Here is a 144,179-nt window from a genome sequence, read left to right as displayed (position 1 = left end):
TTATGTCATAATAGGTGAATGTCCTTAGATTAGTCAAGCAACCGCATGACATAAATCAAGCTCACAGAATCAAAGCTTTCACCCAATCTCTCAGACTCCTCCAACACCATACCTGTATGTCCTGACCCAAAGACTCACCAGAAGTTGTATCAATGGCATAGATATAGGAGGGAATTGGCCTGAAGTCTTCAATGTGATTTCAGAACCCATGATTCATGGCATCAGATCGATCACATCAAGGAAGCCACTTGCTGATGACCATCTACCACCCTCCCTCAGAGAACATTAAGCTACAGAGCAGATTAATGATTTGTATTGAAAAGAGTTAATGCCAAGGTATATTATACTATTGCCTAAACCTTTACAAAAAAATGAGTAGATTTTATAAAAATTAATGGATTTTACTTTATAGCCATTTACAGGTGCATTACTCAGATTTTCCAAACCTACTCTGGCAGCCTGCTGAACTTGATCATGCAAGAAACAAAAGTTCAGATTCTCATTGTTAAGTTAAACATCAGCGATTAAGTTTCCTGCTTTTACGTGGTGGGTCAACTATTGCACCAGCAGGTGTCAAGAAGCCTTTTGTGTATTTCATGCATCACATTAAAACCACAACCTACTGGAGGTAAATTTGTCTACCCAATTAATATCTACCCAACTGAGATACGTGATGCTTCAGAAATCCAACAGCAAAAAGCAGCCATGTCCCTGGTGAGTTGGCCTTTTCTCATCCAGCTTATCATTCTTATAGTGGTATGACTTTAAAATGATGGATACATCAAGTTACACTGTCACTTCTTCAAATCCAGTCAACACATGCAAGCAGAGGAAGGCAGCCTGTCTCTCTGGGCCATCTTCAAGGTCGATGGGCATTCAACAAACAGGAGCCAGTTTATGGAAGGACAGCAAGCTTCAGCGCACCATGGCAAAGGGCTGTGTATGGCTAAACCTTATAGAGCAGCGCAAAATTGTAAACAGACAGAAGCATTGTCTGAACAACATGGAACTGTGAAGGAGAGGAAAAGTAGTTCAGGCAAGAGTGGGCTGCAGTCAGTCCGGAGTTGGGGAGATTGTGCACCAGTCAGGCACCAAGCTCCAGATACATGGCACTCCAGACACAAAATATGATTGATTTTTAACTGCCATCTGAAGTAGCCTCGCAAGCCATTTAAACACAAGGGCATGTACTGTATTCACTCAGACAACATGAAGATAATGAAATAGTGATTCCTTTTTTTCCATTGGCATCAGATCTTATGAGAAATTAAGACAAAGTTGAGGAAAATCAGAATATTTACATTGGATTAAACCTTTAGCTGCACACTATGCTTAAGGAATCGTTTGACTGTCTGTCTCACTCTCTCCTTCCTCACAGGACCCCTCTCTCTGTCTCTAGCCTGAGAATGACATCCCTTCCTCCAGGGAGCAGCTGCAGGTAATATCTAGCTCTCCTGTTTGCCGCCCTTCCTCACTGTCACTACCTTCGCTGGAGGCCCTGGTACAGGACAGATGGCAAGAAAGGCTTGAATTAAAATGGTGCCCATATATAAGGCAAAAATGAAAACCAGTTCAGAAGACAAAGGATTAATTGGGTTGAGCTCAGAAACAGCAAGGGGAAGAAATCACTGGTGGAGATTGTTTATAATCTCTTTTCAGACTGAAAATTCTAATTCTGCGAATTCGCAAAAGAATTGTGGAATGGCATTTATATAAAATCCATGATACATTTGGTAAAATACAAATTCAATGACTACCTGATTACTTGATCTTTCACACATCCAGCATCATCAGCTGCACATTGGACCAGAATTCTGTTGATGTAAAGTTAGAATTTTCCATTAATTTCTAATTATACAAATGCCAGCACAATTGGTATCAATAACCCATTGATGAATATATTGATGGCTGAGATGGAGAGATTTTTCACCTCTCAGGGAGTTAAAGAATATGAAGAGCGATCAGGAAATTGGAGTTCAGGCAGAAAATAATGAGTGGTCATAATGAAAGACAGTCGAGTCTTGAGCACTATGCTACTTCTGCATATGATTTTATGGTTAAGAATGTCACCTTAGGGTAGAAATAAAGGGAAACAGAGAGGTCAGATTAGACAGCAAGTGGATTACAACCACGCCCTTCAATTTTACCCCATACCAGAGAGGGACCTATCTTGGGTTGTCTGAGCAACAGCAAATGTGCAGGCTAAGATTCATCATGAGTCTATAAAAGAATTTAAGCTTTAAGCAAGGCTGCAGCTGAAATCCAATACCATTTTTATGCCTCAAGCTTGTTTAAGCTACCACAGAGCAAACAGTCGGTCTACAGTAAGTATATTTATTTATTTATTTGATGATTTATTTATCCATTTGTTTCAATCATCTTCAAAAATGAGATAACGAGAGTCCAGAGACAGTATATTCCTGTTAGGGTGAAAGGAAAGGCAGATGAAGTTTTGGTTAAGAAAATTGAGGTTTTGGTTAAGAAAAAGAAGGAATCAGATATCAAATACAGACAGGAGAGATCAAATGAATCACTAGAAGAGTATAAAGGCAGTCAGAATATACTTAAGAAGGAAATTAGGAGGGCAAAAAGGGGACATGAGATAACTTTGGCAAATAAGGTTAAGGAGAATCTAAACGAATTTTATAAATACATTAAGGACAAAGGGTAACTAGGGACAGAACAGGGCCCCTCAAAGATCAGCAAGGCAGCATATGTGTGGGGCCGAAGGAGATGGAGGAGATACTAAATGAGTATTTTGCATCAGTGTTTATTGTGGAGAAGAACATGGAAGGTATAAAATATGGGGAATTCAATGGTGACACCTTGAAAAATGTCCATATTAAGAAGAGGAGATGTTGGATGTCTTGAAATGCATAAAAGTGGATAAATCCTGAGGACCTGATCAGGTGTACCTTAGAACTCTGTGGGAAGCTAGAGAAGTGATTGCTGGGGCCCTTGCTGAGATATTTGTGTCATCGATTGTCACAGGTGAGGTGCCAGAAGACTGGAGGTTGGCTAACATGGAGCAACTATTTAAGAAAGGTGGTAAGAAAAAGCCAGGGAATTAAAGCCTGATTTCGGTGGTGGACAAGTTATTGGAAGGAATCCTGAGGGACAGGATTTACATGTATTTGGAAAGGCAAGGACTGATTAGGGATAAATAACATGGCTTTCTGTGTGGGAAATCATGTCTCACGAACTTGATTAAGTTTTTTGAAGAAGTAACAAAGAGGATTGATGAGGGCAGAGTGGTGGATGTGAAAATTTGAGAGGCCAAGAACTATTTAAAGTAAAAATTAACATAACAGAGAATAATTAACTAACAACTATTTACAGCTCCTTTCTCTCACCTATCTTTTACCTTCCCTTCTACATTACTAGTCTGATAAAACACCCTGATTAAGATTTACTGAAAAATTCAAATTTCTAAACCAGGCAGCAGTCGAATCTTCTCTTTATATCTTCCTCTGTAGATTTACTCTCTAAGCCGATGTTGATGTCTTTCTCTGTGCAAAACCCTTCTCTAGACAGGTGCTTCTCAGAGATTTCTGACTAGCAGTCTACATCTGTTGGTCTTTAGGCAGTTCTCCCCTAACTGTTCAATTTTCCCTGGTCTTACACCCCAAAGCATCAGATTGTGTCATTGGCTTTTAGTATTGTCAATATACTCCATTCAAATTTGATTGGAGTTTGATATTTTTGTAGGTATAATTTAAACTGGTTAGCCTAGTACGGATTTTTTTTTTTCTCCAGGCAACCAGCTACACGCGCTGCTGGAACAAAACGTTACATTGTATCTTGTTCAGAAAAGGTAGTTCTTGGTGCAGTCAGGTAGTTCTGCTACCTTTTAATTTTCTTAAAGGTACAGTACACCCACATCTTCATAACACCTGCCCCCTTAAAAAAAAATGAACCATCGTACTGAAAAATGGCTTCATTCTTTTCTACTCTTTGAACATATTACCCTAACATACAGATAACTTTAATGTAAGTTCACCTTAACTTCTTCCCATATACCTGTATGTATGTGTGTATACATATATAAAACAACAAAAAAATACAAATTGCATCTAAACTTTATCAGTTAAATCTACAATAACGCATCTGTGATTATATTCTTACACACCGCAACATGTACAATTTTTAAATTAAAAGTCTGTAACGTAAGACTCCCACAAAATAGTCTCATATTCTTGCCTTTAAAGTCATAGTTATAGTCATAGAGATGTACAGCATGGAAACAGACCCTTCGGTCCAACCTGTCCATGCCGACCAGATATCCCAACCCAATCTAGTCCCACCTGCCAGCACCCGCCCCATATCCCTCCAAACCCTTCCTATTCATATACCCATCCAAATGCCTCTTAAATGTTGCAATTGTACCAGCCTCCACCACTTCTTCTGGCAGCTCAGTCCGTACATGTACCACCCTCTGTGTGAAAAGGTTGCCCTTTAGGTCTCTTTTATATCTTTCCCCTCTCACCCTAAACCTATGCCCTCTAGTTCTGGACTCCCTGACTCCAGGGAAAAGACTGTCTATTTACCCTATCCGTGCCCCTCATAATCTTGTGAACCTCTATAATGTCACCCCTCAGCCTCCGACGCTCCAGGAAAACAGCCCCAGGCTGTTCAGCTTCTCCCTCAAGCTCAAATCCTCCAACTCTGGCAACATCCTTGTAAATCTTTTCTGAACCCTTTCAAGTTTCACAACATCTTTCCGATAGGAAGGAGACCAGAATTGCACGCAATATTCCAACAGTGACCTAAATGTAAGCAGGTTGTGATCCGTGTACACAATAGTCTCTGACACATTGTTCATGACATACACATTAAAATGGTATAAGGCCAGTACCAAACTCAATAGTTCTTTTTCGATTGTGGAGTATTTCCTCTAGTGGATGTTGATTTCCTTCGAAAAGTAACCAACTGGCAGTTCAATTCCATTCTCATCTTCCTGGAGGAGTACAGCTCCAAATCCTATGTCACTAGCACCAATGGCGATTTTAAAAGGCTTGAAAAGGTTTCTCTCGAGTATAATAGTTTCAACATGTTCACATGACATACTCTATACTTTTTCTATCTATCTATCTGTCTTTACTAGACAGTTCACCTGACTCAACTTTTTCTGAATTTGATAGGGACCACTAAACCTGGCTTTGAAGGGATCTCCTACCACTGGTAATAGTACTAACATGTCATCCAATCGGGAAAACATCTGAGTCTCAGAGCTTATGTATGCCACCTGCATCATTCTACACTGTGCCCTCTCTAGGTGCTGTATAGCTAAGTCACCTCTGATACATAATCTAAGTGTGAGATCTCTGACTTTGTTCCTATCAATTTTTCTTTAATTAATTTCAAAGGAACTCCGACTTCACGCCTGAATATTAACTCAAAGGGAGTAAACTGAGTAGATTTATTTGGGGAATCCCTACTGGCAAACAATTTGAATGGGATACCTTTATCTCACTCATTTGGGTAATCCTGACAATATGCTCTCAACATGGTCTTCAAGGTCTGATGCCACCTTTCTAAAGCTCCCTGGGATTCAGGATGATACACACTGGATTTAAAGTGCTGTATACCTAAGCTATCCATAACCTCCTTAAACAGCCTAGCAGTAAAATTTGACCCTTGGTCCAACTGAATCTCTCTGGGTAGTCTATACCATGTGAAGAAAGCTACTAACTCTTCTATTACCCTTTTTGCCTTGGTGCTTCATAATGGAATTGCCTCCAGAAATCTGGTAGACACATCCATTATGGTCAACAAATACTGGTTCCCACCTTTTGTTCTCGGGAGAGGACCTACACAATCAATTATAATCTACATGAAAGGTACTTCACATGTGGGAATTGGCAACAAAGGTATTGGTTTTATCACTGCCTGTGGCTAACCTACCATTTGGCATGTATGACACATACAGCAAAAGTTAACTGCATCCTTGTGCATTTCAGGCCAATAAAAATGTTTTTGTACCTTAGCCTGAGTCTTTTGTATCCCAGGTGTCCTCCTACCTGCAACACTTCCTGTCTCTATGCTACCAACAACACAATCTGGTGCATTTCGGCCCATTTCTCCTCTGCACTAACCTACCATGGTCTCCGTTTTATCTTAGGATTCTACCTTTCAGATAATAACCCTCCAGAATACTCTCTGCTGCCTTTTCAAAGTACGCATCTACATATCTATCTTATACTGTCTTGTCTTGCTGTTGCAAGTCTCTTGGCCTTTCAGGACTATACACTTCTATTTGACCATCTGCCTGTTCAGGTTTTTCCTGCACCATTATGTCAAACAGGGTATCCGCTAACTAAACCTCAACTCCTTAATCTTACTCATTTTGCTTCATGCTGTGACTTATGATAGTGGTATCTAGTTACCATACAGTCTGGGAAAATACCAGGGTATTTCTGTTTTAACCCCTCAGTTTCTTGGTCTTCCTTGGGCTTCTCCACAACAAGGAGTGTTACTCCTAGCTTGGACACAGCCAAATCATTCCCAAGAACAAACTGAATTCCTGGAACTGATACTGACTCCCACTGTAACTCCCCAGTCTTGAGTTGGCACTCCAACCTGATCTTACATAGGGGAGCGCTACGTTTCTGTCCATCTATCCCATAAATTACCACACTCTTGGGTAACAGATCAGAAAGAGTGCATATTCAGTCATCCCTTACTATCAGCGACTGGTTAGATCCTGTATTCTCAAAACTATACCTTCTTGTCCTTCTGCCCCTGTTCTTTCTGAGTAAACTTTCCCCACAGAGGCAAATTCTTTGTCGAGATCAGGTACTAACTCTATATCCAGCCCCTTCCTGGACTGTGCACTCTCACTAAGTCGCAACTACTCACGTTCAAATTCTCTTTTTACTCAGCTAAGAACCTTCTCTCTTTCTTTTTTCTCTCTCTCTTCCTCTCTCTCTTTCTTCTCTCTCTTTGCGCAGTTAATAACCTTCTCTCTCTCTGTTTGCCCTCTCTCTCTTTCTTCTCTTTCTCTCCCTCTCTTTTCTCTCTCCCTTTCTCTTTTTGTTTATCTTCTAACTCCATTTTCCTCAATTGCAATTTAAGTTTTTCTACTGCTACTGCACTTGTCTGTTTCTCTGACACACCTAAGTGTTTGAGTAATTCCCTTACAATTTCAGCTTTACTTTTGTCCTTGGTTAAACCTAAATCTAACTTATTTCCTAATTCTAAAAGCATAGCTCTTTTCTTTCCTTCTAAACATTCTTGGCAAGTTTGAGAATTGTCTTCAAATCCTAAAACCCCCTTAGCAATTTCAAGAGCCATTTCTCTCACTTTTAATTTAATCAACCGCAAGTCACCGAAATTGAACAAATTGTCTCACCTACGTTTTATTTAAAGAACTGGGACACTAACTTGCATGAGTTTTAAATCTGCTGGGATTTTTCACACTTCCAAATCTATTCAAGTCTGTCTCAGCCAGTTCAAAGCCCGACAATGAGCTTTCAGACTGTTGCATCACAAGGTAAACCCTCCTGTTTAATTTAAACCAGCAACACAGAAAAGATTTTTCCTGTGGAGTAATCTGTGAAAATTCGAGAGGCCAAGACCTATTTAAAGTAAAAATTAACAACTTTGTTTCTTAAAATATAACAGAATAATTAACTAACAGCTATTTACAACTCATTTCTCTAACCTATCTTTTACTTTCCCTTCTGTAATATTAGTTCGATAAACCCCCTTCCTCCCTGATTAAGATTTACCAAAAATTCAAATTTCAAAACTAGCCAGCAATTGAAGCTTCTTTTTATATCTTCCCCTGTAGATTTGCTCTCCAGGTTGGTGTTGATGTTTCTCTCTATGCAGACTCCTTCTCTAGATAGGTACTTCTCAGATAGTTCTGACCAACAGCCTACATCTGTTGATCTTTTGGCAGTTCTCCCCAACTGTTCAATTTTCCCCGGTCTTATACCCCCAAAGCATCCGATTGTGTCATTGGTTTCTAATATTGTCAATATACTCAATTCAAACTTGATTGGAGTTTGGTATTTATCAGGGCATAACTTAAACTGATTGGCCTAATTTGATTTTTTTTTACTCCAGGCAACCAGCTACACTAACTGCTGGATCAAAAGGTTACGTTATATTTTGTTCAGAACACTTGGTGCTGTTAGGTAGTTCTGCTAGCTTTTAACTTTCTTAAAAGGTACAATAACCCACACCTTCATAACAGAACTTATACACTTAATGATATGGTCCTGGGGAGTGTTGCTGAACAAAGAGACCTTGGAGTGCAGGTTCATAGCTCCTTGAAAGTGGGGTCGCAGGTAGACAGGATAGTGGAGAAGGTGTTTGGTATGCTTTCCTTTATTGGTCAGAACATTGAGTATAGGAATTGGGAGGTCATGTTGCGGCTGTACAGGACAATGGTTAGGCCATTTTTGGAATATTGCGTGCAATTCTGGTCTCCCTCCTACTGGAAGGATGTTGGTAAAAATTAAAAGGGTTCAGAAAAGATTTACAAGGAAGTTGCCAGAGTTGGAGGATTTGACCTATAGGGAGAGGCTGAAGAAGCTGGGGCTGTTTTCCCTGGAGCATCGGAGGCTAAGGGATGACCTTATAGAAGTTTCTAAAATCATGAAGAGCATGGATAGGATAACTAGACAAAGTCTTTTCCTTGGGGTGGGGGAGTCCAGAACTAGAGGGCATAGGTTTAGGGTGGGAGGGGAAAGATTTAAAAGGGAGCTAAAGGGCAACTTTTTCACACACAGAGGGTGGTGCATGTATGGATTGAGTTGCCAGAGGAAGTGGTGGAGGCTGATATAATTACAGTATTTAAAAGGCAACTGGATGGGTATATGAATAGTAACAGTTTAAAGAGATATGGACCAAATATTGGCAAATGGGACTAGATTTGGTTTGGATATCTGGTCGACATGGACAAGTTGGACCAAAGGGTCTGTTTCCGTGCTGTATATATCTATGACTCTGTAACAGTTACAGCCATGTATCGCTGCCAATCACAGTTTGTGATGAGAGCCACAATCTCTGAGAGTTTTTGTTTGATGTAACTTGTCATTCAAATAGCTCTGAAGATTATTAGCCTATTGCAGTACAGTCCAGTCAGTTTCCTCTCTAAGTGTAATATGATACATACTTTACAACTTTACAAAACAACAAGCTTTCAAAATGAAATTGCTATATGAGGAATACAATGAACAACATTTGGAATTGATATCAAACAAATTAAATGGTATTTGATTTTTCACTAGCTTGTGAAAGCAAAGGAGATGTTATGATTTTGTGGAGGACAATTTGAGGATTTGATATGAATTGTTAAAAGATTGAATAAGAGAAGTGCTGTGATGAGAGTCTTGTGAACAGATCTGGTGGGTGGCAAAAATGTTCAGAATGCAGCTTCCACTGTCCTAAATGTCCTCTTCAAAAATGTTATGTTTACCTACTGTTGAATAGCAAAGTACCTTTCAATTTGCAATTGTACAACACGATCAACATAGAAAAAACATTCAAAGCGCTTCACAGAGATGGAAAGGAGATGAGTCTCAAAGATAAATAAGAACTTAGAGGAATAGTCAAAACCCTACTCAACGAGATTAATTTTAAGGAATATGTCCAAAAAGAAAAAAAGAAGCAAGGGCTGTCATGTAGATCATAGAGGTCTTATGATCAATCATATAACAGTGATTGAGTAACTCTATAGGTTAGTCCATTCAAAGCAGTAAAACTCTTTCAAGTTATGAAGCAGACATTACAGCCAGCCAAGTAATTATGGTGTATGCTGTTTGCATATTAACTGCCAGGCAGAATTAAAACATTGTCTACACACAGCAAGTGGATCCTTGAAAGTGAACTCTCATAAAGAATTATATAAATTCAAGAGAGCAGATTGAAGGGTTTATGAAAGAAATATTAGATTATGGGATCCAAGCAGCTAAAGCTGCAGCAACCAATCATAGGGACAGGCTAATAAAGGAAGCACAAGAGATCAGATCAGGGGATGGAGGGGTCAGAAGAGAAGTTGTGAAATAACTCCATGAAGGCTGGTATCCCATTACCAAGTCACCCTTTATTTACACATACATAGTGCAAGACACTGACCCAGCCAGTGCAGGCTGGCTCCTAGAGTGTGCAGAACCCCTGACTCTTCTGTTTATATCTGTTAGCCATGGCTCCCTAATTGAACCACGTTAACAGCTCTAATCAGGGAAGCCATATTCTATGTGATCCACCTGGCTAACATCATTCCTATTACTACAGGTTGTAAGCCCGTAGAGAGAGCAATGCAAAGGACTTAAACATTAGGATGAAAATCTGAAGTTCTAAATTTTGAAATACTGGAAGTTAGTGCAATTTCACCAGGAAAGTGATAAAGCATGAATTGGTTTTGGTATGGCATAGGACATAGGAAACAAAGTAGAGGAGGTAAAAGTTTGAAAATCTTTTGAATATTGCTGAAGATAAAGATCAGAATAGGTTTGAGGACAAACCCAGACAGAATGGAGGCAATGCTGGCTTAGCACATTGGAAGCAGTTCAGTGGGGTCAGAAATTAATGGGTTGGAAGGGTTTTGGTATTTCTGATAATAAATCAGAAGGTAACAGCAGATTTGTTAATTTTGTTTGAAATTATAAGTTTTAAAATATAGTTAATCATGACGACACCAAAACTATAAACCCAGTTTGCTCATCGCAACATTAAAGTTACAGTAGCAGTTTCTTTCAGCTGTCCCAGCATTGCTGAGCTGCCTCCATTACAATACACTAGATAGACAAGCCTCCAACTTAATGGAAATTGCAATCCATCAAAAATTGAAGATGAACAGAAGAAATGTCCCTAAATGCATATGTGTCTTCTTAATTCTTTGCAATGTTGTTTGGTTAGATTTCAATGCAAGGGTTGTTTTACCAAAGTTAAAGAATTAAATCAAAGCACTCTTGCAGAACCTTTAAACAGGATTCTGTAAATATTCCAATCATTAAGTCACAGGTGCCATCAATGACTTTAGTATGACTGAGATAATTTGTGCTACATAAATGTTTTCCTTATGTTATGTTTCTTTATGTTATGTTTCTTATATGTTTTCTTATGTTCTTTATTTGCATCCTGAAATTTTCTCATGAAAATTAAAGATAATTATGCATGTTTTATTTGTTAATTTTATTGTATTATTAATAGTTTATTATTTCTTTCATTTATCAATACCATTTTACAACTTATTGAGAAATTCTTTTTGTGCTAATAAAAGCAAAGCAATACACTCGGAAATCCCATCAGTTAGCTCCATGACTTTGTCACTATAATGCTAGAATTACTCAAATTACTTATTAATAATGTGTGGGTACATGGCACTACATACCAACTGATGTGGAAGTGAAATGAAGGTATTGGCTGTAACAAGATTTGGTACTTAATTGAATGGATTACTGGTACATAGGAAGTTGGTCCAGAGAACTTAATCTCTAGGCCACGTGAGCAAAAAATCTGGCAAAATAGCAGCTGCCAAAGGCTTATTGCTTGCCATGAAAGAATAAGTCATGTGGTATCAGAAAAACAATACTAATTTCTTACAGTGATGCAGGGAAAACATCTGGACAACAATGTTATTTCAAATGCTGACGCATTGGAGGTCTTGCTATTCATGTCTGACAGCAGCTGGCCTGGAGCAGACTGGGCTTTAAATAGAAATTTCAGAAGGATCTTGCAGTGGTGAGTACCTCTACCATGGTGAGTGTACAATAGCACAAGGGAGTGGCTATTGGAGGCATGGTGTGTACTTTTTCAGGTGAGCAGCTGAGAATTGTATCAGATAACTCACTGGAGCTCATGGACAAAAAGTCTCCGTGAAACTTCCAAAAATTGATACTTGACTAATTTTTGGTAAAATTCAGCTCCTAGTTTCTAAGTTGAGTGCTGTCCCAGCAAGGTTCCATATCCTTGGAAAATTGGGAATGCAAAGTTTATAAAATGAATCTTTTCCATTTTTCATTAAAACCTTAAAATCTCATAGTACTTCAGACAGCAAATTACTTCTGAAGTGCAGTGTCCACCAATGTAGAGTCTAATGTAGTGTCTGCTTTGTATCAACAAAACCTTGTAACCAAGTAGTGAGATGAATGGTTAATTCATCTGTTATCCATTGGTGATATTGATTGAGGCAAAATGGTCATTGTACTAGGAGAACACTCGAAAATGAACTGTGAGAACTTTAAAATGCCCCATAACCAGAAAGCCAAACATGTGTTTGCTTTTGGCCTGGAGAATGATATTGCACTGTATTGGAATGCCAATCTGGATTATGAATTTAAAACACAGTACAGGCTGAAATATGTAATCTTGTAATCCACATGAAGAATAAAATCAACTAAATGAAGCTGAAACACCTGATTATAGAAAGATTGATGGAAGGGCAGGTTGTGATGAGGCAATAAAGAATCTGCAAGGCAATATATAGTTGATTGAATGAGCAATAACTTGGCAGAGGGGGTTTACTGTAGGATACTGAGTTCATGCACTTGGTTAGGAAGAATCAAAAGGCTGATGATTATTTACAAAGGAGAAAGTCAGCAAAAGGTGTAGAGCAGAAGGATCTAAGTGTTCTTGTGCATGAAACACAAAAAGTTATCATGTCGGTGCAGCAAGTAATTAAAGAAAACAAATGGAATTTTAGCATCTATTACTGGGAGCTTGGAGTTTAAAAACAGGGAGGCGTTATTACAACAGTCCAAGATGTTACATCTGTTCATAGCTTCAGTTCCCAAATTTAAGTAACAATGTACTGATATTGGAGGCAATTCAAAAGAGATTCACTAGGCTGATTCTGTAGATCAAGGTGTTGACTTAACAAGAACTATTAAACAGGTTACATCTTTGTTCGTTTGAGTTTAGGAGAGTAAGGAGTGACCTTCAGGAAATATGCAAGAGTCAGACTGGATTTGGCAGGAAGATATTGAGAAGCTGTTTCTACTAGTGGGAAACCGCAAAATAGGGAACATTGTGACAGAATAAGGAGACACTTATTTAAAAATTGAGATGGTGAAGAAATTTCTTCTTTCAGAGAGTTTTGAATGTCTGGAATTTTATAGTCCAGACAGCAGTGGAGGGATAGAGTTTTTTTTTGAAATATTGAGGAGTTGATGGCTATGATATTCTGGCATCAAAGAGGATTTGACGTGTGAGGCAGATTAGCCATGATCTTGTTAAATTGTGGGATAGAATTGAGGGGATGAATTGTCTACTCATGTTCCTTCCTTATCCCTGCTAGACATAAATATCAGTATGTTGTTGGCACTGTTCAAAATGTTACCAAAGTATATAGCTACATTTAATCAGTGACACAACTTAACAGCCATACTATTTGATCCACAATTTCCAAAATCACACAACCCTTTTGTCATTCCAGTATAATTTTAAGACATCTTCTGAGATTTATTTGAGAACTTGAAATCTGAGACTCTGCTCCACAATACAGTGGGTTATTTGGGAAAGAAATGTGGGTTCCTCATGAACCTGCAGAATCCAGGAATGTTCCCAGAAAAGTCTATTTTTCTGCTTTCAGTTTGGTGGCAGCCAGTCTCCTTTCTTGTAACTTTAAACTTATTTTATTTTGAGTGAACCAACTTGCAACGGTGAGAGTAAGATGGACAGAATTGAACAAGAATTGGGTCTTCTTCAAGGAAGAGGAACTGGCATTGGCTTCATCAAGACAGCTCTCTCATGGGTAGAAGCCAGTTACAGCAAGATCAAAACAATATCCACAATGATGGTACAGATAAGTTGCCAATAATAGATAAACCTTCATTGAGTTCAGCCACAGCTTTCACAACCTAGACACCAACTCAGAAACATGTGTTATGAAAGTTGTGTTATGAGGACGTTATCTAAAATATTAATTTATAATGTTATCAGCTGGATGTATGAGAATTGTAGCATTATTTTTAGCAAGAACACTTTTCAAAGAAGAAGACATGAGCTGATAGTAAGTAAAATGTTGAATTTGTAAAGAACACAAACTGCTTTTTGTGAGTCACAGAATCTACAAAATCCATTGAGATGTCATCTAATCCAGCTCTGAGAGTTAACAAAGCTCCTGGATTTTGACTAACAGTCTGAGAGAGAAAAACTGGGCAGTGGAGAAACAATTTTCTTTATTTGAAATGTCTTTCATGAAAGCTAAGCTATTTGTGTTGATTTGAAGGCTACTAACCTTCTTCATTGCTGCAATTCAAAAGTTCTTAAGAGGAAGTTCCTCCTCCACTGTCTCTAAGAAATTAAGAGCATCATCGCAGCTACAACTCAAGCGACTGCTCCAGTAAGAAACACCAGTACCAGCAACTACAGTGGAAATTGGCCCTTCAGTTGTAAACAAGCCTCTGGGATTTTTTTTCATTCATTTGTGGGATGTGAGCACTGCTAACTAGCCAACATTTGTTGCCTGTCCCTAATTGCCTTTGGTGGTGAGCTGCCTTCCTGAATCGCTGCAGTCCACCTGCTGTGGGTTGACCCAAAGTACTCTCAGCAAATAAATCTGTGAATAATTTTGTTTCCTGATTTTACACATGACTTAGCCAAGTTACAATCTGATACTCTGCAGGTTTAATTGTCCTTTTGCTTCATACATTGGAAGAGTATGCTGATGTTTCTTTATTAGTCGATAGTAGAATATATTCATATCTTCTAAACCTTTGGTTAATAATATCTGTATCTTTACTTCACTGAGTTTTACAAATAAACTAACTCTTGTTACCTTAAGGAACCTGACTGGCTTATTCCCTACACCAAGTTTACGATAGTGAAGCTTTTATTTATTAAATTGACAGTATCACCTCCTGTTTAAATGCAAACTCTGTTTTGACCAATGCAGGAGAGGAGTGAAGGGAGGAGACAGTTCATCCCATCTTGACATGGTCATAACGAGTGGCTAGTTCCATCTCCCATGAAAGCCCCAAGGAATGGACACGTGGTTTGCTTTATACTCTCTCTCTCTCTTTGTTTTCTTTTTCCTCTTTTGCTTCTATCTTGTTCTCTTCTATTTTCCATTCAGCTTCTTATTTGTTTCTTCCTTTGGAGCTACAGACCTCCATTGCTTTCTTTCCATTGCTTCCCTTTTTCAGAGAGAGATAAGATGGAAGACATTTCATTGGAGGTAGAGCCATCCCAGTATTCGTAATGTTAGTGAAAGTGCTTGGTTATGTTTGAAGCATATAGTCTACTATCCATTTATCTACAACATGGATCCCAGAGATACAGTCAAGATTAAATATAGACACTTGTACTGCTATTCTACAAATATTTATTGACCACAATGTCAGAAGGCATCACTGGCTATTCAGTGTCATAACTCTCTTATCAAAGAAATAATTTTCGCAGCTTCATTGGACCAACGATAGATATTGTATAAAATTAAAAGTAGGACATTAGGGGATCAGAACTGCAATGCGATTGACCTCACATAGAACCCTTACCACTGTCAGATTTATGAAGTATTTACTCTTTGTTTTTAACCCATTCATGGGATGTGAATGTCATTGGCTGGTCAGCATTTCTTGCCCATCTTGGTTGCACTTGAGAAGGTGGTGGTGAGCTGCCTTCCTGGACAGCTGTAGTGCATGTGCTGTAGGTTGATCCACAATACCTAGCGTGTTGACCCAGCCACAGTGAAGGAACAGCAAAGAAATGGTGACAAATTCCCAATTCAGGATGGTGAGTGGCTTGGTGGGAAACTTGCAGTTCCTTATACCAGCTGCCCTTGTCCTTTAAACGGAAGTGATTGTGGATTTGGAAGGTGCTGTCTGAGGATCTTTGGTGAATTTCTGCAGTGTACCTCCTAGATTGTACACACTGCTGCTACTGAGTTTTAGTGGTGGAGGGCGACAATGTGGTGCCAATTAAGTGGGTTGTTTTGTCCTGGATGGTGTCAAGCTTCTTCAGTGTTATTGGAGCTGCACCATCCCAGGCAAATGGGGTGTATTCCAATACTTGTACTTGTTGATGATAGAGAGACTTTGGGGAGTCAGGCGATAAGTTACTCGCTGCAGTATTCCTAGTAAGACGATTGAATATCAAGTCAATGTCATTAGATTGTCTCTTAATGAATGTTACTTGCCACTTATCCACCTAAGCCTGGATATTGTACAGATTTTGTTGGATTTGAACATGGACTGCTTCCGCTTCTGAGGAGTTGTCAACGATGCTGAGCGTTGTGCAATCATTGCTGAACATGCTCACTTCTGACATTACGATGGAGGGAAGGTCATTGATGTGGCAGTTTAAGATGGTTGGGCCTAGGGCATTTACCATGAGGAACTTTTGCAGAGATGTCCTGGAGCTGAGTTGACTGACTTCCAACAATCACAACCATCTTCGTATGTGCCAAGTATTTTGGATTTGTATCAGAGTCCCGGTGGTTAATGCATATTGTTGAAGCCTATCATCTACCAGCTCTAATGCTGCAAGAAGAAGGCTGCTTATAATCTGAGATCACTTCATCATCCATTGCATACATTACTGTAGATTCTTGTATTAAATAAATTAAGGAAGAGACTGGATCTTTTGTGCTGGATTTACAAGCATAAAACAGGCTGAACTCGGGCCTAATATGGGTGCCAAATTCTCATGTTTAAAGGATGCCTGAAAAACATTTGGTTTGAGATTGTTTGAAGTAATTTTTTAGACAACCTAGTGACTACCTAAAAAGCCATTAAGCCACTTACATATGTAAATGATGAGTTAAATACCTTTTTAACACTCACTCAGTAAAATTTAGATCACAGAATCGGGTCATCTCTGTTCAAGATTCTAAAACCTTGCCTGAGCAACTGTGACCACAATCCATGATTTTCATTTTTTGAAAAATTATTGTTCCTGTGGAGGCAAAAGGATCGGCATTATTTCCAGACGGAACATTATTAATCATCCACTCATTCTACATATTGCTACTCCATACTGTTTCTCTTCCCAGATCTTAAATATTCTTTCATTTTACCACTTTCATTCTGAAATAATGCTGTCAGAAAAACTCGCATTAATAATCTTAAATTATCTTGCTCACAGAACAGAGAATAAGAATTAAGATGTTTCTCGTGATGACATTTCAAGGATCTAGTCAAAACATGACATTTAGAAGCATGGGAAAATACTGTGGTACCTTTAAAATGTAAAAAAAACCAAATTTCTTTCTCGAACTTGCATATTGGTGTGGAGGGACAGCCATGTTTCAAGAGTGATAGTGGATGAGGTTCATGCATGAATGGTGTATCTCTAAGATGTACAGCCCTTTTCATGCTTGGTCCCAATCACTCATGTTCCTGGTCCACTAAGTTCTTGTAAAAACTTTGATTCTAATGGGTTGCTGAGGGACTTTGTCAACAGTACTTATGTGCTTCCACAGAGACACTTTGAACATGCTCTGAAAAAAACAAGCCATAAAAAGGGACTTAAAAGGGGAAATAGTACTTAAAAATAATTCCTGTAATGTTGAAACAAAATCAACAGAGAATGCATTAAAGCTGCTGCCGATATCTTGATCCTTTAAAACCTCCTTTCAGCACAGACCTTTATGCCCATTAGACAGAGTATACTGTAAGATCCCATCATTGAAGTCAGAGGAATTGCGCATGCTGCAAATCAGATAAGTCAGTCCTTAATGTAAATATTAAATTTATATTCACATAAAAACTGTTTACTAAAATCATTCAAGGTATTAAGTCCAAAGAACAAAATTACAGATGCTTGGATTCCAATGATGTCTGTTTGGGATCACACCTTGCTAAATTTCTCCTTCACTGTCTGTTCAAGATGCACCATTCTCATTGGTCTGAAAACATCCCTTTTCCTTGCAGTGTTACACTATGAAAGCATAGAGTTAGTATTGCAGTGGAATTTGCATAATCGATTATTTAGAATGTTCAAGAAACAGAACCATAAAGCCCATCTGACTATTTCAAAGTGATTTCAAAATGATTTTTAAATAACTGCATGACAGAATCGACATGTCCATATATTTTCATGAATCTTGACAGGTTCCTTTCAATAACATAGAATGTTGCATGTCAAGTTAGAAAAGTCATAGTTGGAGAATCCCATTTATGTTCCATAATTGAAAACGTCAGTAGTCACAACACTTTGAATATTTTGAGTGCAGAATAGAGATCATAATCTTTCTTGTGATGACATTTCAAAGAATACAGTCGAAAGATGGCATTTAGAAGCCTGTGAAAATGCTGCAGTATCTTTAAAATGTTAAAAAACAAATTTCTTTCTATAGCGTGTGAATTGGTGTTGAGAGACTCCATGTTCCCAGTGAGATGGTGTACGTTCGGGATTTGTTCTTCAGTGGTTCATGCTGTATTCACAGCCTCCAAAGGTGTTATCTTCCCCCCATGACAATAAAAACAATGTTGCAAACCTGTAGAAATATCCCTAATGGTTGCCACAGTGTGCAGCATGGGAGAAGAAAGTGAACACCTGTGTCATATTTAAAGCAGTTGTGTTTGACCCTGCACCCCACCAACACCCCCCACCCCCCCACCCCTCCACCTCCTCCCCCACAATCTTGTCTCATTAGGACTGCCAGAACCTGTTCAGTGAGAGTGAATATCTTGACATAGGAGATCCTATAGTGCAATGGGTGTATGGTGTCATTGCCTCAGAGTATAGGGAATTGGCTCTCTGCCTGTGATTCCCCATGCAGTGAACTCCTGATTTTAATTACAACACAGCATCAGTTGCCAAATGAAGAACAAACTCTAAGATAGTGCATGAAATCATAAGCATTGGAAATAGTTACACATGTATTTCTGATATCAATATAGTAACCAGAATATACCTTACCCTGTAATGAGGCATTTTTATTGATATCAGGAAGATTTAATGCTACGACCCTGGGCTGACTGAGGTCGCTAAGTCCAGTGTTTGTTTGTCTGTCTTTTGTGTGAATGGGGGAGTGTCTTTAAACAAGCATGGACATTAATCAGCTTACCATGTTGTTTAATTTTCTCTCAGCTAATGTTATTTTATATTTAATTAAGTCCTTTGTTTAAGATACAAAACTGGTTTTTGGAAATTAATTATTTGCAAAGTTGAGGATTGGTTCTTCTACAGTTTTATTAGGAACCATTGGAGTGACTATTTGAGCATCTTATTTGTTTTAACTTTACTGTGTTGCAAATACAGGGGTAAAAATGCTGTTTTGGTTCAGCTGTCTGTCTCTGTATTGTAACAGCATGCATCTGCTGCCTTTGTCCTTCTAGGTGGAGGAAGTCAGAGTTTCGAACAGTGCTGTGGAAGGAACCTTGGTAACTTGATGCAGAGCATCTTGTAGATAGCGCACACTGTTGCCACTATGTGTCAATGGTAGAGGTAGTGGGTGTGGATATGATGCTAACCAAATAGGCTGCTCTGTTCTTGAATGGTGTCAAATTTCTTAAGTGTTGTCTAAACTAAGCTTGTCCAGGCAAGTGGGGTGTATTCCGTCATCATGTAGATAGTAGCCAGGCTTTGTGGAGTCAGTAAGTGAGTTACTGGATGCTGGAATCCAAAATAGACAGGCAGGAGGCTGGAAGAACACAGCAAGCCAAGCAGCATCAGGAGGTGGAGAAGTCGACATTTCAGGTGTAACCCTTCTTGCTGACTCAGTCTAACAATTGTGTCCTTTAGGACTCAGCCAGCTTGGCCAACTGTGGCGCTAGCAAGCCATACTTGGTGATGGACACTACACAGTCTCCTATTTGGAAAACATACTTCTGCACTATAACATGGGAAAATTATATATATATAAATATCACATATTAGACTTGGATTTTGAACTGACAACCTTTGGGCTTTGGGCTATGTGTACGAGGGATTTAATAATTAACTTTACAGTTTTCTGGGGCATGATTTTAAACCTGAACATGTCAGAGAACAAGTAACTGGTGCCGTCCTGGAGTGATAATATGAGTTTTTATTATAAGAGTTTCCAACTGGAGATAGCACACATTGAAAGGCATTACTATGATTTTGGTTTAGAAAGTGAAGAAACTATTTTTGCTCATATAAAACCATAGATTGCAAAGCTTTTGAGTCAATTTGCAAATGAACTGGCTGAGGTTAGATGTAACAGTTTCTCTGATAAAAAGGAGTTAGTCCAGAACAGTTAGGAAATAGGTTACTTCAACTTTAGCTTAGGATGGTTTTTAAGGTTTTAGTTTGAAGATTCTGTGCCAGAATGCTTCGGACCCCAAAAAGGTATTTGAAGCTAGGAAAGTTTAAGCTTAATTGTGTGAACAATCAAGGAAGAGGCTATGAAAGTCTCAAGTCTGGGATTTGAAAAAAATAATTAAGTCAAACCTACAGATATATTGAGAAAGGAACACTCTCTCTAGTGTTTGATTACTATAAAATGATTCTGTTGGAATGGATAGGATTTTGTTTTGCCATGTATTTCAAAACCTTTCAATTAGTATATATAAATAGCTTGGTTTGTTCTATTTTATCTTCATTCCTTTGTGTAACTTTCATTTAATTGTGAGAATCAAATGATTGAGCATGAATGGGATGGCTTTCATGACTTTGAATTTGCCTGACTGCATTTTGTAATAATTGGTAGTATTTAGGTTCTGAACTTTGCTTTTTCCCATTTAACAGCTGACCTCAGTTATTTTACTGGTTTCCACCAGGCTTTCTGTTACTAAGCATAGAGGTAAAAATAATACACAGGTTGAATGAACATTCACTTGGTACATTGCAAAAAAGACAAAACAAGGGAGCCAAAAACAAGGTTCTTCAAATGACAAGGGAGATCAAGATTATTATGAAGTATAAAAGGTGTCTGATGTACGTCAGCTAAATTCCTCAATCAAGAAGCAGTGCAAATAGAGTAGGTTGACAGAGAAGTGGAAAGGAAAATTAGACTGGCTAAAAGAGAATGAGAATAAAATGGCAGTCAACATAAAGGGGAACCCAGAAATCTTCTACCAGCATGGTAATATTAAGCACATAATTAGAGGTGGAATAGTTCCTCTTGAGGACAAAGAGGAGCAGTGAAAAGCGAGAATATATAATGCATCTTTTGCATTGATGTTTCCTCAGGAAAAGGAATCTGACAACATATCACAGTGGGCGGCACGGTGGCACAGTGGTTAGCACTGCTGCCTCACAGCGCCGAAGACCCGGGTTCAATTCCCGCCTCAGGCGACTGACTGTGTGGAGTTTGCACGTTCTCCCCGTGTCTGCGTGGGTTTCCTCCGGGTGCTCTGGTTTCCTCCCACAGTCCAAAAAATGTGCAGGTCAGGTGAATTGGCCAGGGTAAATTGCCCGTAGTGTTAGGTAAGGGGTAGATGTAGATGTAGGGGTATGGGTGGGTTACGCTTCGGCGGGGCGGTGTGGACTTGTTGGGCCGAAGGGCCTGTTTCCACACTGTAGGTAATCTAATCTAATCTAATATCAGAAGATGTGGAAATAATGGAGTTGAGAGTGTGGTGCTGGAAAAGCACAGCAGGTCAGGCACCATCTGAGGAGCAGAAAAATCAATGTTTTGGACAAAGCTCTTCATCAGGAAGGGCTTTTGCCCAAAAACATCAAATTTTCCTGCTCCTCAGATGCTGCTGACTTGCTATGATTTTCCAGCACCACACTCTTGACTGTAATCTCCAGCATCTGCAGTACTCACTTTTGCCTATTGGAAATTGTGGAGGCAATTGGCAATGTGAAAATTGAAAGGAAGGAGGTACTAGAAAGATTGGATATGCTCAAGGTAGATAAGGTATGGCCCAGTTAGCTTTCAGCCTAGATTGTTAAAAGAAATTGGGAAAGCGAAATCTTCCCTGGCTGTGTGGGAGGTGCCAGAGTATTAGAGAGTTGAAACTGTTGTACACTCATTTAAGAAATGATAAGGGTGAGCTAGAGTTTGCCTGTGAGGCCTACAGCTTTCTTAAATGGCTTTTACAATAAATTGTTTCACAAGCATAAGTGTGGACTCATTGGCTGATTTCCTGTAGTTTTGATCAGGGTCACCTTCTTTAGCTTACCCAGGCAACAATATTTCTAACTCAGCTTTCTGAAGCTGGTGTATCAGATCAGACAGGGAGCTTTCATGCTGTCTCAGCAGCAGCCCAGAACTATCTCCCAGAAAGCATAGTTCCAAGTAACAGCTTTAATTCTGGTCATACCCTGATAGACTGATCAACTCTGATGGAGGTTTCAAATACCATTCAACAACTGCCTTCTGCTTAAGGTCTCTTCCAGGCTTGCTGGAACCAGTTCGCAGATACTAACCTCATTAATAGCCAATATTTTGCTATATGTTTAAACACAATGCTCTTCCCATGGTCGTTGTATCTGTTAGCTCCTTTTTAATTAAGGTTCATCTTGCAAATATCCTCTGGGCATGACCTCACAAACAAAGCTTGTTTGGTGTATTCTTTTTCTTTTACCACAAACCATCCCAAAGGCTACCAGACACTTCTAGCTTATCATTCAAAATTGATAAAATAATTTTTAAAGCTCAGCAAAGATTCTCACAAAGGGAGGATCATCATTTGCAAGTTCCTTCCAAACCCATACACTATCGTCACCCCTTCATTGCACCTTGGTCAAAATCCTGGGACTTCCTTCCAAATAACACTATGGGATACCTATGTCTAAAAGTTGCAGTGATTCAAGATACTAGCTTACCACTACGTATTCAAGGATAATTAGGGATGGCCAATGAATACTGGCATCGCCAATGATATTCATAATCCATAAATGATTTTTACTTTTAAAAATCCATCTTCATACCAGATGACTACCAGAGAAGCTTCAGTCAAAATAACACACTCCACCATATAATATGGCATTAAACAATTCTTGGTTATATTTGAGAGTATAGTGCTGGCAAAGCACAGCAGATCAGGCAGCATCTGCGGAGCAGGAGAATCAAAATTTCGGACATAAGCCCTTCATCAGGAATGATTCTGATGGAAGGCTCATGCTTGAGACAGCGATTCTCCTGCTCCTTGGATGCTGTCTGACCTGCTGTGTTTTTCCAGCACCACACTCTCAACTCTGATCTCCAGCATTTGCAGTCCTCACTTTCTACTAATTCTTAATTATAATCTAGCATGACAATTGGAGTTTTACCAGTCTCAAAAAAAAACAGCTTGCTGAAAATGTATCTCTGACAATACTCAGGCAAGCACAAGCACAAGCAGAGCTGGGAGATCTCTCTCCTCTTCCATTCTTTGTTATGTATAGGTCAGAATGGGTGTAAAAGTGTTAGTACTTGACTGAGTGCAGTAAACACCACCCTCTGATGATACCCTGGGGACTTGGCCAAAGGAAGGAAGTAAAGAAAAAGGTCTACCATCTAAGAAATAGTCCTGAGGCTAGCATGCTCCTAACAGTCTGTTTAGTAATGCAGGTCATATTCATGTAATCTGTAAATATTTGGAGTAATGCAATAAACCTTATATTGTTTACTCAACAAGATTCATGTCGTTAGACACTAGAGCACCTAGGGCTTGAAGGAACCCATGCAAAAAAGATTACTTCAGTGTACCGATTTTACTTGAAAGTTTTAGATCACAAATGTTTGGTGAGAAGGCTCAAGGGTTCATTCAAAGCTAAGTTCTAAGGTCAGTTGCATAAATACTGAAGGAAGAAGCAATCAAATTCTCAAAACCTAGAATTGAAAGAAATGGTTAAGTCAAATCTAGAATGTGATAGAGAAGGAAATACTCTCTGATGTTTGAGAACTGTAAAGGATAGTATTTTACTGTGTTTTGAAATATTTCAAACTCTGTTTGATAGAAATAGGTTGGTTTATTCTATTTTAACTTTATTTCTTTTATATAATAAACTTCTCTTTTATTGTTCAGATCAAATTTGCAGCTATGCACATTTGTGTTTCAGTGAAAGATCACCTTGTTAAATAATTTTTAAAAAATGATCAATCAAGTTATAATTCAGTCTGGAGTCTGACTTATCTAGTACTAATATCAGCCATGATCATAACACAAAGGATATAGCCCTACTCACAAACAATATGCAGCTGAAACATGTGTCATGTGCCTGCTGATAAAATGAGACATGTTTGGCTTGTTCTTGAGCCTGGCTTTAGAAATTCATTTCCTCTTAAATCTCCGCACTCTCTGGAGCAGACCAGCCACTGGTCATGAGGGATACCAGTGAAATTCTAAACAAACAAACAGCAGTATACAAGATCCCATTCAGCTCGAACAAACTTTAGGGTATGGGGCCCAAAAAACATTTATGTTAATATTTGAACTTATTTCCATGTTAGAATGTGTATCATGACTGCAGATGCAATGCAAATAGATACAGATGCAGAATATAAATTCTTAAAAGAAACTTTCCATTACAATGTATGTTTCAATAATTTTGTTAGTCCTTAAAATGAAACCCACCTTCGGAGAAAATGAACAATTAAATAATACAGAATACCTACTTCAAACTTGTGTTTTAAAATATGGGTAACAGGGAAACTTATCATTGCATGCCTGAAATTGTATTTGTAAGAAAGTCTCACAAAGGAAAACTCCCTCAACAAACATTATAAAATTAATATAGGAGAAAACAAAGAGCCTTTTAGAGGTATCTTACTTCACCTTGCCACACTTCCATGTTTCCACTTTACATTAATTTCCAAGAATTCTCTTATCCAGGAAACCAAAACCTACATGATGACTTTATTGTACATTTTTGATGCATGAAGCTACCGCAGCATTGTTAACAATCTTACTGAATTAGAATCCTTAGTTCCTCTAACCTTTTGGTAAATATTAACTTCCTCCAAATCACACAATGTCTCATATTGCAACATTTAACCTGAGGTTAAGGAGTGTAGAAGCAATTTTATGGAGAGAGATAAGCTAGTTCTTTGGAAATAGCCTGGATTTAAAACTGCAGTCATGCTGAGGCAATAGATAAAGAACATATAAAAAAGACAAAAATGTGACTCTTTCAAAAAGGTCCACAGAATGACAATGTCTGAGTTTTGTTTGTGTTTTGATAATTTACCAGCACAGCAGACTTTTACTGCTTTAATGTTACACAGCATTGATTTGCCAGACTCCCTGTTGTCAGTACTTTCTGAAGAATTCTGATATTTTCTGTGCCAAAATCATAATTTTAAAGTAGTTAATTATTATTAATATTATAGAAATGTTCATAACTTATTGCATAATTAGCTATTATGTCTGTTGTGTCTTTGCTGGATCTTTAACCCACATTCCTGCCTTTTGTTTTGTTTCAGGAACCTTGTAAGTTCCCAATCCTCAAATAACTGTCGAACACCATTTTAAAAGTGGATTAGTGGTGCTGGAAGAGCACAGCAGTTCAGGCAGCATCCAAGGAGCAACTGCTGTGCTCTTCCAGCACCACTAATCCAGTATTTGGTTTTCAGCATCTGCAGTTATTGTTTTTACCATTTTAAAAGTGTCTATTGAACTAGCCTCCATCGTTCCAGTGCTCCAGATCCACAAAATGCTGTAAAAAAGTTTCTCCTTGTCGCTTCTTATTTTGAATCCATGATCTCTATTTATTGACCCATGCATCAGAGAGAAAAAAAAAGCCTATTGAACTCTCATCATTTTGAAAACCTCTGTTGGGTCACCTCTTAATCTTCTTTGTTCAAAAGAGAACAATCCTAACTTTTCACTCTCTCCACATAACTGAGGTGTCTCACCTTTGATAACATCCTGGAAAATCTTCTCTGCATCCTCTCTAACACCTTTATTTCTTTCCTGAATTCTGATGCCCAGAAGTTTTCCCAAAACTTCAGCAGAGGCCTGGTTTTCTATTAAATTTTTTGAAGAGCAAGATTTCACGGAAGAGTACAGCTTTCAAGGAAATCCGTGGATAAATTCATTAATGATCTCTACAAGTTAATAGAGAAATGTTGCTATGGCCATTTAAAGTCAAAATTCATAAGAAGCCAAATGGTTACAGACATTACTGATGAATCTTTGTCAAATTTATTAAATTCCAAAGAAGGTCTAAATTCTAGACAGAGTAATTCAGATAGTGTGTAAAGCAGAGATCCAGAAACAATGTAGATCAATCCTAAGAGATGAAGAACAAACTTAAAGGATATTTCCAGAATCCATGACATTCTTAAGATACAGAACCAAAAAACAGACATGTGGTAAGCCAATGCAGTGGGTAAAACAGACACCTGACTGAAAGTTCATAGCAATGCAATGAAGCTGCACAGACCTAAACAGTACCCAACAATTAGAACAAAATTATTGTATTGTAAAACCATAGAGCACTTTCAGAAAATGTGCTAAAGCAAGACACAACCATAGAAGAGCAAAACAAAAGTGCAAAGCCATATGAATAAGTAAATGAGATAAAGCAGCCTCTATGGCACAGTGGTTAGCACTGCTGCCTCACAGCGCCAGAGACCTGCGTTCAATTCCTGCCTCAGGCGACTGACTGTGTGGAGTTTGCACATTCTCCCCGTGTCTGCATGGGTTTCCTCCGGGTGCTCCGGTTTCCTCCCACCCTCCAAAGATGTGCAGGTCAGGTGAATTGGCCATGCTAAATTGCCCGTAGTGTTAGGTAAGGGGTAGATGTAGGGGTGTGGGTGGGTTGCGCTTCGGCGGGGTGGAGTGGACTTGTTGGGCCGAAGGGCCTGTTTCCACACTGTAAGTAATCTAATCTAATCTAAACACAAAGCTTTCCTAGGGTAAATTTCTAAACTAGACCTAACATATTGACAAGCTGATATTTATATCATTTGGAATCTTAAATTTCAAATTAAACATGGGAGCTGTGTTACAATATTTTCAGATAGTGAACCTTGGTTAATAAACCATTCTTTACAGCAGAGAGGAGGTCACTCATGAGAAGTAAAATCTGTCTTAACCTGAATCTCTTTCAATGGTTGGAAGGGGTTAAATGACCAAAAGTCAAGAAATAGCTAGTCAAGGAATTGCTAGTATAGGAGCAGCTATTAGTAGATTTTGTAGGGTTTCATATGCTCATGGCTGAATCTAAGCAAAAAAGGAAAATCCACTGAGGTTAATTGCATTTCATTAAGACATTTGTTTCATACTGTTAGTGAGATGGAAATCAGTGACTGTACAGATTTAGCAGAAATTTCAATAGCCATTAACATTGAAGAAAGTCTAAATCCCACATGTCAACAAAATTCAAGAAGAAAAGCTAATAAAGAGGTAGCAACTGAATAGTATACCTCACCCAGGAGAACTGAAACATTTGCAACTGAATTGAGTCAGTTTGCAATGCAGCATAGTGAATGAGGACTTATGAAAAATTCAAGGCAAGGAAGGGACATATTCAATGAGAATATTCAAGAAGGGAATGGATAAACTCTGGCTAAGTTTGCAGCTGCTACAAAGATAGGTGGAGGGGCGGGTATTACTGAGGAGGCAGGGAGGCTGCAGAAAGATTTGGACAGGTTAAGAAAGCGGGCAAGGAAGTGGCAGATGAAATACAATGTGGGAAAGTGTGAGGTCATGCACTTTAGTCAGAAGAATAAAGGCATGGACTATTTTCTACATGGGGAGAAAATTGAGAAGTCTGAACTGCAAAGGGACTTGCGAGTCCTAGTGCAGGTTTCTCTTAAGGTACATTTGCAGGTTGATATGGTAGTTAGGAAGGCAAATAAATCATTGTCATTCATCTTAAGAGGACTACAACATAAAAGCAGGGATGTACTTAAGGATTTATAAGGCTCTGGTCAGACCATGTTTAGAGTATTGTGAGCAATTTTGGGCCCCATACCTCAAAGGATGTATTGGCCCTGGAGCAGGACCGGAGGAGATTCACAAGAATAATCCCAAGAATGAAAGGGTTAACATATGAGGACCATTTGAGGACTCTTGAGCTATACTCAATGGGGTTCAGAAGGATTAGGGGGGATCTAATTGAAACTTACAGAAAATAGAATGGCCTGGTCAGAGTAGATGTTGGGAAGATATTTCCATTGGCAGGAGAGATGAGGACCTGAGAGCACAGCATAAGAGTAAAAGGAACACTATTTAGAACATAGATAAGGAGAAATTTCTTTAGCTAGACACTGGTGAATCTGTGGAATTCATTGCCATAGAAGGCTGTGGAGGCCAGGTCATTGAGTATATTTAAAACAAGAGATAGATAAGTTCTTGATTGCAAAGGGGATCAAAGGTCACGGGGAGAAAACAGGAAAATGGGGTTGAAAAGCGTTTGCCCATGATTGAATGGCAGAGCAAACTCGATGAACTAATTTCTGCTCCTATGTCTTATGGTCTAAGACAGTTCACCACCACTTTCTCAAGGGAAACTAAATGCAGTGACATCCACAGCCCACAAATTAATAAAAGAAAAATATCTAAAGAACAAAACCAAATAATTATAACAAAAATGACATCCATTCTCCCAGTAAACAATTATCAAAGTGAACAAGTAAATTTCTTCATAAATCAAACGCTGAAGGTGAAAGAAAACTCCAATCTAATTAACAAACTGAAGGAAAAAGTCAACCAACTACAGCATTGCTCTACACGTGGATTGAGAACAAATATCCATGGACACAAATGAAGACTTGATGCTTACAAGTCTATGAAAGACACTTCTCAGAAGGGACAAACTTGTCTAAAGATTCAACATACTTCAAGGAAAGAAGTGCTTGCTCTAATAGGGACAGGGTCCTCTGTAAAAGAAATGCAAGGAATTTAAAGTCCTCCTTTCCAAAGATAACCTCAGACTGTCAGGAAAGTAGTCCAAGAGCTTTTACACAAAAAACTGCCATTCTTCTAAGTCTAAGGAAAACACATCCATGGAGAATAGTGATATGTGTACAACACTGTCTCACCATTCATCAAAATCATGGCTGATCTTCCCCAGGCATCCATTCCTCTTTTGTACCACCTCAGTATAACCATCAACTCCCTCATGTTTGAAACATCTTTCTACCTCCTCTTTAAATTCTTTCCATATTCAAACCTCTTCTTTACTGAGGAAGACCTCCATTCACTTCCCACTTGGAGAAGAAATTCCTTTACATCTTAGTTTTAAATTGACCTCTGTTATTCTGTAACTATGTCCCCTAGTTTTAGAATCCCTCAATAATGAAAACAACTTCTTAACATCGACCCTGTAAAGCCATTCAGAATCTGATATGTTTCATTAAGATCATGCTTCATTCCTCTAAACTCTAATGAATGTAGTCTCAACTTGTTTACCTATTGTTTATAAATCAAACCCTTCATTACAGGAAACAGCACAGTGAATCTTTTTTGAACAGCTTCCAATTGCTAATATATCCTTTTGTAAATATGGGACCAAAACTGTGCGCAATTATCCAGGCATGACTTCACCAACACTCTGTCTGGCTGTAATAAGAATTCTGGAATGGTGGTGCTGGAGGAGCACAGCAGTTCAGGCAGCATCCGAGGAGCAGTAAAATCGACGTTTCGGGCAAAAGCCCTTCATCAGGAATACAGGCAGAGAGCCTGAAGCGTGGAAAGATAAGTGAGAGGAGGGGAGGGTGGGGAGAAAGTAACTTGGAGTACAATAGGTGAGTGGGGGAGGGGATGAAGGTGATAGGTCAGGGGGAAAGGGTGGAGTGGATGGGTGGAAAAGAAGATAGGCAGGTAGGACAAGTCATGGGGACAGTACTGAACTGGAAGTTGGGAACTGCGGTGAGGTGGGGGAAGGGGAAATGAGGAAGCTGTTGAAGTCCACATTGATGCCCTGGGGTTGAAGTGTTCCAAGGTGGAAGATGAGGCGTTCTTCCTCCAGGCGTCTGGTGGTGAGGGAGCGGCGGTGAAGGATGCCCAGGACCTCCATGTCCTCGGCAGAGTGGGAGGGGGAGTTGAAATGTTGGGCCACAGGGCGGTGGGGTTGATTGGTGCGGGTGTCCCAGAGATGTTCCCTAAAGTGCTCTGCTAGGAGGCGTCCAGTCTCCCCAATGTAGAGGAGACCGCATCTGGAGCAACGGATACAATAAATGATATTGGTGGATGTGCAGGTAAAACTTTGATGGATGTGGAAGGCTCCTTTAGGGCCTTGGATGGAGGTGAGGGAGAGATGTGGGCGCAGGTTTTGCAATTCCTATGGTAGCAGAGGAAAGTGCCAGGATGGGAGGGTGGGTTGTTGAGGGGTGTGGACCTGACCAGGTAGTCACGGAGGGAATGGTTTTTGCGAATGCCGGAAAGGGGTGGGGAGGGAAATATATCCCTGGTGGTAGGGTCTGTTTGGAGGTGGCGGAAATGTCGGTGGATGATTTGGTTTATGCGAAGGTTGGTAGGATGGAAGGTGAGCACCAGGGGCATTCTGTCCTTGTTACAGTTGGAGGGGTGAGGTCTGAGGGTAGAGATGCGAGATGTGGACAAGATGCGTTGGAGGGCATCTTTAACCATGTGGGAAGGGAAATTGTGGTCTCTAAAGAAGGACGCCATCTGGTGTGTTCTGTGGTGAAACTGGTCCTCCTGGGAGCAGATAAGGTGGAGGCAGAGGAATTGGGAGAAGGTGGCGGCATTTTTGCAGGAGGTGGGGTGGGAAGAGGTGTAATTCAGGCAGCTGTGGGAGTCGGTGGGTGTGTAAAAAATGTCGGTGTCAAGCCGGTCGTCAGTAATGGAGATGGAGAGGTCTAGGAAGGGGAGGGAGGTGTCAGAGGTAGTCCAGATAAATTTAAGGTCAGGGTGGAATGTGTTGGTGAAGTTGATGAATTGCTCAACCTCCTCGCGAGAGCACGAGGTGGCGCCAATGTAGCGGAGGAAGAGGTGGGGAGTGGTGCCGGTGTAACTACGGAAGATGGACTGTTCTATGTAGTCAACAAAGAGACAGGCATAGCTGGGGCCCATACGGGTTCCCATGGCTACCCCTTTGGTCTGGAGGAAGTGGGAGGATTCGAAGGAGAAATTGTTAAGGATGAGGACCAGTTCGGCCAAACGAATGAGAGTGTCGATGGAAGGGTACTGTTGGGGACGTCGGGAGAGGAAGAAACGGAGGGCTTGGAGGCCCTGGTCATGGGGATGGAGGTGTAGAGGGATTGGATATCCATGGTGAAGATGAGGTGTTGGGGGCCGGGGAAACGGAAGTCTTGGAGGAAGTGGAGGGTGTGTCTCAAACGTATGTGGGGAGTTTTTTTTAACCCTGTAATAAAGAATTCCTGTTTTTAAAATGACAAATTCATTTTGTCTCTAATTCCTTATTGCACCTGTATGCTAGCTTTTTTGTATTTCACACACATGAACATGCAGATACCTGGGTACTGCACGTTTTTTGTAATGTCTCTCTTGTTAACTAATAGTTATCCTTTTAATTTTTCCTGCCAAGTTGCATCACCTCACACTTACCTACATTAAACACCATTATCCAACTTTTTGCCCACTCAGTCAACCTATGTATATCCCCTTGTGCAGTGCAGATTTCTTATGTCCTTATCACAGCATGCCCCCCCCCCACCTTTTGTTTTACTGTCAACAAAATTTGTATATATGACACTCTACACCTCCTGGAGGTTATTAATATAAATAATTGCCCATTTGGGCTCGAGTACTAATCCTTGTGGTACTCCACTAATGACATCATTCCAACCTGGAAAAAAAAGACATTCACCCAATTCTCTGTATTCTGTGCATTAATCAATCCTCAATCCATCCTAAAATAGCATCCCTAATATCATGAAGTGCTATCATGTGCAATAACTGTTTATGTGGTGTGTTTTTTAATATATTCTGGAAATCCAAATACACTATTGGTTCTCCCTTATCAACTCTGCTGATTGTGTCCTCAACGAATTCTAGCAGGTTTATGAAACATGCTTTCCTTTCACAAAACCAAGTTGACTCTGTCTGATTTTCTAAATATCTTCACTTTTCTTCCTTAATGGACTCTAGCATTTTCCTAATGACATATGTTAGTCTAACTGGCCTTTCATTTCCTGTTTTCTGTCTCCCTCTCTTTTCGAAAAGGGACATCACATCAATGGTTTTCCAATCTGCTGAAACCCTGAGAGTTCTGCAATATTTTGACGAATGTCTCTGAAGCTACTTTCTTTAAAACCCTTTAATACATGGACATCAGGATCTGGCAACCTGGGTCTTTAGTTCCATGAATTTTTCAAATATCTTGTCCTTCATGAAAGAGACTGTTGTAAGATCTCTCCTGCCATTAACACCAAGCAAACCTATTATTCTTGGGATATTTATAGTGTCTTCCACCATAAAAACCAATACAAAATTGTGCTTTAAATTATCTGCTACTTTCTTGTTCTCCATTATCAATTACCTAGTAGCATCCCCCAAGAGTCCCACACTTTAGCTATTCTCTTTTTATATACTCGTAGAAGCTCTTGCTATTTATTTTTACATTTTTTTGTCAATTTATTGTCATAATCAATGTTCTCCTTCTTTATTAGTTATCTTCTCCTAGTTCCTGAAACAAACTCTATCTTCTGCCCTATCCCACAGTTTTGCACCACATTATGTGCCTTTAGTTTTTATTGGATACTCTCCTTCTCTATGCTTGTTAACTGTGGATGGCTCATCATTGCCATTGAGTTCCTATTTTTGACGAGAATAAATGTTTGCTGAAATATCTGCTTAAATGCCTGCCAATGCTCGACCACTGATTTTCCCCTTAATCATTTTGCCCAGTCTGATCAAGTTGACTCTTTCATCATCCCTGTGTAAGCGCCCTTATTTTAGTTGAGAAAACTGATTTGAGACGTGAGTTGCTCTCCTTCAAACTAAATTGAAGTTGTGCTACATTGTGATTGCTTTCCCATGGAGGGTTCTTAATGACAAGATCTCTTATTAATCCTCCCCCATTACACTAGATCTAAAATCTCTTGTTCCTGGGGAAGTTCTACAATATACTGCTCTAAGAAAGAATCCCTAATGCACTCTAGAAATTATTCTTCCATGATGTCCTTGTCCATCTGATTTGTCCAGTCATTATGCAGATTAAAATCACCCAGGTCGAGCAAATCTTACATGCTTCCATTATTTACCAATTTATGCATTGTGTTGTAGTGAAGCAACTCTTCAGGGGCTGATAGAGAACTGCCACCTATGGCCTTTTTCCCTTGCTATTCTTTATTTTTATCCAAACTGATTCCACACCATGATCTATTGCACATACATCACTACTCACCAAGGCAGTCATTCTACTGTACTGATAACATAGCTACTTCACCTCCTTTTCACTTGCATCTATTTTTCTGGAATATTGAATAATCTTGAACAGAGTCATAGTCATACAGCACAGAAAAAGACCCTCCAGTCCAACTCATCTATGTCAACCAGGGTTTCCTAAACTGAACGAGTCTCATTTGCCTGCAATTGGCCCATATCCCTCTCAACCTCCCCATATTCATGTACCTATCCAAATGTCTTTTATACTCTCCTCTACCATTTCCTCTGCCAGTTCATTCCATACTCACCACCCTTTGTTTGAAACATAGATACAGCTATTCTCACCTCAAGCAGAGAAAATGCTCCCTGTCTCCCTGTCAGCCACTATGCAATATGAGCTTGTGCGGATTTAAACAAAGCTGGAAGATTCACCTAGGTTTTGCTAGAGAGAGAACACCAAAGAACACGAGACTGGAAGAATCGATTTGAGAATTACCCAGCTGGAAAAGGAGAAAGCAATCCATTGGAAACTGAGACCACCTTTAGTCTGGTTTCTCAAGAATAAAGTATCCTCTTAAAGGACAGGGTATAGTAGAAATGTGGAACAATATTTTCTGTTTAAAATAGGATACTTTTTATCTAGTGTATCAACAATTTTGCTTTTTGTTATCACAGTAAAGGTCATATCTCAATTAGACTCCATCTGCCACTTCTCAGCCCATTGGCCCATCTGGTCAAGATCCTGTTGTAATCTGAAGTAACCCTCTTTGCTGTCCACTACAACTCCAATTTTGGTATCATCTGCAAACTTACTAACTGTACCTCTTACGCTCGTATCCAAATTATTTATGTAAATGACAAAAAGTAGAGGACCCAACACCGATCCTTGTGACGCTCCACTGGTCACAGGCCTCCAGTCTGAAAAACAACCCTCCACCACTACCCTCTGTCTTCCACCTTTGAGCCAGTTCTGTATCCAAATGGCTAGTTCCCCCTGTATTCCATGAGATCTAACCTTGCTAATCAGTCTCCCATGGGGAACCTTGTTGAACACCTTACTGAAGTCCATATAGATCACATCTACTGCTCTGCCCTCATCACTCCTCTTTGTTACTTTCTCAAAAAACTCAATCAAGTTTGTGAGACATAATTTCCCACACACAAAGCCATATTGACTATCCCTAATCAGTCCTTGCCTTTCTAAATACATGTACATCCTGTCCCTCATGATTCCCTCCAACAACTTTCCCACCACTGAGGTCAGTCTTACTGGTCTATAATTCCCTGGCTTGTCCTTACCACCCTTCTTAAACAGTGGCACCACGTTAGCCATCCTCCAGTCTTCCGGCACCTCATCTGTGACTATCGATGATACAAATATTTCAGCAAGAGGCCCAGCAATCACTTCTCTAGCTTCCCACAGAGTTCATGGGTACACCTGATCAGGTCCTGGGGATTTATTCACCTTTACCCGTTCTGGGCAGGAAGGCCCATGATCAACCTTCCCAAACTCCACCAATTAAGATCCATACTGGATAATTTATGTTCACCTAGCAATCTCCACACCACTACCCCCTTCCACTAACAGTGTTCCTGGCAGAGGAGAAAACTGGCAGCCCTCTGAACCAGTAAAACAGAGTTGGCCGACAGTGTCAGGTTACTGGGGCCCTCAATGTGCCCCAATTCAGGGGTGATTAAGGGCAAAAATAGAGGGCAGCAGTAGGATGGCAACCCCCACCCATGCCTCCAGTATCCCCAAATCCTGTCGTCTCACAATCCCTTTTTTGCAATTTCACCCCAGAAAAGTCAATTATGCCCCTGTTTTTTTTTCTGGTCTTCAGCCCTGCTATGCAGCTAGCAGCCTAGGTCTCAACTATAATGCTGTTATTCACAGTGACTGGCTGAAGGCAGGGCAGTACCTCACTACTGCTGGAAGTGGTACACAGAAAGATCCTTTGGCTGACCACTTGAGTGGCTTATAAAGACTTGATTTAATAGGTTTACTCATTGGTGGTGAAGCTCTCTCACATGTTATAGCACCCACCTCCACTCTTTAACTCTAAGATAGAAAATCTTGGCCCAAGATTCAGAAATTGAATGATTATAGAAATAAATATCGAAAGTAGTTTCTCACTTTTCACAGCAAATGCAGGAGAAAAAGTTTATTTATTTACCATACTCAGAGGAGCCATTGTTGCCATGACTGGCCTAGCAACAGAAGTAATCACTTATGACAACTTGGCTTCTTTTTATGGGTGTTACATGTAGAATTCCAGAACAGTAATTGACACTCAGTTTATGTAATGTTTTTTAAAAATTGTAACTAAAATGAAAGGCTAGATATACTGTACTGATAGACTTTTCCATCACAACCCCCACCTATAACTTCAGGGAGAGAAATGGGACTACACCCTTTTCTGTTTATTGTTCACAAATCCTGTATTATTTTAACCATGCAAACACATTATTATTTGTTTTTATTATACCTCAAAAGACTTGCTTCCAAGCTGCTCTTTGCAGCTCACTGATGTTTATGACAAATAACAACTCCAACTGTAGATCAATAGAAATAAAATGTTCAGTTTGGACGGCTGTCAGTGTTGGATTTGAGAAGTTTAAATTCTGGATTTCATTAAGGTTACCAAATGCATTTTCGAGATAGTTCAAATTCTTCTGGGTGTTATTTTTCCTGTACAGGGGTTCCCTGATTTCCGAATGTTGATGTATGAATGTTCATACTTATGAGTACAAGTCCACGTGGGTGTAATTTTAAAGATCTAACATACAAACGTTTCCTCACACAAACAAACAGCTGCTTTATATTGTCCTGCATTGTTTTCTGACTTGTATACAAATTAACTTCCAAAAGACTCAAGGGCGGAACCCAATTCACAACCTAGGGATTGTCTGTAGTGGTTAATGAACTAATGTCAAATTCTTAAATGTGCTATTTAACAAAATTGTGTTCAAGTCAAATAATGTTTGCTCTTTCTTATAGCTGGTGTAGAACATTTGTTAGTGAGTCTGTTCAGATATGTTATTGCACACTTCTGGAACAAATGGGACTTGAACAATCTTCCTGGCATAGAGATAGGACACTATTATTGCAACACAAGAAATTTATAGGTGATGTAAATGGAAAGCTGAACTATTACTTTCTGGTGGCTAAGTTAGATAAATGCAGTAGAAGCAGCACAAGCATCACTACAATATCTTCTTCCTATTTATGAATCTGGTGTAGAGTTGTTAGGTGTTCTATTATCTGTTCTGGACACCACAGTTATACTCTATAGTTTTCAATTGTACATCAATTACCCATTCTTGTTGTGGATGGTGCAGAATAGTCCTTGAATTTCATGAAGATCAAAGTCAGGTGTTTCACAAAGAGTTTGTTTCTCACTTCATATAAATAATATTCAACTTTCCAAATTTCATCACAGTCAAAGGTGCATTGAGTTCAAAAGACCTTGCAAGACTTCAAATGGTATAGATGGATGTTACTGAAGTCCTGGTAGTTGATGTGGCATGTATTTTCATATATAAGGAGCAAGAGAGTAACTAGAGAAAGGGTTGGCCCACTCAAGGACAACGAAGGAAAGTGATCCGTGGAATCAGAGAAAATGAGTAAGATTCCTAATAAGTACTTTGCAACACTATTCACCGAGGAGATACATGATACATTTTGAAGTTAGGGATAAATGTTTGGTAACTCTCAGTCAAGTTAGCATAAGGAGGGAAGAAGTGTTGGGTATTCTAAAAGGCATTAAGGAGGAAAAGTCCCTAGGTCCGGATAGGATCTATCCCAGGTTACTGAGGGAAGTGGGAGAGGAAATAGCTGGGGCCTTAACAGATATCATTGCAGCATCCTTGAACAAGGGACTGGAAAGTTGCTAATGTTGTCCCCTTGTCTAAGAAGGGTAGCAGGGATAATCCAGGTAATTATAGACAGGTGAACCTGATATCAGTGGTAGGGAAGCCACTGGAGAAGATACTGAGGGATATGATCAATTTATATTTGGAAGAAAATTGGCTGATAGTCCACATGGGTTTGTGCAGGGAAGGTCATGTTTCACCAACTTAATGGAATTATTTGAGCCAGTGACAAAGTTCATTGATGAGGGAAGGCCTGTAGATATCATATACATGGATTTCAGTAAAGCATTTGATAAGATTCCCCATGGTAGGCTGATGGAGAAAGTGAAGTCACAGGGTCCAGGGTGTACTAGCTAGATGTATATAAAACTGACGGAGCAGCAGAAAACAGATTAGTGGTGGAAGGGAGTTTCTCAAATGGAGAACTGTGACCAATGGTGTCCCACAGGGATTGTGTTGGGACCACTATTGTTTGTGATGTCAATAAATGATCTGAAAAAAGGTATAGGTGGTCAGATTAGCAAGTTTGCAGAAGACACTAAGATTGTTGGAGTAGTAGATAGTGAAGGGGACTGTCAGAGAATACAGCAGAATATAAATAGATTGGAGAGTTGGGCAGGGAAATGGCAGATGGAGTTCAATCCAGGCAAATGCTACATGATGCATTTTGGAAGATCCAATTCAAGAGCGAACTATACAGTAAATGGAAGAGCCCTGGGGAGAATTGATGTACAGAGAGATCTGGGTGTTCAAGTCTATTGTACCCTGAAGGTGGCAATGGAGGTCAACTGAGTGGTCAAGAAGGCATACGGCATGCTTTCCTTCATCAGACCAGAATTGGCAGGTCATGTTATAGTTGTATAGGACTTTGGTTCAGCCACATTTGGAATACTGTGTACAGTTCTGGTCGCCACATTACCAAAAGGATGTGAGTGCTTTGGAGAGGGTGTAGAGGAGGTTCACCAAGATGTCTGGTATGGAGGGAGCTAGCTATGAAGAGAGGCTGAGTAGATTAGGATTATTTTCATTAGAAAGATGAAGGTTGAGGGGGGACCTGATTGACGTCTACAAAAGCATGAAAGGTTTAGATGGGTGGATAGCAATAAGCTGACTTTGCAGCTTCCAGATCAGGTTGATCCTTCTTTTTACCTTGGTAGGTACCATCTTCAAGTGGTCCAGCTTCACTCTGAGAAGGTTTTATCCTCCAGAACATCAAGACTTTGATCAAGTCAGTGATGCTCCAAGAATGAACAGGTTTTGTGGTTAAGTCTGGCCCTCGCAATGGATATTGAAGCTGGATTGCAGAAGAGATCCAACAGCAGCTCAGATTTATAGACCTAACTGTAACAGTAGTCAATAGAAATAAAATGTTTAGTTTGAGTGTAAATTTTGTATTTCATTTGGATTACCGAACTCAGACCCAAGATAGCTCAAACTCCTCTGTTTGTTATTTTTCCTGTACAGGAATCCCTGATTTCTGAATATTGACTTACACATACTTGTTCTTCCTGACGAAGGGCTTATGTGCAAAATGTTGATTCTCCTGCTCCTCGGATGCAGCCTGACTTTCCCAGCGCCATACTCTTCGACTCTGATCTCCAGCATCCGCAGTCCTCGCTTTTTCCGAAATACTTGTATTTACAACACAATTCCAGACATGGGTGTAATTACAACATATTAACGGTGGCCTAAACCTGATTAAAGGACTGATGTTGAAGCTTCCAAGTATTATTCTCCAGCTCAAAACACTATACCTACCGCGGAGGATACTGAATGTCAGGTGACTATTTAGCTCTTCAGCAGCTGTTCCCTGACTCAAAGATAGGTTGACAGAGGGTTACCAGTTTCTATCATGTGTCTATATGTGACTGAACAGGCTGATTCTTAGCCCACAGGGCACATTGAACAGACTGCCAAACATATCTGTCTTCACACAGATTGTCTTCAGTGCCAACACAGGTAGCATACTATCACTGAAATCATGCAAATGCAAGCAATTACTTTCAATGTACAGTAGCATTAATGTGGAGATAGTGAGGTCTGCAGATGCTGGAAATCAGAGTTGAGAGTGTGTTTCTGGAAAAGCACAGCAGGTCAGACAGCATCCATGGAGCAGGAAAATCAATGTTTCGGGCCGGAGATTCCTGATGAAGGGCTCCAGCCCAAAACGTCAATTTTCCTGGTCCTTGGATGCTGCCTGACCTGCTGTGCTTTTCCAGCAACACACACAGTGGCAGTAGCGTGTAGCAAATACAAGATGCACTGCAGCAACTCACTACTGAGTCATCAACTGCACTTCCAAACTGATGACCTCTACCACCTCAAAGAAAAGGGCAATAGTTACATAGCAACACCACCACCTGCAAGATCCCCTCCAAGCCACACACCATTCTGTCTGGATCTTAGCTAAACAAATGCAAGTCTGAGGTGAATCAAGTTTTTCGGAGGAATTCTCGCTGTAAGGTCAAGCAGGTTCTCTTGCCGTTTCTTACCAAACACACCACATTAATTACTTACTCAACCCCATGACTTCCCTCACATCAGATTCTAGCCCAATCTTGCATTTTATTCCTGGAACAAGTCATTCCCAAAAGACTCCCAAGCATCTGCACCATCTTTAAAAAGTCACCAAGCACCCAGACAGGAGTTGGAAATCTAGAGTTATCCCTCACCACAACAAAATGGCACAGCAGCCACAAAGCTACACTGTTCACAGCACATATCCAGCATGGCTGTCACTCCCTCAGACATAAAACCCCATTCTCTCATCCCAAATGCTGATTAACCACTAGGCCACCCTGTATAGGTATCCTTAGCTACATCCTGACTAACCACACTCTCTCAATCACTGCTCTTCTGTCCCCAGTGCCCATTGAATACACACAGTTTGTCCTTGGCCAAGAGGGAAACAGCACTAGTTTTGGACTCACTCACACTAGGGGCAAGACCTTGACGATTCACCTCATCTATGCCCCTCATGATTTTATAAACCTCTATAAGGTCACCCTTTAGCCGCCTACACTCCAGGGAAAGAGGTCCCAGCCTAACCAACCTCTCTTTTATAACTTAAACCTTTCAGTTTCAGTAACATCCTTGTAAATGATTTGTGCACAAACCCCAGTTTAATAACATCCTTCCTATAGCAGGGAGACCAGAATTGTATAAAGTACTCTAAAAGTGGTCTTAACAATATCTTCTACAGCCATAACATGGCACCCTAACCCCCCTGTACTCAATGCACTGACCGATGAAGGCAAGAATGCCAAACACCTTCTTCACCACCCTGCCTACCTGTGACACCACTTTCAAAGAACTGTATACCTGCACTCTAGGTCTCTCTGTTCCACAACACGCCCTAGCACCCTCCCATTAACTGTGTAAGTCCTGCCATGGTTTGTCTTACCAAAATGCAACACCTCGAATTTATCAGAATTAAACTCCATCTGCTGGAAATAGTTGAGGCAGGAACAATTACAACATTAAAAAGACATTTGGACAGGTACATAGACAGGAAAAGTTTAGAGGGATAAGGGCCAAACACAGGCAAATGAGCCCAGTTTCGTTTAGGAAACCTGGTTGCCATGGATGAGTTGGGCAGAAGAGTCTGTTTCCAAACTGTATGACTCTAAGCAGTTGGAAAATTCCAAACCTGAGCTTTTATTTACAGCCAGCAAAAGAGAACATAAACAAAATGACTACAAGCTGCAGATGGTCCCCACAATGCAAATCAAATGCTAGCATCCTGACCAATGACTATTGAACTATTCATAATAATCTGCTACACCCTGCTCTCATCTACTGGAACCGGGTGTTAATCTGGTTCATAGCACCAGTCTGAGCTGAGCTCTGTTGTGCACCTAAGACAACTTCCTCCTCTATAATGTCCATGTCCTCCTCCTCAAAAGACAACTCCCATTCTCTCAGTTTCTCAGTATTTATCACATCACCTTGTTGCCTGCTTCAATTGTACAGGGCACAGCATACCAGAGTGCCTTATATATTGGACAGTCCCCTCACTGCTCATTGGAATCATATCTTCAGCAGCCCTATCATCTGCTCCATCATAACTCTGGCCAAGGTGCAGGGAGCATTTATCTGCACTCCACATCGTTTGGGGAAAGGGGGATAGGGAGCTGTCAGGTGCCATTTCACAGTGGGCATGATAGGATGGTATAACCTTCTCAGTGCCACCTGTCTGCAGCTGACAACACCCTACAGTTGGGGAAGCGAATTATATTCCTGAATCTCCCTGCCCAGGCAGCAGCACTGACCTCGTCGTCAGGAAATGAAATGAATCTCAGATGGCATGAGTCACTAACCTGATATATTTTGCTGGTGAATCACTGCAAGATCACTGCAGGTTACCCAGCACTCACTAAGTTCCAAGCAGCTGTCATTTTACAATTCAATGGGTTCTCTCTCCAAATGCCCTTAGTTCTAGCATCTGGCATCATTTCTGTCACTGTGTCCCAGGACATACCAAGCCTGAAATCTGCTTTGTGCCTGAATCATCGCTAGAAATGGAGGCACGCCTAAACAGACTGGTCCTTCAGTGGACCCCACTCATCCTGAGCTGGCTCCTGTTCACCATCTTAGGAAGGCAGCCACAGCAACAACCACCCCACCAGCAGCACAGCTGATCACTCTCAGAAAATGGGGAAGATAAGGAGCAAAAGGTAGGTCTCAGAGATGAGGTCTGCACACACTTCTCTATATGGTGAGACCTGCTGCACTCCAATAATGAGGACCTTGTTTCCATCATGAATTCAGCTTCAGCCTCAGCAAGTGCACCAGCTGAGTGACCAAGATTGTATACTGAAAAAGGAGTGCCTTCTGCTCTTCAATCCCTTTCCCATTCCAGACCCATATCAGTCATCCAACTTTAATTACATTCAGTACAGACCATCATTAAACTGACATGACAGATGGTCTGAATATTCCACAGCACCCTTGGAAGTTGCAAGAGTAATGGTTTGTCGTTGGCCAGAATTGAATACAAATTATCTTTCACCAGTGCTTGAAACTGAAGCACATTCACTCTGCATGTATCGCAAATGTGAGTCCAGTTCATGAGCTGGTTACCTGTCCCTGTACTTAGTGTCCTTACTGCACTCTTTCCAAGCTAGTTACTTTGTCCCCTGCAATGCAACTCTGCTTTCTGAGCAGAATGCAAGTTTATCAGAGAGATGCCAAGACGTTTGTGAGTGATTGGCACACATCAGATGCCAATAACCATGAATAGGGTGCACAGCAGCTGATATCTAGGCATCATGCTGCTAGGTGCTGAGCAACTTGGAATCTGGTTACAGCCAGCGGAGAGCTGACATCACCAGGTATTTATGCTGAACTCCAGGTCAGAATTCTCACTGTCTCGCAGGTTCTGCACATTTGATAAGATGGGAAGTTCAGTAAAGACGTGAATTGACGCTTTACTAAAGGCATTTAACAAACTATAATTGCCCTGAATTGGCAACCGAACACTGTCCATTGAGAAACTCTCCTCGCCTTCCCACAAAAGGAAGATTTAAGGTGGAGTGCTCCTAACGTTAAGATAGGCATTGCCAGATTTCTCATCCAATTCTACCACAAATCTTGCCATGGTCTGTGTCTTTTAGTCGCCTATAGGATTCCACACTATATCATTATTCCTTCACTGTTGCTGGGTCAAAATCCTGGAACTTCCTTCCTCACAACACTTATATGTCCCTTAACCTGAAGGACTGCAGTGGTTTACGAAGGCAGCCTACCACCACTGTCTCTAGGGAGATTAGATATTGGCAATAATAATTCTGTAACACCCACATTCCATAAATGAATAAACAAGCCAACAGTAAGTCCACCTACTGTATTGATGCTGTCTTATCTCTAAAATTTCGAAGGTTAAGTGGTGATCTGATTGAAGTCTTCAAGATATTATCCGTTGTGTCTTTTCCTGTTAAAGATAAACAGTTTCCACTGGGGATTCTAGAAATAGGGGTCATAGTCAGAGAATTAGGGTCAGACCATTCAGGAGAGATGTTAGGAAGCACTTCTATTCACAAAGAGTAGGAGATGTTTGGAACTCTCTTCCATAAATGGCAGTAGATACGGAATCAGTTGTTAATTTTGTATCTGAGTTTTTTTTTGTTCAGCAAAAGTACTGAGAAATATGAGCCAAAGGCAGATATTTGGAGTTAACCACAGATCAGCCATGATCTCATTGAATGGTGGAACAGGCTCGAGGAGCTGCATGGCCTACTCCTGTTTCCTATGTTGCTATAACAGGAATGTAAAGTGTACACTGAAAGTAACCTTCACTTTCAATATTGTGTGAGATGATACTCATTCTCAAAGTGAGATTTGAACACACACTGATCTTCCATAACCATGTGAGGAAGGCCATTGTCAAAACAAACTAATTCAAGTTGGCTGATTAAACTTACACATCTATTTCTTGTAAACATGTTTGTAATTTTCCACCTTCTTCTTTAATTCAATTAAAACAAATTCTGCTTACAGGTCTATAATACTAAGGGAATTTAACTGGATAATTTTGGCTTTGGATCACATTGTGAAAGATGTGCTATTGGTTCCACAAAACCAATCTCAATTTTCACTTCCAAATGTGACTATTGTCCAAAAGCAAAATTTGTCTTGTTCTCTTTTTCTCTGGACTCTTTCCAATCACGTTATCAGAAAATGCCACTAATGAGGTCACATTTGAAATATTGCAGGTAATATTTCACAGCGGCCTCATTAGTGACATCGAGTGGCAAGATAAAAATTCTGTTTTAACGTTTATTGTATTGACAGGATGTCCGGCTTGAATGCTTTTGATCCTTTTATGGTGTTCCTTTAAAATACCAACTGTCTACCAAGACGAGATATATTAAGGTAGAGACATCACTTTCAGTTCAAACTAGTAGAAGAACGTATGGCCAAAATTATACATAAAATTTGCAGGATTAGATCTCTTTTAATTTTCATGCTACAACAGCAAGCGATTTAACAGCTCAATGTATCAGAGAATTATGAAGAAACACAACTGAAATGTTGTTTCGCATTGTGCAATGGCTTATGAAACAGCAACTATCAATGTAAAGAGTGGCATAATGACTCAGCAAACAGTCATCCATTTTATATTAGCTGATCGTCAACCAAATACTGTAGTTGATTGCCTCTGCGTTGTATCAACTTTAATCACCTTTTGCTATTCATTGAGGGAAACACATTGCCCTACATAGTGTAACACCGTTTTTCCAGTTAAAAGTAAAAATTATAGTGGTTTAAGATTTTTGTAATTTTCCTTGAAGCCACTTTTTACAGTGTTAAGTTGCTCGTTTTACTTCATTTTTTCTGAATTTGATCCTTGTTAACCAGCTCCCTGAAGCAAACATTAATCATCATACCATAATGTGAGAACAGCAATGAAGAACAAGCAGGAGCAATCCAGGGAACACATTAATTGTTGGAGGGTCAGTTGCAGTGGGTGAGAATGGATCTCTCCCAAATAATTTGGCAGGTGAAACTGTAATAGGATAATGGTTTATCTTTAAAGTAAAGTGTTATTGGCATAGTCAAAGGTATAATCCTTCTCAGGGCAACAAGAGTTCCGTAAATGATTCAAGAGATATAAGGTGGAACTGAAAAAAAGTAAAAATAACAGATGCCGGGTTGATAATACAATTGACCCCCAAACTAGGAAGCTTAAGGACAAAGAACAAAGAACAAAGAAAATTTACAGCCCAGGAACAGGCCCTTCAGCCCTCCAAGCCCGAGTCGATCCAAATGTACTGTCTAAACCTGTTGCTCAATCCCTAAACATCTGTATCCCTCTGTTCCCCACCTACTCATGCATCTGTCCAGATGCACCTTAAATGAATCCACCGTGCCTGTCTCTACCACCTCTGCTGGCAACACATTTCAAATGCCCACCATCCTCTATGTGAAGTACTTGCCACGTGTATCCCCCTTAAACTGTCCACCTCTCACCTTGAAAGCATGACCTCTTGTTATTGAATCCTTCACCCTGGGAAAAAGCTTGTCTCTATCCACCTTGTCTATACCCTTCATGATTTTGTAAACCTCAATCAGGTCCCCCCTCAATCTCCTTTTTTCTAATGAAAATAAACCTAACCTACTCAACCTTTCTTCATAGCTAGCACCTTCCATACCAGGCAACATCCTCATAAACCTTCGCTGCACCCTCTCCAAAGCGTTTACATCCCTTTTGGTAATGTGGCAGCCAGAACTGTACACAGTATTCTAAATGCGGCCGAACCAATATCTTGTACAATTTTAACATGACTTGCCAGCTCTTGTACTTAATACCCCGTCCAATGAAGGCAAGCATACTATATGCCTTCTTGACCACTCTATCCACCTGTGCAGCAACCTTCAGGGTACAATGGACCTGCACTCCCAGATGTCTCTGCCCATCAACTTTTCCCAAGGCTTTTCCGTTCATTGTATAAATCGCTCTCGAATTAGTCTGGCCTAAATGCATCACCTCACATTTGTCTGGATTGAAAACCATCTGCCACTTTTCCACCAACTCTCCAGTCTATCTATATCCTCCTGTATTCTCTGATAGTCCCTTATGCTTTCTGCTACTCCACCAATCTTCGTGTCATCTGCAAACTTGCTGATCATACTAACAGTGCCCTCTTCCAGATCATTCATGTATATTACAAACAACAGTGGCCCCAACACTGACCCCTGTGGAACACCACTGGTCACCTTTCTCCATTTCGAGAAACTTCCTTCAACTACTACTCTCTGTCTCCTGTTGCTCAACCAGTTCTTTATCCACCTAGCGAGAACACCCTGCACACCACATGACTTCACACTCTCCATTAGTCTACAATGGGGAACCTTATCAAATGTCTTACTAAAGTCCATGTATATGACATCAACAGCCCTTCTTTCATCTATCAACTTGGTCACTTCCTTGAAGAACTCTATTAAGTTGGTAAGGCACGATCTCCCCCGCACAAAACCAAGCTGTCTATCACTGATAAGCCCATTCTTTTCTAAATATTAATAGATCCTATCCCTCAGTACCTTCTCCAGCAACTTTACTACCACCGACGTCAGGCTCACTGGTCTGTAGTTACCCGGAGTATCCCTACTACCCTTCTTGTACAGGGGGACAACATGAGCAACCTTCCAGTCCTCCGGCACCTCACCTCTATTTAAGGATGCCACAAAGATATCTGTCAGGGCCCCAGCTATTTCCTTTCTCACCTCCCTCAGCAACCTGGGATAGATCCCATCTGATCCTGGGGATTTGTCCACCTTAATAACCTCTAGCCTACCCAACACATCTTCCCTACTTATGTCAATGTGATCCAGACTAATCAAACTTCTATCTCTAATCTCAACATTCATCATGTTCCTCTGCTCAGTGAACTCTAGAATCTCACCCATTCTCTCAGGTTCGACACACAGCCTTCCTTCGTTATCCTTTAGTGGACCAATCCTTTCTCTAGTTACCCACTTGTTTCTTATATAAGAATAAAAAGCTTTGGGATTCTCTTTAATTCTGCTCACTAAAGCTATTTTATGACCCCTTTCAGCCTGCCGGATTCCATGTTTAAGAAAATATAATTGAAAAATGAAAGAAAACCAATCATAGAGTCATAAGGACATACAGCACAGACACAGTCCGTCTGGTCCAACTCTTCCATGTCGACCAGATATTCTAACCTAATCTAGCCCAATTTGTCAACACATGTCCCAAATCTCTCTAAATCCTTCCTATTCATAGACCCATCAAGATGCCTTTTAAATGTGGTAATTGAACCAGCCTCCATCACTTCCTCTGATAGCTCATTCCATACAAATACTACCCTCTGTGTGAAAAAGTTGCCCTTTAGCTCCCTTTTAAATGTTTCCCTCACCCTAAACCTATGCCCTCTAGTTCTGGACTCCCCCACCCCAGGGAAAATACCTTGTTTATTTATCCTCTCTATGCCTCTCAGGATTTTGTAAATCTCTCAGGTCACCCTTCAGCCTCCGACGCTCCAGGGAAAACAACCCCAGCCTATTCAGCCTCTCCCTATTGCTCAGATCCTCCAACCCTGGCAGCATCCTTGTAAATCTTTTCTGAACCCTTTCAAGTTTCACAACATTCACAATAGGAGAGAGACCAGAATTGCACGCAATATTCCAAAAGTGGCCTAACGAATGCCCTGTAGAGTCGCAACATGACTCCAAACTCCTAAACCTTGTGCTCTGACCAAGAAAGGAAAGCATACCAAATGCCTTCTACACTATCCAATTTATCTGTGACTCCACTTTCAAGGAACTACAAACTTTCACTCCAAGGTCTCTTTGTTCAGCAACACTCCCCAGAACCTTCACATCAAGTGTATAAGTCCTGCCCTAATTCACCTTTCCAAAATGCAGCACTTCACATTTATCTAAATTAAACTCCATCTGCCACTCCTCAGCCCATTGGTCCATCTGATCAAGATCCCATTATACTCTGAGATAACCTACTTTGCTGTCCACAACACCTCCAATTTTGGTGTCATCGGCAAATGGAGTAACTGCACCCGCTATGTTCACATCCAAATCATTTATATAAATGACGAAAAGTAGTGGACCCAGCACCAATCCTTGTGGCACACCACTGGTCACAGGCCTCCAGTCTGAAAAGCAACCATCCACCATCACCCTCTGTCTCCTACCTTCAAGCCAGTTCTCCTTGTATTCCATGAGATTGAACCTTTCTAACCAGTCTACCACGAGGAACCTTGTTGAATGCCTTACTTAAGTCCATATAGATCACATCCACCATTCTGCCCTCATCAATCCTCTTTGTTATTTCTTCAAAAAGCTCAATCATATTCATGATACATAATTTATCACACGCAAAGCCGTGCTGACTTTCCCTAATCAGTCTTTGCCTTTTCAAATACATGTACATCCTGTCCCTCAGGATTCACTCCAACAACTTGCCCACGACTCGATGTCATGCTCACTGGTCTATAGTTCCCTGGCTCTTCCTTAACACTTTCCTTAAATAGAAGCACCACATTAGCCAACCTCCCATCTTCTGGCCCCTTACCTGTGACTATCGATGTTACAAATATCTCAGCAATTGGCCCAGCAATCACTTCCCTAGCTTCCTATAAAGTTCTAGGGTACACCTGATCAGGTCCTGGGGATTTATCCACTTTTATACATTTCAAGAAATTCAACACCTCCTCTTGTAAAGAGAGAATATGAGAAAAGAGTGGAAGGTAACATAAAAAGGATTCCAAAAGTCTTCTTTAGGCATATATAGTTATTGACAGTGAAGTAAAAGCATGATTGGTGCCAGAGAGGAATCAAAAAGGGAATTTATACATGATGGCGGATGTAAGAAATAAATACTTTGCATATGTTTCTTCCAAGGAACAAATGATGCTGCATGACTCATTGTGAATAAGGAAATAGTTGAATAGCTTAAATATTAATTTAGCAGAGGTATTAGAAAGGCTAGTTGTTAAAGCTGATGTGTATGGGGATGGGGAATGCATCTGAAAGTATGAAGGCAAAAGCGGATGTTGAAAAATCATGATTGTCCAATCTTTGCTAAATATAGGTGTGATGTCAGAAAACTGTAATGTTGGAAATGTTTGCACCAGTGTTCAATAAAAGCTTCAGTGGTACACCCAGTATCCATAGGTTAGAGTGTTTAACCTCAGCAATGCTAAAGCATTTGGAAATGACAATCTTGGATAAAACCAAAGTGCATTTGGACAAATGTGGAATACAAATGGGAAACCAGTAAAATTATATCAAAGGAAAATCTTGTTTAACTAACTGGATTGGGCTATTTGATGAGTTAGCAGAGAGAGTTAATGTGGTTTGTGTTGATTCCCAAAAGGCTTTAATTAAAATACTACATAATAGACTAAAAGAAGAGTGGCAGTATTAATGCACCGTGAGCCTTGCAATGGGAAACAAAATGGCAAACAGTTATAGAGTCATAGAGATGTACAGCATGGAAACAGACCCTTCGGTCCAGCCTGTCCATGCCGACCAGATATCCCAACCCAATCTAGTCCCACCTGCCAGCACCCGGCCCATATCCTCCAAACCTTTCCTATTCATATACCCATCCAAATGCCTCTTAAATGTCACAATTGTACCAGCCTCCACCACTTCCTCTGGTAGCTCATCCCATACACGTACCACCCTCTGTGTGAAAATGTTGCCCTGTAGGTCTCTTTTATATCTTTCCCCTCTCACCCTAAACCTATGCCCTCTAGTTCTGAGCTCCCTGAATCCAGGGAAAAGACTTTGCCTATTTACCCTTTCAATGCCCCTCATAATTTTGTAAACCTCTATAAGGTCACCCCTCAGCCTCCGACACTCCAAGGAAAACAGCCTCAGCCCATTCAGCCTCTCCCTATAGCTCAAATCTTCCAATCCTGGCAACATTCTTGTAAATCTCTTTTGAACCCTTTCAAGTTTCACAACATCTTTCTAACAGGAAGGAGACCAGAATTGCACAGAATGTTCCAACAGTGGCCTAACAAATGTCCTGTACAGCCACAACATGATCTCCCAACTCCTGTACTCAATACTCTGACCAATAAAGGAAAGCATACCAAACGCCTTCTGCACTATCCTATCTACCTGTGACTCCACTTTCAAGGAACTATGAACCTGCACTCCAAGGTATCTTTGTTCAGCAACACTCCCTAGGACCTTACCATTAAGTGTATAAGTCCTGCTAAGATTTGCTTTTCCAAAATGCAGCACCTCACATTTATCTGAATTAAACTCCATCTGCCACTTCTCAGCCCATTGGCCCATCTGGTCAAGATCCTGTTGTAATCTGAGGTAATGCTCTTTTCTGTCCACTACACCTCCAATTTTGGTGTCATCTGCAAACTTACTAACTGTACCTCTTATGCTCACATCCAAATTATTTATGTAAATGACAAAAAGTAGAGGACCCAGCACCGATCCTTGTGGCACTCCACTGGACACAGGGCTCCAGTCTGAAAAACAACCCTCCACCACCACCCTCTGTCTTCTACCTTTGAGCCAGTTCTGTATCCAAATGGCTAGTTCTCCCTATATTCCATGAGATCTAACCTTGCTAATCAGTCTCCCATGGGGAACCTTATCGAACGCCTTACTGAAGTCCATATAGATCATATCTACTGCCCTGCCCTCCTCAATTGTCTTTGTTACTTCCTCAAAAAACTTGTTGTTTTATGGACTGGAAGACTGGAAGATGATGTTCCCCAGGGATCAATACTAAGACCAGTTTTTCTTGATATCTGTTAAATGACTTAAACTTGAGATTGCAGGGCACAATTTCCACATGTGGAGATGACATACCACTTTGAAAACATAGTGACTTGTGAAGAGGATTGTGATGGATTTCAAGAGCACACGACAGGTTGAATATGGATGGTCATGTGACAGATGAAATTTAATGTTGAGGTTTGAAGTGATTAATGATGTTCAAAAGAACTAGGAGAGGAAATATAAAACAAAATATACAATTCAAAAGACGTGCAAAAACAGAAAGACCAGAGGATACAAATTGTGTTGAAGATGGCAAGTTGAGTTTTAAAAAAGTGATTTAAAACACAACCAAGATGTTTTCAGTTCCATAACTGAGGCATAGTAAGGGAGCTATAATGAAATAAACACAGAAAATGCAGGAGAAACTCAATAGATCTGGCAGTATCTGTGGAAAGAATAATAGTATTAACATTTTGAGCCCAGTATAGCTATTCTGAAGTCACAGTCACAGATACTGCCAGACGAGTTGAGTTTCTCCAGTATTCTCTGTTTATTTCAGGTTTCCAGAATCTGCAATATTTTGCTTTTACTGGAATTATAATTAATCCCTATAAATCACTAGTTCAGCATGAATTGCAGAATTGTTTCCAATTTCTCTCTTAAGAATGAATAGTGCTAAGGATGAAGGCTTTCAGTTACATGCATTGATTGGTGGAGCTGGACATACCTTCCTAAGTGAACAAGATATTAATAGCAATATACATTCCTAATATAAGATGTGACAATGCTTTCAATTTAAGAGGTTATATTGTCCTAGTTCTTTTTTGAAGCGAGGTTGTCAGGCAGAAGTGTCGAGGCATCTCTAGGAAAGTAAACAATTTGTGAGGCCTTGACTTTTTCTAAAGTTGGAACAATGGAAGCCGCCTGGGTGTGGCCAGCTCTAACAGACAGGCTTTCTCATTTTTTTTAGTTTTTAGTTTGGGTATTAAGCAGAAGCCTTTGGGGTCTCAAAAGAGTGGGAAGCATCAATGAACGTCTCTAAGCTGCTACTTTCTCTGAACTCCAAACTCAGAACAGCCTGCTGATCCAACAGATGCTGCAAAATGTATTGAAAACTCTTGAGAAAATATACATTGCACAACCTTCAAATGATGGTTGACCTCCCTCCAGGAGGCCCTTAACATTTTCTTTCTGATGATCCTTACAGGAAATTATGTAATGCTCACTACATTATCCATTAGGGCATAGGTTCACAATGGCACAAGTGTCACAGATATGAGCATCATGGCGATGCATAACCTGGGGCCTATCTTTTATATAATCACCATTCCTGACTCTTCACCAGCCTTTTTGACATCCTCAGAAGATATATTTGTAAATTGAAATTGCATCTTCACCCATTGCAAGTGGAACTTGCTTTACAGAACTTAAACAGCTTGCCATATTATCCTTGGACCCCTTTCTCAGGAGTAACTGAGTTGTTTCTCACATTTAGTGACAAATGTAAATATAAATCATAAGTTGAAACTATCTATAATTCACCATGAAATGCTGCACCGCAAACAGTGCAAAAGGTTATACTTTGTAATATGACCCTCACCAAAAGTGTTTGGCAAACTATTTTTTTGATAATAAATTTGCAATTGCGTGCTATAAGTTTGGTGAAAACGCATCCAGACAATATTATATTTTGGGATTTGTTCAGTTCAAACTGCTTTGATTCAGGCATGAACAAGATTATAAAACTGACATAACAAATAACATGTTAAAGATGTCATTTCCCTTGTGCCTTTAAGCTACAATATAATTGAACAATGAGAAAATGTTGCCAGACTTTCCTGTCATCTGCCATCTGTTCAAATATCCATACATAAATGATTATGGCACCATAAAGTATAATTAAAGAATGTCAGGTTTATGTGAGCTTATAGCTTTGCTTCTGAAAAGACATTTACATAAATGTGGATTAAAATTTTGGACAATTGTTATTTCAGTCAGTATGAACACATTGCTTAAGCTTACATAGATAAATTTGCTGACTTTGCTTTGTTTTATTCGGAACCCCAAATAATTGCGAGAGAATTACATTGCCAACACAAAAATATTGATACACATGTGAAGGAATTGAAGAGAAAAACAAAATAAATTTGGAGGAGATTCTCAGGAAAAAAACATTGAAGTAAACTGATATTAGCAAGAGGTAGATTTTTGATAATGTCTACCAAGTGGACTGGGGTGGGATCTGTGCAGCGTAACTGTAGAATTGAACATGATTGAATCTAACCTCTCAATTCATACCATCTATTGCAGAAAGCACTAATGATGAGAGTGTAAAGCATAGCATGCAAACGTAACAAGGAATAATTTTAATGCATGTTTAAGCACATTCAACTATGAACAAATGAACTGACAGGCTAATCATCAAAGAAGAAATTCCAGAATTTGCTGGAGAAACTCAGCAGGTCTTGCAATATCAGAAAGAGTTAATGTTTTGGGTGCAGTAACCCTTCTTCAGAATTATTAGTAGGAAAAGATGGCATATATCCAGCAGACATGGAATTAGAATGGGAGCAAGGAGTAAGTAAATAGGTAGCGATGGAGACCAAAGGGAGAGAGAGAAAGTTAGGCAACAAGGAGATGGATAATTGTAAGCTAGGGAGAAAGAAAAGCTGATAATAGGGACCATAAGTGAGTGAAATTGGTTAGCTGTGTTGAAAGCAGCCCATGTCATGACAATGCCTGCGGTGTGGGGATGAATAAATGACATGGAAGAAAGTGTCCCTGCCCTAAAATTATTGACTAAATATTGAGTCCCGAAGGCTACAGGGTCTCCAAATGAAAACTGTCATGCTGTTCCTCCAGCTTGCACTGAGCCTCACCAATAGTGAGATTATTTGGATTGACTCCCTGAAAAGAATCGCCCCGCAAACTTGCAGTTAGTCGAGGATGTTATGTCTATTAGCAGACTATAAGGTCCACAAGGCAGCATTCAGTTTGCAAAAAGGCAGCAAAGGGAAGTGTCATTATGGTCACATGTCTAATGCATGTTGCAGACTGATATCCAAGAGTGACGCTAAAGTAAATACAAGCATCTTTGCATACTGTATTAACTTTGGTTAAAATGCCCATGAAATGATTCAAAATCATGATCTTGGTACTGTTAAAAACATGCATAAGTAAGTGTCTTCTCTGTCCTGAGGAATTCCAGAAAAGTTGTAAGATACAGTCTAAGCATGGATGAGATAGCTTGCACCACCACATTAAAATGTTTCTGATACAGGAGCAGCTGCTAATTTCTCAAGGGCACTGGGTAACCTGGCACAAAGATTGCTGGATTGAACCATGATGCCTCAGGCACGTGAGCATCAGGCTTCTTCCCTGGACAGGTTGGTAACTGCCATGGGAGACCAAGCTCCATCAGTCCCAGAGTCTTCAGGATGTGTGGCCAGTCCTGCACTCCCGCACTCTAAATCATTGGTGCCCAGCACCATCATCATGGCCACAGAGGGTCAAGGGACATTGAAATCATTCCAGTTGTGTCTGTTCCCCACAAAGAATCATGGAACTGCCACTGGGCACCCAGCCAGAAGAGGAACTGCAAACAGGTATCTCAGAAGTCTCCTCTCAGTGCTCTGCAGATGTGTTTTAACCTACTCCCTCCCCCCTGCCTGCTATCTTTTCCCTGTGGGAGTTCAAGCTGGGGAGGGTGTCTCTGGACAAGACACAATTAGCATGTCTGAACACTCGAAAGAGAAATGTCACTGGGGCTGTCTGACTCCAGCCCAACAGAGTCTGGTGTGGGAGAGGCTCCCTTCACCCAGCTGTGGAGCCTGGGACTGCTCTGAAAACACCGAAGTGGCACGGCTGACAGGACAATATAAATAATTTCTCGTATGTTCTTTTTTCACCATCATATGCATGTGGGACTCTCTGTCTAGCCACAACTTCAATATTGAAGATGCACAGCCTACCCGTCGTTAGTGTTATATGATGTTCCACTGTCCAAGGGGTAAAGTGGTTAGAGACACAAAAACTGCAGATGCTGCAATCCAAACTAGACAGGCAGGAGGCTGGAAGAACACAGCAAGCCAGGCAGCATCAGGAGGTGGAGAGGTAAATGTTTTGGGTACAACCCTTCTTCAGGACTGAGGATGGATGTGGGGGGAGCTGAAAATAAAGGGGGTGGTGGGGGCAGGGTGATGAAGTGGGGTTAGGTGAAGACACGTAGAGGGTGCAACCTGGTTGGTCAATGGGAGGAATGAATCCGATAGGTGGCTAGGAGGAGTGGAAGGAATGGGAGGGGCTGGGAAGGGATTCAGGGGATGGGTCGGGAGGTTATTTGAAACTGGAGAACTCACTGTAAAATGAGCAGCTTCGGCAGCATGGGCGAACTATGAGTAAATAGCAGGTGATTGTTACGTTGGGATTAGACTCCATCTTCCCAGGTAGACAAACATTGTTACTACATCACAGGCACTGGTGGGGTTCATTCATTACCTTGCATTATATGGTCAGGAGAGATGGGTACAAATATTTGGGCTGCACACAGTCAGCTAATGCTCAAGGTCATACTCACAGGCCTGTTTCAGCTTCGCTGTATGTGTTCCTGTGTTCAGGCTCTGCCTGTCCATATTGATGAACACCCTTGCATAAATATTTCCTTTCTGTTAGCCCTACTTGTCAACCCCACAGGTTTCCAATATCACCACTCAGTCTGTTCACCTGAGTACCTCTACCTTCCAGCCCCAACGGGGATGAGGTAAATAAGTCAGGTCTGTTGGTGCACAGTACTCCAATGATAGCCAAGGTGTTATTTATCCTTGATGACCCTCTCCAACCTCTTCATGACTTCTTTTCCTGTTTGTGCTCAATTGTCTCCCCATCATCTGTTTTATATTGAATTATCCCACTTACTGTATTGTGGTTCCCTCTGCATCCCAGTAATCTGCCTCTAATCCCCACAACTCAATTACTCAGCCTCCCTTCCACAGTGCTTGCAACCTGATAGGAGAGGAGTCCAAAAGAAGGTGGCTCAGTGGGCAGTCTTGGAAATCTAGGAGAAAGTGAGGACTGCAGATGCTGGAGATCAGAGCTGAAAAATGTGTTGCTGGAAAAGCGCAGCAGGTCAGGCAGCATCCAAGGAGCAGGAGAATCGACGTTTCGGGCATAAGCCCTGCCTGACCTACTGCGCTTTTCCAGCAAAGCATTTTTAGAACATAGAACATAGAACAATACAGCACAGAACAGGCCCTTCGGCCCACGATGTTGTGCCGAACTTCTATCCTAGATTAAGCACCCATCCATGTACCTATCCAAATGCCGCTTAAAGGTCGCCAATGAATCTGACTCTACCACTCCCACGGGCAGCGCATTCCATGCCCCCACCACTCTCTGGGTGAAGAACCCACCCCTGACATCTCCCCTATACCTTCCACCCTTCACCTTAAAGTCTTGGAAATCTTTAAACTTTTCTTGACGTTGGTTGCAGTTGTAAAACTAAACCAAACCCAATGAGAAAGATAGCAGAAAGGTAGACCAAGATCTTTGAAAGTAGAGAAATGTGGAAAGTACAGAAGATGCTGCTTAAAGCTGGGAGCAACTTGGTGCAAGCCTTTGTGATGTGAGGAAATTAAAAGACCCTCACAGTCCACAGATCAAATAAGGAGAAGTAAATGGCACTTGAAAAACTGGATGATGAGTATTGTTCTCTGGGACAGAGAGTAAAATCCATCAGTCTCCATAGAGAGAGAGAGACCACCTAGGTATACTGTAAGTAGCAAAAGACAAAAACAATTAGAAATGAGAAACTAATAGCTCAATTATACAAAACAAAACGTTAAACAGAAAAGCCAATCAGACTGGGAGTAGCAATAATAAACTGTATAATTAGAAAAGATTATGCACATTGTTCTGAAACTTCAAATATAAGGGTGACACTTGAAGGTGGTTTTAATTATATTGCAGTCAATGCAACGTTAAAACTATGTAAAGGAAACTTTATTTACCTTTTCTATCATTCAGAATGTGGAGTATTGTTTTGCTGTTTTTATCTTCAGGCTAGATGGTTAGTCCCCATAAAATTATCAGTCACCACTTCTAAAGGAAACTACAACAAGATGTAAACTCATAGAACCAGCCAGGATATGCCTCCATGGAAATACATAAAAGTACAAGACAATTCAATTAACTCTTTCCATGTACACATTCACCTTGCACACAAACAAATACAGCTGAATCTTACCATATTTTCATTAAGTTTCATGGATGTTTCTCCCTACAACGTTTAGCAAGTTTTCCCACAATATCATTCCTGACTCACCTCATTAACTGCATAGCATGCACCTCTTGGTCTGCTGCTAGCCTGATCCAAGCACTCACCTAGCCCAAAGTATTTATCTCTGCTGGATATCCCAGCATTACGCACATTTGCACCATTGATTGAAGGTCATTGTGCACTTAATCAAGCACTGTTAGTCTGGAGCTGCACATTCTTAACATTTACTCCAGACAAGGCAGGTAAGGAGAAATGTACACCAGTCTCTGGACCTGCAGATCCTGGAGGATATGTTAGTGTAATGGAAAGACATCCTTTTCCCATAGGATTGGCTAAGGAAGCCAGAATACCAGATGGAGATTTCCTCCCAGGTCCAAAGCATTCTCAGTCTTCTGGCGGAATGCCCAGTGCTGTAGGAAGAAGGTCAATGACTTTCGCCATTCTAACACCGTGTGCTACCATTTGTCTCTGCTACCTCACACTCACTCAACCTCTGCTTTTGTAATCACTTCCCTCCAAGGCTCATGCTCTAACCCTTTCTCTATTGTCTGCAACATCATCCCTCACTCACTGTTACCCACACAATTACTCCACACCAATAGCCCTGCATGGTCTCTGTGCTGCCTACTCACTCATTCACTTGGGACACCTCACCACATTTCCTCCACTTGCAATAACGCTAATAACCGTACTAACACTAATAACCACCAACCTTCAACCCACTCGAGCAACCGGATAGATAAATGATGATGTCCTTAACTTATTGTGCCAATAAAGTTAAAATCACCTCTGTCCCAGAGCACAAAGGCTACTCTCTCTCTAAAGAGATGAACAGTGATTAGTTTAACCTGAGGGTTACCATACCTCAGGCAAGAGATGAGGTTGAGAAGGTGGGACATCCATGTTAATCTCAGCCAGTATGACAATTAAACCTGTGCTGTTGGCATCACTCTGGATTTCAAGCTAGCTGTCCAGCCAACCAAGCTAACTAAACTCTTGTATCCTTTGACCTAACTGATGACTACTCCCCTTAGACTTTGAGAATTGATCATTTGGTTGAAGCATGTATAGTGTGTTTGCTGCATAAACTGCTGGCTCATGATGCAAATGTAACAATAACATAGTGCAGTGCCGGACTGCAACAAGCCCACATTTGTGATTAATCATTGCTTTCTTTTTAATTCGCTTGTGGGAAATGGCCATCGCTGGCTGGGTCATTATTTATTGCCAGTCGCAAGTTGCCTCAGAGGAGGTATCGGTGAGCTGTCTTCCTGAACCACTGCAGTCCATGTTAATAACAATGACAAGCTGTCTGGCTTTATGTCTGCACTAAACAGAGCCTTTAATCTCTGGCTGAGGGGAAAAGCACAAAACAGCAGGACAAGGCAGAAATGCAGGAAGAATCCAAGTTGATGCAAAGTGAGTGAGTGCTAAAAGAGCAAGCGAGGAGCTTTGAGATATATCCTGGTCGAATCCATTAGATCATCCTTGTCCCTGTGTGCAAAGTGTCCTGGCAGCACTGTTGTAATGAGGTGCACTTTCAAGTGCATTGATACCAACTTATACTTATGCAAATAGATATTGACAATCCAACTTACATGGAATGTTGATGGGCTCGCTAGATTACCTGCACCAAATAAGTCAACTACAAAGAGTCCATGTGTAGACATTTAGAATTTAAACAAGTGGAGAACACTCTGGAAGCAGCAGGACAAGTTGGGAAATACACTAGAAATGATCGCTATTATTAAAAATGATGGATATGGTACTTCATGGAAAGATCACAGGAACAATCCAGGAACTGAAGCGATAGATCACACCGAAGCTAGATCCATCTGTACAAGCAGGATGTCACCTCTGAGGAAGATTGCTGTGAATGTTTCAGTTTATCTCTTTCACTGATGTGTTATGTTCTTCCATCATTGAGGATGGGGATATTTGTGGAGCCTCCTCCTCCAGTGGGTTGTTTAATTGGCTAACACCATTCCCCACTGGGTATGGCAGGACTGCAGACCTTAGATCTGTTTCATTAGATATGGGGTTGCTTAACTCTCTTTATCATTTGTTTAGCATGCAAGTAGTCCTGTTTGATATCTTCACCAGGTTGAACTCTTGGTAATAATTGAGTGAGGGTAACACTGGGCCATGAGTTTGCAGATTGCTCTGGAATACAGTTCTATTGCTACTGATAACTCACAGTGCCTCATCGATGCCAATTCTTGTGTTGCCAGATCTGTTTAAAGCCTATCCCATTTAATACAGTGGTAGAGCTACACAACATGGTGCAGTATTCTCAATGCGAAAGTGGCATTTTGTCTGCAAAAGTACCCTCTGCATGAAAAAGTTACCTCTTAGGCCATTTCTAAAACATTCCCCTTTCACCTTAAACCTATGTCCTCTAATTATAGACTCCCGACCCTGGGTAAATGACTTTGGCTAATCATCCTGACCATGCCCCGCATGATTTTACACACTTCTGTAAGGTCATCCCTCAGCTTCCAATTCTGCAGAGAAAAAGCCTCAGCCTATCGAACCTTTCCCTACAACTTAACACTCCAGTCACAGCGACATCCTTGTCAATCTTTTCTGCAACCTCTTAAGTTTAACAACAGCCTTTCTATAGAAGGGCGAACAGAATTGAATGCAGCATTTGAAAACTAGCCTCAGCAATGTCGTATACAGCCACAACATGACATCCCACCTCCTATACCCAAAGTTCTGATCAATGAAGACAAACAAGCCAAATGTCTTCTTCACCACCTCATCTACCTGCAATTCCACTTTCAAAGAACTATGTACCTGTCCCCATAGTTCTTATTGTTTGATAACACTCCCCAGGCCTCTACCATTTATTGTCCATGTCCTTTCCTGGTTTGCCTTAACAAAATGCAACAGCTCACATTTACCTAAATTAAATTCTATCTACCACTCCTTAACAGTAGTTGAAGATCCACAAATTACTAGAAACCTGAAGTATTGGAGAGAGACAGTTCATTACTGGTGTCTACCACTAATGAACACTCAGTCCTCTCAGGAAAAGAAAATGACAGACAATGAATACATCAGAGGTTAAATCCACTGAGAAAAATAAACAGATGCCTAAGATGTGACAACAACCATAGAGGAATTGATGTCCTCCGAAAGCCTTACTTTCTGACTGTATATATGATTGCAAATATTTTGAATGTTTTCATTCCAGGAAACTCTGACGTTAAAGGGAAGAGAAGTTGTAAATTTGGTAAGTATGGTGGACTGTCACTTTAAGAGTCCATTCACATCACATCATGATGACATCATTGGCCAGTTTGGAAGGGAACAGTTGGTCTATCCTTGCTACCTCTTTCGTAAGTCTCCTACTGTTTAATAATTCAGCCTCCGGTCTTTCCTGAAATTTAACAGCAAGTACTTCTGCCAGTGCTGAGCAGATCATGAGAATGGGGTGCCATAAAGGACTAGTGCACAGCAAATGAGGCAAGCTGCAGAGAATAGTGTGAGAAACACACTGGGATTGACAGATAGAAACCCTCCATGAGACTGTCCATGATTCACACTTAGCCGATTTCTGGTAAAATACAGCTGATTGTTACCTATAGTCTTTTCTATGCTACATATCTTGCAATAAACCCAAGAATTCAATTTTGCTTTTTGTAATAGCCTTATCAACCTGAACTGAAACTTGCAGGACACCACTATCCATTATTTTCCACTAAAAATAGTTCCTAAGCTCTGAATTTCCATTTTCTCCCCCTTAACCAATGTTTAATCCAGGTTGCTATGCACTCAAAACTGCATAGGTCTAAACCTTCTCTAGTAATCTTCTTTGTGATGCCTTGTCAAAGGATTTCCAACGATCCAAGTGAAATGCTTTTACTGCATTTTTCATCTATATGGTCCTCTTCTTTGAGGACTAAGTTTTCATTTGGTCTCCCCCATGTAGAGAAGACCACGTTGGGAGCACCAGATGCAGTCTTCTGAAATAAGTGCAGGAAATTATAATGATTTTCATTTGATTGAGTTACATGAAAATTTTATTGTTAATCAAAAGTGCTAAAATTTCCTTTACAAATACTTCATGAAATTGTGTGAAATTATCCATATCATCCCTGTCTTCCTTCTTAAATGTTGATGCTATGTTAGCTATTCTCCAGTTCTGCAGGAAACCCAATAGAGATCTTGGACTGCATTTTAGCAGAAATTGGCTAAATGTCAATTTTGGTGAGTTTTGTGAAGGTTTTCTCTTTCTGGGGCCGAGCAAGATTTCTCAAACTCTCTGCAATACTTATCCACCACACTTTAAGGGTATTGTGTGGCTAGGCAATTGGGGGATAAGGGACCTTGAGCTGTCGGGCAAGTTCTCTTCACTCCAGCTGCAGAACCTGGCACTGCGCCAAGACATACTGGGAGGGGAAGAAAGAAGACCTTCTGTGAGTACAGAGTCAATGCAAGTGAAACTTGTAAAGACGTTCTCACAGTTGTAAATATATGTTTACTTTTGTTTATCAGCTCTCTAAAAGAAAATAACTGTCTAGCAGCAATTATAAGATTGAAGGTGTACACCCTAGCTATTTTTATTGTGACATATGATTGGTGTGAATAAGGTGTGAAGCGAACAGTTACTTTACCATGGGCAGGCAATGGGAAGTTGGAAGGTGAATACTACTTTAGCAACTGGAGTGAATCTTTCCAGGCTGCTGCACACTGCCCATGCATCATAGCATTAGTGTGTTCAATGCCTATTGCTACTGGACATGTTTAAGACTGCTTTGGTAGAGACAAATAAACAGCAAATGCTGGAATCCAAAATAGACAGGCAGGAGGCTGGAAGAACACAGCAAGCCAGGCAGCATCAGGAGGTGGAGAAGTCAATGTTTCACAAGTAAAGCTTCTTCAGGACTGGGGGTGGGATTAAGAAGAGCTGCAGATAAAGGAGGTGGCGAAGGCAGGATGGTGAAGTTGGAATAGGTGAAGACAAGTAGAGGATATGACTTGGACAGTCAGAGGGTGGAATGAATCCAGTTGGTGGCAGGGAAGAGCGGAAGGAAAGAGGAGGGGATGGGAAGGGAGTGGGCGGAAGGGAAAGGAGTTTATTTTAAATTAGAGAACTCAATGTTGAGTCCGGCAGGCTGTAGGCTGCCCAGGCAGAAGATAAAGTGTTGCTCCTCCAATTTATGGTTTGGTTCGTTGTGGCAATGGAGGACGCCAAGGATGGTCATGTCAGAAAGGGAATGGGAAGGGGAATTAAAATGGACAGGGACTGGGAGAATAGATCGGTCCCTGCAGACCTGGCTGACATGCTCGGTTAACTGTTTCCTAAGTTTTCATTTGATCTCCCCGATGTAGAGAAGACCACGTTGGGAGCACCAGATGCAGTAAACTAGGTTGGAAGAGTATTCATTTCAATCCCAAACATCCCAGATAACCACCTATTTCGAACAAAGGGCTTTTCTTCCCTCTGTCATCCAGACAGCCCTCCACTGCACCTCCTCCATTCCCAGTTCCACTATTCTAAATAAAGACTCCTTTGTCCTCACCTATCACCCCACCAGGCTCCTCATCAAACGTATTATCCTTAAACACTTCCGCCAACTCCTACTAGACCCCATCACCAAGAATATCTTCCCCTCACCACTCCTCTCTGCCTTCTGCAAGGACTGTTCCCTTTGACAGTCCTTGGTTTGCGGCACTCTCCTCTTCAGCCCCCCTGACCCCCAGGTATTTTTTCCCTGCAATCAGAAAAGATGCAAAACCTGCCGATACACCACCCCCCTCACCTCCATTCAGGGCCCCACACAGTCCTTCCAGGTGAGACAGAGGTTCACCTGCCTCTCCTCCAATCTAGTTTACCGAATCAGTGGTCTTCTCTACCTCAGGGAGACCAAACGTTAACTTAGGGAATGGTTCACTGAGTATCTCAGCCGGGCCTGCGGGGCTGACCTGACCTCAGGCTGAAGAAGGGCTTATGCCCAAAACGTCGATTCTCCTGTTCCTTTGATGCTGCCTGACCTGCTGCGCTTTTCCAGCAACACATTTTTAAGCTCTGATCTCCAGCATCTGCAGTCCTCACTTTCTCCTAGTTGATTTTAGCCTGGAGGACTCAACATTGGGTTCTCTAATTTCAAATAACCTCCCTTCCCTTCTCCCAACTCCTTTCCCAGCCCCTCTTCATCCCTTCCACTCCTCCCTGTCACCAGCTGGATTCATTCCTCCCATTGACCAACCAGGTCGTACCCTCTACCTGTCTTCACCTCTCCCCACTTCATCAACCTGCCCCCACCACCCCTTTTATCTGCAGCTCCCCCTACACCCACCCCCAGTCCTGAAGAAGGGTTATACTTGAAATATTGACTTCTCCACCTCCTGATGCTGCCTGGCTTGCTGTGTTCTTCCAACCTCCTGTCTGTCTACTTAAAACTGCTTGGGAACAGGTTCTAGACTCCACACATATGGTCAATGCCTAAGGTTCACATAAAACATTTTGTGCCAATGGGTACTGGGGGGTGTCTGTTTAATGCTGTTATCCTTTGAAAGGCCTCAAATTGTCCCGTCCCCACAGAATGAAACATTTGCTCCATTAACTCTGGATCTGGTGGCAATCATTTTTATCTCTTGTTATTTGGATCACAATGGAAGGAAACATTGGCCACACTTCAAGCTGTGATTCACAGACTCAGCCTGTCGGTATAGGTGATCCCTCCAAATCTAAACTCCCTGCCTGGGAGTCCTCCCCATCAACCACTCTGTCTGTCTTTGCTTTTCATGATATTTCCAACCATCCTTATATTGAACTTCACCACATTTTACTCTGAGCTCCAGAAATATAGAGTGTTTGAGCAGTGCTTGATATTCTCCGAAGTGTTGTATTAAAGGGTGGTGCTCTCTGGTAAATGGAATGGAGATATACCATAGAATTAAATGAGGCTGGTACATGTTTGATGCCAATGTAGAGACATACAGCATAGAAACAGATCCATTAGGTCCACACTGACCAGACTACCAATCTTACCTGGTCCCATTTGCCAGCACTTGGCCCATATCTCCCTAAACTCTTCCTATTCATATACTCATCCAAATGCCTTTAAATGTTGCCATTTTCCCTACCTCCACCATTCCTCTGGCAGCTCACTCCATATAGATATTCAAAAAAAAAAGATTTAGACTTATAAGTCAAACTCTTAGCTAATCAGGCTTAAAAACCAAAGGTCATCCTCTTCTTCTGTAGTTTCAGAAAATGTTTTATTTTTAAACCACTGATACTTCTGAAGTTGCATATTGGAGATCCCTTGTCAGCTCTGAAACTGCACTGCTTGTTTGTTATTTCACTGAAACCCGATGTCCAGAGTCCTCCTGTGATTTCTCAGTCTCAAAACTTGCCCCATGATCGCTCTCCTGAAATTCTCTCCCGTTTCTCCCTTTTAAAGTAACTTCTTGATTTTGTTTAAAGTTCCAAAAACATGCAAGACTTCTAAAAACAGCAATTTCTGCCCCAGGAAAGTGAGTAAATCCAAATGAGAGCTTAAAAAAACCCCTCAAAACACAAAGCGGCTCTCACAGTAATAACCCTCTCCCGTCCACCATTTTTTTTGGTGGCCTAAAGCTTAATACCTCCCTCCCATGTGTAGACTCCTTTTTGGATCCATAAAGTGTTCCATTCCTCCTCTCACTGTTGTTTTGCTATTTTGGCTCTGACCGTATATCTTTGAATATCCTTTTAGATTAGCTCAGCCCCTCCTCTTACCAGTCCTAGCTCTGACTTCCTTTTTTTTAATTCTCCACTAAGTTTTCTATATTCAAGCTGTATCAAACATATATTATCAATCTGACCTCTCTTATGGAACCCTTATTTTCTGCTTCAACTTACACTCAGCTCGTCATCCAAGCAGCTCTGGATTTGGTTGCATGTGGAAGTTGGGGGAGTGGGGGTTGCTGTCCCTGACCATGGAGTTTGTCCCAAGACCTTGGTGAGATTCGATTAGATTAGATTTCCTACAGTATGGAAACAGGCCCTTCGGCCCAACAAGGCCACACCGATCCTCCACAGAGTAACCCACCCAGACCCATTTCCCTCTGACTAATGCATCTAACACTATGGACAACTTAGCATGGCCAATTCACCTGACCTACATATCTTTGGACTGTGGGAGTAAACCGGAGCACTTGGAAGAAACCCACGCAGACACGGGGAGAATGTGCAAACTCCATACAGACAGTCGCCCAAGGCTGGAATCAAACCTGAGTCCCTGGTTCTGTGAGGCAGCAGTGCCACTGAACCACTGTGCCACCTCAAGTGGAGACTTGTGCCCAAGATAGAAGACCAGAGAAGTAAGCAGTAAACCACTCCGAATTTTGTGTCAGGAATTGTCACCATCTAGTTTCCATCCAATGGGTGAATGAGAATCTGCATTAAAATGGGGTGAGATTAACCAATCAACAGATGTTAAGGCATGCCAATGCATGAAAATAGGCCTTTCATTGCTTACAAGCTGGATTCTCATCTCACCATTCAACACTTGGTTGGAAAATTGGACATTTACCTCTTGGGAATCTCTACTGATGATCTCACCCTATTTTCACAAGTTTTTGACCAAGACACTTGTCATTCAATCACTGAGAAGATGTCCCTTCCTAGTGTGGTATGGGTAATAGCAAGAAGGTTGAGAAAATATGTTTAGAATGAAAAGACTCAGAATCTCAAAATCGAGAATAAGTCGTCTGGCTGTCCTCTTAAATGTTAAGTGGTGACTTCACAGTGGCTGAGTGGTTAGCACTAAGGCTTCACAGTGCCAGGGACCAGCGTTCAATTCCAGCCTCGGGCAACTGTCTGTGTGGAGTTTGTACATTCACCCCATGTCTGCATGGGTTTCCTCCAGGTGCTCTGGTTTCCTCCCACAGTCCAGGTTAGATGAATTGGCCGTGCTATATTGCCCATAGTGCTCAGGGTTGTGTAGGCTAGGTGCATTAGTCAGGGGAAATGTAGAATAATATGGTAGGGGAATGGGTCTGGGTGGGATACTCTTCAGAGGCTCAGTGTGGACTTGTTGGGCCAAATGGCCTCTTTTCACACTGTAGGGATTCTATGATCCTATGATTCACAATCTTGCCATTGCATAGCAACACCCTTTGATTCCATGCATTTGCATCTCATTCTGAGCCCAACTTGACTCATTTCAATGTCCATTTCAATTCCTGTCTCCTTCATCAGGAAGCAAGATGGCGTGAATTCCCAATAAGTCAGAGTGGGTGCCTGGCAGCTGCAATTGACCAATTGCCTGTCACAGCCATCATCGAACTGTTTCCTCAACACAATATTCGTGCATGGTCTGTCGTCACCATTCTCTTAAACTCTCTGGAAACCACCACTCTCACCCTGCCATCACAACCTGCTCTCAGACAAACTCTCACACTATTCCAACCCGTCAATACTTCCATTGCAGCTCAGGGACACCTATTGACTGGGTCATTTTGCACGGGGACATGTGCATCTCATGTATCTGTACAGAATGCATCTAACAATTTTTAGCTTGTACTTACTTAGAGGTGCTCACCTCTGTGGCTTATATTGTTTTTTTAGGACAGAGGGAAAGGTAGATATATTCACATGATGGGAGTACTAAACAGTCGAGACAGTAGATTTGTAAGACTCCATGTTCTGTAAATGTATGTTCCAGCTGTTTCTGCAGAAAACACACTAGATGTGATTCAACCAAAAAAAAAATACTGGTTCCTCAAATTAAACATGACGGAAGTGAATGCAGAGCAGTTAGGGGTGATGCAGGAGCAGAAGGTGTGATGGTATGACCTCAGAGAATGAATAGGAAATGCAGAGAGAAGAAACATTGGTAGTTTTGGAGGATGAGGTAAGTGAGAGTTATTGAGTGAATATGATGCATGCAATAGTGAAAGTTGTAGTCCATGAATTTTAGTGAAATGTGTGTGCATTGGCAGTGTTAGAGTGAGTGGTGGCTCTATAATTGTGAGGTATCAGAGAAAAGATGGTGTCTCTTAATCTCAGTGTGCAAGAGATCAATGATTTGTTTTGCACTGCTACACATTCTGTTTTACCTTGAGTCATAGCACTGATCCAAGCTGCTAACTTTATCCAGGCTGCTGTATGGTGGTGAGGCCTCTTTGGCAGTCTGCAGGAAAAAGAACAACCCTCCTCTTCACTGCCCCATCTACCAGCACCACCAGGTCCCTGTCTGCAAAGTGAGAGCAAACTTTCTTTTCTGGGCCATTTCAACAGAGATAACGGTGTGGGACCACAGTGTGAAGAACAGTTCCCAGTTTGTACTACCTGAAATGGTGTGCAGCTGAGATTTAAATATAGTGCCAGCATTGTGAATGCCATAAGATGAATGGTGAATGCATTTCTGACTCTCTTGCCATCCAATTCCATGAGAAGAGCCTCATTGCATAACAAATGAGGTGGAAAGTGAAAGTTTGCATGAGAAAAGTCATTCTGAGCTATTGCAGACTGGGCACCATGAATCTAACACGTAAAACACTATCTGAAATAAGTAATTTCCACACAAATGATTATTTCTATGGCATATGAAATATGTTTCCTCATCTCTTTCCAGGTCCTGGGTTGTATGCTGTTGGGATCTGTCTTAGCGTAACTTACCTAAAATATTCACCTTGCTCTCAACAAGTTTAGAATTTTTCTCCTGTACACTCCCTATATTTTAAACTTTGATAAACAGTCAATTTGAAGAAACGATTGAATATTTCTGCTGCTTTTTGACCATCACATACAAGTTGATGCCTTCTGTCTTTAGGAATCACAGCTCAGCAGTTTTTTTTTTAAATCCATTTTTTTAATGAAAGAAACTAAAAGTTATCATAGTTCTTTGTGTTCTGTTTTGGCTAGTTTACTCTTCATTTCTACAGTTCAGTCTAAATCCAATCTGCTGTTCTAGTTTGTGCATTAGCCTTTTAAGTTCTTGAATTTATGTTCTGATCCCTAATCCATAAGTACTCATTCATACATAGCTTATCTATCTGATGTACTTTATACTCATAATCAGATCAAGTAACACCTTTGCCCATTGTTGGTATACCTACTGCACACATAGTTAGGTTTTTTGATAAATTACAGCAACCATGTAAGCAAGACATTTTGGGCTGCAACTACTCAGTGAACCCACATCCCTGCAAAATCTGGAGATCTGGTTCCTTTAGGCCTCACAACATTTCCTTGCATCTCCTTGTTGCCTTACCTGAGAAGTAATTTCTACTCCCCTCTTACAAGGCACATGCTGTCAGGTAATGGAATCAGGAGCAGAGACCTCCTTCACAATCTGCTCTGCTAATTGCAACAGACCTCTGCCTGCCTTAGATGCATTTGTCCATGGCGGTGTCAGTAAGAGTGACCACCACACATTCCTTGTGGAGGTGAAATCCTATCTTCACACTGAGCTTACTCCCCATCGTATTGCATGGCACTATCAATATGCAAAACAGGACAGATATTGAACAGATTTAACAACTCAGGACTGGGCATCCACAAGGTGCTATGGACCATCAAAAGCAGCAAAATGATACAACATAAACTGTAATCTCAGGGCCTGGAATATTCCCCCACTCTTCTATTATTATCAAATTAAGAAATCAACCAATGGCTCAATGACGAGTGCAAGAGGGCATGCCAGAAATAGCCTACCTAAAAATGAAGTGCCAACCTGGTGAAGATATAAAATAAGCCTACTTGTGTGCCAAACTGCAGAAACAGCAAGTGATAGACAGGGCTAAGAAATTTGACAACCCATAAGTCAGAGCTAAGCTCTGCAGTCCTGCCACATGTAGTTGTGAATGTCGGTGAATTAAACAACTCACTTAAGAATGAGGCTCCAACTGCATATGACAAGGGAACCCAGTACATCAATGCATGATACAAGGATGAAGCATTTGCAACAGCCTTCAGCCAGAAGTACTGAGTTGTCAATCCATCTTGACCCCCTCCAAAGGTCCCAAGTATCACAGATGATGATCTTTAACCCATTCAATTCACTTGCTACATCAATAAAGAATTGGAGGCATTGGACTATGCAAAGGCTATGGACCCTGACAATATTCTGGTAATAGTACTGAAGACTTGTGCTCCAGAGTTTGCTGCATCAATTGCCTAGTTGTTCAAGCTACCATATTTGCATCAACCTTACAATCTGGGAAATTACCCAGGTATGTTGTGTACACAAAAAAACAGCATGAATCTAATCTGACCAATTACTGTCTTTTCAGTCTACTCTCATTCAGCAGATACTGAAACAGTCCATGTCCAAATGCAGCAAAGCTTGGAAAATATCCAGTCTTAGGCAGACTAGTGGCAATTAACATGCATGCCATACAAATGCCAGATAATGACTACTTCCAACGAAACAGAATCTAACCATCATCCCTTCAATAACGTGGAAGTTGGACTGGGGTGGACAAAGTTAAAAATCACACAACACCAGGTTAGAGTACAATAGGTTTATTCAGAACTACTAAATTTCAGTGCGTTGCTCCTTCATCAGGTACTTGTGGAGCAGAATCATAAGGCACAGAATTTATAGCAAAAGATTACAGTGTCATGCATGCAACTGAAATGATCTACCGAACAAACCTAGATTGCTGTGAAGTCTTTCACCTTTTAGAATGGGTTGCAGGTTTCGGATCATTAATACGTAAATACCAGAACTTCTTTCAAATCACATTCTTGAGATAACTTAAGGTTTTATAAAAAAAGTGACATCTCAGCTCAGACAATGCATTAAAGTTGTGAGGTTAGCGTCTGTCTGTATCCCAATCTTGAGTCAGACTGGTTCTATTTTCAAAGTAGGAATTTATAAAACGCTACATGGATTGACTGCCTGTAGATGGTGTGCTTTTTGAACAAAATAAAATGTATCTGCAATTACTATTCTGCAAATTCACTCCATGGACATGTGTCTGTGTGTGTGTGTGTGAGAGAGAGAGAGAAGTGAGGGAGAGAAAGAGAAAGAAAGAGAGAGAGACTGTGTGTGTATATATGAAGTGAGGGAGAAAAAGAGAAAGAGAGAGAGAGACTGTCTGTGTGTGTGTGTGTGTGTGTCGGAGAGGGAGAGTGAGAGTGTGTGCATATGTGTGTGCCTCTTGGGGAGGTGTATGTGTTTGTGTCTGAGAGAGAGAGCATGCGTATGACAGACGGTCTGCGTAAGTGTGTGAGCATGTAAGAGTGTGCGAGTATTTGTGTGAATGTGTGTGAGAATGTATAGTGTAGTGGGGTCACCTGTGACATGAACCCATGCCCTGGTTGTGGCCATTCTCACGGGTAACGAACTCGGCTATCAGCCTCTGCTCAGCCACTCTGCATTGTTGTATATCCCAAAGTCTGCCTTGGAGGATGGTCACCCAAAGATCTAAGGTCGAATGACCTTGACCGATGAAGTGTTCCCTGACTGAGAGGGAGCATCCTTATCTGGCGATTGTTGCACGGTGTCCATTCATCCGTTGTCATAGCGTCTGCTTGGTCTTGCCAATGTACCATGCCCCAGGGCATCCTTGCCTGCAGTGTATAAGATAGACAATGTTGACCAAGTCACATGAGTACCTGCTGTGTATATGGTAGGTGGTGTTCCCCCATGTAATAGCAGAATCCAGTTGACACTCTGACATGTCTTGCAGTGGTTGCCATGACAGTGTTGTACTGTGCTGTGGTCAATGTTGTCCTGAAGGTTGGGCAGTTTGCTGTGAACAATGGTCTGTTTAAGATTTGGCAGTTGTTTAAAGGTGAGAAGAGGAGGCGCAGTGAAGGTGTTGGCAAGGTGCTCATCTTCATCGATAATGTGTTGCAGGCTGCAAAGAATATAGCATAGTTTCTCTGCTCCCAGGAAGTACTGGACAATGAAGGGTACCCTATCAGTCACATCCCGTCTCTGTCTCCTGAGGAGGTCATTACGATTTCTCGCTGTGGCACATCAGAACTGGTGATTGATGAGTACTTATGAGGGCATCCTTTAGCACCTTCAGGTGTCCAACACATTCCTCCTCATCTGAACAGATCCTGTGTATGTGTAGGGCTTGTCTGTAGGCAATGGCTGTTTTAATATGTTTAGGGTAGAGAAGTGCAGCATTGTGAAGTTATCCATGGTTTGCGATAGAGTGAGGTATTGAGGTTCCCATCCTTGATGGAAATGCGTGTGTCCAAGAATGAGACAGATGCTAAGGAGTAGTCCATGGTGAGTCTGATGGTGGGATGAAACTCATTGATATCATTATGTAGTTGTTTTAGTGACTCCTTGCCAGGGGTCCAGACGAAGAAAATGTTGTCAATGTATCTGGTGTATAGCGCTGGTTGGAGGTCCTGAGCAGCAAAGAAGTCTTGTTTGAACTTGTGCATGAAAATATTGGCGTATTGGGGTGCAAATTTGGTCCCCATGGTTGTTCCATGTCTCTGGATGAAGAACAGGTTGGCAAGGGTAAAAACATTGGGGTTGAGGATGAAGCAGATGAGTTGTAGGATGGTGCTTGGAGATTGGCAGTCGTTGGTATTAAGTACTGAGTCTACTGCAGTGATGCTGTCATCATGGGGAATGCTGGTGTCGAGTGCTGAAATATCTGTTGTGACGAGGAGTGTTCCTGGTTCAACTGGTGCGTGGATGCTGTGTTTCTGTAAGAAATCTGCAGTGTTGCATCAGAAGCTGGAAGTCCCCGTACAATGGGTTTCGAGTTATCCCCCACATAGCCAGACAGGTTCTCACATAGGGTTCCATTGCCTGATACAATGCAACGACCAGGTATGTTGGCTTTATATATCTTCTGAAGGTAGTAGAAGTCACCTACGTGAGACATTCGTGTGATGAGAGTATGTAGAGAAATCTTTAGGACTGGATCAAAAGTCTTGATCAATGCATTTAGTTCACGGGTATGGTCTTTGGTTGGATCGGCCGGTAGTTGCCTGTAAAGTTCCTGGTTGCTCAATAGTCGGTACACTTCCTTGCAGTAGTCTGTTCTATTCTGAATGACAATGGCTCCACCTTTATCTGCTGATTTGATGACAATGTTGCAGTTGGTTTTGAGAGCGTGGATGGCATTGCATTGTGATCGGGTGATGTTTTGCTCTACCTTGTGGGTGCAGCTGATGAATCTGGCATTTACACATTAACTGATGGTTTGAACATACACGTCAAGCCCAGGGCAGTGGCCCTCTGGAGGGGTCCAAATTGACTGACTCTTCTTTGGTCCCTCCACTATGGATCTCTCTGATGACTGTTCGGTTTGTCGGTTGTCTCATTGGGATTGCTTTTGACATCTTGGAAGAATTCCCGGAGTCTCATTTGTCTGATGAATTCCTCCATATCTGCCACAAGACTAATGGGGTCTGATATGAGATATTGAACAAACCTAGATTGCTGTGAAGTCTTTCATCTTTTAGAATGGGTTGCAGGTTTCGAGGCAGAAATTGAGCCTACGGATTAGAAATTCAATCTCTTCCAGTTGAAGAAAGTAGTTCGATAAGTTGATGATTGATTTCTCTGTGGTGATAACGTTTTCAACAGTGGTGCCATGGGAGGTTTGGCTACTGCCAGTGGTGATGCCAAGTTTTTCCAGTGTCTTGTTCTGGCTGTGCATGCACATGGTGTAGTTTCATCGCTTTGTCTGCTGTATCTTCAGTACAAGCAGAGAGTGTGTATTCGATCTTGATTTCAAGGTTATGGCACCTGCACAAGATGATTGAGGAGAGATGTGATCGCATTATCTCTCAGCATAGTCTGTGTTCCCTCCCAGTCGGGGAACACTTCAGTGATCAGGGATATTCGGCCTTGGATCTTCAGGTGACCATTCTCCAAGGCAGACTTTGGGATACGCAACAATGCAGAGTGGCTGAGCAGAGGCTGATAGCTGGGTTCGGTACCCATGAGGGTGGCCTCAACCAGAACTTTAGGTTCATGTCACACTACAGGTGACACTACATTATATACTCTCACACATACACTTACACACATATACGCACACTCTTACATACTCACACACTCATGCAGACCCTCTGTCATACACACGCTCACACACACACACACACACACACACCGCCCGAAAGGCACACATGCAAACACCAACTTTCACACATACTCACACTCACACACTCACATGCACACTCCCTCCCCCCACCTCCACACACACAAAAACAGACACTCTCTCTCTCTCTCCCCACCTCCCCCCCCCCCCCCCACCCCCCTCACTTGCATGCACACACACATATAGGTCTATGGAGTGAATTTATATACGCAGAATTGTAAGTGCAGATACATTCTATTTTGTTCAATAAGCACACCATCGACAGGCAGTCAATGCAGACAGTCAATCCATGTAATGTTTGATAAATTCCTACTTTGGAAGTAGAACCAGTCCAAATTAAGATTGGGATACAGAAAGATGCTAACCTTGCACTTTTAATGCATTGTCTGAGCTGAGATGTCACCTTTTTTAAAATAAAACTTGAAGTTATCTTAAGAATGTGATTTGAAAGAAGTTCTGGTGTTTACATATTAATTTACCGAAACCTGCAACCCATTCTAAAAGCAATCTAGGTTTATTCAATATCTCGTATCAGTCGCATGCATGACACTGTAATCTTTTGCTATAAATTCTGTGCCTTATGATCCTGCTCCACAGATACCTGATGAAGAAGCAGCACTCTGAAAGTTAGTGCTTCCAAATAAATCTGGTGGACTCTAATCTGGTGTTGTGTAATTTTTAACCTGAGGAAGGAGCAGCGCTCTGAAAGGTAGTACTTCCAAAGAAACCTGTTGAACTCTAACCTGGTACTGTGTGATTTTTAACTTTAACATTCAATGGCATTGCCTTTATTGAAGCATCTGCTATCAGTATCTGGGAGGTTACCATTGACAAGAACTGAACTGGACTAGCCGTATAAATATGATTCCTAAAGAAGGGCTTATGCCTGAAACGTCAATGCTCCTGTTCCTCGATGCTGCCTGGCCTGCTGTGTTTTTCCAGCACTACATTTTTCAACTCTGGTACTCCAGCATCTGCAGTCCTCACTTTCTCCTAGCCACATAAATACTGTGGTTACCAGATCATTTCTGAGTCTAGGAACCCTGCATCGAGTAACACATCTCCTGATTTCCAAAGCCTGTCCACAAATAACAAGGCAAAAGTCAGGAGTGTGATTGAATACTTCCCTCTTGCCTGAATGGGTGCAGCTCCAAAACACTTAAGAAGCTTAACACCATCCAGGACAAAGCAACCTGGTATATTGGCAACATATCCACAAGCATTCACTATATCTTCCACCACCAATATTCACTAGCTGTCTTGTGTACCAGTTACAAGATGCACTGCAGCAATTTACCAAGGCTGCTTAGATAGCACATTCCAAAGCCATGACTACTACCATATAGAAAGACAAAAGTAGTAGTAGATACATGGGAACATCACCAATTTCTAGTTCCCCTGCAAGCCATTCACGTGACTTGGAAAAATTGATATTAGTTCAGTATTGATGAGTTGACATCCTGGAATTACCTACCTCGTGATATTTCAGGTGAACCTACACCAAATGAACTGCAGCAGTTCAAGAATGTTACTCTCTACCAATTTTTCAAGGGCAGTTGTAGGTGGGCAATAAATAAATGCTGGCTCAGTATGTGTCATCCACATCCCTTAATGAATTTTTAAAAATGAAATTAATGCAAGGGCAAGTAAAATCCACATCACAGAAACTACTCATTTTGGGAGCACAGCTTTTTCTTAGATGCGCAATACGCACTCTTATTTCATCACAGATAACAAATTCCAAACCAATGTGTTGTATGAAACCTTTCATCAGTCCTGACAGACAACCTAAGATTCTTTATATAATTGTGTAAAATAAACAAGGCAGAGTGGCAATACACATTTAAGAATTCAGATATACTAGTATTGTGTTGCTACAGTTCTTACTTCCCTTCCAAATTTTGGTTAAACTAGATGAAAAACATGAATAAAGGTTTTGGTCTTATAAAGCAGTTATATATCCCTGTGCACTTCATGGTTAACATACTTCTTTTAAAGTGCAGTCACTATTGTTTTGTAGGTAAATAGAACTGCCAATTGTACACAACCAAGTTTCCATATGCAACAATAATGTAAATGGCCACTTAATCTGTTTGATGGTGTTACTTTAGTGATGAATATTGGTTTGTGGACCAATGTAACCTTGAACAGTCCCAAAAGTCATCCAATATCCCTGACAGGAAATTTCTGGCATGAATGATTGGTATCTGCAGCAGCCAAAGTCCCTGCTGTAAGAAATGACATTGTTGGCAGATAGGAGAAATTAAGCCAATCCAAGCCTTTCCAATAGTTAGAGTCAGCCCAACAATGCATGCTGTGACATGTGTTCAAACAACTAATTATATTTACTGCTACCGCCTAACATTATAAATAATAATGCACCCTTTGAATGACTTTCACGTGTGAGTGTAGTACAGAATGGCACAGATTTAGGCTGAATGAGCTACATCACAAATTTTTAACATATTTAAATCCTAAAAAAGTTTGCACGGCAATTTTTTCCAACATGCCCAAGCTGCATTAATGCGTATCAGTTTACTGACATACAGGATACGTTACAAGTTGGACATATGACAAATAACGGTTTGTGTGCTTCATTAAGTTACATCTTGCATAGGATTACACGAATTATATGGCATAGAAACATGTCACTTGTTATAACCAGTTCATTCATACTCTATTCAAGTCTCCTCCCATCTTTACACATTTAAATACAACAGCATAACACTCTAATTCATCCTAACTCATTTGCTTGTCTAACCTCCCCTGAATTGCATTTATGCTATTTTCTTCAGCCACTCCCTGTGATTGAGAGAGTCCCACATGTTCACCAAGCTTTGGTGAAGCTGTTTCTTCTGAATTCCTAGTTGACTAGAACTACTTGTCTCCTTGTTAGATAAACTGTCACATTAAAAATGGGAACTTACCTGAGTTGTAGAAGCAGAAATTAGTTTGATTTGATTATATTTGAGGTGGCCAATTTGCATCTTCTTGCTCAATCAAAATGTCAAAAAATATAGAGGAAGATCAAGCTAGAAACTTCCCCAGCATATTTACCAACTTTCGTGTTACATCTTGTTTTCCTTCTCAGTTACTGACACATAGGTATTGATGCAATTACAACAAAATCACACACATGCAGTCTATAACAAGGTTACTGGGTTTGACATGTCTAGGAGGCAGCATGGTACAAACCTAAAAGTACCTGCTAGCACCATTAGAAAGCTAATAGCAATGTATTCCACTCTCATTTTGAAACATCAGGATGCCTACAGAAGTTCCAGGGGATGCAGTTAGTGAGCATTAAGATATTGCACAAGGCAAAATATAGGATGAGGATTTGATGAGGTAAACAGTGGTCCCAGAGTTACAAGAAGAATCTGCTATTTTAATGCTCAAATAGAAGTCATTCTAGCAGTATGATCAAATCTGGCATGTGGGAAACACTCCTGCTGGTCTTCGATGGAAAAGATAATGAAAATGCAATTTGCTCAATAATGTGTCTGTTGGCTGTCTCATACACAAACTGAAACTGCACAGTTTCTCTTTGACCATCTGGCAGGGGGCAGAAACATTAAAGTTGAGAGTAGATGTCATTGGTGGTCACTGACAATGTAGTTCTTATGGTTGAAATCAGCTACAGAACTTAGTGCAGTTGATGGCAAATCCTTCCCTGTTGGCCCAAGAGTGTGGAGGAAATGCTAGCTATTATCAAATCTGCCTATTCAGAGATGTTATGCCACATACCTGGAGCATGTGCGCCTTGAACCTGGGCCATCTGGCTCAGAGGTAGGAACTCTACCACTGCACCACAAGAATCCTTGGAGGAAATCCCTACTCTAATACTGTCAAGTAGGTGCACCTGGATATGTATATATTATTTACAACTGAACACTGGGCACAAACATTTTACGTTTAATATAATCCTTGCTCTTTTGCTTACCTCATGGATTTCTTGTAGAAAAGTCTTTGAGGGAACCTGAAAATGGCAAATCTTATAATGAAAGGCTAAAGAAAGAAGTGAATGGATTTCTTCCCAACAGTTGACAATCTTCCAGATTGGAATACAGGCATGAAACCAGGAGAATAAAGAGTGTTATTGCTCAATTCTCTTTTGACGAGCATTGTATTTCCTCATAATGAGTGGGATCATAAAATGACAACATTTTGGCTTCTATTGCTTGCATTTCCACCAATAGGAATTTATACCATTTGGTGAGAAAGATTAATTTCTATATAGACTCAGTAACTTTTTTTTAAAGTTAGGGGAAGAGCCAGAAATTTCCCAAATGTCAGAGAGGTATTGGCCTCTTACTTAGACTTTTTGAAAAGTCCTTTACAATATTACAAAGTGGAGAAAACCATGAATTAAATAGTTTGCTTGTAATTTATCTAACATTCAATGCTGTTTGTCCTGTGGTATAATAATGTGAATTTTTGAAATAGCAATATTTGTCTTTGCAGCTTGAGCTTGCATAACAAGAGTTAACTGTGTGTATGTCAGGATATAAGGTGTGCTGCCTAAGCACTGATTCTTCATCTGTCCAGATTTAGCTGTAGATAGTCACTGGATCATACCAGTTGAACTTGTTTTGTCAGTGATACCACTTGAAAAAAAATCAACAATGTTGTTAGTACATTTTTGAACAATTCAGGACCACCCATTAGTCTACTTTATTTCAGAGAGTTGATATGTTATGTATCACACGAAGAGTTTATTTATAGGCCAAACCTGCCACTAACTTTACTGACAACTAATTTGCAAACTGTTGATTCTGTTGTCTTTGATATAATACTTTATGAGAGGCTCTGCACTGTTGGTGATAAATGTGAGGTATAACTACCATTGATCTAAGTAGTTGAAGGTCATCAGTGTTTTCTTTAAATAGAGGGTTGTCCCTGTTGGAAAAAATTAAATAGGAAGCATCCATCTATAAGAGTACTGTGAATGTCTGTCCCTGTACAAAGACTGCAGCAGTTTAAAAACTCCAGCACGTTCCCATCTTACAGAAAGTTAAATATGGCAATGGTATTGCCCTTAATGGCAACATCGATAAAGGAAATGACAAAACATCCATCTGGGAACACTGTTTGCTGCTTGAACTGTCTCTCTATCCTCTTTCAAAATCACACCCTAAAATTTACCTTTTGGTTGACTGCCCTAACAGTTTCTTTTTTGGATCAGTGTCAATTTTTGTCTGTTTACACTCACATGAAATGCCTTGGGACATTTATTAAAATGCCTTTAAATGTGAGCTATTATGGTAAAATGCAGGACAATAGAAGACTTTGTGATCTATATACCTAATAGCAAAGTAAAATAGTAGCAATTTTTATTTTAACTATGCAATTATCTTTTTTCACATTATTTTAGTGCAATTTTCCCAAACAATCACCAATTAAACCTAAACTGTGCACCTTCCAGTTTCTGAGCTTGTTATTAAATTCGTTGCTAGTAAATATATACGCGTACAGATCTGGACACTGTGCAATAATGTAAATATGTCAAACATATTACCGTGAGAAATGCAAAAGATAAAATCTTCAGACACATCAAGTACAGTAATTTGAAGTACCACTTCCCCATTAATAAAGTTTTGTTTTTGTTAAAACAAAGATGAACAAAGCTAAGTGATCCCACGACAATTCAACATTGTCTGCTTTTTTCCATCTTTTAGTTCTTACTGGGGAGCTGATGAACCTGACTCTTACGGTCAGCCCATTTCTACACAGCTACTGCGTTTTGAACAGATTATGTGGCTGCCGCAATAAACTGTTGCTGAGGTTTCAAAGTACAGTGTTTACGATGCGTCTCTTAGATTCATGAATGGAATGGCTTCTTTCATTGTTTTATTACCTCGAGAAGAAACCTAACGCCAAAGTCACAATTATAGCACCATCACTACCCCCCCCCCCCCCGAAAAAAAAAACTTTTCCTAAAAGACACACAAAACTTTGGGTTTCGCAATGGTCGGAATTGCTCAATGTGGGGGTGTACAGTGAGCACGCTGCTCGGGGCACGCAGCTCGGGCCCCGCCCCTTGTCCAACCTGAACCCGCCCCTGTGTGATTGACAGCCCGGGCCGGGCCGCTATTGGTGGCGGTGCTGTCAATCACAGGAGCGGCGTCCAGGTATAGTTCAGGTGAGTGACAGGTTGAGATCAGATCAGAGGCAGGAGACCATCGCGCTGTGAGGCATTACTGTGGGCAAACTTGGAACCCGTGTCATTTATTTTTTATATTGCATTCAGGGGTACACAGACCTATTTAGAAGAAAAGTAAAGTTACATTAGAAAATAAAAGAGTAATGTCGAGCAGTGGGCTGGCAATCAGTGTGCCGAATTCCGAAGAAAACGCTGTCTTTACTCAGCTCAAACCAGTGACCATGGCTGACGGAGCTTCAGAGGAGCAGCCGGTGTTTGAAGACATCAAACCCGCCGTTCGGATGCTGGAGAACCAGCAGGACTTGACTCAGGTATGAGGCCGCAGGTATCTGCTCTCCAGCTGCTTTTCTGATCCTGACTCCCACCACCCACCCCAAAACAAAAACTCTCTCGCTTCCAGGTCTGTCGTGTGGCGAGAGATCTGACCGCGCCAAAACGGAAAGGTTCTCTCTGTACTTACCCCCCCCCCCCCCCCCAACTTCTTTTTGTTTTGTGAAAGAAGGTCGGTGCAGGGTGTTTGGGAAAGTGGAGGGAGTTAGGGGATGGGTCAAGGTGAGAATTCAGCTTGAGTGCAGTGAGGGAGGGCCCCAGGCTCTGAGGGCTCTCTCTCTCTAATCCGCGGGATCCAACTGCTTCAAATCAGAACAAGTCGGAGGGCGGCCTCTCTTCGTTCGCTGGGCCAGACCCTGAACATTTGAGACGGTGACAAGTGTGGGTTGTACACTTTAGCCAATGATGTCGATTTGAAATATCGAAGGGCTGTGCTAAATAGTCGTGCACTTTTTTTGTTCCCTCGGTACAGTTCTGTGACTGTACCTGCTTACTCGTTTTATTGTCATAAATCTAACGATAATTTTCATTCGAGGAAGTTTAATCTGAACAGCCCCGTTTTCTCTTTCTGTAGAATGAGACTTTAATACTTAACATTTAAGTATTGAAGTATAAATCTAAGTAATTAAATTAGATCAGAGAGTACTTATAAACAAATTATCGACAAATTATTGTTCATTCCGCTATGAATTATCAACAAACAGTATACGTTAATAACTTAGCATTATTTAAAATTGTAATGCACGTGTCAACCCCAAAGAGCAGACACATGTCCGTTAGAAGCCTCTCAGGAAGTCTTCCGTATAATAGGAAATGGGCACTTAGGACATTTTGCTCGATGGAAGAGACATTAAACAAACAACGAAATTTTTGGGAAATATACGACAGAGAAAGTTGAAGTTTCTGATTCTTCTTTGCTTTGCTGTGGGCACTCAGGTGGGGAGGAGTAATGACTTCAAAAGTTTGTGTCAGCTGTTGGAAGTCCGTTGAGCACTTCATGTAATTAGCATAGAATTCGGGAGGTTTGAAGTTTACGAAAGCCGTTTTAATTTTAATTAAAATGTGATTCTTGTCTCACCACCCCCCTCCCCGCCCTCCGTCTGAAATGACAAATAGATATCGGTTTCTGAAAGGCAATATTTTGAGATTTTTCAAACAAGTTGAGAAGGAAGTATCAGCGTTTGGTCAGTGTTAGACTGGAGGAGAGCGTTGTTGTAAATTGTAAAAAGACATCCTGTGATTTGTAGTTCATTTAGAATTTGGTAAAATAAATTCAAAAATGTTTTTGTTATTCACAAATTCGAAATGAATAATTTAAATCTTGTTTATGTTGCATATTCAGTTTCCATTGTTCGCTCAAACCTTCAGAGGTTTGGATCTATTAGTCCTTTCTGCAATTTATTTTACAATTTTAAATTATCCACAGAAGCATCTCGGCTGAGATGAAAAGAAAAATAAGGAACTGTGTGACTCAAATTGAATAGGAGACACAGAAGCTGTGGGATCACTGGTTGGATTATTTCAGGGCTGTGATCCGATCTAAAATCATGACTAGAACCAGTTTTCAATCTTCCATTTGGTCTTGCATCATTTATTATATTTTTGGTCATAGAGTCCAAAATCAAATTGTCCCAAACAAAGGGTGAAACAAGCGTCAAAACAATATAATTTCTGTAAACTGTGTGCAACTCGAATAGTTTTAGGACACATTACCTCCTGTCACATTGATTAAAATATGATAAATATTTGTGCTATTTTATGGTTAGGGTACAATGAGTATTCAGGAGAATTTTGTTTTAATCTGTATAGCATTTATACAGAAATGGAAGTGTTGTACTCAATTAATTGAAAACTGAAGAAGATCATGTAATTTGAAAATAACTCCTGAAATGATGTGTTTTGAAAATTATTTTAATCCCTTAAAACAATATTAGAAACGATTTTTTTGCAATTTATTTTGTGTATAACGTTTTTAGCCGTTGTGTGTTGATTTCTTGTGCATACATGCAGCTGTATGTACATTATAGTGTGACATATATATACACACACAAGCATTTTACATATACTGGTGTAAATTATAGATAATAAAACATAATCACATTGAAGATTTTGAAGTATGTAATATTGTTTGAATAAAGCTTTGTGTTAAGTCAGAGGTTAGATGATAGCTTGAAGTGATTACGTTCTTTAACTTTTATCTTAGTTTCGGCCCAAGTGTAGTACTAATCTATTGTTATTGAGACTGAATTTTTACATGAATATAAATCACATTTAAAGATAAATTACAATTAGTTTAGTTAAAAATTGAATAATTAAAATTATTCTAGTGTAGTGTTTAATTTGATAAAATACCAAATATTAAATTCCAATTAATTGTATGTCACCAAATGTTTGTCATATTCATATTGAAATTCTCAAATCCAGCAAATATCAGTTTGCTTTGAAATCAAAATGAATAGAATTATAGAATCCCTTCAGTGTGGAAGCAGGCCTTCAGCCCATCAGGTCCACAACTACCCTCCAAAGAACAGCCCATCCAGACCCAGCCCCATATCCTGCCCAGCCCATTGCTAACCCATCGAGCTTAAACATCCCTGGACCCAATTTCAGCATTGCCAATCCACCTATCCTGCACATCTTTGGACTATGGAAGGAAATCAGAACACATGGGAGAAATCCACTCAGATTTGGGGAGAGTGTGCAAATTCCACATGGACAGTCACATCAGGGTGGAATCGAACATGCATCCCTGGTGCTGTGAGGCAGCAGTGCTGATCACTGACCTACCGTGCTGACCTAAATACTGTAATCCTTTGTTAAAACCTGGCTAAGAACTATGCTTTCTTATATTATGTGGAAAAAAAAGCCAACAATAAATATTTAAAATTAATGTTTAAAGGAAACGAATCCCGCGATGGAACATTTAATAAGTGTAAATGTGGCCTGTTATGCATTTTAATGAGGGCAGTTTGGAACTGTAATTGTTTGGTATTATCAACACATGATGGAGCAGTCATTAGCTTAATAAACATCCACATAATGATGTTAAAAAAAACACATTATTTTTCTTCAATTGACTAAGTTTAAGCCTTGATACCATCGTATAATTAAAATTTTGCCCATTCTGCCTTATTTTATACTTATAAGCCCAAACTTCATTTTAACTGACTTGCAAAACTGTCGACATTCCCAGTCATTAAAGTTTTTTTATCAAATTAAAAATTATTCATAGACTTTGGATAAACACAATTCTGCATCCATCACAGCCCAGTCCATTGCTGAGTCACTGTGGTGGAGATTTATTCACCATTTTTTTCTATTCCTGTTAATGTTACCAAATATTAGTACAGCTGCAATTTTGAGAGATAACATTTGAAAATTCCTAATCAGCAATAATACATAAGATTTGCTTCAATTTATTTGATCCTAAGTTACTCTCAAAAAAGTAACTTGCAAATAAAGAATATGTTTCGTCCAGATGTCTGTGAATTAAATATTTACAATAATGAGACTTTGTTAGAACTACCTGAAAGTTTTGAACTATTCTTCTGCTTTCAGATACATTAATTGTGTTCCTAACCAATTTTATTCTAAAACTAGTTTCACTTTATAATAAATTAGTTGAGCGTTCCAAACCATTAAAAGTTAACATCAACCAGCAAATGTTTAGAACTAGCAAGAGTTGTCTGCCATTGTGAAAGTGATTAATCAGTATAAGACATAATCCATCGGAAAAAAAAATCACTTGTCTTGCATTTTGCTTGTACGTTTTGAGATAAAAAGGCATTTAGGTACACATATACTTCAGTGTTACCTCACTGACTGCATAAGCTTGACTTTACTGTATCAAAGTCTCACTCAGGACATGAGAACAGGAATCAAACCTGGTTTCCCAGCATTTCATTGAGGGCATACTATACTGTTGAAGGTGCCAACTTTTGACAGTCCTATCTGCTCTCTCAGGTTTATGTGTAGAGATCTTTTCATACAATTTATGGAAAAAAACAGCAGGTTAATTACCTCTCATGTCCTGGCTGCACTAATTCAATTAACATTCCAAAAACTGATTAGCTGATCACTATGACATTTCTGTTTCTGTGGCCCTGCTCTATGGAAACTACTTGTTATATTTCTTAGATTACAAGATGACTCTTCAAAAATGCTTAATTAGCTGTAATGCCCTTTCAGGTGCCAATAGATGTTATATAAATGGAAGGCTTTACAAAATGTTTAAATATAACTAACAACCCTGGCAAACTCTGTTCCACGGAGGAGACTAATTTGCATTGAATAAACTATTTGATGTGTGTTGCCCGAGTTCACATTGAACTGCTTTGTAACTGAATCCACATTTATAACAGATCATAAATTTGTTGGGTTAAATTATAGTATACAATTTAACTGATCTTGAGCAGGTAAACTTTGGCCAATGCCATGAAGTTCCACAGTTATTGATTTAAGTGAAGCATTTTTAATGGTTCATGTTGGCAAAACAACTCTTGTTTCTAAAATTAATTCTTTAATGGCCTAATTTGTTATGACATTTCTGTGTAGGAGTTAATTGAAGTCTCCAGAATTTTCTATCATTATAAACTTTCTATCTTTGAAATACTCATTAACATTCTTATTCAGTTACCTGACCTAATTTTCAAAGGTTGTCTATTTGTATATTCTAATAGTTGATACTGCTTCTTAGCAAAGTTTTAATTTTACAGTGATATGCATGTATTAGGGCCAATTCTATCCCTGAAACTTGATTGTGTTTACCTCTATAATTTATTCATGTATTTCCTCCCTTTCTGTCATGATAGTGGTTACTGTTGTCAGATGCCTTCTGGTATCTTGTGCAGACTATGTATAAAAGTATATATCAAGTACGAACAACTTAAATAGAACTACTGGAGTTACCACAGCTGAGCCTTATTTCATATTCAATATAATGTTCTCACACCTACTGGATGCAGTAGGTATTTAGCAGTAGTCTGTCGTCAAGACCAGGAAGTCTTGATAGTCTTTTCCCTTTCATAAATATGAACAATTAGTTACTGTGGTCATTTCGATTTCTCTAGGGTGGCACGATGCTCAGTGGTTAGCACTGCTGTCTCACAGCGCCAGGCACCTGGGTTCAATTCCTACCTCAGGCAACTGTCTGTGTGGAGTTTGCAAATTCTCCCCGTATCTGCTTGGGTTTGCTCCGATTTCCTCCCACAGTCCAAAGATGTGCAGGTTAGGTGAATTGCTAAATTCGGCCATGCTAAATTGCCCGTAGTATTAGGTGGATTAGTCAGGGGTAAATGTAAGGGAATGGGTCTGGGTGGGTTGCTCTTCAGAGGATCAGTGTGGACTTGTTGGGCCAAAGGGCCTGTTTCCACGCTGTGGGGAACCTAATCTTGACAACTTAGCATGATCTAAATAGTTCAGCACCAATTGTATTTAATAATTTTCCCATTGAGAAACTCTACATTTTTGTGTTAAAACATACTTCAGATTTATCTTGATCTCAGATACTGGTCTAAAAATGTCATTAAAATAAAAGTGTTCATGGCCTAGGTAGAAAAATGACAATATAAGAACTAACCTTACTATATTTAATCTGACATGTCGTAAACAGAAAATTTATTATTTTTGAAGAACTTCAGAGCTAAATATTATGAATAATTTCTTCAGGGAAACAGAAGTAGCTTGGTCAATCTTCTGAATTGAGTTTCATATCAACAGAATGCACTATAATAGCTTCTCCCATTTGTGCATAACCCTGTTTTCCTATCATTATAAGAGTTTTTGAAACTTTGGGAGTGTTATTATCAGATCTTCAAACAATATCTCAGTTAAAATGGTCATTATTATCTTTGAAAAGTTAAAATAATCAGGACTTTGAAGAATTTTACAAATGAAGCTTGCTCAGCCTTTTCTGTATCATGTTATAACTTAGACCAAGTCCTGAGAGTACAACAAAAGTAAACGAAATAAGTGCAATAAAATGACAACTATTTTTGTTACGCGCACTCACAAAGGCATTTTCAAATTCTACCCACAATAAAGACTTGTCGCTCAAATAAGGTTCAACATACATATGCTTTCAAAAACATGTCGTACATAGCAACTCCAACAATGCTTAGGACACAAGAATTCATAAGGGGAGGCAATGGTATTGTAGGATTATTAACCTAGAAACTCACTAAATGTTCTGGGGATCTAGTTCCAAATCTTGCCACAATAGATATTTAAATTTGAATTCAGTAAAGAAAAATCTGGAATTAGAAATCTACAGATGACCATGAAATGATTGTTGATTGTTGGAAAAAACTATCTGAGTCACTAATGCCCTTCAGGGAAAGAAATCTGCCATCCTCACCTGCTCTAGGCTACATGTGACTCCAGACCCACAGCAATATGATTGACTCTCAATTGCCCTCTAAGATGGCCAAGCAAGCAATTCAGTTGTATCAATCGCTACAAAGTTTCAAAGAAATGAAACTGGATGGATCAGCTGGCATCGACCTAGGCACCAGAAAAACACAATGGCAGTAACAGTCCTGCAAAGGGGGCTAATACCAAGATTCAGAGCACTGTCTCATTCACTAACCAATCAACAACCTCACGCAGGGAATCATACCTTACAGATAATGTCCCAGGCACTACCATCACCATCCCTGAATCTGACCTGTCTCTCCAGCAGGACAGAGCTAATAGGGGTGGTTGCACAGTGGTATACAGGTGAGAGGGAGTTGATCTGGGAATTCTCAACATTGACTCCGCACCTCAGGAAGTCTCGTGACTTCAGTTTTACACAGGTAAGGAAACCTCCTAGTGGTTATCATGTACCAACCTTCCTTGGCTGATGACTAAGTGTTGAATAGAACAACACTTGGCGGAAACACTGAGGATGTCAAAAGCACAAAATGTCCTCTAGGTGGGGGATTCAATGTCCATGACCAAAAGTGGCTCAGCAGCAGTATTACTGATCAAGCTGGTCAGGTTCTAAAGGACGTAGCTATTAGACTGGTTCTGCAGCAGGTGGTGCAACAAGAGGGAAAAACATTTGCCTCATCTTTATCAATCTGCCAGCTGCAGAATGTAACTGTCCATGACAGTATCAGTAAAAGCAACCACCGCATAACCCTTGTGGTGATAAAAGTCTCACTTTCACATTGAGAATAAGCTCCTTCGTATTATGTGGACAGACTTTGAACAAGTCTAGCAACTCCAGACTGGGCATCCATAAGGCACTGTGGACCATCACAGCAGCTGAATTGTACTCCAACACAATTTGTAATCTCATAGCCTGACACATCCCCCACTCAATCATTACTATCAAGCCAAAGAATCAACCCAGGTTCAATGGATAGTGCAGGAGGCATGCCAGAAGCAGCACCAAGCATATCCAAAATGAAGTGTCAACCTGATGAAACTACAAAACAGGACTACTTGCCTGCCAAACAGCATAAGCAGCAAGTGATAGACAGAGCAAAGTAATCCCACAACCAACGGATCAAATAGAAGCTCTGCAGTGCTGCCATATCCAGCCATAAATAGTGATGGACAATTAAACAACTCACTGGAGGAGGAGGCTCCACAAATATCTCCATCCTCAATGATAGAAGAGTCCAGTACATCAGTGAAAGAGGTAAGGCTGAAACTTTTACAGCAATCTTCAGCCAGAATTGCCAAGTGAATGATCCATCTCGGCCTCCTCCAGTGATCCTCAGCATTACAGATACCAATCTTCAGCCAATTCAATTCACTCCACGTGATATCAAGAAATGGTCGGAGACACTGGATACTTCAAAAACCAAGGGCCCTGACAACATTCCAGCAATAGTACTGAAGACATGTGCTCCAGAACTTGCTGCTCCTGTAGCCAAGCTGAACCAGTATAGTTACGACACTGGCATCTACCTGACAGTGTGGAAAATTGCTTAGATAAGTCTTGTACAATAAAAAGCATGACATATCTAACCCATTCAATTACCACCCCATCAGTCTACCCTTGATCATCAGTAAAATGATGGAAGATGTCATCAACAGTGCTATCAAGCAGCACCTGCTCAGGAATAACCTGTTGATTGATGGCCAGTTTAGGTTCCGCCAGGGCCGCTCAGCTCCTGACCGTAATACAGCCTTTGTTCAAACATGGACAAAAGAGCTGAACTCCAGAGGTGAGGTGAAAGTAACAGCCTTTGACATCAGGGCTGCATTTCTGAAGTGGAGGCAATGGCCTGGTAGTATTATTGGTGGACTGTTAATCCAGAGACCCAGATAATATTCTAGGAACTTGGGTTTCACAGCAGATGGTAGAATTTGAATTCAATGAAAATCTAGAATTAGGAGTCTAATGATGGCCATGAATCCATTGTCAATGGTCAGGAAAATCCAGCTTGTTCACTGATGTCCTTTAGGGAAGGAAATTACCATTCTTACTTGGTCTGGCCGACATGTGATACCAGACGCAAAACAATGTGGTTGACTCTTTACTGCCCTATAGGCAATAAGAGATGGGCAATAAATGCCAGTCTAGCTAGTAATGCTCTCATTCCATCAATGAATAAAATAAATGAAGCAAGTGCAGCATCATGAAGCCCGAGCAAAACTCGAATCAATGGAATCAGGGGATAAACTCTATGCTGGATCGAATCATATCTGGCACAGAGGAAGATGGTTGTGGTTGTTGAAGATCAGTCATCTCAGCGCCAGGACATCTCTGCAGGAGTTTCTCAGGGTCCCAGGTTCAAGCACATTCAGCTGCTTCAGCAAATACCTTCCCTCCATCATAAGGTCTGAACTGGGGTTTTGCCCATGATTGCAATGTTCAGCTAACATGCATGAATGACATGCTGGAAGAAAACAGTGTCTGTGGAGCATGCAGGAACATTGTGATGAAGACTTGGTTGAATGGAAGCCCCAAAGAAGCAACTGTTGAGCTGCTGTTGCCAAGTAACTTCTTTGACATTCTAGTTGGGAATTGGTTCTGCCCAGTTTCTTGGTGAAATAGGAAAGAATTGAAAGCTGTATACAAATGAGGCAAGTTGCATTATTAATAAGATGTAAATGCACGGAAGTAATGTAGTCACTGCTCATGAGCAAGACTCTGAATTCACCACTTAAAACTTTTGGAAAAATATTCTTGACATCAAGATTTCTTTTCTTTTTCTCTTTTTTCCATATTTACCGAACATTCATGCTATTGCCTACAATGCTCAAGGTAGTGGAAAGTTCCACCCATTGTCTTCTCTTGTCCTGTCAATGTTCTCCCTTTTTGTCATTGATGCTGAAGTCTGGTGCTTTTGGTACCAGTACATCTCTGGCCATTTGCCCAATTAGTCACTCTAGTCTAGGTGAGCTCTTACACAATCACAGCTGATCCTTTCCACACCAGACATGCATCTTGCAGTGTCCATACACTGGTTGTGCTACTCCCTAGACCAGGATCCCTGTGGTCAGTTGTCATGCCCTTATTGTCACCTTGCCTCAGAGAGCCAACTCAGCACAAACTGGGGCACAGCCCTGGAGTCCCTCACAAGAATGATTTTTTTCAAAGCAATTGTAAACTTGAACACTTCTGTCCTTGACTGATCAATTTCAGCATGTGTGATATGTTAGACCAGCATAGCACAATGCAGAATTACTATTTGTTAATATATTCTGGAAATGGTGAATGAGAATGGTAACTCATTTGTGACAACACAATTTCTATAATGTGTAGTTACTGTATTGTATCAGGATGGAAACCAGATGGAAGGGCACAGCTGCAACTGGGGCACATACTAGAAAATAATCACTTGCTCAATTAAATTCTGCATGTTCCAGATGCCAACTGAAATGATTAACAGAAAAACAATTTAACAAGGGGTTGAATTGTCGCAGTTTTAAATCAGAATAGAGACAGTATAGGTTCTTTGTTATATAACTTTAGTCAAATAATATTGGATTGACATTATGTGAAAGAGCACTTTGTAGTATATTCCATGCCCCACTACTTTGTTATTGGTAAAATGCAGGTACTGATGCAAGCAGAAGGAAGGAGCTACTTTTTTTCTCTGCTAAGGAATGGAAGCAGAATTGAAATATGGCTAACCAAATTAAGACCCGTGGGACATGTAGACACAAATATCTTTATTAACTCCTCCCCTCCACCATTAGTTGGGCTGCCACCAATCTGATTTTGATCTTGAAAGCCCATCTTTTTTATCGGATGTTATGAAAATTTATCTAATCTTTAAATTATAGATATATTCTTCCACTGATATTCATCATGATGTAATTAATTAGTTCAATGAATTTGAATTTTTAGCAAAGCAATAACCAAAACTAAGAAATGATCATAGGAGACTTCCCAACCTCAGCCCATTTAATGTCAAATTTTGGACTATTAGACATTAGGCTATAAGTTACTGGACCTTTCCCTCAGTCTACTAGCTGAGGAATTGCTTCTCTTTATAATAGAAATTTCTTAGTTTTGAATGGCGTAGATTTGTTTCTTTTGTCATGAACACGTATAACCCATCCAAAGATCAGTTACTCTTATGTTAATAAAATCAGCAAACAGAAAACTGCAAAACCTAATGGATTGATTTATTTCCTAAAAAATCTCATATCATTTTGCAGTAATAAGCACACTGGTAAATCCTTACAACAACACACAGAATACACAGGGTGGCAGGTGATTCACTCCTGACAGGCTCCAGCATGCTTGTGAAAATTCAATCAGGGAAGTGACCAATCTGAGAAAGGTCACAAACAAAAGCAAATGCAGGAGAGAAGCAGCCTGTCATTGGAGAACAAGCAAGAAGGTGAACAGCAACTGTCAGCAAAGTTGTTGGATTGGAGTACGTGGGGCCAGGAGTGGAAGAGGGAAATGGGAAGCAAGGCTGGGGCCCACGGACGGTGGCTGCTCAGTGTGAAGGAATGAGACTTCTGCATCAGTTGGGGAAAGTAAGGGTGCAAAGTTGGGAGAGGGGCTGGAAACGGAGGAAAAGCAATTTTAAACCTTTGACAAAGGACTGGTGAATTGTATAAAAATGACTATTATAATAAACTGTATTAAATTAGATAATTTAGTGCTGAACAATTTTATTTCACAGACATTTGCATTTGTCTGTAATTACATCTCAAAGTATCTCACTTACTGTGAATTACTTGAGGTGCAGTGACTGGGTTAAAGGCACATGTGCAATTGTTTAGTTGGGATTTCACCAATCGATGGAAACTGATGTTTATGGTGATTGCTTTTTGTATAAAGAAGTTTGTATCAGTTTGTTTTTGAAAAAGTCTTTTGTTCCTATCTAATGCCCATTGTGCTGTGCCAATGTAAATACTTTGGTGTCGAGGAACTTAATAGGAAACAGCATCTCAGGACACGATTATTGGCCACCAGCCACATGCTTCCCTTTTCTGTGGACATTGGAATCTGACATTTGTCAACCTCTTGTAACCGTCATGGTATCTCTGCAAACTATTTAGGAAGGGTATATTTGCATTGCAGACTGCACCAGCAACTACCATTAAAAGGTTGTTGCAAAGCAACTTAGTGCCCAAGAACATACACAACAACTCATGCATTATACAGCATCGTGGACCTGCTCAGTTACTGTCTTAGCTATCATTCACTTAGCACCAACTTGTATGCTCACAACTTAGGAGCATTTTTCTTGCCTGTTCGTACTTTTGTGCTTCAACTAGAGCCAAAGGCTATCAAAATTGCTGAATGAATGGGTCTTTATTATAGGAACACAGTCAATCTACTTGTCAGCGAAGTTTTATCCATGTGGGGGAGGACATCTTGCTGTTTGGCTCACTGAGATGTCCGTATATGCCATGTCATTAGGGATCTGAGTGAGGGTGCAGTCATCTTTATGAATGGCACATCAAGACATCAATCTAACACCGCAGCATGTGCGACCAGCAGTACATGTTCATTCAAATAAGTGGTCCAGTTGGAAGGTGATTGGCGGCTCGTCGTCAATCCAGTCAAGATTTCCGTATGCCATCAATCACAAGCATAGTCCACACATAGTACATGGCCTTGGTCATGGTCAGTCATTCAGTTGGGCTGCTGATAGTCAGGGGATTTGTCTATCTGCAGTCCAGGAGCTGGGCAACAGTCTGCTCTCTCAGACCATCAGAAGCAGAGAGAGGAATCACGTACCATAAGTCAGGGAGTGGTTGAAGTTGGACAAAGGACTGAAGCCTTTCCACTAATCATTAAAAGGAAGGTGCTGTAAGAGCAATGAAATGGGATAGCATAGGCATTTGTAGAAGTGGGAACAAGGATGATGATGAATGTAAGGTGCTTGAAATGTATTGGGGGTGAAAAGTAGAATTGCACCAAAGAGCACAGGAGGGCATAGCTATTGGCCTCCAGTGGGGCAGCATAAAGAAATACAATGGTCACATTAAGAAATAACTTGGGATCTCATGTTGCAAGAAAGTCTGTGAGAGGCAAAGTTTAATGCTATGGTGTGTGGAGGGTGGAAATAAGCTGTCACAGTAGTGCGATCTAAAAGGGGACATGGGGGCTCTAGGGGTGAACCTGACAGCTAATTGGAACAGGTGCTTTTGGTGTCCGTCATGAGCTGCATTCCCTGCCATCACTTACCATTCACTAGATGCAAAATGCAACATGAAAATGACTGGGACAATGTCCAGAGTGGGTAGAGGCAGTGTCACTTTAATTGGTATAAGTGTGGGTCCATGTTTCCTGGATGCCAGCACGTTGAAAAGCAAATACATGAAGACATTTGCAAACTGCAGCTACATTTTATTTGCAATAACAAGTCATCCATTAACAAGTGCTGGTCACCAGCGATTTATCACATGCCATTGGTCTTTGCAAATGAATCATTGGCATCTAAAGTGAACTGATCCTCTGGGACCTTTTATTTAAACCTTTCTAATGTTAGCAGCAATGACTTAAAAAGAGGCAAATGCTAAACAGAGGCAATACATTATTTATGCAACTTTCATGAGTGTTGTGAGAGGCAGTGACCTGTGTGAAAACTCAATCATGCACCCATAAATGCATCAGGACAATGACCATTGCTATCTAATCCAGATCACACTGGTTGATTTTATCTCCTGATAGAGAGGTCAGTGCTGGAGCCCATGCAATAGGAGTCAGAAACATAGCTAGCTTAGGTGCTGCATGCTATCCACTGCACAAACATGGCACTGACGGGGCCATTTCACAATGCTGTGGAATTTAATAGGAAGGGATTCCATTCCATTAATGTTCAGGTGATTTACAATCTTTGTTACTATTCCCTGTTAGTGTGTCCCCATTATTCTGGCAGTGCAATGATTCTCACAACCCGAAGCAATTAAACCTGAAGACCTTCAGGGTCCAGATGCCCTTCAAGGCTGGTTACTGGGGAACAAAGGCTACCCACTGTGACCGTGGCTCTGCACATTCTCTGACTGCACATTCTCTGACTGAGGTGGAGTGCATGCTTTGACTAGGGTGGAGCAAAGTGTGGAGCTGCTGAAGATAGGGATGGGGAGAGGGTGGTCTCCTGTGTTGTCCATGCAGAGTGTGACACACCGTCCTGGCATCTCTGTAGAACTGGAACAGTCAAGAAGGTGATGTGGCAGATGTGAAGGAACTGGGAGAATACGAGCAATCTTCTGAGGAGAACAAGACCTAGGATGCTACAATCCAAACAAGACCTGATTGATAACTGAGCTGCAGTTGATGAGAGCTCGGTGTAGCAGATCATCATGGACTGTTCAGTAGTCATTGATGCCAGCATTTTATTTGCATTGTGGGGACAATCTGCAGTTTGTGTACATTTTGTTGTATTCTGTTTTGCTGGCTGTAAATAAAAACTCACATTTGGAATTGTCCAACTGCTTATCTGCATCTGATGTTTCCCTACTAGCCAAGGACAAGCTGTGGGTCTCCAGTGGGCTCTGGCGATACTGTAGCAGTGATGTGGAGAGGGTGTTCAGCTAAGGTGTAGCCATGAGCAGGTAAACTGTGTGAGTTAGTGGTTAAACAGTGATTGTGATGAGTGTATGGGATTGTCACCTGTGTGCTATGAGCAGTGTGACTTTGTGGCTGCTATGCATTGCCTTGCCAATAAGGGCCAACACAAGATTGCCAACAGTTGTCTAGGTAGACAACTGTCTTTCACAAAGGGTACTGGTCATTCAGCAGCTATCTGCTAAGTGGAAAGATTTTAATGGGAATAGGTTTTGGTAAGATGGCAATAGAATCAGATATAAGGGATGCCCTAAGGTTGGAGTAGATAATTAATGAAGCAGGTTTGGTAAGATATGGTGAGAAGTCTTGCTCAGCTTTGTGGTGAGAAATCCTCAAAAAAAACTCAATTCAAGTAGAACTTAGCCAAAGCAATGTGAGCATCAGCCCTCGGTAATTAGTAAGTTTGTAGATGACACCAAAATTGGAGGTGTAGTGGACAGCAAAGAAAGTTACCTCAGAGTACAGAGGGATCTTGATCAGATGGTCCAATAGGCTGAAGAGTGGCAGATGGAGTTTAATTTAGACAAACATGAGATGCTACATTTTGGAAAGGCAAATCAGAGCAGGACTTATAGACTGAATGTTAGGGTCCTGGGGAGTATTGCTGAACAAAGAGACCTTGGAGTGCAGGTTCATAATTCTTCGAAGATGGAGTCGCAGGTAGATAGGATAGTGAAGAGGGTGTTTAATATTCTTTCCTTCATTGGTCAAAGCATTGAGTATAGAAGTTGGGAGTCATGTTGCGGCTGTACAGGGCATTGGTTAGGCCCCTTTTGAAATATTATATGCAATTCTGGTCTCCCTCCTATTGGAAGAATGTTGTGAAACTTGAAAAGGTTCAGAAAAGATTTACAAGGATGTTGCCAGGATTGGAGGATTTGAGCTATAGGGAGAGGCTGAATTGGCTGAGGCCGTTTTCCCTGGAGCGTCGGAGGCTGAGGGGTGACCTTACAGAGGTTTATAAAATCAGAGGGGCATGGATAGGGTAAATAGACATGGTCTTTTCCCTGGGGTTGGGGAGTCCAAATTAGAAGGTATAGGTTTAAGGTGAGAGGGGAAACATTTAAGAGGAACCCAAGGGGTAACGTTTTCACGCGGAGGATGGTGTGTGTATGGAATGAACTGCCAGAGGCAGTGGTGAAGGCTGTTACAATTACACCATTTAAAAGGTATCTGGATGGGTATATAATTTGGAAGCGTTTAGAGGGATATGGGCCAAGTTATGCCAAATGGGTTTAGATTAAGTTAGGATATCTGGTTGGCAATAATGAGTTGGATGGAAGGGTCTGTTTCCATGCTGTACATCTCTATGACTCTATGATTTCATCACCTTAAAGGAGTTAGATTGAAAAGGGAGCCTCTAAACATAAAATAAAAAAATTAGAAAATCCTATTAGGAAACCAAAGGAGTGGGAACAGGAGTACAGAAACATTTTGCCTTACAGTGATAGTAAATATGATAAAAGTAATCTAACCTTGAGGCAGTGCTTTCATTATGAGAATCAGTGGGAACATTAAGCAATCACTATTTACTATTGTAAACGGATGAATTCCAAACTAATTGAATCAAAAGACTAACAGTTGTTTGAAATTGATTGCCAGTACCATCTGACTAAGATAATTGGTTGTTTTTATCAGTCACACTTCAAAAGCGGATCTAAAAGTAGAACTTCAGGAGAGCTTCATAATTGATTTTAAGAATAAATTGATAAAATTGAGCAATCTAAATTACCTACTGTCCATGTCCATGCTAAATATTCTTCTATTTTTCCATCCAATTAATCCCTTGAAGGGGAACTATTGATGAACATAGGTTTGGATATTTAGTCAGTTCATTGCTAATACTTGCTTACATGCTTTGTAAGAAAGAAAATTGTAATTCCCTAATATCAGTGAGATGATTTTTTTTCTGTAGAGGAGAGTAACTTTGTACAGTAATAGATACCAATGGAACGCAAATAAGCCTCTCACCACTCACTAAGTTGTTGGAGAATTGAAGTTTTTACTCTCAATGTCAAGAATCTCATTTTTGCAGATCTCACCCTATTTTGCAATTAGCTCACCATAACCCAAGTTGTTCAGGGTATGGGAACGTTCTAGATAGTTTAGTGCAAGAGAGCTGATGCTTCCCCTACATACAATGGCAGTTAGATATAAAAATGTAGTTTACTGGTACAATCCTGGGCCATTTTTTTCAGGGTGGAAGCTGTGCTACTCACTTTGTGGTCAGATAGTCAATTCAAGTAAATTAATGGCAATTGAGTTTACAGACCACTCGACATGGTGGGAACTGAGCCAATTGTCTTGATGCAACATTCCAGAGGCAGACTGGGGCCAACACTCCAGCAAGACACAATAGCTTTCCCAGCAAGCTAGCTGTATTTGCAAGTCACCGTATGGAGGGAGGATTGGAGCATAAGACAGAAGAAACACAGCCTGTAGAACCTTCTTCACCATTCAATACTATCATGGTGAATTCAGGACTGCAATTCAACTTTCCTGCCTATTCCCTACTTGATTACATCGTAACACAACCACCTGCATGTTTACCAAAATAATTGACAGCTACAATAAACAAGGAATCATTTGCAGAGAATAAAAACTAAACTGAACAAAAAGAGAAACTGGCATTTAGGAGTTGCTGGCAAGCAATTTCTAATTGCTCTCAAGCCATTTCAGAGGATAGCTAAAAGTTAACAATATTGTTGTGAGGCCTGGAGCCTTATGTAGGCCAGTGCAGGTAAAGATGGCAGATTTACTTCCCTATGAGACATTACTGCAGCAGTTTTTTTTAACTATAGTTGATAGTTTTATGATCAACTTTATGGAAACTAGCTTTCAATTGCAAGTTTTTTTTTAATTGAATTCGGCTGCCATATTGGGATTTCAACCCTGTCCATAGAGCATTAGCCTGGCCCTCTGGATTATTAGTTCAATTATATTATCATTTGTTACCATCTTGCCATGAAATAATGCTGACAGACTGTTCAACTGCCTAATAATGATGTAATATCAATCCTCTATACATAGAGAAAACTGTATGCAAGTCAAGAGTTAGGCCACAATTAGGAGTTGTGTCTTGAGTTTTGAACTTCTTCTTGTAGTTAAGCCATAAATTTACTGAGATAAGAAACTATTGTTAGGAGACAATTAATGTATGGAGCCATTCCACATTTTAAGATTGTTGAATGTACTGTCAATTTTCCTCATTGCAATACTACTCCTCACCGTCAGTAAATTATCAAGAGGAAAAAAAATGTCCTGTTTGATCAAAATCCAAAACAATTCCATCCTTGAATCAGTGTCATCATCATCCATGACCATGAAAAAGATAGACATGGAAAATAAAATTCATGTCACTTTCAATGTCTGGATTAGTGGTGCTGGAAGAGCACAGCAGTTCAGGCAGCATCCAAGGAGCAGCGAAATCGACATTTTGGGCAAAAGCCCTTCATCAGGAATTTTTACCTCCCTTTCAATGTGTCAGCTCAGTCTTCAACTGACATGAGGAAGAGAGAGTATTTGAGGACCAGCATTTCCAATCTGAGGCTAAGGCCATAGATGGTGGGCATTGTTGGTCCCTATGCTACTATATGCTTCAGAGAATTGACTTATAGCAGGTACCGAAAAGCATTAGAGAAATGCTACCATTGGTATCTTCACAAGGTCTTTCAAATATAGTGTCAATAAAGGCAGTCAACCAGAATCTTAAGGCCATTTTGTTTTTATTCGTGGGATGTGGGAATCACTGGCTAGACTAGCATTTATTGCCCATCCCAATTTCCCAGAGGACCTTTAAAAGTTAACCACATTGTTACAGATCTGAATCACATGTAGGACAGACCAGGTAAGGATTGCAGATTTGTTTCCCTAAAAGGGTGTTAATGAACTAGATGGGTTGTTAAACAAGAATCAACAGTGGTTGCATTATCACCATTAGACTTTTTAACATTCCAGATTTATTTTAATTGAATTTAAATGTCATCATATACCATAATAACATTCAAATCAATGTCATAAGAACATTAGCCTGGGATTCTGGATTACTATTGCAGTGACATTGCTACATCACTGCCTCTCCTTACCTACTCAGCATCAAAACACTAAAAACTGAAATCCAGATCCTCTGGACAAGACATCTTCCTCATACATCCGAAACCAGAATTTCAAAGTAATTCCTCAGTTGTGGCAGGAGGCTAACAGGATAGCAGAGATGCTTTAGGGATGTCCAGGAAGCATACTTTAAAAAATCAAACAGGGGAGACCCCGACAATGACTGACTAAAATGAAGAAGATTCCTTTAGTCAGCCCCAACTGCATTGTCAGACCCCACTAGGAATATGTAGAGGTGAAGTCGAGGTATTGGACAACATAAAGCCTCCAAACAACACAACTATCAAACTTCAAGTACTATTTGTGCAGCGTGTGGGAGTATCTGCAAATCATGCATGGTTTTACCAGTTATCTCACAACACATGAATTCAAGTGGAAACAAGTCTTCCGTTATCCTGAGGGACTGCCTCAGAAGAAAACTGATAAAAACTGGATTCTAGCTGGGAAAAGTCATGAATTTGACAGTTCTGCAGGATCATTCCTATAGTCCAAATGTGTGTCGTCCTGACTCTTTTCTAAACACCAGCCACCAGTTAATCATTCTGCTACTGCTGTGATTTAGTTCTCCCGATTCCTTTTGTTTTCAAAATTATTATGTTAGTTTAACGACAATGATTGGCTGAATAGGCTGGTGCTATTTTCCCTGGAGCGTCGGAGGCTGAGGGTTACCTCATTGAAATTTATAAAATCATGACTGGCATGGATAAGATAAATAGACAAGGTGTTTTCCCCAAGGTGGGGGAGTCCAATACTAAAGGGCATAGGTTTAAGGTGAGAGGGGAAAGATTTAAATGGAGAAATATTTTCATGTAGAGGGTGGTATATGTATGGAATGAACTGCCAGAGGAAATGGTGGAGGCTGGAGCAATTACAACATTTAAAAAGCATTTGGATGTGTATGTGAATAGGAAGTTGTGTGAAGGGATATGGGCCAAATGCTGGCAAATGGGACTAGATTTATTTAGGATATCTGGTCAGCATGGACAAGTTGGACTGAAGAGTCTATCTCCATCCTGTACATTTTTATGACTCCATGTAGAGATGTGTTAGTGGTCCCAATATTCCAGATCATTCATGATAACAGCTTCAATGATTGATTTATCTGCTTTGAATACAGTTTCTTGTTCTCTTGAATCCAGAACAAGCTTGACTTTAATACTTGTAGGAAGCCAAAGAACCCATTTCAATTGAAAATGGATCAAAAACTATCCTGATCATTGGAAAAAGTCATAAATTGTTAACTCCAACAGTATTAATTACTTCCAGAGTAGAGAAACTAGGATATCTTATTGAAGACTTAAAAATTATGAACAATGTTGATGAATGATGAAAATAATATTTAATCACAGTAGGGTCTTGATTTGTTGAGGAGCAGGTAATTTAATCTTTTATGAAAATGGTAGGTATATTTTTAAAGCAAAGTAAATACAGAGCAATGGGTAGGAGGAAGGAAGTAACATTGCAGCATTCATTTTTTTTCTTGCTCTGAGAGTCAACACAGGCACAGTGGACCAAATTACTTCCTTCTGTACTGTAAATATCACAAATTAGAATGGTCCAAGTTTCAAAGAAGAATGTTGAAAGCATTGTGTTACATTTGTGAGGAGATTAAAAATAGTTTAGAAATAAGAGGTGTTTTAAGACAGAGATGAAAGTTTCAAATGTGGAATTCTCTACCTCAAAAGATACTGAAGATATATTTATTCAAGGTTGATTTGGATAAGTTTTTGATAGACAAGGGATTAGAGGGTTATAGAAGAAAAGCAGAGATATGAAGCTAAGAGCACAACCTGATTAGCCTTGATGTGATTGAATGATGCAGTAGACTGAAAAGACCAAATTGCCTCTTCTCCCGTGTTATCAATCTGAGTTACACAGTATAAGGAGACAGATAGTGGGTGCTGTGGTTGACATGCAAAGTTAGAAAAGAGAGAATCTCAGTTGTCTCCTTGCCAAAGAATATTGTAATGGAGTAGGCCATTTCTTGCATGGTCTCCAAAATGGTCATGCGAATTGGATTGCAAAACAAAACTCCTGTCTTTCATTGGAGGAAAACTCTCAGACACAAAACTTTTATAATGTTTGTAATACAAGAAAAATCTAACATTTCAAAGTTAAGTATTTTTAATTTTCTTTTCTGGCTAGGCCAACATATTTCTAGGAGAAGATAGCATTAAATCGTCAGGTCTACTGAAATCACATTTACTTCAGTTGCTACAAACAACTACATCTTCCCCAAGTCAAGTAAGTTTACATTTTCCTTTTATGTAAATTCTAACTAAATTCATTCAGAAAATGTTTGCAGTGCAAAGAAAGTGATCCAATTTAGCAAATTGATGTTGATTTTCATGGTATAATGTGGAATTGCAGACTGTGATCTTGCGATCCAACAACAATTTATATGATGCTTAGCACATAAATCAATGGTGTACAGGTAGAAGAGAAAGAACTGAATGTGACGCGTTTAAGTGTGAGGAGCTGTACTAAAATAATACAACTTCTAATGTTTGAAATATTCTAATAAAGAACATGCATTAATGAGTGATCTAACAAGTTTTTGAATTAAATATTGCCAGTTCTGCTCAAATTCTTGTAGTTTAATTTTGTTAAAATGCACCTTTAAGTGCTTGAAAATGTAAATGTATATATCAGTAGTGATAAAGGTCTGTTGGTATGTGTATATCTCTGCAATTCCTGTGCTATTTTTCCATTACATACCAGCAAAAACCATGTTTACGAACAGCTATCTGGTTGTTAAACTTTGTCATTATGTACTTAATGCTTTTAGTGATATGTTCTTAACTACAGTCAGTGATTGTTGGATTCATCAAAACACAATTACCTATTCATTATTCCTACTCTAGGAGGACGCCCATAGATAGTTTATAAATTACTCATTTATTGCTGCTTTCATTCGTAGATTAAATGTAAGAGAAAAATAAGTTATTTGATCAGATTTCTCTCATAAATATCTCAAAAAATCTACGAGAATCAACTGAGCACTTCACTGTGACATACATTTAAGTTGGAGTCTTTGAGAACTGCTGAATTCAATAGACATGCAATCTATTTTCTGAAGCTGTGTTAATCAAGGTGAGTGTTCCTATGGTTATGCAAAAAGGACAGATCTCATCGTGCACTTCCACAACACATTTTTGCTCCCCGTTTTCCCATGCGCATAATGTCCATGTAAAATGAATAAATTTAGTCTAATATAATTTTAGTTAATAATACATAAATAATGTTAATTATGTCTTGAATTCTTACCCTAAAATCTAATTTGATTGAAGGGTGCACTCAATGTCTTACGATTCGGGCAATATTAAGTAATTAGAAGTGGTCCAGAACTAAAAAGCCGATAATAAAGTTTTGTCTACTACTATTTTCTCTGCAAGGCTCCAACTTACAACAAATGGAAAGTTATGATCTGCTCTACAACAAAGGATGATGTTATAGTCTATTTTGAGGAGAATTATGATTTGATCAATAGTTTTTGAAAAGCAGTGACAAGAGCTTCACATTTAAATTCTGCATCAGTATTCAATGGAATACTTATAAGTACAAGCTGTAGTTCCCGTGCATCATCATATGGGACTTCATCACACATAAAGCATGATTACAAACATGCTTTCAGCTGGTATGATTGTGTTTTCAGCACAGAAAGAGCTGTCATGTTTGACCTGTCAGAATTAATCAGTCTCTTGAATCCTGAACCTGAGTGAACTACAAGGCAACAGGAACACACAAGACTACAGAATATTAAGTCAATAGAGCAAATATTATATGCTTTATGAATATCATGTGAATATTCTTCAGAGATGGCATTACTATCAAATATTTATTGAAATATAGTGACCAAGTAATTAATTTGAGTATGTTTAATAAGGGAGTTGGTATGAGAAGTGAAAATAACGGTATGTGGAGAATTGTAGGGACAGCTTAATTTCACATATAAAAGTGGCAAGAGGATTTTTTTCTTTTAAACAGAGAGGGGCTAAGATCAGGAATGCACTGCCTGAAAGTAAGTTTTTCTAAAAGGTAATGGAATTGACATGAGAAAATGCGCTAGGGAAAAGATAAGAGAATGGGACTAACTGATTCAATGATTCAGTGACATGTTCTGATAATCAGCAATAGAAAATAAACACTTACAAAACAGATAGTTATTGGAAGACACACAACACTTTCTGGCAAAATAATGTTTAACAGCAAGTTATTGTCTATGTATTGTAATCCCTAAAAACAAATGCATTGCATTTAAATCACATCCTTCATGATTGCAGGATTTCTAATGCCTTTTACAGCCAAAGAAGAATGCATGAAGAGCAATCCTCCATAAAACCCAATGCTGACCATCCACCTTCCCTCCAGGCTCCCCACATTGACTGATATGCTTAGTAATTCTCTTTTCTTTTAAATCTATCATCATCACCCCTCTCAAAAATATCTACCCTTAAACCCATTGGTTTTGTAAATTATTGGAATATGGGAACAGGAGTAGATCATTCAGCTGCTTAAGCTTGTTCCACCATTTAGTGAGATCATTGCTGATTTGTGCATACATTATATGGCCCATAAATTACCATTACTTCATAAAAATGTATCTTCCTCAGATTTAAAATTAACAACTGATCTAGCATCAACTGCCATTTGTGGAAGAGAGTTTCAAACCTCTTCCACCCTTTGTAAGTAGAAGTGCTTCCTGACATAACTGTCCTATTCCTCCAACTCCAACCACTCTCTTTCCTCTACAAAGTCTTTGAACATGCTGCACCCTCCTAAATTCATGCCCACCTGTCCTTCGTGTCCATATTTGAAACCCTCCAATCATATTTCGCCTCTGCCACTGTATTAAAATGACCCTTATCAAAGCACAAATTTCATCCTATGTGTTTGTGACATATGTAAATGATTCCATTTTGTGTTTTTCACCTGGTCTGCAGCTCTTTCCTAATCAAGCACATTATCCTCCAACACCACTCTACTATTGTCCAGCTGAACAGAACTGCTCTTGAATCATTCCCTTCTTATCAATCTACTTGTACACAGAGTATTACTTGAATTTCCTGCTTCCACACAGTTACCCCTAGTGTCGCTCAGAAATCTAATCTTGACTCACTCCTACTTCTCATCAACATTTTACCACAATGATATCATTTCAAAGCAGAACACTAGCTTGCACATGCTGACAACACCCACCTCCATCTTACCCTAGCTCTCTTGATTCTGTCACAGTTGCTAAATTACAAAATTGTTTATCTGATGCCCATTATTGGATGAGCAGAAATTTCCTCCAAATAAAATATTGGAAAAATTAAATTGATTGCTTGCAATCCATACTCCTCAACCATTTCCTAATTACTGACACAAATTCTTCTCCATCCCACTCCTTGACAAGCATTTAAGACTAAACCAGAAAGTCCACAACACTGATGTCATATTTGAGCCTGTGATGTGTCTGACTACATAAATGTTTGCATAATCACTAAGACCAGCTTTTGGTAGCAGTACTCAGTTTCACCCCTGATTGGGCTCATCTGCTGAGAAAAACCTAATTTATGCCTTTGTCACCTCCAAGACTTGACAATTCTAAAGCTTTGTTGACAATTCTAAAGCTCCCACATTCTACCATAAGTAAACTTAAGGTTATCCAAAACTATGCTACCTGAATTTTAACTTGCAGCAAATTCAATTGACCAATTACTGCTGTAAAAGAGGTAAAAACAATGACTGCAGATGCTGGAAAGCAAATACTGGATTAGTGGTGCTGGAAGAGCACAGCAGTTCAGGCAGCATCCAATGAGCAGCGAAATCGATGAAGGGCTTTTGCCTGAAACATCGATTTCGCTGCTCGTTGGATGCTGCCTGAACTGCTGTGCTCTTCCAGCACCACTAATCCAGCAATTACTGCTGCGCTTGCTGACCTGCACTGGTTGCTGGTTAAGCAATATGCTCATTTAAAATTCTTACCCTGGTTTTCACATCTTACCATTGCCTTAAATAATATTTATTTTACCTCACTTTTGATTACCTGACATAATGTGGTTTGGTGTCATTTTTTGTTTTATCCTGCTCCTGTAAAATGCCTTGGGTTGTTTTATCATATAATGTTATGTTATATATATTTCCTGCTCTTATTATGTAGGATCTATACCAGCTATTTTAAGCACAGCCTGTGATAAGGTAATCTATTTAAATGATATTTTCTGAAGGATATACATTGATCCTGAATCTCAGAGACTTCCCCTGCTCTTTTTGGAGATCGTAGCTTCATGAAATCTTTTCTATTGAGCAGAGGGAACCAACATCAAAAATGCAACACTCCCTCAGTAACTGCACTGTTACATCAGGATTTGGAGATGCCAGTGTTGGACTGGGGTGTACAAAGCTAAAAATCACATAACACCAGGTTATAGTTCAACAGGTAACAAGCACCTAATGAAGCAGCAGCGCTTCCGAAAGCTGGTGCTTCCAAATAAATCTGTTAGATTATAACCTGATGTTGTGTGATTTTTAGCTCTGTTGCATCAGCTTAGAGTTTGTGCTCAAGTCTCTTGAGTTGGCCTTGAAATCTCAATTTTCTGATGTTAGAATAGAGCAACAAACATTTATTCTGACAGGTTTCTATGAATAGCACACTGTGGTAATTGAAAGTAATTGAAATACTATGTACTTCACCCAATAATATTCATCTGCAGAACTCAAACAAACAGCTTGAAACATGTGATAGAAGAGTGCTGTGGGTCATTTACAATATGCTTTGTTCTACTTTAACAATTTTGTTGTGCACGACTTTCTGGAGTATGAATATGGACCATGGTGAGATTACTTAAAAAGGAGACAATTATTCCTTTGCAGGAAAAGGAAGAAAAGCTAAAGGAGTGTTAGGAGATCTGGGCACAGTTTCTTGGAAAACATACAGCTTTCAATTGCTGTTATTCAATAAAGTGCGCTCATTATTTATGAAGGTATTCCTGGTATGGCGGCGTAGCTGTGAACTCCTGGTACGACCACCAGATGACCTGAAACTCCCTTACATAGGATTGTTAGTTAAGGCTGGAAAAATTGAATGAGTTCCAATAAATATTGCTGTGAAATCCATAATTACTCCCATTGTACAGAAGCTATTAGAAAAACACAGAAGATCTTGTCTTGACAGTTATGCTTTTGAAATACAAAGTCATGCTGATTAGGAAAATATCTAATATATATTTTGCTGGAACCACAATCTTGGATCAGTCAAGCTATAGTCAGTAAACACCCACACACTAGATTTTGGCTGCTCAATTAAGTACAGTCTAGATAATATTTTGATGAATAATACTGCCATTTTTAATGATGAAACATCTCTGAAACTAGAATAATGTCAGGTTTAATGGTGTCATAAGTGATTAGAACAGCATGTCGAAGCAATAATGCTTGTTGGATTACTTAGGAGGACTTTCGGTGGCATTGAGAAACCAAACATCTAAATTCAACGTAGAACTACTTTAAAACTGCTTATCTTAAGAAGCAATCTAATAATAAAGGTGAATATGTTGTTATTTTTCAAGATAATGTGATAACTATTCTGATGGCAAATTTCATGGGCAATGTAACAATTTGGTCCCAATGTGACACTGCACTTAAACTAGCAGTTAACATCACGGATAGTCCTCTTACTGAATTTGGGATGTCATGACACCGAGCAGAGATTTTAGACTGAATAAAATGCTACTTGTATCCAACTGTATGTTTCAAAGCAGTAGACCTGGAAGTGAGTTGTCTTTTTGTTTTCAGTCATAGATGCTACATGCATCTCAGTCATTTTGAATAGAAAAGGTGAGGAAATATTTTGAAAAATATTGAGAAAAGAGTTTTCATTAGAAATAAGTAAATTATTAGGAATACCACCTCAATGTTTGCCATTTGAATCACTGGAAATTTACTATTTTATGGAATTTAGCAAGTTGTCTTCAAGTTATGTTTTAACTCATGAACAAGAATCAGACAAAGCTTTCTGTAAGCTTGCAAGTAACAATCAGTTTCCCTTACTAGGAGATCTTATATGCAAAACACTTTTAAAAACTATCTTAAGAATGTCTTCATTTACACTAGCAAGTAAATAGGTACTGGTTAATTTATCAAAAGTTACAATTTGAGTGCACTACAACAAAATGATTTAAAACAACAGTTTTCTCTTAACAGTTTGTTGTTATGGCATCATAAAATTAAAATTTTAAATTTAGCATCCTTAATATTTTGGCAGTGTACTCAAAACAAATGCATATTTTTTTTGTTAAAAAAGGTAAGATCGGAAATGGACAAGTATCTAGCCCCACTGATTCCACCAGCTTCAACAGTTCTTGACCAGAAGAAATATCGAAGAGAAAGTGCCTCAGTGGTAGATGAGTTTTTTGAGGAGCAGATAACATCACCATACAGCTTGAATATCAACCTGATCCTGCCTGATATCACCCACTTGAGAACAGGCCTTTACAGGCCGACAAAGCAAGCTCTCCCACAAGTCAAGACAGAGCCAGTCACTAACTTCACCCAGTCATGCACGTCCACTACGTCGCATGCCCTCCCTGAATTCACCAGTGTGTTCAGTGTGCCACAGTCTGTTCCTGTGAATAATATCTTCATCAAGCAGGAAGCCTCTTCCCCTGAGCTACAACTACCTGTCAGTTCACATCAGCCCCAACTGTATCAGATGCCAATTAACACAGATGTTGTCAACATGCCTTTGAGCTCTACCCAGTCACTTGGCAACACTACAGTTATTCACAGTTGTAACAATGTTACCATGTCAACAGGCATGGCTGGAGCAACCAGCCTGTCTACCCAGTCGGCAATTAAACACTTTCAGCCTGTTGTATCATCGCCAAACAACTTTGTTGTGCCAGCTCAGTTTTATCAGCAGCAAACTTCATATCTGCCGCCATCGCCTCCAAATTCCCAACCTGGTAGCCCAGAAAACCAGCCTGACCTTATCAATACACTCTCACCACCTCCATCTTATGCTGCATCAGTAGCATCAAAGATTGTTCATCATCCACAAATGCATAGTCTTCAGACCACCATGCAGGCCTGTCAACCTGGCTTCCAGACAACAAAATACAGTCGACGTAACAACCCTGAGTTGGAGAAGAGACGGATTCATCATTGTGACTTCCCAGGTATGAGTGCTTGCTTAATTTAAGAATTATAAGTACATAATCTAACAAAAATAATAAGTAATTTTAATTTCACTGCCATGATATTTCTCATATCCCTTTCTCATATAATGCAGAAGAAGCCATTCTGGTAATCTTATCTGCACCATCTCTCAAAATGAGCAATTCACTTTGGTCCATTTTCTTGCCTTGTCCTAGTAACTCTGTCTGTTAATCCATTTTACATACTTGTCTCACTCCCTTTTGAATGTTTCAATTGAATTTGCCTCCACCAAGCAAGATGGATTCCTGACCTTAATGACTCACTGCATGTAGAAGTTTTTTCTTGTGTCACTTTTGCTTCTTTTGCCAATTACTTTAAATCCGTGCCATCTTATTTGCAATCAGTTTAAGTCTGGGAATCTAGTCTCCTGATCTACCCTGTACAGACCCGTCATAGTAAATTTGTCAATGATGTTCACGTCAAGAATGGATAGATTACAGAATAGGAACAAGTAATTGCTGCAATTTTTGCTTTATCAACTCCCTGGAGGCAGTGAAGTTAGTTGTAGCAGCCTCACTTTTGCTCTCAGACGAGGTACCTGTTCAGACTGGTGAATGTATCTGCAGTCCTCGTGGTCTATGTAGCTCAGTTTTAAATTGCTGAAGGCATTTATTATGGTCCAGTTTTGTTGCCAAGTTTTATGGCAATAATTGAAATTTTGCAAGTGAGCGACATTAACTTGCTTGCAGTCCTCTTTACCAAAATTTAGATGAGCTAGTTAGTTAGTCAACCAACTTGCTTCATCCGTTTGGTATACAGAGGTCTTAGATAATTAAAAGACTCATAGCAGCAAACCTCTTGGAGCATGTTTGTGATGTTCAATTGCTACTCTATTCTGTCTTATTAAATCCATTGCTCAAAAGGCACGATGGCTCAGTGATTAGCATTGCTGTCTCATAGTGCCAGTTTGATTCTAGCCTTGGGTGACTGCATGGAGTTTGCACGTTCTCCCTGTGTCTGTGTGGCTTTTCTGCAGGTGCTCCGGTTTCCTCCTACAGCCCAAAGATGTGCAGCTTAGGTGAATTTGCTGTGCTAAATTGCCTGTGGTGTTCAGGGATGTGTGCATTAGTCAGGGGTAAATGTAGAGCAATGGGGAATGGGTCTGGGTGAATTATGCTTTGGAGGGTCAGTGTGGATTTGTTAGGCTGAAGGGCCTGTTTCCACACCATAGGTAAAGAACACTGGGAAATCCATATAATTGTAGTTAGTTAAAAACTAACATAAATGAGCAGATGCAATTATTCATCAATTTAATGCTGCATATCAATGACTGGCCTTATGACTTTTTTCTAAAGAGCGTGTAGTATCAATGGCTAAATCTGATACCTGATTTATCAACTGTATAAAGAGATTCAGAAGCTGAAATACCTTGGACCATACAATTCTAAAGATATTTAAATGATCTGAAAATAATCCTACTTACAGAATTTGAAGAGACTGATTTTCTAAGTATCTCAGCAACTTCATTTTGAGTGGATCCTTGAAGTTCTAGATGGATCTTAGAATTAGTAAATATAAGATGTTTTTTGTATAAACTAAGAAGGGCAGATTATAAATCTGTAAAGAAAAAAAAAGCCACATTTTAACTGAGATGTATTCCAACGTATTGTTTTGTAGGCTGCACCAAAGTTTACACAAAGAGTTCTCATTTGAAAGCGCATCAAAGGACCCACACAGGTATGCTGGTTTCCTTGGATATCATTTTAAGCCATGAAAGCAATCATATAGTTAATGCAATATATCATATTGAACAACTCACTGTTTAAGGATGTGACCATAGAATTGGATCAAGTCTAGCATATTACAGGATTGAGTAATATAGTGCATGCTTCTTCTATAAATACAAGCACCAACAGTTGAACTATTATATACTGTGGTGTTCTGGCATTTCTTAACATTTGCTTGTACAATCACAACTGAATTCATTGTCAGATTAATGGTTTTAAAAATTCTCGCAGGGCCTCAATTCTGCTGCATTTTCAAATTAAAGAAACGGGAGAATTAGAAGACATTGAAAGTTGATTCTTTTTCTTGCTTTCTTTCCATTTCCCATTATTTTACTGAGGCTCCTCAACCTTGATGAAATATGATTCCACTTCTCTCAGACTCTGCCCAAAGCTCAACAGTTTTGTGGACACAAGAAAACTAGTTTACAGTGGAGTTTTAGCAATAATGTAGAACACACTTAGCCATGGAATTCCAAATAAAAAATAAATATAAAATGAACTTTCATCAGATTTATCACCAGAAAGGGAATATTCATGTCAAAGTATACAGATTTCCAAAAAGATTACTTCAGGTGGAATCTTAGAGATCTCAGCAATGTGGGCTGTGGCAAGATTTGTGCCAGAATCACATGAAAATTCCAGCAAGCATCTCACCTTTAATGCAGTTGCCAAACAACAAGGCAGGCAACAGCACATGGCCAGTTATGTAGTTTATTAAACACCTTGGCTCAAGGTGTTTACTACTTCATTAATACTCAGATTCGTATCTGACCAAATCTGCCAAGCAAGTGAGACATTGAGAATTCTCAACATGGCAGTCAAAGCTGTTTTCAGTTTGCTGTGTGCTTCAAACCACTTCCATGTTGATGCCGGGTGTGCAACTTGTCAGGCTCATTCCACAGGCTCCAACCATATGCACCTACCATTCATTGACATCATTATCTGACATGTTTCCTGAGAATTCCTAGAAGCTGCATCATCTCCTCTCCACTCACAATAGGCTTCTGCACTTTATGCTGTAATGGCAATTCTCATTGTAATGCTGCAGCAATGGCACTCTGCACTCAGGGAGAAACTCCTGTGTGCTCATGGACTTAACCAAGGTGTAAATCTGATCCCGTTTATAAAACTGATCTGATCACTTCCTCCCATAGTGCTCATTCACTGAGAGCCTGCTTTGTATGCAGGTCCCTGCCTTCAATTCTGTGTGCAAAATTCCCTTTGCCCACCATGACCAAGGCAAACATCAGGAACATGCAGGGCAGCTCTGGACTGACAGTCCTTGTTTGGGTGTACAATAGCTTTTTAAAGGTGGCAGAACCAACAGCCATACTGGTTAACTTAAGGTATTCTGGCTGTGGTGAGATCTTCCAGGAATGGCACAATTAAGATGGGAATAGAATCAGAGAAAGGCAAGATAGGTTGTCAATAAGGAAGGATTTTTAAGGAATCTCAATAGGCCTCCAAAAAAAAATGTAAATCAACTTTCAATTAGCCAAAAAAGCACAAGATTCAGCCCACCATTTTCATGGAAGCTACTTGAACTCTATTAAAGTTCTTTCAAAATCATAAAATATTTAGATGAAGTTGAAACATTGTATGTTGGGTGAAATGGGGGAGGGACATGCTTTTGTGGATTGTTATAAAGCACATAACATTACAAATCACTGTTCAAGTTGGGGACAGGGTGATGGGGAAAAGAAGTTAACAAATATTCCACACAGGGAGAATATGCATTGTCTGCAAAAGGGAGACAGGAGTGTATACTGTGATCAAAACCATAATTGAGGCAGAAGTATATGATGTACACAGAACAGTCACTGTGACAACAATATATCATAGCCTGACATTCACCTTTAATTTATGCTGCTATATTTAATAATTCCTATGACAGAAAGTTGCACTCCAGTTTCCTGCAGAACCTACATGCTTACACGAAATATAAATATCAGTGTGGAACACGAGTGCAACAAATAAGAATGTTTGGAAAGTTGCATTTCTATTGTTCCTTTTAATCTCTAAATAAGTCATCCTTTGCAGTCTTGATGTTGCCTCCTTACTAAATGGATGCAACACAATGTCTCTTAATCCTGAGAGCTTCAAGATATTTGACTCCCTGCTCATTCAGAGTGAAAATGTGTGGCGCTGGAAAAGCACAGTAGGTCGAGCAGCATCCAAAGAATGTTTTGGGCATAAGCCCTTCATCAGGAATGTTCTCTGAAGGGCTTAAGCCCGAAACATTGAATCTCCTACTCCTCGGATTCTGCCTGACCTGCTGTGTTTTTCCAATGCCACACAGTTTGACTCTGATCTCCAGCATCTGCATCCCTCATTTTCTCCCTGCTCATTCAGTGTTTTTTCACCCCTACATTCTCATGTTTTTCTTACAAAAAAGGACTAAGTCTAGCATTACCGAACCACTTGTTGATATGTTGAACTTATTTTCAACTAAGCTGATTTCTGGGACTATTAACCTTGACCCTTTAGCTAGGCTTCTCAATTTTTTAAATGTTCAGAGCACACACAATGACCTGCCAAGAAAATGGTTGTTCCAAGATAAGCTTTATTTAATGTTTTGCTTTCTGTCAATATCCCAACCAATATTATGACAAACAAGAAGATAGCCAATGGCTGCAGAATAGAAAATATCTTTATTTAAAGTTAGGTCAATAGTCTTTCAACAGTCATGGCAAGATGACATTCTTCTCATTGTTATAGAAACCAAAAGTCATCAACCAAGATTATCCACAAAGCATATTTGAAACTTCACTGTTTTGTATTGGAGTGTTTTCATTAGCATTAAAGCACAACACCTAATCCTTTGCCTGCATCAGCCATCAAAAGTCTCCACATGTCCTAGCTTGCTCTTTTGCATCAAGTACGATGCTAGATAAATAAAACCACCCAGTACAAACCAATCAAACGCCAACCAGCATGACTGACACAGCAGATCCCGAGCAAGTTATTTAAACCTTGCATCATGGCCAATAAAGACAATCCAAGCATGTACGTAAAATCAGGTTCAAAAAGAAATACAATATCCATTGAATGTGTTTAGAAATATAGTGGAAAGTTATGAAAGCAAGTCAAAGAGAGAGGATTTATGAGGATGAAATTGTATATTACACTATTTTGCAGGTTAGAAATTTTGATTAGTGAATTCAATGAGAACTTAATATTCATAAACATTTTTGTTATTTGCACAAATGCACACACATAAAGAGAAGGGCATGTAAATTTTACATTGAGGTCTTCAATTGGAATTTCTGTTCTTACACTGGCAATTCTTCTTTTAGTTGCAACACTATACATTGTATCCTATCAGTTGTAGGCATCACTACAATCTAAACTCATTATTAACATGATTTCCTCCAATGCTATATTGAGGTGGCAGCTTTGATAATCATTCATTTATAAAAACATGTTGTTAATAATATTGTCATGTTTCATTCTTTCTGATTGTTAGTCATGTTAACACTGACTATGTGATTAGCATCAATCAGACTAGAAAGACAAACCAAGAAATTATCCATGTTTACCTGATAGCTGCATGTCCAATCTGTACATCTAATCAAGAAGCATTGAACGAGGTGGCTGCTTTCAATAACTTATCCATTAGATCAATCTATCTAATGCCATTTGCCAGACCCATTCCCATTTTTGAACTGTTCCATGTATTACTTAGGTCCAGGCCACTTCTCACAATCACATCCACCTTTTCTTTTGTGAATCCTTTATTCATTCATGGGATGTGAAGGTTGCAAGAAAGACCAGTGATTATTGCCCATTAACAGTTGTCCTTTTGACAATGGTGGTGAATTACCTTCTTAAACTGCTCAAGTCCACGTGTTAAAAGTACTGCCGCAGTTCTGTTAAATAGGGATTTCCAAAATATTGACCTAGCAATTATAAGGCAAATCAGCTAGTATATGACATGGAGGGAAGCTCACTGGTGGTGTTCTGATATCCCTGCTGTCCTTGTCCTTCTAGCTGATAAAGGTCTAGGGTTTTGGAAATGCTGTTGAATAGACCTTGGGCAAATTTACAATAGCAGATTGTGTAAACGGTACACACTGTGTCCACTATACTGTGAATAGTAAGCGGCATTGCCAAGAGTGTATTTATTAATTATAATACAGTTTAATGATACTCATAGAAACTATACTGCAGTACTTAGTATTGTGCAATTCAGAGAACTAGGTCATTTACTGCAGGTTGGCAAGTAAATCATTCATCAGCCCATTTAGGTGAAAGAGACAGTTTCTCAATCCAATTGGTCACTCTGTTATTATTTTACATTCCAATGCTCTTATCCCTACTTTGGTTACAGCCTTATAAATAAAGGAGTGATTATCCATGATGCAAAATGGCCAGGGGCAGCTGCTGCACCTGTTCCTGCTGCTGGCCTACACCACCTGCTCATGCAGGTTCCTAGCAGGAGATAACAGCACCAGAGCAGCAGCAATGAGGTAGAAGTGACGTGAGTGTGGCAAAGGAATGGCAGCTAAGGAGTCACTAGAAAAGAGAGGAAGCTACTCTTCACCAGCCCCAGCATTATTTCCCCCTTCCAGAGATCTGGTCCACACCTTGGGCTGAAACTTTAGGCAGATTTTGAAAGACTGGCTCTGCTGCTTTCTCTTGCTTCATAATTATATAGAGGGTTACTTCACACTCTTTACACCACCTAGAGTTAGTATTTAGGGCATTCACAACCTGTAAATAAAGAGGTAAAAGCACCTCCCTATTCAAAAATTACAATTGCAACCTCAAAATGTTGTCCTGTCTCCTTCATACAACAACTATGGTAAAATTAAACAGCTGTTATGGGCAGTACTGAGCAAGAAGGCCACGATGGAGGGATCAAGTATTCAAGTGGCCCTGCATGTGCCTATGCTGTCTTTTATGAATACTTCCTCCTTAACATTAGGGAAGTTTAAAATCCACAAAATCAAGGTTCTAATAACTATCTTTAAATGTCTCTACTATGCTTTTGTTTTGACCTGCTTTGCAATGCAGTAAAACTCTCCACAATGTAAAAAGCAATGAATGTAAAATGCAAGCAGCATTACACGTTTCTCGACTATGCACTATGAATGTGACGGAGGTATGTATACAAGGAAAACATTTTACTCAATCTGACACAACAGGCAAATTAATTCTTTGTCACGCGGTATTTCAGTTCAACCTACTGAATTATAGCACAAATGTTCTTAACTCCAAATTTGGCAATGGAGAGAATGCCTTGCTCTCATAGTTTTGATAAATCAGGACATTGTATCAAACAATGCGCTATTTAGAATAACCAGAAGCACATATAAGTGCATGGTCAGCTTCAGATTGCAGATTCTGTGCTGGAGTAATAATCAAGTCCCTTTTAGTTCTGATGCAAGCATCTGATACCATGTAAAAGAAAAGGCAAGTTTCACCGCAGAGGTACCAGAAGGTTGCATTGATTAAAACAGTAAATTCTAATGCAGTCTATCAAAATACACTTCTTCAGTGTGCTGTTGAAATATGTTTGGAAAACCTGCTAAACCAGATTTCTTTTACCTCATTCATGCTATTTCAGGCAATGCTGTAATGTCAATGAACTGTTGACACTAAGGAAACAGGAGCTGATGTGCTTTGTAGAAACCCCCACTCACCTGGGAATAGGGGCCCTGATTACCTCACATTCATTCTGTTTTTACTTGTCTCAGTGCACTACATTGTTCTTGTCACACAGATGTTTAAGAAAAAACTTGCTCAGAAAATTGATCACAAGCCAGTAAGCAAACTAATGAACTAATGGTGCATTGGGGTAGAAACTGCTTTCACAATACCTCAGGTTATTTTCTGATAATCCCTCATCAATCAATAGGAAGTGGGAAATCTGCAGAGAGTAACAGCAATTGCAGCAAACCTGAAAACACATCTCAAGTGTGCTTGTGTTAGTGGGGAGGGGATGGAAGCAGGGAGAGCAAATCCCTCTTAGGAAACTTTAGATGTGCACAATTTTCATTGCTCATGCAGTGTTCTGTTTGTTGTAAAACAAAGTGAAAGGTGAGATTTTAATGGGGGAAGGTTTCTGCACGGTTAACCCTGAATAAGAACTGTAAGAACAGGAGTTTTGGATTAGTTCATAGCCCTGGAATTAGGAAACCACCTTTCAGACATCTCAATTCAAATGAATTCATACAAACAAAAATGTTAGCAACACACAGCTCAGTCAGCATCAGCAAATCATAAACCTTTACAGTATAGAAAGACATGCAGTCTGTCTTTGTTTATGATGGTTCTTTAAAAAGCAGGTATGCTTGGTTCACCATTCTTGCTTTTTTAATCATATTTTAAATTCTTTATTTTCAAGTACTTATCCAACTCCACTTTAAAATGATTTATGTGATCAGTTTTTGTGGTGAGAATATAGTTACATATTCCTGCTTCAGACGTGACAAAATTGTAGGACAGATATTTTACACCATTAGAAAAACTGGTGAGGTTATAAGGGCATGAGAGAAAACACACACGTGATGGACAATACAATTGAACAGATCCCATCAAGATATTAGAGAAACAGACCTTTATTGGGTGGAAGGTTCAACTTTTGCTTTAAAAAAAGCAGTACTCAAGCTCCAACAGCATCCAATCCACAATTAAATATAGGGTCAGGGCTACAAGAGAAATATATTAGTACGTACATTAGAAAAGGAAAAGGAAAAATTTGCGAACATTTGAGCAAAAGCATATAATCAATGTGTTAGCCGAACAATTTTTTTCTTTACAGGTACACATACTTGTAATTTCCTTTTAAATTCACAAAGGGGTCACATTGTCAGGATGAAAACTGGTGTTGAGTGGGTGCTGTGCTAATAAGTTACACTTAATGGATAGTCTGGTGCTAGCCTGCAATTTGGGGACTAATTAATGATTACCATGATTTAAATAGACCTGGAGACATTGCAACAGACTCTTTCCAGTTCTGAAGCTCATAAGAAATGGGAACGGGACTAGGCCATTGGGCCTTTCAAGCCATTTTGCCATTCAACAGGATTGTTGCTGATCTGACATTCCTCACAACTATATTCCTGTGTTTTCCTTGATTCTACCTATTTCAGCTTTAAATATACACACTGACTCTTCCCCATAGCTCTCTATGGCAAAGAGTTCCAAAGACACTCAACCCTTAGAAGAGATTTCTCTGCATCTCAGTCTTAGGTTGGTGCCCTTTTATTCTGAGACCATACTGTTTGGTCTGAGGCTTTCCCATGAGGGAAGACATCCTCTCTGCAGTTAATGTGACAAGCCCCTTAAGAATCTGATATGTTTCAATGAGATTACCTTTCTTTTAAACTTCAGTGAGTTGAATCCCAACCTATTTAGCCTTTGCTCATAAAACAAGCCTTCCAAGAGGGACTCTTGTGTGCAGTAGTAGTGTCCCCATCCCTGAACCAGGAGACCTAGGTTCAAGTCCCACCTACTCCAGAGGTGTGTAAAAACACCTCTAAACAGGTGGATTTGAAAAATAGATGAATAAAAAAGACCATCAGTCCATACCAGGGGGTCATCTTAGTGAACCTTCTTTGAACTGCCTCAAATGAAATAATATCATTCCTTAGATAAGGGACCAAGGCAACTCAAAATTAATTGTTGTGATTGGTATTGAGCTTCCACCCACCCAGACCACCACTGAAAGTATGGAATATTGTACATGATGCACAACAAAATGTTGCAGGATGGCAGTAAGGAAGGCCTGTACCAACTACAGGAGATGGTGACAGGAACCCACTCTCCCCCCCCATAGCAGATATTAATGTTGTACTTGCCCTCACCTGATTCCATTCTGCCTCCAAAACATGAGTGTTATGCAAAATTACTGTCATCAAGCATTCCCTTTCTCTTGGTGACTTCTTTAAGTTCTCTGATAAGATAAAGTAGAACAGTATTATTCAGGTGAAGTCCTGTTAGAATTTCCAGGAAGAATATTGGGAAATGTTGACAAAATGTTCCGAGACTCTCCCAAAGTGTCTCAAAGTTCTTCTTCAATGACCGAGTAACATTTAAAAATTGAAAACTGAAGATGGCTATAAGGTAATCCCTGAAATTCTGAACAGCAACCTGCTTTCTCTTGTTTGAAGGCCACTGTTGGGGAGGGTATTATTTGAAGTAATGGACTCTAGAGGGTTCTGTGGGAAAGCTGCCTAGATGATCATTAAGTCTCAGTTTGACAATTAAATTACCAAGCTGCAATTTGAATGATCTTCTTAGCAGACGGCCTTGGAACACACTTTAACCTCCTTACCAAGATGGCGCCTTGCACTAAAAGAGGCCTGAGTCAATATTGGAACTCAACGCTCCATTTTGATAAACTCAAAGTCTCTTTAGCACTTTTAATATGTTAAATTGCTGGTATATATATGTAGACTCGCAGTGTGCTTTTCAACTTCTGTGTTGCCAGACAACTTCAGATTACTGCCAACTTTCTCAAGATCCCTATGATTGCCTGCACTCCTCCCTCCAGATCCAAACTCCCACCTGATTCCTTCAAAAAACAGTGAATCGTTTGGTGCTCTCCGCTTGTTAGCAGTATATTAATCAAAACAGGCTTCAAAATTGCTTGGGCCTCGTGCCCTTTCTTATATTAGTGAATAAGTGTCAAATATAATGTCTCAGTAAAGAAGTTTACAGCCAATACAAAAATTAACCCTATGGTTGGTGTTGGGATGGAAAGGTTTAGACTGCAGTAAGATATGCTCTGATCAGTTGATAAGAAAATTGCAAAATAGATTTCAATCTAGAAAAGTGAGAATTAATGTGTTTTGGGAACTGCAGTAAGGCAAGGGAATGCAGAACAAATATAAAGTTACTGGTTAGTTTAAAGGAACAGTGGATTGTGTGTCACAGAGTGTTAAAGTAGCAGGACAACTCAATAAGGTAACTATAGTATATGGCATAGTTTCCTTTATTAACCAAGGCATAGCAGAGAAGTTACGGAACTGTACAAAAAGAACTTGTTAGACCGAGACCGCTGCTTAAGTTCTGCATATAGTTGTGATCACGTTACAAGGAAGATTGATGTATGACAGAAAATGCAAAGGAGATTTGCAAGGTCATTGCCAGAGTGGAAAAGTTATGAGGATAAATTGGGGTTGACTTTGAAACAGAAGAGACTGAGATTGAGATGTATAAAATCATTTGGGGATCAAAATAATGGGAAAGTCTACTTACATTAATGGAGGGGTATAATAAACAGAGTGTAAAGATTTAAATTAATTAGTGTAAGGGAGAGTTAAAGAAGCATCCCACTCAGACTACCCCCATCCCTGTAACACTGCATTTCCCATGGCTAACCAACCTAGGCTGCATATCCCTAGACACTATGGGGCTGGCCAATCCACCTAACCCACACTTCTATGGGAGGAAATGAGAACACGCGGAGGAAACGCATGCAGACACAGAGAGAATGTGCAAAACCACCCAGACAGTCACCTGAGGGCGGAATTGAACCTGCATCCCTGGTGCTGTGAGGCAGCAGTGCTGAACACTGAGCCACTGTGCCACCCTAAGACTGGTGGAGACAGAAACTCTCAGCACACTTAAAAGTTATGTGGGTTTCCAATTGATGAGTTACAGACTTATTGCAGGAAGGTTGGATTAAGTTTGGTACTTATTTGTCGTCTGGCACAGACATGATGCGCCAAATTACCTTCTTCTGTGTTACAACTTTTTTGTTAAGTTTCTGTGATGTGCGTGCATAAATGTAGATGCATCTCATGGTAATATTTTTACACAAGTTGATATATTTCCATTAATAAACAAAGACTTATATACTCTCTGATTTCAAGACTAGTTATTATAGTACTACATGTGCAGTGTGCAAAACTTGTTTCATGCACATGCAGATGCGAAGACAATGCATTTTATGCACTACACTGAAAATATCACATTAACACATTGAAATATTTTTATGACCCATATTAATTTCAGATATAATATCCATTGTTAATGAAATAGAAGCTGTGCAATGTAACACAGAACATTATTTTCCTTTCTGGAACTTAGCCTCCATTGAGTTTTGGCTGTCATTATTAATGGCCCATAGCCAGAAAGTTTAAGTTGAAAACTTAACATTTTAAAGAAACTATACATGCACAAGCTTAGAAAAAATAATCCTATTGCACCCTTGCTTTGAATTTTGTTTCACAATATTAGCAGGTTAAATCAAAGTAAAAGGTTAGTCACATTTAATTAAGAATCCACTTTTCATTTTTGTGATAACTCAAGGGAAAGTAGTATTATTATTAATAGGTATTAATGGCATTCTGGAGGCATAAATACTAATACTGCTTTTAAAAAGTTAATCAATTTACACCTTTAAAGAATCAGTAATTGTACAGGTAATAGTCAAATTCCAAATACTTTCTTCTATGACTTTTTATGATTTTGTCTGCAGGGAACAGTTAGTATTATCCAGTGATCTGTGAGAGTCAACATCTATGAAGACCTATCAAAGGTGCCAAAAGCCCTAATTAACCTAAAGAATTCCCAGGTGAATGGGAAATTGCTAATGGTTTTGTGGGCACCTAATGAAGCCTTCATGAAACCTCTTGAAATCAGTGAACATCTCTTAATCACATTCAGAGAACATGACTCGAGAAACAAAAGCTGAATCCCTTTCTTCTTGCAATACTTTTTCCTTTAGATTTGGCTTTGCCCTAAAGAATCAAGACAACCAAGAATGCAGTGTTCAAACAGATCCTACTGCAATTAGAAAATTGTTTAGTTTGACAGTTCCTATTATGTGTTATTTGCACTGATGATCATCATTCTATTTGTTTTTGCCTCATGACTACATGATTTGTGAGGTACAGCACCAGGGCTGGAACCTTGATTTAATGGAATCTTGATTCAACGATTCATGGAATGTTAGATTCTCGACTTTAAAAAAAAATCAGAATTACTTTGCTGTTATTAGGCAATTGTTGTGCTTGTCTAGTAAAGCATAGACGGAGGAGGATGAATGGGTAGGAAGAGAATTAATGGTGGAACCAGCTATACAATTCATACAGAACACATATTTCCTATTGCAAAGTGGAAATGAGAAGAGCTTTGGAAAAATTCCCTGTACATAAGCCTCAAATGAGAAGTGACTACTGTTGCTTTTGTTAATAGTGCCAACATAAAAGGAAAATCAGAATCTGATTTTGAGAAATCGTTTGAGAAAGGCTGAATTTATAAACAAAAAGCAAAGAAAATTACAGCACAGGAACAGGCCCTGCAAGCCTACGCCAATCCAGATCCTCTATCTAAATCTGCTGCCTAGTTTCTAAGGGTTTGTACCACTTTGCTCCCTGCTCATTCATGTATTTGTCCAAATACATCTTTAATGATGCTATCGTGCCCGCCTCTACCACCTCCGCTGGCAATGCATTCCAGGCACCCACCACCCTCTGCATGAAGACCTTTCCACACATATCTGTCTTAAATGTTTCCCCCCTAACCTTGAACTCGTGACCCCTAGTAATTGAGCACCCCCCTCTAGGAAAAAGCTTCTTGCTATCTACCCTATCTATACCTCTCATGATTTTGTAGACCTCAATCAGGTCCCCCCGAACCTCCATCTTTCTAATGAAAATAATCCTAATCTACTCAATCTCTCTTCATAGCTAGCTCCCTCCATACCAGTCAACATCCTAGTGAACCTCTTCTGCACCTTCTCCAAAGCATTCACACCCTTTTGGTAAAGTGGTGACCAGAACTGTACGTAGTATTCCAAATATGGCCAAACCAAAGTCTTATACAACTGTAACATGACCTGCCACCTCTTGTACTCAATACCCCGTCCAATGAAGGAAGGCCTGCCATATGTCTTCTTAACCATTCTATTGACCTGTGTTGCCACCTTCAGGGAATAATGGACCTGAACATCTAGATCTCTCTCTGCATCAATTTTCCCCAGGATTTTTCCATTTACTGATAGTTTGATCTTCAATTAGATCTTCCAAAATACATCACATCACTTCACATTTGCCTGGATTGAACTCCATCTGCCATTTCTCTGCCCAACTCTCCAATCTATCGATATTCTGCTGGATTCTCTGACAGTCACCTTCACTATCTGCTACTCCACCTATCTTAGTGTCATCTGCAAACTTGCTAATCAGACCTCCTATACCTTCCTCCAAATCATTTATGTATATCACAAACAACAGTGGTCCCAACACGGATCCCTGTGGAACACCACTGGTCACAGATCTCCATTTTGAGAAACTCCCTTCCACTACTACTCTCTGTCTCCTGTTGCCCAGCCAGTTCTCTATCCATCTAGCTAGTACACCCTGGACCCCATGTAACTTTGCCTTCTCTATCAGACTACCATGGGAAACTTATCAAAAGCCTTACTGAAGTCCATGTATATGACATCTACAGCCCTTCCCTTATCAATCAACTTTGTCACTTGCTCAAAGAATTCTATTAAGTTGGTGAGACATGACCTTCCCTGCACAAAACCATGTTGCCTATCACTGATAAGCCCATTTTCGTCCAAATAGGAATAGATCCTACCCCTCAGCATCTTCTCTAGCAGCTTCCCTACCACTGACATGAGGCTCACCAGTTTATAATAACCTGGATTATTCCTGCTACCCTTCTTAAACAAGGGGACAACATGAGCAATTCTCCAGTCCTCCGGTACCTCACCCATGTTATGACCAACTTTGTGATTTTATGGCAAACACTTTCAACACAGTCAGAAATGAACATGATTGCATCAATATAATGTCACCATTAAAATAATAGCACAACTATTTCAACAACTTGTATTGCTTTACATTTTTCAATTCCCAGATGATGTCTGGAAGCGTGTGCCCTTCTGGTGATTACTTTGATGATGGATCAGGACATTCAATAAGATGGAGGGGATGGGAGGTGAGGATGTAATTCCACATATTAAAACTGTGGTCAACCTTCCTGTCCTGCTACCAGCTGCAGCCTTTAAACAGCTGATTAATGCCCACTTCAGAACCTCACTCCATCCTGCTGGTATTAACTCAGAGCTAATGAAGGCTTGGTATGTATGGAGTACAAGCAAATTATGCAGGATTGCCTATGGACTTTCAGAGTGTGCCTCATTCAAAGGCACTCAGTGTCTGATCAGGAGGCCTGACAAGAGGAAAGATGGAAGCCCCACTAAGAACCTTACACTGCCCTTACTGCTAATGACTCCTCTCCCCCACCCCCATTCTGTGACTCCCTCATGCCATTGCTCACCTCCTGACTGAAAGTGTAGACCTTGGATAAGTGTTTTACTGGCAACAGCCATTGCCTCCCTATTGATAATGCTGATCAATAACAGTCTCCAACTGACCAGAAGTTCTCAGTGGATATGGCCTTCACCTCTGAGGTCCTTGTTGCTGGGAAAAAGCTCACCACTACCTTGTCAAGTTCCTGAGTACCACATGACATGGTGGATCTTCCTAGTAAGAGGCAAAAAGCAAATATGACCGAGTCTCCATATGCAACCAAGACATCCCCTTGGGTGATAGCCTCAAGATTCTGGCCATTATTTCAAATGCATATTGCATTAAAAATAGAAGTCTAATAAAGTGAAAAAGTATTTGAATGTTATGGAAAAACAAGAATATTGTCAAAGAGAAGGGTTCTGAATACAAAGGTAGAACAACCTGCCAGTGAATTGCAGTGGCTTAACACTAGTGAGCAGAAATGGGTGCAAGACAATGGATAAACCTGTGTTAGTGGAATGGGAATTGTGCACAATAATGATAACTTTCATTTATTCAGGGCTTTTAACACAGTAAACATGGATGCAAGATTGGAAAGGATAAGGGTGAGCCATCATGCTTCAAAAGGAGAGGGGCAATAGGAACATGGGACTTTTAGTGAGCAGAGTTGCAGGCTGTAACACCTAGAAGGAACTATGAAGGATTGAGCTATTGCTAAGAATTAGAATTAGAACTGAAAAACATCATGGAGTAGGTAGGGTTGAGGCAGCAATGGTGAAAATGTATTGAGATTTCAAGAAGTTGGGAGGAAGAGGTTTTGTAACAGAAGAAGATGTGAAGAAAACAATACTGCCTAACCTGGCTCATGATAACATAGTTTTCAAGCTATTTGCAACTCATTTGACATTCCAAAATATCTAGCCTCTAGCCTGATATCCATCATTACTGCAACTACTGATCTGCTCAATCTCCTCTCTATGCCATTACATTCTTCTCACCCTGGGCATTCTGTCTGTACAACTCTCATATTGCCCTCCCTTAACTTCAAGGGACACAGATGTGAACACCAATGGAGAACAACTGACAACTATTTATTATCTGATCTGGCTGCATACTTAAATCACGAGAGCAGATTCTGCTCTCCTTTGCCAAAGCTACTATTCCAGCATCATCTAGGAACACAACAGTAATTCAAGGATTCTCTTCTTTACTACAAACCATCTTGTTATTTACATCTCCCATGTCTCCTCCACTATTATCCCAACAATAAATGTAAGGAGTTCATGGACTTTTTTTTATTACTCTTGAAAACCAATTACCTTAACCAAGCTTGAAGTTATCTGTTCTGGTATCTACTTCTGCGGCTCTTTGTCAAAATTCATTTTACATTGCTCTTGTGAAGCTACTTCAGATATTTTACAATGTTCAAGGTGCTATATAAATGGGCATTGTTGGTTAAAATTTGGTCAATGAGTAGAAATGCATGCTCAAATTAGCATATTGGGAAAAAAATAGACTATCATGAGGAGATTTTTTTGTCTGCAGTCTTTCACCACAATGTCAACTAATTTGATAAAACCCTTGCTACCCATGCACAGAGCATATTAAAGTTAATATTAGTTGTGCTGTATATGAAAAGTTCTAAAAATAAAAGCATTTCCATATTTAAGTGAAGAAATAGATTTTAAAAAAACATGATTAGCTTATGTATTGTTTATAATTAACCCCAACAGATATTAAAAATGAAACTCACCTGATCTTTTACAACTGATACTAAAATATATTACTGCCAAGAAGTGTTAGGTTGAAGGTTCAGTCCAAACTCATGATCTTTTACTGTGAATTTGCATAGTGAGTTTGAGGTCATCCATAATTGTCAGTGTTTGAATAAGAACATTAAATTGTGTGAGAGAGATGGTTATTGCTTTGTATATAGCATTATAAGCATTAAACTGATCAATTTTCAAATTTTCTACAATACTCTTTTTGGATTCGGGACAGGAGTTGTAAAGGGTATTCATTGTACTTGTGACAAAGATAATAATTATGGATGGCCCCTAACACAGTGTGGCTTTGTTCTATCTTTATGTTAAAAGTATAGTGAAGTTGAACTGGCTAATCCAAAACAAGTCTGGATTAGTTTCATATTCATAGTTGAACGTGTTTTTCACATTTTACCCAGGCTACACCAGATTGTGGATGGCTTATAGAAATCCACCTGGGAACTTGACTAATATGAGCAGCTGTGTTTTAATAACTTAGACACAACAATAGAGATCATGCTAAATATTTTATTGTAAAAGTTTACCTCTTAATCAAACCTATTAAATGATTTTACTTAGAAGCTATATTTTAAGGTTTTAATTCAATTTCTGTGCTACATTATCCTGTGTAAGGCCTGCATTATCTTATAATACATTTCAATGTAAATGGGAAATATATCCTCGAGGATTGGACTACAATTAATCTTAAATATTTAATATTTTCAGACATTTTCAACGTTTTTCACATTTAAAAGTTTAGAGATATGCATCTCTCAATATCTGACAATACTATATCAAACCTTCAATTTTTCTGAAATCTCAATCCAGCCAAACCTCCTGCCTGCTTCAGACAGGATGGACCAGCCAGGAAGCCAAGCATTTCTTGATGAACAAACCTGATGATTATCCATAAAGCGCTAACCTAGTTAACTTTACTCAGAATGGATTATGAAGGGAAGACCTTGTCACCTTCAACAAATTTGGTAAAGTCATAACTAAAGTGAACAATGCAAATACTGGGGCATGGGGCCTGTATATTTCCAGAAGACATCTGATGAAGATCTACTTAAATAACAAAATTGACCAAACTCAATTTTTCAGGAATTCAGAGTAAACCATGGAAGGAGTAAGAAACTGGCTGAGGGCAGAAAACAACAAGTATTCATCTGATGAATTGTACAAGGGTTGTGGGGGTGTTTAGGGGAGCAAAGTTGACTATTCAATGGGATACCTTGGGGCTCATTACTGGGACCGTTACTATATAAATTTGCATTAACAATCTCGATTCGGAAAATTAATGTGCAGTCGTCAAATTGTAAAATACACCAAACTGGAATAGGCGAGAAAATGAGACTGAATAAGAAATGACAGTCTGAATGAGACTGAATATGAAAGTTGGCTGATCAGTGAGGAATGACATTGCAGATAAATGTAAAGTAGTATATATGGCAAAGGAAAACAATGACATGCATATTCCATAAATGGAGCTGATATTGTTAGAAAATTGAGTTGAAGGAAATAGAGTCTTGCAGATTCAAGACCTAAATATGTCTTCTGAATGAAGAACAGCAATCAACAAAACTAATAGGATATTGAATTATACAGTCAAGAAAATAAAGTAATAGCTACATTAGGCTGAATTTTATCAAAAATTGGTTGCGTACTTTTTATAGTGTTTGGGAGGGTATCACTCCATGAGGCCTAGCATATTTTACATCTCATGCGATTATCCCAAACTCACCGCATTAACTACTTACCACACCAATGGAACCCTGCAAATCATCTGATGCTAGCTCAATAACCTTCTCTGCTCCACTCAGGTAATGCCACCATCTTCTCTCTGCTAGCTCATACTTACTCTATCACTCTACTGAATCCACTTCCCAACAAAGGATCATACTCAACTACTCTCACTGTTGCATGCAACATCATACCTCACTCATTCTCACCCATTCCAACTCCCCACACTACTAACCCTGGGCGACCTCTGTGTTGCCCTGTCATTCACTCGAACCCTCATAACCTTTCCCCAACCTATAGCAGCAGTAACAGCTGTGCCACCCACTTTCATCAGACTCAATCTCTCCTTTTCTCTCATTCTGGGAGAAAACAACCCACAATATGGCAAAAAGAGCTGGAGAAAAACTGGGATAGGATTCCCAACATTTGTCTTCTCGCCACCAAGCAAAGAATCTTTGACTGTGACCAGCCTAAGCCCCTGGACTGATACTGGAGACTGTTGCCAAGTTACTGTACCAAAAACCCCTGCCTGAGGTGTGTCTCCCTTTGTCCATCTGAGGACTGCTCTCATTCGACTTTGAGACACAGCCATTTGCTTGAAGCACACACACTGCATTTGGTCCATATATGGCTGGTACACGGTGCTGGTTTCAGATTGACAAAGCATTGTGCCACAGAGCAACATGTATATCCCCTTGACTGATGACTACTAGCAACCATAACAAGCTGCCTAGGTTTTGTGTTTGTGCTAAAAGGCAAGGCAAAACAGAAGTATTGTAGCTCTGACTTGAGGGGACATACTGCAAAAAGGCAAGGCTAGGAGAGGTGATGTAAGTAAGCTCAAAGTGAATGAGGATGGATAGGGCAAGCAAGTACCCAGAAGATACAACCTGATCCAATCCATTGGTTGGGTACGTGTCCCTGTATACAAAGTGTTCATGCAACTGCATTACAGTGAGAATGCTGGTGTGCTCCAAAGACCAACATTGCAGCATCTTCTAAATGGATCCGAAATGTACTATGATGATGCAGTGAAGCTGGCACATGCTGGATGCTAAGATTCCTGGATGAGTTGCATGCAGTTGCTATCCATGAGTGTGCCCTGTGATTATTATTTTAAAATAAGTTTTAGAAATAGTACAAAGATACACTGGTTCAAGCCAGTAGAAGATAATTTTAGGATGTCAGGAAAGTCTTCATCGCATAGACATCAACACATGGAATAAATTTCGAGATGGAGTATTGGAGACAAAAGTCTTGGAATTGTTGAGAAACTGTAGGAGACAACAGTGATGAGGGGTGGGTGGGATGTGAGTTAGTTGAGTGTGGGGGCATGTGCGGTGCTGCACGTATTTCTCTGAATAATTAATTTAATTGGGTTGAATGGCCATCTTGTGAAGTTCACGCGTACTATTATGAGTTTTAACTTCCCCAAGTAAATCAGGAAATTGTAAATATTTCCACTATTGTCATTTCTATGCTCTGTAGGCTGTCTCTTGGAGAGAAATGAGCCAATTCAATACCAGTGCTGTAGCAACAAGATAATCATTTCTAATTTAATTCAGTGAAACTTGGCCTTCTAGTCCCTATAATTAAACAGTCATTGTCTCATAAGCAGGCTTTTTAGAGCCGATAAGTTGTCATTGAATTTAATAAGAGCTGAACCTTCTACTAATGCAGCAAAGTCACTGGTTAGAACTGAAAGGAAGGCGAGTCTATAATTTCTACAAGGGAGAGAGTCAACCTACAGGTTCAACCCCAACTCATGGCAATCAGCCACAGGCTAGAAAACTCAGTTCTGATCACATTTACATCTGTCTGCTACTTTGTCCTTTATAAATGAAGTGGTAATTTTGAGAAATTGATTTTTTTAGCACCATTATCTTGATTATTATTGTTGAATAAGACCAAACTCAAACCATCCGTTAATTCTAGAGCAGAGCAGAATTTTCCCATCCTTGCATGGTGTTAACAATGGTAGTAAAGGTGGAAAAATGGTAGTAAAGGTGGAAAAATACAGGGAGAATGAAAATACTTTTCCTGACAGAACAAACTCACAAAGGCAGCAGTCCCCTCAAAGACAGAGCTCCTAAATTTGTTTACACATATGAGATGGTTTTGTTGCCTCAGCCATATTGCAGAATTTCAAGATTGGCCTTATACACAATGCCTTTCCATGTGGTGAGGTCACTGGAGCCAGATAACCAAGAGGGAACCAATGACTTCCTTTTAAAGTGTTTTCAAGCAATGCAGAAACACTAGATATTGATTATTGCTCCTCAAAGTCACTAGTTGACCACTGAGGAAAATAATTACAGCTCTTGTGTGCTGGCATGCAGCATGTTAACCAGTTACTGCAGCAACTTGGCCACAGATGGTAATGCTGAAAACAGCAACTCACAGTGACAATTATTAGCTTCTTTCAGCACTTGTGACAAAACCTGTCTCTCAAGAATTGATTCTTCTGCCATCAGTATGTGTGCAATATGAAGATACCTCATCTGAAGTGAATTTGTTTGCTTAGTATCCGTCATCTTTCATGGATAGAAGTATGCTTTCCATGGCCATTCAGCTCCTGTAATTTTATTACCTATAAGAGACAAGCATATAAATCGTAAAGCAGGGTCTTTCTGACAAAATTGTAGAATAGTTGAGTGAGTAATAGATAAAGGTAACTTCATATAGCTTTTTGTAGTTTGTAATTCTCACATCAGTGATACTGCTATGAGATAACTGAAGCAGCTCTAATGCTTTTTAAGATGGTCATTTTTGCAGGCAGTGCAAAAATGGGAATACTCCCTTTGCCAACGCCAGATACTGTTTTCTCAAGCCACATTAGCAGAGCACTAAGCCCAGTCACACAGATCAGAAATATATTATTCACAGTCATTGAATATATTGGGGCAACATAGTGGCTCAGTGGATAGCACTGCTGCCCCACAGCACCAGGAACCTGGGTTCGATTCCAGCCTTGGATAACTGTGTGTGTGAAGTTTGCACACTCTCCTTATGACTGTGTGGTTTTCGTCCAGTTGCTCCAGTGTCCTCCGACAATCCAAAGATGTGCAGGTTAAATGGATTGGCCATGCTAAATTCCCTATAGTGTCCACAGATGTGGAGGGTGGATTAGCCATGGAAAATGCAAGGTTACAGGGATAGGGTGGGGGTGTAAGTCTGGATGGGATGCTCTTCGGATAGTCAGTGTGGATTTATTAGGCTGAATTGCTTGTTTTCATGAAGTAAGGATCCTATCATACTTTAATAAGCAGAAAGTGAAAGTCATGCACTATGATTTTCAACCAAGTGCACAGTTCACTTAACAAATACAGGGTGGATTCTATAGCAGCAGCAGCTGAGGTTGTTTGGAAACCACCTGGTTCTAATGTAGTTGTCTATTAGTAAACAGAGGATAAACTATTATTTGGAACTTTCACTTCATGAGTAGCTATTGTGATGATTCGAAGCTGCTGGATACATGGTAACTTGATCAAATCCATGTATTGCTGATATCAAAATGCTAATATTCATCTTTGCTTGAAAACTGAGAATTGCTTTGAAGTGTCCATATCTAACACTCGTATTAGTTTGAAAAGCTGTGCAAATTGATTGTGAGTCTAACAAACAGAGAAAAAAAGTTTATTTTTCCCTCATTCAGACCCCACTTATCTGGTTGTGTTTGCATTTTTCAACTGATAACAGTTAAGTGCTGGGCAATGCTGGCCCACACAAATTGCTGTGGCACTTGTCCCTGTGAAAAGCTTATCTCTGGTGGCTTAATTGTTGCCTTAGTCATGCTTTGATAGTATGTAGATGAATTATTAAAGACTGATTTCATTTCAACAACAAATTCTAATTTGTTTCATGCTAAACTCCAATGTCCACCCTCTTGGCAGATCTATAACTGGGAGTTAATTCAATATGTATTAGGATGTGAATTGGTTTATCTCTATTGCATAGATTCGATATGCCATAGACAGTAAAGTCAGTGTAGCTATCTTATTGAAACATGGATGATTCCAAAAGGTTTGACATGCTAATGTTCAGGGAATCTAGTACCAAGAGATGCTGTTTCAAAATAAGGGGTTTCTCATTTAAAACAGAAATAATATGGAAATTGAGACAAATTCACTTAAGATATGCCAGAAGGCATTGCATGATTATTTGCCTAGAAATAGAGATTAATAATGTAACATTATTTAATATATTACATTTGGTTAGTTCAAAGAATGACCTTGAGACAGTCACAAACAAACTGCTATTTAAACATATACCAGAATGCATACCCACCAGTTAAGAGTTAGTGCTAACCTATTGATTTCATTTGATTTTTAATACAACTGTAACACAGAACAGCATGAAGTAATGATTCTTCTTTGCTGGAGATCTACTGCAGAAGAGGCTTATTATGGGATTTAAAGTCTTGGATTTCTTCAGGAAATGTTATTAATTGCTTAGCTCTTTCTAGCCTAGAGTACAGGAAAGCACTGCCGACATTTGTTTCTCAAATTAGTGTTTTGAGTGTATTTTTGAAACCTTGGCACACTCCAGTCCATTAGATTCAAGTTTCAAATGGTCATCAGAAGCTAGAAAAGTAGACAAATTGGTGGGAGACTGTCAATGTTACTAAATTTTTGAAATACCAATTGTCATAGTGATCTGCTGATTGATAGGGTTGCCAATTGTGGTGAGATGAAATATGCTTGACATGAAATTTGATCATATGGCATTTAGTTGCACAGCACATGATGTCTTACAACACAGCTTTTCCACTGTATGTAAACGTTATGCATTTACCTTACAATGATTGGATCTTCAGTAATTGAGTATCGTTGCTTGCAGATGACATAAATAGCTATCATACAAGAGATGTAGAGAATCAGGTCTACCCCAGGTAGATGGAGGAAGAACAAAGGCTGAAAATTATTCCACTTTTTTAGATTGCTCAGCACATCTCTTGAGTTGAGTGGAGTTAGGATGGGTGGCAGGGGAGGAGCGTCTTCATTTACCATTCCTAAATACTCCCAGACATCCAGGAAGATAGAAAACCCCATGGCAGAATGTTATAGGGGCCTGAATGATGTGGGCTATGGCAAAATTTGTGGCAGAATTACTTGAAAAGCTGCTGATTCCCATCACATTGTCAGGAGCAGTTTATTGCATCTTTTATGGATCTGACTTGAGGTGGGTTTCTTGTTAGGTGTGGCAAGTTGCGAATTCAGACCAATTATAGATTGCTAAAGGCCTTATTAACAGCATAACTTGCCTTATTAATTTTCAGCTATCTTACCAAGCACCCTGAACAAGCCAGACGTTGAGACTTCTCTACTGGATGTCAGACCGACTGGCAGCTTCAGCTTGCCACTGGCTGCGAAATGCCTCCATGTTGCTCAGCACCAAACAGCCTCTTAGGGCATGTTTCCAGCATGGACTGCTTATCCATGGACACTAGCATCTGACATTAGCCAATTGCCTCATGATCCTCATAGCACCTCTCGAAACTACTTGCAGACTGCTTATGAAGCAAAGTTTTGCATTTTAGGGTGCACTGGCAACCAACATTGAAAGGTTGCTGCAAGATAATTTTTCACACACAGACAGGCACCCAGCTTACAGACTGAACCAGGCCGCATCTCAAGGCTACTTGCTTGCTCTCTTAGCTCTTGCTCACAGCACCCATGCCTTGTCTGTTAGCACATTGGCTGTTAAGCCAGAACCAGAGGCTACCAGTGCTGCCATGTTGATGTGTTCTTTTGCACAGATACAGTGATAGTCTGCTTGTCAGTAAAGATCTAGGGTGAGATACCATCTTGCTATATGGCAGACCAAACTGCAAATTTAACACCTACCACATGTCCCAGCTACTTGTGCAGCAACACAATACATGTTTATTCAACCAAATGACCATGTCAGAAAGTGGGTGGGGTCTAGTCTCAGTCCAGTCAAATGGCTACTGTCTGTCAGAGGATCCTTGATGCCATCAATCACAAGCACAGTCTGCACACAGTTCAGGGGCTCGGACACAGTCTGTTGTCTAGTTGGGCTGGTCACGGTTGGGAATATGTCTAACTGCAATTGAGGGAGGAGGCAATGATCAATTCTATAAGGCTATCACAAGACTCAGGGAAATTGTGTATCGTCCACTGGGGAGAACAAACACAGTGGTCAGGGGTCTGGTCAGCCATATCTAAGTCCTGTTCTTCAAAGTAGGTCGGCAATCCGGGATGAATAATATCCTGGGGTCTGTCCATTGAACATTGAGGGATGTGCAAGAGGCTGAGTGTTTTTTTCACATGTTGAGCATAGCAAGATAATCTACTGCAGTCTGTGTTGTGTGTAAACCCAGAAGTTAGGGAGGATTAGAGACACTTGCTAGAGACATGGATCAAAGAAGAAAATATGAAGTTGCAAACCATTGACAGAAAGTTTTACTTTTCTTCTGGTTGAATAGAAACAATGTCCATGAGATTCATCTTCTGTTCCAGGACACTTCATATGGGAGAGTTCATAATCTTAGGCAAAAGAAGAGTGGGTGAATGAGAGCAAAGTGGGGGTGAATGGGAATGACAATTTCTAAGGGAACTGATTAAATAGAAAAATAAGTTATAAACAAGTACCCAAAAATGTAAAGAGGCTTGGGAGGAGGCTATTGTGAATCATGAACACCAGCATGGGCCAGTTGTATCAAATAGTTCATTTCTGTGCTATTCATATTATTATAAAATGACTATTGTTACATCCAAAGTGCAGATATTATTTTGGAGTTTTCTTCTGTTTGTTCGTCCAAGAAATAGATACCTGTTTAGTGATTGATCCATGGGCAGAATGTGCGCTGTACGTGGGATTTCAGATTCTGGCAAAAGCATATGTGAAGTGACTGTACCAAGGTCAGGTAGCCCACATAGAATATGAGTTCCCTGATTGGGGCTGTTAATCTGATCCAATCAGGGATCTCTGGCTGACAGATAAAAACAGGAGTGTCAGAGGTTCTGTTCACTCTGAGGAAGCTGGATCAGTGTCAAGAACTCTCCACAAGTGAATAAAGGGTGAATTGGTGCCGGGATATTGGTCTCTGTGGAGTTATTTCAGTATGAACATCATGCGGGCCTTTGAATCAAACCTGATCTGGTCATTCCCTTTTTTCTGCAGCAATCACTTAGTAGAAATTCGCCTGATGTATCCCAAGCTCCTTTCTATATCTCTTTTCATTCTGGGGCTCAATGGTGAGAAACATGGAGCCTTGGTAGTGTTTTGCTGCAATCTCTGTACTCAGTGAATCATTGTGCTATTGATTGTTTCTATACTCTTTATGTTTCACCCGAGAACTCAGACTCTGCCTTGGAGTTACTATCAAACACAATATTTTGTTTTGTTTGAAACTTGGTGTTCATTAAATGATTACCATTTTCCAATAAAAGCAAATAGTTGAAGGGGCATTTTTTATAAAAACAAACCAGCAAATATTTGAGGTCCAAAGTACCTCTGAATTTCCTTCATTCAGCTTTATTATTCCTACTATCTGAAAACTGTGCTAATATTTGGACCACACCCTAGTACAAAAAGCCATTCACCTTGACATTTTCTTCTATTTAGAAAGTTTCTGTTGACTTGGGCAGAACTTATTCCAAAGAGGCTCATTATTTGACCTTTATGTGTTGGTCTTTCTAACAAAGAGGCAGATCGGCCAGATAGATTTTCTTGCCATTGTTCTATTGTCAGGAAGTTTTACCTCTTGGTGCTTAGTAGGAAGTGCAAACAAAATGTGATGAATGGAGAAAAATCTAATTATGTAAAGAGAGATCAATAGCCTTGCCAACTTGAAAATCCAAGGGTTCACATATGTGACTTCTGAGAGTGACAGTGTACAAGGTAATGCAAAAGTATACGTCATTTTAAAATTCAAAAATTGCTGATTGATAATGCCATCCTTTCCTTTTCCAAGTAATGCTTTAAATATTTTGTCTAAACAGTAAATGGCCATGATAAAAATCTGAGAAGTCTATATCAAACTTGTCCACTAGAGTTAGTAATATTAGTGATTGAGGATAGTACACAACATTGTGTTGTCCAGCAGCTGGGCTGTACACAATGATGACCCCAATAACCCTTTCCTGCCTTCTTTTCATACATGAGCATGATAATAAATCAAGTAATAATACAGCTCTCTACACAGCCATTGATACAAACACTAGTTTTCTATAAATACAAATAATCCAAGAACAGAGTACTTAATAGATTTGTGATTTGATGCAAAAGAAGCCACATATCCAATAGCAACTAATAGTTCATTTCTCAAAATTGATGATGTACAAACCAGACCTTTGTGGTTATTTCCACAGAATTTTGTCTTCAACTGTTGTATTTTTTTTCCTAGTTTTTATTTGTCAGGTGAAACCCTTGATTCCTTGTTGTTTACAGTTGTCAAAATTTCAATGGCCCATAGTGAGGGATGGAATTTTAGAACTTAGTTTTCATTCACTTAGAATTTTTATTTACATTATATGCAACGTACCTCCAACAAAAAAAAAGTCCTCTTTTAGCCAGCTCCAAGTTGATATTTTTGAATCAACTTGTTCAGTGATGTTATTAAACATCTCTGAAACAGATGGGGCTGGAACCCAGACCTTTTGGTCGAGAGGTAAGGACACTACCACTGCATAACAAGAGCCTTTCTAGTCTGCTCCAACTGTACCAAATTAACAGTGTGCAAGTGTGGATTAATGTGAAGGAAAGCCAGCACAGAATGTTCATAGACAAGTCATGCTTAATCAACTTGATTGAGCATTTTTGATGAGGTAACAGAGGGATAAGAAGTGAATACAGTTAAGGTATTGTGCACAGATTTCAAAAGGTAATAAACTTGTCAGCAAAATTGAAGCCCATGAAATGAAAATGACAGTGGCAATTCTGACACCAATTGGTTGAGTGACAGGAAACAAAGTAATGGAGAACAGTTGTCTTTCAGATTGGAGAACGGTATACAGTATAACTCCCCACAGGTTGATACTAGGGCCACTACTTTTCTTTGGGTGCACAGGACACAAAAGCAATATTTGAAAATGGCACTAAAGTTAGAAGTACAGTGAACTGTACGAATGATATTGGTAAATATCACGAGGGCTGGTGCGTGGGTGGAGAGGTAGAAGATAAAAGTTAATGCAAATAAGTAACAAATTATACATTTTGGCAGGAAAATGAGAAGACATAATTTATAATAAAGTGCAAAATTCTAAGAAGGTCAAAAACAGAGCTCTAGTTGGTGATGTAGTGGTTTGTGCACAAATCCTTGAAGGTAATTGGACAGGTTGAGCAACTGGTTAACAAGGCATATGACACCCTGGGCATAAAGTACAGAAGTTGAATTGATCTTTTATAAAATACTGATTCAGAATCAATTGGAGAAACATTTCCAATTCTGGCCACTGATGATTAGGAAGAATGTGAATCAAACCTTTGGACAGGTGCAGAAAAAATTCTAAGGGCTGTTCATTGAAGAACAAATTCAGTTATACAGATAAGTTTGAGAAATTGGGATTGTTTCCTTCAGAAAACAGAAAGAAAGAGGATTATTGATAGAGTTGCTGAAAATAGTAAGGAGTCTAGACAGGAAATACATATAAAGAAAATATTCCCATCAGCAGAAGAGTTGACAACTAGAAGACACCAATTTAAGAGGGTGGGCAAATGAAAAGAGAGAGAGGCAGAATAGGCTGGGACTTTTTTCTCCGGAACGTCAGAGGCTGAGGGGTGACCTTATAGAGGTTTATAAAATCATGAGGGGCATAGATAGGATGAATAGCCAAGGTCTTTTTCCTAAGATAGGGAAGTCCAAAACTAGACGGCATAGGTTTAAGATGAGAGGGGAAAGATTTTAAAGAAGGATCTAAGGGGTAATTTTTTCCATGAAGAGGATGGTGCATGTATGAAATGAGCTGCCAGGAAAATGGTAGAGGCTGGTACAATTACAGCATTTAAAAGGTATCAGGATGGGTATGTGAATGGGAAGGGTTTGAAAGGATGTGGGCCAAATGTTGGCAGATAGGACTAGACCAGTTTGGGATGAATGGTCGTCATGAACATGTTGGCCCAAAGAGTCTGTTTCTGTGCTGTATGACTTGATAACTCTATAAATGGTTATAACCTGGATTACACGGAGTATGATGGAAATGCATTCAATTTCTGAAAGGAATTGGATAAGCACCTAAACAGCAGTGGGTGTGAAAGTTTCAGGGTAGTTGGACTAGCTGAGTTACAGAGGGCCAGCATGGGCATAATAGGATGAATGACCACCTTCTAGACATATAGAATCTCTACAGTGTGGAAACAGACCCTCCGGCCCAACAAGACACGGAATCGAACGTGGGTCCCTGGTGCTGTGAGGCAGCAATGCTAACCACTGAGCCACCGTGATGCCCCATTCTGTGATTCTAAGATTTTGCTGTAACTTTAGTGTCCAAGGGTGATTGTTACATTTAACTCAATACTTATGTTGTTTTGTTTTATTTTTGGCCTGTTCACTGTTGTAAGCACCCACCTAAAAATAAAGACTTTCATTTCTGTAGTGTTGTTCATAACCTCTGAGGTCTTAAAGTGTTTCCAGCTAATTAACTAACCCAATCTTCTGATCCCTGGTTTTTTGTGGAAATATATTATCCATGTTGCACACAATCACATGTCACAGGTAGCATTGTGTTAATGACCTGAATACTATTTTAATGGTGTTGATTGACCGATTTATAAAAGGGAAAATTGCTCTCCTCTTCTATGAAACAGCTCCATGAAATCCTTTACATTCCTCAAAGAGAACTAACATAGCCTTAGCTTAATGGGTAAACTGAAGGATGACCACTCCTGAAAGTCGAAGCACTCCATCCGTCTCAGCCTGCACTTTATGTTGGAGTGGGACTTGAACCAACATCCTCTGATTCAGGCAAAACAGCTACACCATTGACATCTATGGTAGAATCTTCTGGTTTTGGCAAATGTCTTGTTTCCTTATTCAAAAGATGCTGAGACATTGAGCTAACACCTGAGGACTAGGTCTGCCAGTCCAATCTTTCTCTATTCAGGCTGTTCAGAATTCAGAACAACCTCGGTTGTCCAAATGGCAATTATCTGAATTTCAGATTATCCGAACAAGATCTCAAGGTCCCATAAAAACGTTGTCTGTTATCTGAACAATTGGTTATCTGAACAATCAGTTATCTGAACAAAATACTTCTCGCCCGTCTCATTCGGATAACCGAGGTTGTTCTGTACCGTCTTTCATTAAAATCAAATCCCCAGGGGCGAAAGTCACACCATTAAGAGTTGCCAGCCAATCAGAGGTCAGCAGGTCTCATTGATTCCATTCCAACTCCAGACTTAGAAAATTTCATTCTTGGTGATGCTAGATTCGATATGGCTCTAGGAGTAGCTGCACATACCACGATTTAAACTAAAGGTCTTCTAGTGTCTGGATAGCAGAACGCATACATCCAGTAGGTCACTGATAAATCTGGCATCTTTTATTCTGCCATTGACAATGATTTTCTGTCAGTATGTGCACTAAATTATCCTGCTTTCACCTCACTTGTTAATCTTAAACTGTGTATATATTACAGTTTTATTATTACATGAAACCTCAAAAACCCTATTATTTTCATCCACATAATTAAATGCACTTTATTATAATTTTCCTGTCAGGAAACATACCTGGCAACACTGTGCAAGCATTGTTGCATTATCAGAAATATAAACTAGCTCTGGACTTACACTGTTTCATACATTCTCATTTGACGTCAGTCAACTGACATTAGGCCATGGCATAGCCGTGAAATTTGATTGCTTTTAAAGATGCATGAATTATGCCTGTCAATTCATGCAATGGAATAGCTAGACTCTGTTCTCATACAGGACAAACAACATTTGAATGCAAATCCTTCCCTCAAGTTATACCTTTTTTTTGTAGGCCCCAGTGGCTTTGAAGAAATGACTCTGTTTGTACTGAACAGTAGATTCCACATTCATTGACGTTGCTAACTTAATTGATCTCAGCCTAGGAAATGTTAAAACCTTTATTTGTTTTCAACAGCATTTGGTTGGAGAAAGGAAATATTTGGCTAGGCATCTCATGTCTATCACTACACTCCTAGCAGCAGCACATACAGGTAGATATTAGAGAAAGACAGGATCAGACTAGCTATACATGTCAGATATGCTGCCAGCACTTGCTGACGAGACACAAATGTTGGCTTGTGCTTTTCTGGTGATAAGAATTAGGATCAATCATTTGTTCTCTTATTGAAAAAGTTAAGAACCAGGCCAAATTTTGTTCCAGAGACAGGAGTTCACCTCGACCAGTTGGAGATTGATGGAAAATCCATGGCACTTCCAATGGGGAGATCCAAGGCAATTAAGCACCTTGTCAAGCATGTCAGACTGTATCTGACTGTTCTTACAAAGAGACCCCCAGTAGGTCAGAAATCCCATCGTGAGAGTTGCTAGCTAGTCAGAGACCATTAGCTCTCTATCACCAGTAACACCACTGGGAGTAATGGTCACTGCTATAATACATTGAGGCCCAGTCCCAAGATCAGTGCTGGACCCCAAGGATAGATGACTGATGATGTGTTGGAGGGGGGAGGCAGAGAGTAGGGCAGGGTTGTGGTTTTCCCAACGCCACATTTTTCAGAGGGAACTAGGTGGACTTTGTGAGAAATGAGAAAGCCGTGTAAATCGTGTTTAATCCATCAGCCACTACTAACTTTGGTTACACTCAGGACTTAAATGGTTCAATAATTTGTCAGTCTTCCTGCTGCTGGCATATCACCTGAACTTACCCTTGACTCCATCTCCACGTGACCTGTTACAATACTGATCCTTGAGGTGTTATATTAGCTATTTGATTACAAAAATAAACAAGTTGAAAATCTCAGCTATTTCTAAATATGTCTTTTAAAAGAGAAAAAGAGTGTTTTATTATATAATTGCAGCACCAGTTTTAACTCCACTGCTTGGTGGAAACTGGATATTACAAAGTGAAAAATTGCAGAGATATACTTACTATCCCATTCCTGTACTTTCCCATGTTCCTTAGGACCTCTTCCTGAATTGTCTAAGCAACTATCTCTTTCAGACAGGAACCTAAATTTTAATATTGTAATGAGATTCCTATGACTCAATACAAACATAAGAAATAGGAGCAGGAGTAGGCCATTTGGCCCATCAAACCTATCCCACTGCTCGACAAGATCATGACTGATCTGCCCCAGGCCTCAACACCTTTCTCGTACCAGTTCATCAACTCTTTGATATTTCAAAAAACTATTTACGGTCTCTCCAAATTAATCTAGCCTCCACAACACCCTGGTGTCAAGAATTCCAGACATTCACTCCTCTCCAGGGGAAAAAATATCCGTACCCTTTCAGTTTTAAATGAGTGTCCCCGTACTCTGAAACTATGTTCCTTAGTTTGAAATTCCCCCATTAGTGGAAATATCTTCTCAACATAGAATCAGTGCAGAAAGAGGTCATATGGCCTATCAAATCTGCACTGACCATCCAAACAGCTCCTCTCTCTGCTCTGCACTTTCTTGAAGTTTCTGTCCATTTAAATGTCTGTCTTTTGCTTCTGCTGACAAAGTGCATAAGCTCACGCTTTCCTACATCAAACTCCATCTACCAAGTTTTTGCTCACTTACTGACTCAACTTAACAATATCCCCTTATAAATTATTTGTATCCTTATCACAACATACCCTCTAACTCTTTTTGTGTCATCAGAAAATTTGGATAACTTACAGACTGCCCCCTCCTCCAAGTCATTAATATAGATAACAAATAATTGAGGCCCTAGGACTGATCCTTGTGGCACTCCACCATTTACATCTTTCCAACCTGAAAAAGACATGGGGACTAAAGAAAATGTTGGGGTAACAAGCAGTTGAGATATGTATGTTCCACCCATTGGTATCAGGCAGCAAGCAGCTGAACCAGCAATAATTGAAGTCTGACCAAAAAGTGTTAACTAATTATAGAGCCAGGAAGAGCATAGGCAGGATGCACATTTCATTATTAGATTTTCAAATTAGGTTCAGTCAATCAGCAGGATCATCAGGCAGGATTCTGATTTTGTCTACATTTAGTCAGTTACAAACAGTTAGGTATACCAGTCTGTGTACAAGTGTCATGAGAAATTCACTTAGTAATTACAGTTTAGCTAAATGGTTCTCTGGAGATCTTTGTATTTTGAACTATCCTTGACTGTGCGAGAGTCACTCTATTCATATCCATTTGTTTCAATTACAGGTGAGAAGCCATACAAATGTACATGGGATGCTTGTGATTGGCGCTTTGCCCGTTCTGATGAACTCACAAGACACTACAGAAAGCACACAGGAGCAAAACCCTTCAAATGCATTGCCTGCGGCCGCTGCTTTTCACGTTCAGATCATTTGGCGCTCCACATGAAGAGACACCAGAACTAGGTGAAAACCTGTTGCCCAGACAACGAGTGTGACTGATTTTGAAAATGTACAAATGAACAAAGTACTGCCACTATTCCCACACACACATACTTACATACAAACACATCAACAGAAGAGAAATAGTTTTTGAGAGGATATATTGTTGAGAAAAAAAAACAGTTGGTTACCTGGAAATCAATTATACAAAGCTTCTAATTTGCAAAAAAAAAAATAATTTTGTATTATTTATTTTTTATTTCCTGAAAAAAAGCCTTCTACGCCTGAAAGATTGTCTAGAAACCATTAGCATGTTAAGAAAATAAATTAATCATCAGCAATACTCAGATATTCATTCTACAAATAATAAACTTGGAATGTAATTAACACCAGTACTTAAATCATTTTTTTAAATTAAAGAACAAGACAGCACCTAGTTCAACGTGATAGCTTGAAAGTGACTGAAAGCAGTCTAATTATACAAACAACATTTTGATCTTATTGTTCTCCATATTAGTAAACAGAAGGTTATCTTGTTTATTTTAAATAAGCTAGCACCTGGTGAAGAGAGAAATCTGATATGAACATATAACAGAGTTTGGTCAGCCATCCTGCTCTCCCTCGAAAATCAGTCTCAATTGATGGTAGCATCATTTTGAGAATCAGCACTGCAGAGTTGTAGTAATATACTGTATTTGGCCTGTACTTCTATCTCAAGGAGCACAGTATTGCTGAATTTACTTTTATGCATTAATACATTTAGCATATATGTATTAAACATTCCTATTATGACATCATTCACAATCATTTCTCCCGTTATATTGGACAAAACAATGATTTCAAGCTTTTGAGAAAGTAGGTAGAATCAGATGCAACTAACAAGTTCAAAAGAAAAGCAATTCATGTTAGCCTGCAGCATGAATAATGCCTAACATAGTAAAATCCTGAACTGCAGCATAAGTTGATTTAGGAATGCTTCCCATTTCAACTGTGCATTCAGTCAAGAGATTTGAACAGCAGTATGTATCATCCAGACTTTCTTGTGCATCCTAAAATTCCATACTCATTTTTTAGTTAAAACAAATTAAATGTAGCTCTCTTACAATGATCAGCTATTGTGAAGCAATTATAATTAAAGCTAAGAAAAAGGGAAAAGAAATTTGCAATTTAACTCTTGAATTAAATTGAAGTGAACATAACCTCAGTATCCTGTGCCAAGAGTTCCAGCTTGAAATATGCCATTACTCTTGTTATTATCCTGATGTATATAAATTGCTAAATATTAATTTCATTGATGAAAGGCATTTGACTGTAAACAATTTGCTTAAAGACATGTTTTTGGTAATCACCATTGTGAAGATGATTCATTTTTAGAAAGTTCTGGATATAATGCACAGTAGAAAAAATGTTATAATCAACAATTGTCATTGGTTATCCCAACTGTTGTAACTGGTGAGCATAAGCATTACTGCTCGTTATTTTTAAGATTATCTATTTAAAATAACTTTCATCACCTGATTTGGATTAAGGTTGATCTGACCTTGTTTTTAAAATCCCAATGTACTAATTCAGCTAGTTTCCATAAGCACTAGTGACTGTGAAGTTTTATGAATAAATTGAACTTAGTAACCAACAATGTTAAATACATTTCCATATATAATCTTAGTATTACTTAACATGGTGATAATGGATACTCTTCTTTATGTTGCTGATAAATGTTTAAACTTATGTCTCAGCAATTCATTGCAAGACAGTTTCCAAAATTAGTGAAAGGAATCATAAAATCTTTATTATTTTTGAACAATTTGTATAAGTACTGAAGACAACAGATAAGTAAATTGAAAAATGAATTAATGACATGCTGCAATCTCAGTCCATGAAAGATATACATATTAAATTATGGGTATAAGTGTACGAATACACTGGAGTCATCAAAGTCTATCTGAAAATGCAAAGACTTGAACTGAGGCCTCTCAGGAACTAGGTTATTCAGATTTAATTTGGAGGGGTGTCAGAGATCTTGCCAGCTCCAGTGAGGAAGCAGCTCAGGAAGGTCAGGCTTGATGTTTGGTCAACAATTATCAATCTGGATATTTGCTATGTTTGGCTGCAAAAGAGGAAAGAAATCTCAGCCATATTATAATCATAAGAAAGTAATATGTTCTAGAAATTGCCTGTTTGGGTAATGATGCATTCGACCATTAGTCCCAGCCCTCATTTATTGGAGAGGTTCACAACTATCCAACATCCCAATGCGGGTTATCATTTTCAGGAAAGAAAGGGAGAGAATTGGATCAGTTCTTAACAATGACATCCACAAATTCTCTGAAGTGAATTTTACCAATTTGATTGAATCTTGGGGAGAAAGTGATTCAGTTAAAATTTTAAATGCAATATTAACAAGATTGATAGCAGTGATTATTGTCCTCACCTTGGACCATTCTGGCTGACAATCAAGGAGGTAGCATGGATAAGATGATCTAACACCGTGAAAGAGAATAGGGGATTAATAATACCCTAAACTACCAAAAGATATTTTAAAAAGCTTGATTCTGTAGATACTTAATTAAAAAATAATCGGTTAACTGAATTTACATTAATTTCAAAGTTGCACAAGAAGCTTGCAGCAGAATTAACTTTGATGGGAGATTCAGTGTGGGGTTGTATACTATTGGATGGAAAGTTTACACTAAACTTGTGGCTCATAACGTTTTTAATTATACGTTAGTTTTCTATCAAGTGCCCTAAGAAACATTGGTATGTAAATACAGGGATATCTAGTGATGTATATAATTTTTATAAGACGTTAAAGTAATGTTTATATTCTGAACAAAGGGGAAGACAATGGTGATAGTTTTGCTTTGGTTTGTTTTAAATGTATCACTTATTTTTTTAAAGTAGTGTTTCACAAATCTGAAGAAAAAATCAATATGAATGTTTAAAACAAAAATTTTTCAATATACAGCGATTTAGGATTTTGTTAAAAGCTGTACTGTAAAATAAGAGAAAATGAACAAAATAAAACGATGAAACATTACGCTTTTTTTGCATTTCTAGTTTATTCTATTTTGCCAGGTTACTTGACGTTCTTATTTAGTCAATTTCTGGTGCCAATGCCAAGGCTAGTGATTCTTAACTCACCTCTTGAAAATGACTCTTTTATGTTTGGACCGAGTCTGTAATGGGTTTAAGAGTTGAGTAGCCCTTGCGGTACCTAAAGTAAGCACAACTGAACAAAATATTGCATGTAAGTGCTAATTGATAGCACTAACAATGACATCTTCCATCACTTCACTGATAATTGACCAATGGGACTGTAATTGGCTGGATTGGATTTAACATGCTTTTTGTGGACAAGACACACCTGTGCATATTTCCATATTACCTTGCGACACCCTGGAGTTGTGACTGGCCACTTGAGTGTTTCCTTCCCTTTGGAGATTGGATCATTTTGTAAAAAAAAAAAAAAAAAAAATAGATGTCTGTTTTGGATCTGTACCAGAACAACTTGGTGATGAACACAGGTAGTTCTGTGACACAAGTCTTCAGTACTGCTGCCAGGATGTTGTCAGTGACCATAACCCTGGCTATATCCAGTACCTTCTGCGGTTTCAACAGTTTGAATTATTGAAGGCAACAGATAGGTAAATTGAAAAATGAATTAATGACATGCTCCTATCATAGTCCATGAAAGAGATACACATTAGATTATAGGTATAAGTACATAAATATACTGCAGTCATCAAAGTCTGTCTGAAAATGCAAAGAATTGAGCTGAGGTCTTTTTGGAACTAGATTACTCAGATTTAATTTGGGGCAGGAAATTGAATTGGCTGAAGACTGGCATTTGTGATGTTGGGAACTTCAGGAGTAGGACACTCATTCTCTGAGCACCTCTAGCTGAAGATGATTACCAATGCTTTGGCCCGCTTTTTGCAATGTTTGTTGAGCTGCCCCATCCAGAATGAAGGGGATAATTGTGGATCCTCCTCCTCCAGTTAGTGGCTCGTTTGTCCATGGAATCCAAACTGCAGAGTTTGGATTTGATTTGTTGCTTTTGGAATGATTTTGCTCTGTCTATCACTTGCTCTGTGTGATCTGGAGCATGCTTGTCATCTTGTGTTCTAACTTCACCATGTCTGAATCTCAATTTTTGGTATGTCTGATGCTTCTTCTGACATGCTGTCCTGCATACTTCATTAAAAATGAACTTAATCCAGAATGGCCAAACTACATTTAAAAAGACTATTCCAGCTGTTGTGTTATGGCCTTGGTAAACAGGCTGGACCTTTAAGATAGCTGCATGATAGCACAACATGTGACATTCTGATATAAAGGTACAACCTCCCTTACAGTCATTCACTCTCTATCATGAGACAATGGAATGTGTTCAGCCAATCAGCTAGGTGTATGAAATGTGCAGTACCATCAGTAAGTACAGAATGCAGACTATGGGTACAAATCTTTGATATTGTAGTCATTTAAATAGTGTTGTTAATAAACTTCAAGACATCTGTCTCAAGAAGAACCCATCTCTTTGTGGTGTATAATACATATGTGCTAACATATAGAAAATCACAAAGTGCATCAGTGTCTATACTTGCTTTTTGCAACAGCAACTCACCTTGGATAGTTTCTTTCTTTTACACATACCACTACAAATGTTTTCTCCTCAGGTAATTCATCTATCCAAATGACACCTTCCATCACATCACTGATAATTGGGAGTAGACCGTTGGGACTGTAATTGGCTGGATTGGATTTAGCTTTTTTTTATGGAGGGGACATACCTGTGCATGTTTCCTTATTACCTTGTATATGTCTGCATTGGGTCTGTACCAGAATGACTTGGTGATGGACGCAGGTAGTTCTGTCACACCCGTCTTCACTCCTGCTGCCAAGATGTTGTCAGTAGCCATAGCCCTGGCTATATTCAGTGCCTTCTGTGGATCTTTAATATCACGTGGAGTGAATTGAATTGCCTGAAGACTGGCATCTCTGAGTGGGACACGATATTTCTTTAGAAAGCAATG

General features: G+C 39.7%; 1 protein-coding gene across 2 annotated transcripts; it reads left to right on the top strand.

Annotated features, from left to right (window-relative positions):
* Positions 1–78,646: 78,646 nt before the first annotated feature.
* On the top strand, positions 78,647–142,183 carry klf5l (Kruppel like factor 5 like). 2 transcript variants are annotated; one of them, XM_072595044.1, is made up of 6 exons: positions 78,647–78,945; positions 99,201–99,299; positions 105,343–106,216; positions 107,874–107,933; positions 120,809–120,889; positions 138,992–139,103. In XM_072595044.1, the coding sequence occupies exons 1-5, from the start codon at positions 78,778–78,780 to the stop codon at positions 120,838–120,840; spliced, it is 1,233 nt and encodes a 410-aa protein (XP_072451145.1). In that variant the 5' UTR covers positions 78,647–78,777; the 3' UTR covers positions 120,841–120,889; positions 138,992–139,103. The 2 variants fall into 2 exon arrangements, with proteins under 2 accessions (XP_072451145.1, XP_072451144.1); XM_072595043.1 differs by lacking the exon at positions 120,809–120,889 and having other exon boundaries at positions 138,992–142,183.
* Positions 142,184–144,179: the final 1,996 nt, after the last annotated feature.

This window comes from Chiloscyllium punctatum, chromosome 25, assembly GCF_047496795.1.
Source record: "Chiloscyllium punctatum isolate Juve2018m chromosome 25, sChiPun1.3, whole genome shotgun sequence".
In the NCBI taxonomy this organism is placed as follows: domain Eukaryota; kingdom Metazoa; phylum Chordata; class Chondrichthyes; order Orectolobiformes; family Hemiscylliidae; genus Chiloscyllium; species Chiloscyllium punctatum.
This window is presented reverse-complemented; position numbering and strand designations above follow the sequence as displayed.

Excerpts from the sequence above, each read along its gene's own strand:
- klf5l (XM_072595043.1), top strand. The coding sequence starts at position 78,778 with ATGTCGAGCAGTGGGCTGGCAATCAGTGTGCCGAATTCCGAAGAAAAC. Across the intron at positions 99,300-105,342 it reads CTACATCTTCCCCAAGTCAA|GTAAGATCGGAAATGGACAA; the intron begins GTAAGTTTACAT and ends TTGTTAAAAAAG. Across the intron at positions 107,934-138,991 it reads GCATCAAAGGACCCACACAG|GTGAGAAGCCATACAAATGT; the intron begins GTATGCTGGTTT and ends TTTCAATTACAG.